This window comes from Rattus norvegicus, chromosome 14, assembly GCF_036323735.1.
Source record: "Rattus norvegicus strain BN/NHsdMcwi chromosome 14, GRCr8, whole genome shotgun sequence".
Lineage (NCBI taxonomy): Eukaryota > Metazoa > Chordata > Mammalia > Rodentia > Muridae > Rattus > Rattus norvegicus.
Window position 1 is genome coordinate 4,733,546 of NC_086032.1, and position 115,802 is coordinate 4,849,347.

Sequence of the window (115,802 nt, forward strand, 5' to 3'; positions counted from 1 at the left end):
TGACTCTGAGGCAGGTTGGCTATTATTCTTTAGTAGACAGCAGAGTTCCACTTCCTATCTGTTCTCTCATTCCTGACTGCAGAAGCAGTTTGTGTGTGTGTGTGTGTGTGTGTGTTATGTGTGTGGTGTGTGTATGTGTGTGCATGTGTGTGGTGTGTGTATGTGTGTATCTGTGTGGTGTGCATGCATGTGTGTTTGTATATGTGTGTGGTATGTGTGTATGTGTGTATATGTGTGTGTATGTGAGTATGTGTGGTGTGTGAGCATGTGTGGTGTGTGTATATGTGTGTGGTGTATATATGTATACGTATATATATGTATATGTATGCATATATATGTGCGGGGTGTGTATGTATGTGTGTGCATGCATGTATATGTGTATGTGTGTGTATATATGTATGGTATGTATGTATGGACTGTGTGTATGTGTGTGCATGTGTGTATATGTGTATGTGTGTGTATATGTGTGTGGTATGTATTTATGGACTGTATGTATGTGTGTGGTATGTGTGGAGTGTGTGCATGTCTGTTTGTGTGTATGTATGGTATGTGCATTCATGTTTATGTGTATGTGTGTAGTATGTGTATATTATGTGGTGTGTGTGTGTATCTGTGTCTGTGTGTATGTATATGTGTGTGGTGTGTATGTATGTATGTATGTGTGTGGTATGTGTGCAGGTGTGTGTGTGTGTGTGTGTGTGTGTGTGTGTGTGTGGTGTGTGTGTGTGCAATGCATTTGTTCCTTGGAGCCTGTGTGGAGGTCAGAGGACTTTCAGTTGTTTCTCTTCTTCTGTTTGTTGATGTGAGCTGCTCACCCGACTCCATTTTGTTCTAGTTTCAGTTAATTCTATCTTGTGCTTCAGTAGAAGCTTGCCAGAGTCCTCCCAGCCCTACCCCCACTAACCACATCCTGCTGACAGAACGTTCTCACGCAGTCGCACCTGCAGCTCCAGAGCTCCATTGTTTTACCAGACAACACCAATTTGTTTTAATCAGCTGAACTAAAACATGCAAAACTTGTGCCCCATCTCTGGGCCCACACCCGGGTGATCTGATTGTGGGGTTTGGCTCTATAAACACTACCCTGTCTGAGAGTCCTGTCTGTCTTGAGCCTGCTGTTTTGAACAAAGGACTCAGATGAACTGAGCTGTGTTGAGCAGCTCCTGGGTCTTTGGGGAACAGCGGAGAAAGCCTCTGCTCCAGTTTCCTTTCTCTGGTGCTGCCATCAACAGGAAGTGCAAAAGTAAACCCGGAGAAAGTTCAGTTTACTGTTCACTATCTTGGAAGTCAGGGCAGGAACCTGGAGGCAGGAACTGAGGCAGAAACCACAGAGGAGTGCTGCTTACTGGCCTGCTCAGCCTGCTTTCTAATAGAACCCTGGACCCCTGTGGTGACAGCATCCGCAGTGGTCCCTCCCCCATCAACAGCCAAGAGACCTCTTTACAGGCTTGCTCCGAGGGAAGCCAGACTGGTGTAATTTCCTAGCAAGGTGCCCTTGTTCAAGGTGACTTCTAGCTTGTGTCAGCTTGACAAAAACTAACCAGTGCAGCAGCCACCGCCGCCGCCTTCTTCTTCTTCTTCTTCTTCTTCTTCTTCTTCTTCTTCTTCTTCTTCTTCTTCTTCTTCTTCTTCTTCTTCTTCCTCCTCCTCCTCCTCTTCTTCCTCTTCCTCTTCCTCTTCCTCCTCCTCCTCTTCTTCCTCTTCCTCTTCCTCCTCCTCCTCTTCTTCCTCTTCCTCTTCCTCCTCCTCCTCCTCTTCCTCTTCCTCTTCCTCTTTTCTTCTTCTTCTTCTTCTTCTTCTTCTTCTTCTTCTTCTTCTTCTTCTTCTTCTTCTTCTTCTTCTTCTTCTTCTTCTTCTTCTTCTTCTTCTTCTTCTTCTTCTTCTTCATCTTCTTTGTTGTTGTTTTAATTGTTTCCCTCTATGCAGTGTATTCCAGGCTGGCTGGCCTCTGATCTTCCAGGATCTTCCAGTCTCCTGTCCCCACCTCTCAACTCTCTGTGAGAGATCCATTACAGCAAGCACTTTACCCACTGAGCCATCTCCGCAACCATCTCCAGGCTTCTTAGAATAAAAAAAAAAAAACCCCTGATTTTGGCAACTTTAAAAATGGTACAAGAAAAGCACATGATTCTAGGAGGAAACAATGCATATTATTTTGAGAAGAAAGGCTGGCTTGTTACACTGCATCTGTTGCAATGAAGTTATTTCTCCAGATAGCTGGCTTTAAGGCAAAAACAATTCAGACCCTTTCAAATTGCGGATTTAGTCTTTTGGAAAACTAAAGATTCACTGGGCACAAAGAAAATGATTTATTATATCAATTATAGCCTACTGGCATATGAAATGCTCGTTTTATGAGTAAACCCTGCCAAATGTCCGGTTATTTCAGCCACTGAAGTCTATCTTTATGGAAATCAATGTCTGCGCTCGTTGGTACCGCCCCCGGCCATACAGATGGGCTATTTGTCTCTCTGTTCCAGCCTGTAGACAGCTTGGTTTGATGTTTGAGTTGGATCTGAACCAACTAGCTTGTGATGGATGCGGGCGTCTACTCGATCCTCCTTCCTGCTCATCAGCATTCGAGTCTGCTCTAAGCACGCTCATGGGGCTGGTCCCTGAAAGCCTGGGCTTTCTCCTCACGGCCCTGGGCATTTTATGAACTACAATGTGAGCTCTCATAGTTCACTGCTTTCAAATATCTCCAAATGTCATTAGCGTAAATAATCTTTTCTCTCTTATTTATGAACGGATCGCAGAGTTAAAAAAAAATCAGAGGTTCTTTATGACGCAGTGTTTTTGTCATTTTCTGATAGGGAATGAATGAATGTACCCATTCTCTCGGGATGGGGTGAAGGGGTTTTTGGAAACATGTTTCTGAAATGATGTCATTCTACACTAACTTTCTCTTCATCTAAGGTCTGAACTCTTGTTTCTCCGCGTTTCAATTGTTTTTATAAAGCGCCCTCTTGTGGTTTGAGTGAGAATGGCCAAGGCTCAAATGTTGGAATACTTGATCTCTAGTTGGTGGTCGCAAATAACTTTATACTGGGCCTTGAGACGGCATCACTCGGATTCATTTGTTTCTTGCTTTTCTTAAAACAAACAAAGAAACAAACAAACAAGCAAGCAAGCAAACAAACAAACAAACAAACAAACTCATTTTAGATTTATGCCTGGGTGTGTTTTGCTTGCACCCATTATGTGCACCATGTTTGCAGTACCTAAAGATGCCAGAAGGGGGCGTGAGATCCTCTGCACCTGGAGTTACCGATGTCGGTGAACTTCCGGGTGGATGCTGGGAGCTGGACCTGGGTAGATCCTCGGCAGTTTTTTGAGTCCCATTTCTTTCTTTTCTTTTTTATCTAACAGATGTCTGTTGACCAACCGCCTGCCTGTGTAAGGGTCTACCAGGAGCCAGGCACAGGGCAGTCACATTTAAATGACCTATAGAGAACACACATTCGTTCTTCTTGGGGGTCACACCATGACCTCTTCGTGCCCCCCGTCCTAGTGGCACCATTGAGAAATATTTGCCAAGCCTTCACACAGTGCTAGGCACTGAGATACTGGTCGTTGTTTGAAGATACTGGTCATTGTTTGACTATGTAGATCCCACTAAGAGATCTGCCCACAGATCCAGATAGCTAGATAGCTAACTCTCATTGTTTGCAAATCTAATAAAGTTTAGTAAGATTTTAGGTTTCAAAGGGGCCTTGCCTTTGCTGTGGCTTAGCCTGGTTCCTCTGATAAAATGGTTGAATTTCTCAAAGTAAATGCAGAGCCAGGCTTCTGTGGACCTTTGTTTGGTTGGACTTAGCATGCTACACTCTGGCTTCTCAGCAGGTAATGGAGAACCCTCCTGCAGAGGGTTAAGCTACTCACCAGGCATATCTGGACTCCCTGGAGCAGTTTTAGCTCTTGCCCACCTAGGAGGCAAGTCCAGCCTCTTCCTTCTCCACAGTGTTTTGGCAGCCAGAGGTCTTTGCCTCTGTGTCCCTTGCCAAGTCAGCGTATTCCCTTTACAGTCTCTTTGTCTCACTGTAGCTCTCCTGGCTGGTGTGCCTGCTGATGTGGAGCCTCTGATGGAGAATCTGTCTTTCCTTCTCCACTCAACGGTTTAAGTTTCTCGGTGTCTTTCTGGATAAGCTTGATGTTTTTTCCCCTCTTGAATGTGCACACATTAAATCTATCACTTACAGGCAGTTAATATTGGGAAAGATCTATATCTATATCTATATATCATTTTCTGATAGGGAATGAATGAATGTACCCATTCTCTCAGGATGGGGTGAGGGGGTTTTTGGAAACATGATTCTGAAATGTCATTCTACACTTTCTCTTGATCTAAGGTCTGAACTCTTGCTTCTCCGCGTTTCAATTGTTTTTATAAAGCGCCCTCTTGTGGTTTGAGTGAGAATGGCTTATGAAACGTGGATGGTAAGACAGTAATATGGTTGGCTTATTATCCCTGGGTTGGTAGAGTGTCTGCCATGACTCCACACCCCCAGGGGAGAGCTGGAGGGGAGATGAAGGCTCAGGTGAGCTTATATCTGGTACCATGAGGTCCAAACAGGAAGTGTTGCAAACAGAATTGTTGCTGAGTTCTGGCATTTTGTTAAAATAGAAGACGGAAGAAACGGAGATTTGTCAAGGAATACAAAGGCTCATTTTCCTAGGTTGATGTCTGTGCCAGCCTCCTCTCACCCCTTCAAAAATGACCCAAACTGTCCTGGGAAGGAATAGCACCAAGAACTGAGGGATGGGGAGAAACCACGGAAGCAGATGCCACAATTAGGTCATATGGTGAAGGGCTGGAAGTCAGCGTTGGGATCAGACCAGTGCAAAGAATGTGAGTGCTGGGCTTTGGGGCTGGTTCTGTGGGGCTGGGCTATGGGGCTGGCTCTGTGGGGCTGGCTCTATGGTGCTGGGCTGTGGGGCTGGCTCTGTGGGGCTGGGCTGTGAGGCTGGACTGTGGGGCTGGACTGTGGGGCTGGGCTGTGGGGCTGGGCTGTGGGGCTGGACTGTGGGGCTGGACTGTGGGGCTGGACTGTGGGGCTGTGGGGCTGGACTGTGGGGCTGGGCTGTGGGGCTGGACTGTGGGGCTGTGGGGCTGGACTGTGGGTTTGGCTCTGTGGGGCTGGGCTGTGGGGCAGCTGCAGTTATCCTGAGCAGGGAAACTGGAGAACCAGGCTAAGCTACAAAGCCCTTTAGATGTTGAATCTTTTGTCTGTATTAGATTTACAATCAATGAGAATTTGGCTGTATGTAATCAGATCTCTTGGGGGGCTGCCTAATGCACACCACACCCTGCTATGGTACAGATAATGAGGAAATCGATCCGAGGGTGATTTTTATAGGAAAGGCTTTGTGGCTATAATTCATAGTCATTTCTTTTCGTGATAAAATGGAATACTTTGTTTACCATCTTGTTTTTATTCACACGGACAGCCTCAACGATGCTTATATTGATGTACATACGCATGGTGTATTAAATACATAGGGTTGGAGAAAGGATAGGGGAAAGACAGTTTAAGTTTTGCATCTTGCTATCAGTATACATTGCATTAGAAGGATGGATGTTGCTCTGTGGGATTAAACCCCAAGGGAACTTCACCATACCAGAATACCCATGGTTGCTTTAGGCTACAAAGCAGAGTTGATTCAGGGATTCGTGTCTCATCTAAATGTTTTATTTTTCCTAAAGCTAGGACTTCCTCTTCCTCTCCTCTTCTTTCCTAGCTGCCCTTAGTCTGCCAGGTAGGGAAGGACCATGGGCTGCTTCTCACACCTAACGATTCACCTCTCCCCAAAGTTCATAAGGGACTGGGACTTCATGCTCTTGCTGGGCCTATGTTTCAGGCTGAGGTGAGTCTGGCTATCCCAGAGTGTGGAAGCTCCCTGGCTAGTCCTTTTTACCTCTTCTCTTGTAATGTGCACATGCTCCTCACGCTTGACTGCTGCCCCTCCCCCTTGGTGTCTGGATTTCTGGACTCTGTTGGAATCTTTTTGCCATCTCACGTAAAACCTTAGTTGATCTCAAGGGTCTCTGCATGTCATCCCAGGCACAGATTCTTGAAGTCTGTTTATCTATCTACCATCCTTCTGTCTGTCTGTCCGCCTATCATCTATCTCTATCTATCTATCTATCTATCTATCTATCTATCTATCTATCTATCTATCTATCTATCTACAAGCTTTCTTTATCCATCCATCCATCCCTCCATCCATCCATTGGCATGCTCTCTTTATGTAGTCCAGGCTAGCCCCAGACTTGTGATCCCCCTGACCCATCTTCCTGGGTGCTGGGATCCTTGGTGTGTACCACTACGCTTGGTAACCATTTTACTTTTAAAATTACTGGATCTGGGGCTGGTGAGATGGCTCAATGGGTAAAGGCCCTTGCTGCCAAGCCTGACAGCCTGAGTTGAGTCCATGGGATCCACAAGTGGAGAAAGAGAACAACTACACAGTGGGTGGAGAGAACCGGGTTTGCCACATTATTCTCTTATGTGCACACAGATGCAAATAGAAGAGTAAAATCCTTGCTGGATCTTTAGTTTTGGAGAATAAGCTCCCACCACACACAATTTTATTTGTGTTTCTGGTGTCTAACTAGGAGATCAGAATGACCTACGAATGTATTTGTCCCCATAGTGCTCAGGGAGTGACGTCTGTGCTCCGGTGTAGAATTTGCCCACATTGTAAGGTCTTCAAAGGTCTTCATTTAATATACACATATACAAAGAAAATAAAACACTGCTAGACATGAGTTATGTGCCTGCCCCAGGATTTGGAGGTGGAGGCAGGAGGATTATTAGCTCACCACCAGCCTGGGTTGCATAGTGGGATTTGGATTAAAAAATAACAAAGAAAAATGTCAGGCCAAGGGGGAACTAAAAAAAAAATTAAGCTTTATTTTATTATGTGTATGGGTGTTTTGGCTACATGTACACCACGTGATATTCATGGAAGCCAGAGGATGATTTTGGATCCTCTGGAACTGAGTTACAAATGGTCACAAACCACTGTGTGGATGCTGGGAATTGAACCAGGGTCTTCTGGAAGAGTGCCAGTGATCTAAACCCCTGAGGCTGTTTCTAGCCTCCACTAAGGGAACTTTTGAATTACGTCTTTGGTTTTGTTAGCTTAAAAGGTCATACATAGTGCAACAGCAATAGTGTTGGGAAAAGCCTGTAGTCTGGTCTGTTTTGGTGACAGCTCTCTCTTAAACACCCAGTGATGAGAGTGGCCCCATCAGTTGTTCCTTCATGCACCTATAAACATGCTCATTTACTTCCGGTGCAGTGTACCGCTCACCTGAGGCGGGTGTGAGTACCAATCTGTGTATCACTTATTCGTGGCTGGTGTGTAAGCATCCCATCAGTGTACTGCTCACCCGAGGCTGATAGGCCAGACCCTATCAGGAAACCGCTCACCCGAGGCTGGTGGGCGAGCACCCATCAGCAAACCGCTTACCGGAGGCTGTCGGGCGAGCCTACATCATTGTACCGCTCACCCGAGGCTGTGTGTAAACATCTTTTTTTCTTTTTTTTTTTTTTGGTTCTTTTTTTTCTGAGCTGAGCTAAATCCCCAACCCCATGTGTGTAAACATCTTAAGACTTACAAGCTTTCATTGTTTCACTTTGTCTGTGGGCTAGGAATCTAGAAGATGCTTATCCCGTGACTGTGGCTCAAGTTTGCCTCTGTGGCTTCAGTTCAGAGGTGTCTGGTGAGGGCCGGAGTCTCCAGAGCCGCTATTGGGTGGTTAAGGACGCAGACAGGAAGCTCTGCTCGCTCTTTAGCCTCCCTCTGCAGGCTGCCTAGGATGCTGCTTTCTCCAGAGCAGGGATCCAAGACCAAGTCAACTTGTTCTCAGGGCAGAAGACTGATGTAATTTTTTGCCTCAGAGGTGAATGCTGTTGCACCTATTGAACTCAAATCATTAAAACAGATTATTAAAAACTTATACTCAGGGGCTAGAGAGATGGCTCAGTGGTTAAGAGCACTGACTGCTCTTTCAGAAGTCCTGAGTTCAATTCCCAGCAACCACATGGTGGCTCACAACCATCTGTAATGGGATCCGATGCCCTCTTCTGGTGTGTCTGAAGACAGCCACAGTATGTATGTGTATGTTAAATAAATCTTAACAATCCCTTATACACATTATGTGAGGAACTAAGTTTTTTCCCTGAGCGAAGGAAAGACGAAGAACCTGTGGTCATTCTTCCCGACCGACTACAAGTGACATGCTGCCTGCGGAAGGCAATTTGCTGTCCAGCTGTGCAACTTGAAGGAATATAAGTATTATCACAGACAAGTTGTAGACCTGTATGCTATACATAGATAAAGTAGTTCTGCCCTCCCACCAGGGAAAGCTTAGGCAATATTAACTCCACTTTAATTCGGGTGAGCAGAGAGGGAAGAGGAAATCTTGTATCTGTAGCTACATTACAAATGGTCGACAGCAGTGAGCTTGCCTATGCTTTAATGGGGAAGACAGACATCTCCACAGATGGTTCACCTTGTGGCTTCTTCAGATTCATGGTCAAATAACATGTGGTCACAGGTTTTCGTCACATACCTTGTTATTACAAATACTTCCCCTTCACTGGCCTCTGTTAATTTTGAGCAGTCCAAGGTATTTCAAATTGACTCTTCCCTAAGAAAAATGTATGAATTCTAAAGAGAAGATATATAATGATATAAAGTCCACAGTTAGAAATAGCCGGTTGTGGTGGTGCACACTGGTAGGATTTGCTGAAGGAGGCAGAGGCAGGAGGATCATGAATTTGAGGCCAGCCTGGGCTACATGTTTTGGACTGGAGAGATGGCTCAGCCGTTAAAGGCTAGGCTCACAACCAAAAATATAAGAAATAATTACCTATATACAGTATAGGTAATTATTTTAAAACTTTGATGGGCTGGCTAGTTTTATGTCAACTTGACATAGGCTAGAGTCATAGGGGAGAGGAGGGAACCCCGTTTGGAAAAAAAGATGCCTGTGTAACATTGGGCCATAGGCAAGACTGCAAAGCATTTTCTTAATTAGTGATTGAATGGACCAGCCCTTTGTGGGTGGGGCCATCCCAGGGCTGGTGATCCAGGGTTCCATAAGAAAGCAGTCTGAGCAAGCCATGAGGAGCAAGCCAGAAAGCAGCATCCCTGCATGGCCTGCCTCCAGGTTCCTGTCGTGTTTGAGTTCCTGTCCTGGCTTCCCTCCATGACAGACAGTGCCAGGAAAGCATAAGCCGTCTAAATCCTCTCCTCCCCACACTGCTTTTGGTCCTGGTGGCTCTTTAATCCCAGCAACAGAAACCCTGACTAAGACACCTGCCAGGCATAATCTCCACTTAAAAAGTCTAAAGGTTAATTTTTGTGTGCGTATAAAAGATTCATCATTATCTAATAAGTGTAGGCAGTAGTAAATCATTACAAAAGGTTGGAATAGTTCTAGGAAAAAAATTCTCTTGTCATACAGTATTCTAATAGGAATTAGGGTTCATCTAAATAACTGGGGGTGGAAGAAAGTTTACTTTAGCTTTCCCTAATATATCCATATTGACTGATTAGAATTGAGTATTCAACATCAATCAGAAGAATATTTTATTCCTAACAAATAAACCTGATCTGTGTATTGAGTAGAGTCAACCTGCAGGAAGCAATGTAGATAATTGGAAAATTTCCCAATTTATCCCAACAGGCAAAAAGCTGTTCAGTGTACAGATGCAGTTAGCGATGAAGCCAGCTCGAGACTTTCCACTGAGAGCCTTAGAACAAGCCCACTCTGCAGCTCATATCACGTTCTTGTGACTGGAACATGGCCTTCCTTCTGCAGATACTAACGGATCTGACTCAGTTTTCAATCTACCCATTGAGGTCTAAATTCCAGGGGTTTTGTGCTGAGATCACAGAGCCCTCGGTGTGATTGTTTTTCTCTTTGCAGTAATTTTTATTGTAGTAAAATATATATGTGGCACAGTGGGGTGGAAATTTCTGATTTCTATGGAAACTTGACTCTGTCATCTGATGTATGCTGAGGCAGACAGGTGAGAGAGGATGTTTTGCTGAAGCAGATAGAGGTGAGAGGATGTTTTGCTGAAGCAGATGGAGGTGAGAGGATGTTTTGCTGAAGCAGATGGAGGTGAGAGGATGTTTTGCTGAAGCAGATAGAGGTGAGAGGATGTTTTGCTGAAGCAGATAGAGGTGAGAGAGGATGTTTTGCTGAAGCAGATAAAGGTGAGAGGATTTTTGCTGAAGCAGATAGAGGTGAGAGGATGTTTTGCTGAAGCAGACACATGAAAGAACACATGATGTATAGAAAGAATATAAATATGACTCCACAGACATGGAAGGAGGTGCTGGCATTGCTCCGCCTTGCTCGCGTTTGCTAGTCTTCTCTGAGGCCACTCTGGGATTGATTCACTTTGTATCAGGTTGCTGATCTTCACTTGTGACTTTGTAGCGAGTAACTTGCCAAAGAACTGCTCAGGATATTCTGGCAGCGTCTTGCTACTTTTGTGGACTCAGGCTGATGGATGATGGAGCCTCACGGTTTCTTCTGGATCAAACTGCCCTTGCTGATTTGGGAGTGGTGATCGCTAACACCTAATGACACCTAAAGACAGCTCATGACAGATTAGAGCAGCCCAAAGAACTATTGCTAAACAGGTCCACAGCCCCGTCTTCTACTAACCCTTCTTTTTCACTGCCTCTGGTGGGTGGTGGGCTGGAAGGAAGGTTGACACATTTCAGAACCCTTCTTAAAGTGGGCTTTGAAAAATCTAAGTCTACAGCACGGAGTTACCATGTTACAGTTTAAAGTGACTATTTCGGAGACACTCTGTTCCCACTTGTGCACACTCAAGAATTTGTCTCTGCCACACAGAAATGTCACGCCCTTTGGGCCACAACTCCCATTCCTGCTCCAGGTGTTGCGTATGAATGACATCGCTAATATTTGTCATTTTAAATTGGTGGTTTATTAACCTAGCATCACTTTGCAGGGCAACGTCAAGGCTTCTTGACCTTGTGGCTCATGTGTTGGGATTTCCCTTGGAGAGATGATTTTCATAAAGTCTGAGTCCGCACTCACAGATTGGCGCCTTGCTCAGCCAGCATCACAGATGCTTCGTCCTGCAGCAGACGGGAATGCAGCCAGAGACTCACAGTCAGACGCTATGCAGAGAGAGACCTTGGAGCGCTCTGCTTTAATTGGGAGGTCTTCATCAAATTCCTCCAGTCAGTGCTGAGTGAACCCCTGAGAAGAGGGAGTGGAAAGACTAGAAGAGCCAGAGGGTATGGAGGATACTAGGAGAACAAGGCCCTCTACATCAACTGAGAAAGGTGCATCAGAGCTCACTGAGACTAAAATACCAAGCACAGGGCCAGCATTAGTCTACGCCAGTCCCCAGCAGATATATTATGGTTTTGTGGTTAGTGTTTTTATGGGATTCCTAAGTGTGGGTTCAAGTGGGTCTCTGATTCTTGTGCCTTCTCTTGGTCTCTTTTCCTTCTGCTGGTTTGCCTTGTCCAATTTCAATGTGACGGTTTTTGTTTCATATTATCATATTCTATTTTGTTTTAAAAAAAGAGAAGTGTCTTACTTCCCTGCTTAATCTTTAAACGATTCTCCCACAATATTATTAAAACATACTTAAAGTGTGTATCCACTAACTCTGTTGTATCTCCTTTTATTTTGTATTATAGTTAATTTTTTTACATGTGCATATGTGCGCACATGTGTGTATGTGCACACATATATGCCATGGCACATGGAGGCGAGAAGACAATTTGTAGGAGCTGGCTCCCTCCTTCATGTGTGGGTCCTAGGGGTTGAACTCAGGTCCCCAGACTTGGAGGCAGGCGCCTCTACCCACTGAGCCATCTTGTTGACCCCTTATTTTCTTACTTATGTGTCTTGTCTGATCCTATTGATGCAGAAGAAAAAGAATAAAGTTGATATCATAAAGCCTTAATAACAGAGTGCTTAGGAGACAAAGTCACACAGGGAGCATTTCCTTCAAAACAACCAGGCTTGTTAGAGATAAGTTGGAGTCAGGATGCTAGGATGTAACTGTTTGTTCATCAGGACTGATCCACCATTAGACAGCATTCCCGTGGCTAACGAGGTGGCCCTGACTTAAGATTCCCACACCCGAACCTTGCCTATCTAACTGGCAGCTCCAGGGGGCAGGACAGGGTCACAAACATCCATAAAATCCTAGTCTGGCTTTAAGTTCCCTGTTCTCTTATTAGGGTAAACATAATTCTGCCACGTGGATAGACAAGATGACCCTGAGGACCAACTCTTTGGAAAAGAGCAATGCTGGTGTGTTCTTGCTCTCACCCAGTCCCTCATCCCGCCTCTCTCCTGTTCTCTAACCACCATGCAGGGATGTCAAGTTGATGGTGGGTTCCAAGACTTGCCATGTCTGCCTAGAGTACTCTCTCTTCCTGGTCAGACTTTTCTCCTAGCCACATCCTTCTGCCTAGGCCCGTGAATAGACTTCTGTTTGTCTTGTATGTCTAGGAAACTCTAGCCTGATGTGGGGATGTGAGAGGAAGAATCTTGAAAAAACTGATGGGCAGGACGGTTGTTGCCGGGACCACATCTGCAGCTGTGAGACTGGAGTAGAGTTCTGTTGGGGTCTCATCCCATCTCTGCCACAAAGGTTATGGAGTCATCACACTCCCTTGTTAACAGCATCTAGATGTCTTTACTTTCAGTTTTGCTGCAGCACAAGATTTGGGGGCCCGGTCAATTTATATAAAGGGGAGAAGGGTGAAGAACAGAGGCAAGAGAATGCACAAGAATGGGGGTTGAGAAACAGGCAGGTGAGAACTGCACTTGGACCTGTGGGGACCAGTGAGTTTATTTTACAAGCAATTTACTGTTGATTTGACATGATCTCACTTCCTGTGGTGACAGAGGGAAGTGACGGGTGATGAGCCTGGTTTAAAATAATGACTTTTGGACATGTAAAGGCAGCTTAATTAGAACTTTTACACCCAAGGCGGCACCTAATCACCAGCGACGTTACTCGGCACAGCCGTATCTAATGGGAACAGCGAAAGGCATGAAGCCAGCACAGATGCTTGACCAAGACCCAGCCAAGCTGAGCCAAGGGATGCTGGATTTGATCTCCATGTGTTGCATGTTTGGGGGACAATATTCATACAACTTGGGGATATTGGGCTGATGGGAAATTTATTATGAATCATTAATGCCTTCTCCCAGGAGTACAGTTTCCAAACTTCCCCCAGGAAAGTCCTGAGTATACTACCACTCCCACTTCTAGAGAAATACCCTTCTCTGTCTCTACCTGAAGGCCATCCTTATGCCCTGGACATTGTGACTCAAAGACGCCAGAGATCTCCTCATGAGACCCTGAGTCCAAGATAATCTTGGAACATCTGCCCCTGGACTTACTGACTCAGGAACAAGATAAACAGAACAAGTAAACTTACAGAGTAAACAAGATTCAATGGGCTAGAGGAGGTGGGAGCAGATCAAACTAAAAGTCTCTTCCTACTATGTGCTTGGGTGGTTCCGTGGCATCTGAGATTGGGGGCTCCTATGGCGTGCCCCTCAAGGAAAGTATACAGCAACAAAGTTAGATTGGCAGGAGTTATCTCTGCCCTACACAGGGGTTTATGTTGATAGAGAAGGAATGCTATGGATAAGTGATAAAAGAATGAAGTATTAAGACTCCCCTCCTCTTAGAAAAGTTAGCTTGAGCAGGCCCACTGTCGTGATGCATGACCAAGGATCAAAAGAATACCAAGTTAGAAATATGAATAAATCCTACAAGGATAGAAACATTTTATTATGGCAGAAATTGTATAATCATTGCAGCATCTTCGTCCTGAAGATTTTTCTTATTTCTAATGACAATCAACACTATGACCATTAAGAGTTAATAATGCACTGCGATACTTGGCAGTCTGTCCAGGCTGGCTTGGAGAATTTCTTTCTGTCTGGCGCCCTTGGAAGTGCAAGATTCTTAAATGTCGGGTTATGGGGTCAGTGAGGGAAAATGATTGTGAAATGTAACTCTGTTCTGTCACAGTTTATGAATGATGACTAAATTTATGACCAAGAGGAAGTTCAAACACACGTCCTGGGATAAAAATGATATGTTCTATGTTTTTGAGCAACAGGACTCTATCCCTGTCTACTGAGTTCTGTATAAATAAAGAAGGGTGCTGGTTGCTAATCAGTCAGGCCGCAGGAGTCCTCTAACCACCATGCCTGAGTCACTCTTCCTTTGCCGAATTCTTATCTCCTCTGCCAGACCCGGCCATCACCAGGGCTGAGCCGGTCCCCGGCCATTACTCACTGCAGATAGCCAGACAGAACCCCATGGCACCTATTGGTCAATACATGAACAGAGAGTAAAAGCAGTGCTTTGCTTCACACATTTGAAAAGATTCCACCTTTGATTTACTCTGCAGCCAGGGAGGTTTTTTTCTTGTTTTTTTTTTCTTTTGTTTTGTGGTTTTTGGATTTTAACACCTAGAGACTTTTGTTAAAAACTGAATTTGGCCTTTAGCTGAGATCTACTGCATTTGTAGGTGAGCAGCCTTGGAGAGATAGACTTAGTACCACAGTTGAAATTTTAAAGTGTAAACATGGTGTAATAATTCTTAGCCTAATAAAATAAAACTTCGGTTATGCTAACTACGTGTATCTATCTTGCAATGAGTGTAGAAAAACATGCCCTTTAGACATGTAAAAAAATAGCTTAGTCAGGGTCCCTACTGCACCTGACAGCCAGAACTCAGTGACATCACACAGAACTGTTCCAGACACGGTCCTGTCTAGGATCCCATGACACATCTTCTCTGCACATCTGGAGAGACCCCACCTTGACCTGCCCTCCAGCTGGAGAGTCTCCCCCAGGACCAACAGACTTCTGTTAACCACTGGACCTGACCTTCAGCTGAAATTTGTCATACAAGTAGTAGCTTTGAGTAGCACAGGTAATCACTACATCTTAGCTAAAGTCAAATCCAGTTTTTAACAAATCTTCAATTTAAGGGTTAAAATCCTAAAAAAAACAAAAAACAAAAAAACAAAAAACAAAAAACAAACAAACCAAAACCGGAAAAAACCCTCCCCAGTTGCAGGGCAAATCAAGGTGCCCATGCGTCTTTTCAAATGTGCAAAGCACTGTTCTTAGCCTCTGTTTATATACTGTCCAGTAGGCACCATGGCTACAGGCCAAGGACTGTAGCGGGAACATTGTGTAATAACCTCAGTATCATAAAATATGGCCTTTATGGTACTAACCGTGTGCATTTATCCTCTTGTCACAGCAGGAAGGTTGCCTGTTGTCTGGTCTGCTGGAGTCTGTGGTTGGCTGTGATTCTGGGAGGCTGTTTGTCCCCTTCGGTCAGTGGCAGGTGCAAAGTGGCAGCCATTCACACTGAGGTCTCGGGATACGATGGCTTCTTCAACTCAGGGCAGCAGCAGTGCCATGGGGAGAGCACTGAGTGGGAGCCGCCTGCCTTGCCAGGCCCTTCAGTAGCTCTGGCCTATAGAAGAAAGAACCACCATCCTTGCCAAGGAGCTAATGGGCGATTGTAATCTAAAGAGAGCAGCGTTCTCTGTCTCTAAATTACACCCGACTCAGGGTAGGCTTCTAAAAATATCTATTTGGAAATAAATTTAGGCCACATACCAGTAAGAGTGGTTCTCCACTCTATTACATCTATGACCCCTTTGGAGGCCAAACAACCCTTTCACAGGAGTCGAATATCAGAAACACTGCATGTCAGACGTTTTCATTACAGCAAAATTACAGCTATGAAGTAGAAGTGAAAATAATTTTACAGTTGGGGTCACCACAAGCAAGGAGCTACATTAAAGGTTCATGCATGTATATGTTACACACATATTATATATGATACACATATGTATGTACCATGGTGTGTGCATTTTTCATGCTGTGTATCTTATTCTCATATATGGGAGCGAGCTGCAGACATTGCCTATACTTGAGTTCTCAGGATTCCGAGCATTCTCCTGCCTTGTCCCAATGTCCACAGAAAGGTCATGCGTGTTGTGGCATGCGGTAGAGTTTCATCCATTTCTCTGACTGAATAATAGTTCTGTGGACGACCACATTAAAATGGACCTGTGCATCTGCTGGTGGGAGATTGGGTTGTTTCCATTTTCGTTATTATGAATACAGCTGCCATGATTATCAGTGCTTAATGTCTGTCCAAGTCCTTGTGTGCAACTTTTCATGAACTATGTGCAAGTCAAAGAGGACAATGTCACTATGATTAATGTTATATCGATCACAATACTATTTTCCCTGGTGGTATATCACTTCATCTTTCTTTTAACAAGCTGCAAAAACCCACCCTTTTCACCCCCTGGTCCACATTTGTTTATTTGTGTTTGATTCTTTCCTATGTGGTGGGTACCCATCCTAGTTGTTACAAAGCAATGCTGTGGTCTCCAGGGGCTACTTCCCAAAAGCTGGGCCCGCCTGGCTGATTAGTGAGCATCAAAGTGAACTAGGACTTGAAATAACCTTACTTTTGCTTAAATTACAGACAAGCAAGACAAAACAAACAAACAAGACAAAAACAAGCAAGATGAAAGCCCAGTTGACCGGAATAGTCAATGAGTGTGAGGTGAGATGAGGACAGGTCCCCTGCCTTGAAAAAAAATAATTTTATAGCTGAATGGCTTCTTCATTTAGAGCCTTTGTTCTCCCAACAGACTCTTGTCTTTGACATTTTCTCAATGGAAAACAAATGCTTTGTATTTCAGTCTAGTGTTCTTCAATTCATTAATTGAAGTATTTTAAAACAAAAATTTAGTAATGTGCTTCAGCCTTTTCCTTTGCTGGTGATCAGTGACACTGAATAGTAATTATCCTTTGTGTTTATGGCTGTCCCTAAAACTTCTCTGCAGGAATGTCTATTGCAGGGCCTCGCCCATTCTTCAGTAGAGTTATTTAGGAGGAATCGAAGAGACTTGTTGTTGAAATATCATTCCATTAAAATGGGTAATTTTTAATATTCATTTCCCATTCTGGGCTGTCTTTTCATTTTGGATATAATCTTCTGGGGCACAAATGGCTTTCATTGCTGTTTGTTTGTTTGAGGCAGAGTTTCTTTGTGTAGCTCTGGCTGTCCTGGAAATTGCTCTATAGATCAGGCTGGCTTTGAACTCACAGAGATCCTCCTGTCTCTGCCTTTCACATTCTGGAATTACCAGTTCCCACAAACATTCTTAATTTAACAAAGCAGATTTTATCTATCTGTTCACTTATATCTTGATCTTTCGAGTATTACTTTAAGAGTGTAATATCCTGAGGTAAACCGAAACCAGAAATGTTCGCCCTTGGTTGGCGTGTGCAGTTAAACTCTTCTTTGCTCCCTGTGGATCACGCGTGTGCTAGGATGGGGAGAACAGGGAGGGGAAGCAAAGGTAGCCTGTAATTTCCTGCTTTTACAATTGTGCCATTGTTTCAATTGGCTATCCATGTAGCTGTGATAGTATGCTGGTTGCTTTTCAAAGTCCCTATAATAACATTCTCTCTCTCTCTCTCTCTCTCTCTCTCTCTCTCTCTCTCTCTCTCTCTCTCTCTCTGTGTGTGTGTGTGTGTGTGTGTGTGATTCAATATAGAGTCTCAGAATCTTTTATCCCATTCATTTATTCCTCCTAAAATTCCTGCTTCATGAAAGTCCGGGGACTCTAGGATCCACGTGGATGCCATCAACAGTGGAGCGGTGCCTTGTCTGGATGATGTGATGACAACTCTGGCCCTGTGTGAGAACTCAGCAGCCACACCAAAGGTAGCTGACCACTACAGTGAGCAGATGGCTCAGTGATTGAGGCTGTGTACCGACACGCTCCAGTCGCTGCCGGATGCACACACAGCTGGTGAGAAGAAAACCATTGGTGTCCGTATAAAGCACTCCTTCGAGTAAAAAAAGTACAAAAATCAGCAATTCCAGAAGAAGCTGGTGGTAATCTGTTTGCGTCATTAGCTGTCACGACTGTAGTGTTGATGAGCCTTTATTGGCCACATTTATTACTCAAGCATTCTGTATTTTCATGATGAATATAGTTACAAAAATACATAAAAGCCCTTCCCAAACTCCAGGTATTTTTTTCTTCTAATCTAGAAATGGGTCCTATGACTGGAAAAACCATTATAGACTTGTTCTTGGACTCTGTGAATATGTCTGGATTGCACTGCTAGCCAGAACACCTGCAGCTTGTCTCTGAACCAATTACATTTTTCTATACAAATTCCCTCATTGTTAGGAAACAAAGTTACTTTTACCAGAGTTTCATTGCCAGAGTCTCTCCCAGTGTTCCTTGTATCATTCATTATAACAGAATCACGGCTGTGAAGGCTGCAAGGCATCATGAGATGGAAGGATGCAGCCATTCTTAAACAGAGAGTCTTAGGGACCAGGGCAGCTGAGTCAGTGGCAAGAGCCATGTAGGAAAGGCTATGGCAAGCAAGTGAGTTTTCTGAAGATAGCCCACTATTTTGCATGGCAATGAATGCTCTCTGAGAGTCATGGTCCCCAGAGACTTCATTGTATACAGCCGAGCACAGACAGAGTTATTGCTGTATACAGATAAACAAGGAGGCAGGGTTACTGCATACAGATAAACAGGAGTTGGGGTTATTATAAATGGTTGGACATAGAGGGAGGTTTAGGACATCTAGGTAGGAGCACTCTCTGCAGGGGAGGCTTCTCCATGTGGTAAGCATCCAAGGGAGGGCAAGGTGCAAAGTCTCAGTGGGCATTTTCTGAACACATGATCAACAGCAGTCAGACCAGAGGAAAGCTTTCCTCCGGGGTCTGAGACTTTGGTCCTGGACATGGCTGGTTTGCTCCAACAATATGTATCCACTCAGGACTTCACACACTCAGGCCTCCCTTCGCTCGCAACAGTACATAGCATTAATGTTTTTTTTATGGTTGTTTGCACCCTCCACACATATGCAGGACTGAGGAAACATTTGGGAACTGGCTTTTTCCTTCCACTATGTGTGTGTGTGTGTGTGTGTGTGTGATTCAATATAGAGTCTCAGAATCTTTTATCCCATTCATTTATTTCTCCTAAAATTCCTGCTTCATGAAAGTCCGGGGACTTTCCTCCCCAGGCATAGAACTCAGGTTATCAGGCTTGGTGGCAAGTGACTCTACCCACTGAACTATCCTACCAACCCCCTATGTGGCACTTTTGTCTGGAGGCGAGTTTGATGTTTTTGCTGTATATTGGGAGAAATCAAGTGTTGAAGCTGAGATAAAGGGAGATGAGAAGACAGGCTTGCAGGAGCCAGCCTTCGTAGGCTCTTGCAGACACGATACGAATTTTATTCTAACCACAACAGGAAATAAAATTTTTGTGCAGGAATATTATTTGGTCTGGATTACTCTGTTGCTTGTAAATCTAACTGCATGCAGAAATGCGTCAAGGTATTTCCTGTCTATCCCATCTGTCTTTCAGATGTCTGTTGTATGAGTCTGAATTTGTGCCTGCCGGGAGACTGTTTCACGAATCTGTTTGTCCCTGCATCTGTCCCTGTGTATGCTCGTCTGATTCTGTCTGCGTGTCTCTGTTTCTGTTGTATGAAGTGTGTCTGTGTGATCGTGTCTGTCTCTAGCAAAGGACTTTGCTCTGTCTTTATTGAACAGCGTAGAAAGCAACACGTGAAGGAATGAAAAAGGTAAAGAAATCATTAACAGTTTTACAAGGGATCAGGTCACTGACTCCAACTGACCCAAATAACAAACACCACCGTTAATCAACCAGTGTCTGTAAGTGGATGCTTTCAACGTTTATGGTGGATTTTAGGACATCGCTTTCCACTTCTGTATTAGTTGTTTTCAACAAATAGATTACTCTGGATCAAGCACGGAAGAGTGAGTTAAGACTGCAGCTGTGCAGTAGCTTTGGCTGTGCAAGTTGATTCCATGGGAGAGCCAAGGCAAGTAAGGCTGGTTGTTACAATGTTGTCTTAAAGGCTCGGTACTGGCTAGTTTTATATCAACTTGACACAAAAGCCAAAGGAGGGAACTTTAATTAAAAACTCTCCCCAGAGGATTGGACTGTGACAAGCCTGTAGGGTATTTTCTTAATTAGTGATTGATGAGGGGAGAGCCCAATTCATTGTGGGTGGTGCCATCCTGAGCTGGTGGTACCTGTTGCCATAAAAGAGCAGGTTGAGGAAGCCATAGGGAGAAAGTCAGTAAGTGGCACCCCTCCATGCCCTCTGCATCAGCTCCTGCCTCCAGGTTCCCGCCCTGCTTGAGTTCCTGTCCTGACTTCTTCAGTGATGACTAGTGATGTGGAAGCACAAGCCAAATGAACACTTTCCTCCCCATTGGCTTTGGTCATATTGTTTCAACACAGTGTTAGAACCCCTAACTAAGATGGGCGGGTTAAACAGGCCGAGTACACAGTAGGACAGCAGTATTAAGTGACATCAGTGAGTGTTACTAACTCTGGCTGGGAGAGATGTTTTCAGAATATTGCGTCAACGTAGATGATGACAGTAGTGAGGCAGCGATGACACGGCAGTGACAAAATAAATTCCTGGAGATGGAAACGAGCAGCAGCAAATGCGGCTAAGGGGCGGCAGCAGTGGCGGAGGGGAGTGCCTGTGCACTGAGTAGACTAATATAGTCAGCAAACTATGGGAATCAGCACAGAGGTCCCCGAAAAATGGAAAACAAGGCTTTGGATAGCCAGCTGTGCTACTCTTTGGTACAAACCCCAAAGGCTTCTAAGTCATGGCACCACACAGACACCTTATTACCAGCTGGTTTGTGGAACCAGCCTATCTGTCTGTCTGTCTATCTAGGTATCTATCTAGGTTTCTATCTATCTATGTATTTATCTATTTCATTATATATTACATATATATTATATATTTATATAACATATATGCTAATATGTAAAAGATAATTTATATATGTATATACATGCATATATATGTAAAAGATAAGGGCCCTTCAACTTTTTCGCCCAACTGGACCTCCCACCTCCTCCTCCTCCTAGGTCTAGCCTGTCTGGGGCGCCAGCTCATGAAATGGTGCCACTTACATTCAGGATTGGTCTTTTCCCCTCACCCAGACCTGACCCAAACTCTAATTCTTACCTGATCACATGTTAGTGCTGTGTTTCATTTTCCAGGAACTTCCATTCTGGTTCCCATGGTAACTATCAATCTACAAACCGTCAGTTTACAAATCTTCCTTCCTCCCTTTCATTCGTTCATTCTTTCTTATTTGCTGCCCATCGTTAGCATTGGCTGGTTTTTCATTTAACGACCGCTGCTCTGACCCTAATCTAGATGCTCTTTTAATTTACATTCCCTCAATGGCTGAGAGCATTCTGTGGATTTCATATGTTTATCGCCCAATTGTAGTTTTTATTTTGAGTGCTATCATGTTCAACTAATTTGCCCAGTTGTCCAATATTTTGGATGTTTACTATTTTGAGGTCTTTATGTATTCTGGACGTTAATCCATGGCACGTGCATATGCATACCTTCTGTAGGTAGGTTTTCTCTTCACTTTAATAATAGTTTCATTTTCTGTGTTAATCTTACTAATGTGTGTGTGTGTGTGTGTGTGTGTGTGTGTGTGTGTGTGTGTGTGTGTTGCTGTTGGAACTTTTTCAAAGGTCTCGCATATTACTATATATGGAAATGATTATACCTCCCTTTAGCAGTTTCAAGGTGTCAGATCTTACACTAATGTCTTTAGTTCATCTTGAAATGACTTTTGTATGGAGCGAGTGACAGGAATCGAGTTTCATTCTCCCGGGGGTGGACATCAAGTTTCCCGAGCACCATTTGAGTAAGATACACTTCGTCCCCATGTACCACAATATCAGGCATCCATCGCTGTGTGTGTTGATTTCTTTTTTATTTGAATCTTTTGGTGTACATGAGTACTTTTGTGCCAGAATCATACTGTTTTGTCAGGATGACTCTATGGAGTAATTTGAAATCCAGTGTGACCGTTCTATACCTCCATATGGATTGAACGTTACCTGTTTCCTTTCTGTGAAGAAGGCCATTGGAACTTGGGCAGGAATTGCATTTGATCTATACATAGCTTTCAGTAATATAGAACCTTTTACGTGATTTTGATTCTGCTGATCCATGAACATGGGCGTGCTGCCCACCTTCCAGTGCCCCCTTTCATCTGTGCTTTAGTTGAAATGGCAGGGGTCTTTTTCTTCCGTGATTAGGTTTATCCCTGGGTACTTTTTGGAGATAGTGTGAATGGACATTTTTCCTGACCTCTTTCTCAGCATGCTTGGTTGATAGGCAGGTTTGCCCTGTTTAAGTGCTGGTTTTGCGTCCTACTGCTGGCTCGAAGTGTTTATCAGGTCTAAGTGTTTTCAGATGCCGCCTTTAGGGTCTTTTACGTACAGAATCATATTGTTTGTAAATAGTGACAATTTGACCTTTTAAAAAAACCCCTTCCCGGGGGTTGGGGATTTAGCTCAGTGGTAGAGCACTTGCCTAGCAAGCGCAAGGCCCTGGGTTCGGTCCCCAGCTCCGAAAAAAAAAAAAAAAAAAAAAGAAAAGAAAAAAAACCCTTCCCTATTTGTATTTACCATATTTCTTGTATCCTGGTACTCTTCTAAGACTTCAATCACTATTTGCGTAAGAGTGGAGAGAGTAGTCTCCTTGTTGAATGCCTGAGTTTGTTGGAAATAATCATGCGTGCTCACCTGTGCGTGCAGGAACTTGTTTCTCTGTGCATGTAAGGAGGTCAATGTCTCTCTTAACCTTAAGTTTGAGTCTCTTCCTGAACCCAGAGCTTGCTCTTTCAGCTAGACTGGCTCACCAGGCTACAGAGCAGGCTGCCAACCTTGGCTCTTCCATGGTTTCAAGGGATCTAACTCAGACAATCATGCTTTGTGCATCAAATACTTTACCAACTGAGTCATCTCCCCAGCCACTCCAAATTGCTTTGAAAAGATTAAAAAAATGTGTTTTTTTTTTAATTCAGAATTTGAAATTGATTCAGTGTGAAAGTTTTCTGAATAGATTGTTCAGAGGAGGAGGCCATTGTTGCTGTCAAGTCCGTAGCTTGTCAGGGTCACTGTCGGCTCATTCTGCTCTTTCTGCTATTTCAAGCCCACCACAGTTCTGCCACAGTAGATGGTTCAAGCATTTTGCAGTATCTTCTTGAAGTGTCTCTCTTTTCTTGCCCAACTTTTCTCCACATTCTGAGTGTCTGCTCATTTCCACAAGATGAGGTCCTGTGTTGGGAGGCATCTGGGCTGGGAGGACACATTTCTCAGCTTGTAGATAAGCTGCAGCCGCAGTCTGTTGGATACATATTCCACTTTGTCTTAAAAAGAAGCAATCTCGAGTCTGGCATGGTGGCTGAAATTTGTAATCCCAGCACTTGGCATGTGGAGGTTAGAGACGTTTGAGGCCAACATGGACTCCACAGCGAGTGCTGGAGCCTTGTCTGGGCTACAGAGAGAGGCTCTGTCTCCAACCAGCCAAGTACACACACAGGGAGGCTCCCTGAAAGGGCTTCCTGAGAATCCTCCAGTCTGTCCACACTGGGACTGACTTACAGAGCCATAGTTGTCATGGATTGGCAATTCGCATGCTTGGCTTTTGCAAGTTTGCCTTTTTTCATGTTTCCCTTGTGTTAGACATTGGCTCCTTATCATACCCTTCCTCCTACCCCCCAAATACATACATTCGCATCTCTTTCTTGGATGGAAAAATCCAATTGAAAGTATCTTGTGTCTATTGGAGTTTTAGACCCTAATCCCTCTCAGTTATTTCAATTAACCTTTACAGAACATTTCGGCCAACACACCTGTTAGGAAATGTAGAGGTAACGTTACCATCGTGTACAGGTTGATGTGTTTGAATAATTGGTTATAATCTCTACTTTATATAATTTACATTTATAATGTGTTATAAACTGTCTGGGATAACATATGAATTTCTATAATTTCCACCTTGATTTTAATAAACGTACTTTTACAGGAAAGCCCAGGCGTTTGTGTATTACCAACGATGGTCATTTTGGGTGACCACATGATGGCAGTGTGTGCCAGTGCGTTCTTTCTCTGTACTGGCTGGAGGCACACAAGGAAGCTACTGTGCTTACTGAACAGGCCGCATTGAGAAGATGCTGGCAGAATAGCCACTCAAAATCTGTGTTTACAAACGTCACCCTCGCCTGTCTCACCCAAGTTAGCTGAAGTCCCACGCCATACCCAGACCTGAGGCTTCCTTGTTGCTTCAAAGGGCGCTGCGGACAGGGGCAGGTGTCTTCTGTCTAAATCAGCCTCTTTTGTGTTGCAGCTGATGGCAGTCCACCACCATATCTACCCTCAGCTGATCTTCGAGTTTCGGCTCTACACTATTTAGCGATAGATTACCTGTTGTGTAGACCTGGAGGGGGATAGCGCAGGTGCCCAGGAAGAATTGACATGGATGGAAAATCAAATAGGAGGAATAAATATTTTCTCCTTCTTTCCAATAGTTCTGCTTTAAGGAAAAAAAGAAGAGCTTTGGTACATTATTCCTTAGATAGTCACAGAAATAGAGCCTCAGGTCTGAATAGTCAGGTAACCTGTAGGATAATGATTCCTGATTACTGGCAACTCTCTGCATATTATTATTGCTGTTAGCATTCTGTCTAAGCTCCACCCCCACAGTTACCTGGCAACAGCCAGGTATGCCTGACACTATAAAAGGCATGCTCAACCCCTCCTCACTCTCCTGTTCTTTCTTGCTCTTACCCTCTTCCCTTCCTTTACCCATTCTCTTCCCATTCCCTTCCCCTTCTCCCTCAATGTGCTCATGGCTGGCCTCTACTCCTCTTCTTCTCTCTCTCTGCCCCTATTACCCTCTTAACTCCCCTCCCCATGCCCTGAATAAACTTTATTCTATACTATACCGTCCTGTGGTTGGTCCCTCAGGCGGAAGGGATGCCTCAGCATGGACACGCAGAGGCACCCCCTTCCCCCACACCTCCATAGAACATAATCCTACCCATCTTCATCTTTTTATAAACATACTAATACCATCGCGGGAGGAGAAACCAAAGGTGGAAAGCAAGGCCTAGTTGAGGCAGTTCCACTGCGTTCTTCAGTAATTAAAGATGCGTAGGTGGTGGTTACCTCCATTCATGTGTCTGTGCTACGTGGCACTATAGATGTGTATTTGCAATGCAGCCTTAAAACATTCTTTCATGACCTCCCATGCTCATGGATTGGCAGGATTAATATAGTAAAAATGGCCATTTTACCAAAAGCAATCTACAGATTCAATGCAATCTCCATCAAAATACCAATCCAATTCTTCAGACACTTAGACGGAACAATTTGCAAATTCATCTGGAATAACAAAAAACTCAGGATAGCTAAAACTATACTCAACAATAAAAGGACTTCTGGAGGGATCACTATCCCTGAACTCAAGGAGTATTACAGAGCAATAGTGATAAAAACTGCATGGTATTGGTACAGAGACAGACACATACCAGTGGAATAGAATTGAGGACCCAGAAATGAACCCACACACCTATGGTCACTTGATTTTTGACAAAGGAGCCAAAAACATCCAATGGAAAAAAGATAGCACTTTCAGCAAGTGGTGCTGGTTCAACTGGAGGTCAGCATGTAGAAGAATGCAGATTGATCCATGCTTATCACCCTGTACAAAGCTTACGTCCAAGTGGATCAAGGACTTACACATCAAACCAGATACACTCAAACTAATAGAAGAAAAAGTGGGGAAGCATCTCAAACACATGGGCACTGGAAAAAATTTCCTGAACAAAACACCAATGGCTTATGCTCTAAGATCAAGAATCGACAAATGGGATCTCAGAAAACTGCAAAGCGTCTATAAGGCAAAGGACACTGTTGTTAGGACAAAACGGCAACCAACAGATTGGGAAAAGGTCTTTACCAATCCTACAACTGATAGAGGGCTTATATTCAGAATACACAAAGAATTCAAGAAGTTAGACCGCAGGGAGACAAATAACACTATTAAAAATGGGGTTCAGAGCTAAACAAAGAATTCACAGCTAAGGAATGCCGAATGGCTGAGAAACACCTAAAGAAATGCTCAACATCTTTAGTCATTAGGGAAATGCAAATCAAAACAACTCTGAGATTTCACCTCACACCAGTGAGAATGGCTAAGATCAAAAACTCAGGTGACAGCAAATGCTGGCAAGGATGTGGAGAAAGAGGAATACTCCTCCATTGTTGGTGGGATTGCAGACTGGTTCAACTACTCTGGAAATCAGTCTGGAGGTTCCTCAGAAAATTGGACATTGAACTACTTGAGGACCCAGCTATACCTCTCTTGGGCTTATACCCAAATGATGCCCCAACATATAACAAAGACACATACTCCACTATGTTCATAGCAGCCTTATTTATAATAGCCAGAAGCTGGAAAGAACCCAGATGCCCTTCAACAGAGGAATGGATACAGAAAATGTGGTACATCTACACAATGGAATATTACTCAGCTATCAAAAACAATGACTTTATGAAATTTATAGGCAAATGGATGGAACTGGAAAATATCATCCTGAGTGAGGTAACCCAATCACAGAAAAACATACATGGTATGCACTCATTGATAAGTGGCTATTAGCCTAAATGCTTAAATTACCCTAGATGCACAGAACACATGAAACTCAAAAAGGATGACCAAAAGGTGAATGCTTCACTCCTTTTTTAAAAGCGGAACATGGATACCCTTGGTAGGGAATAGGGAGGCAAAGTTTAGAACAGAGGCAGAAGGAACACCCATTCAGAGCCTGCCCCACATGTGGCCCATACATATACAGCCACCCAATTAGATAAGATGGATGAATCAAAGAAGTGCAGGCCGACAGGAACCAGATATAGATCTCTCCTGAGAGACACACCCAGAATACAGCAAATACATAGGCGAATGCCAGCAGCAAACCACTGAACTGAGAACGGGACCCCTGTTGAAAGAATCAGAGAAAGAATGGAATAGCTTGAAGGGGCTCGAAACCATATGAACAACAATGCCAACCAACCAGAGCTTCCAGGGACTAAGCCACTACCTAAAGACTATACATGGACTGACCCTGAACTCTGACCTCATAGGTAGCAATGAATATCCTAGTAAGAGCACCAGTGGAAGGGGAAGCCCTGGGTCCTGCCAAGACTGAACTCCCAGTGAAGGTGATTGTTGGGGGGAGGGTGGTAATGGGGGGGAGGATGGGGAGGGGAACACCCATAGAAAAGGGGAAGGGGAGGCGTTAGGGGGATGTTGGCCTGGAAACCGGGAAGGGGAATAATAATCGAAATATAAATAAGAAATACTCAAGTTAATAAAGATGGAAAAACAACAACAACAACAAAAAACATTCTTTCATTTTCTTTCTAATGAAAAGAATTTGCACAGATGAGGTGAGGACTCATGGATAAGTAGAGGAACAGGAGCGTTCTCCATACTCTCAACGTGTCCTCCCTGGGCCCTTTCCAACTCCACCGCCATTTTCCTAACATGGGCTTGTTTACAGTTCTTTATTCCACAAGCGTACACACTCAATGGCTTTCTTCTCTGACTTTGAAAATAAGCCAACCAGTTACATTTCTGTGGGAAGAGCTAGAGTCTGTGTAGTGAGGAAACACAAGAATTTAGGCCAGAAGTTCTCAACATTCCAAATGCTGAGATCCTTTAGTCCAAGTTCCTCATGTTGTGGTGTGGTGACCCCTCCAACCATGAAATTACTTTTGCTGCTATTTCATAAGTGTAATTTTGCTACTTTTATGAATCATAATGTAATTATCTGTGTTTTCTGATGGTCTTAGTGACCTCTTCTGACCCACAGGTTGAAAACCACTGATTTAGACAAAAAAGTAACTTAGTCTTTCTGTTTATCACAGTGAATGAATGGTATTTGTGCATTCTCTGTGTCTTTGTCTCTCTGTCTCTGTCTCTCCGTGTGTGTGTGTGTGTGTGTGTGTGTGTGTGTGTGTGTGTGTGACTGTGTCTGTCTGTCTGTCTCTCTCTGGGTTTTCAAGACAAGTTTTCTCTGTTTAGCCCTGGATGTTCTGGAACTCACTCTGTAGACCAGTCTGGCCTTGACCCCACAGAGATCCACCTACCTCCCGAGTGCTGGGATTAGAGACCTGTGCCACCACCACCCAGTTCCATTTTCTCTCTTTAAATGTCCCTTGTGTCCTCCACATTTGTGTGGGTTCAGGAGATGCAGCTGGGTGCCCAGGCTTGTGTATCTGGGGCCACTAAAGCATCTCCCCACTGAGCTAGCTCGCTGACCCCATGTTGGGAACAAGCAGAAGAAGCTTATTCTAAGAAATACTGTTCTGTTATCAGAGTCCATTTAATCATAGGGAGAAATGAAATTCAAGGTCCCAGGCTCTAGGGTTATCTGGGAAGTTCCCTTTAGCTGAACAGCTTCTGTTGGAAACAGTTGTCCGAGTCCAGCTATCTCAGGGACAGCTTCTCCATCTTGCTGGCAGAATCAAACAAACTCCTGTTTCCAGGCCTAGGAATGAACCCCTATCCCACTTCAAATGTTTTCTTAATTGTTAACAGGTAAAGACTATAAACATTTCTGTTATCTAAGCCAACGTGTGGGTAAGTTATAAAAATATATAACCAACTGCCTGTTCTGCCCTAATTACCTCATGCAACTGACTCGATCCTTTGTCCCTTATCACTCTGGGCTCTGTACCTAATGTCTAGGAGAATAAATTAAGAACCTTGCAGCCAGGTGCCTGGATATGGCCCAGTCTCCAGTGGGTGCTCCCCTTTAATCCTTCCTGTCAAAACACAAAACACTGCACACACCCCACCCCCACTTTGTGTTTTATCCTTTATAAATGTCATTTAATCTCCAGTCGGGGACAAAGTTCAGATCCCAAACTCGTGGCCTCCTTACGTGCTCACTCAGAAAATAAAGCCATCATCTTTAAGCTTCTGTATCTGAAGTGAGTTTTCTTAGCTTCTGCCCTGAAAACAACTCCCCCTTATTATCCTCTAATTGCTTCTTTATAAAAATAAGAAAAAGAAGCCAGGGGTATGTTTTGTGGAGGCCTGGTATGGTGGGGTGGAAGGGGATGCCCCTTAGGGCCTATGCTAAGGCATACCCTGAGGTACCAGCCACAGGATTATGTAGTATAGAGTAGAGTTTATTTAGGACATGGGGAGGGGAGTTGAGGGGGTAGTAGAGACAGAGGAGGGGGAGAGAGAGAGAGAGAGAGAGAGAGAGAGAGAGAGAGAAAGTAGGAGGAAGAGGAGGAGGAGGAGAGGCCAGCCATGAACAAGAGGAGAGCGTGGGGGGAGGGGGCGTAGGGGAATGGGGAAAGAAGGGACAGAGAAGAAAGAGGGTAAGATCTGAGCAAGAGAGTGAGGAGGGGGCAAGCAGCCCCTCTTGTAGTGCATCAGGCATACCCAGCTGGTGCTGTGGGGCAGAGCCCAGAAGTAATGCCAGCATTGACAGTTACTGTTTGAGAAAACACAGCATAGAAGCTATTTGCTTGGGGAATTTCCCCAGAGAGAAGCACACTTGCATTGCATAGTCCCGGATTGTGTAATTTCCACTGCTGGATGCCTGGGTTTACTGTGCTTTTTCTGTGCCAGGAAGCTGGAGAGGGGTTCCAAGGAAAGAGAATGTAAAGGTTTTCCAGGCGGAAGCTTGTGGCCCCTTGGCTGCAACAGAGTATCTCACTGGCTTTTCTCACAGCCAGCAACCTCTCACCTCCCCCTCCAGCCTTGTCTAAATTAGCAAGGCCTTGGTTTACTTTACTTTCCGTTTCGTTTTTGCTGCAGCAAGTGATTTTTTTTTCAGGGTGTATGGGGTGGGGGTGGGGGTGGTGGTTGTGGTGATGGGTGGTGGTCAGCTCACATAAAAGAGGAGCAAAGAGAGTGAGGGAGGAGAGCAGAAGTGAGCCAGAGGCAGCAGCAGAGGAGAGCTGCACTTGAACCTGTCTGTGGGACCAGGTATATTTACCAATCCTTTCTTTAACAAGCAACTTGGTCTGGATCTCCACTTGATTTCCAATTCAAAGTGGCAACCAGGGGAAGGGGAAGGGAGAAAGAGGAGGGACGGAGGGGGGGGGAGAGTGGGGAAGGAGGGCAGGGAGGCAGGGAGGCAGGGAGGCAGGTGGGCAGGGAGGCAGGGAGGCAGGTTATGTGCTCTCTGGTCTGCAGGGGTCTGTTGCTGGCTTTAGGTCTAGGAAAGTCAGTTTCTTTGTACAGATACAAAGTGGCAGCCTTACACTCCTGGCTGCCCTGCTCTGTTGGACGCTGTGGGAAGAGCGGTGGTCCAGCCTGGCTTGGATCACAGCAACAGCTCCTTGCCTTGGTTCACAGGCTACTGTAGTCAGAAGAATGTCTTTCTGTGGAGTAACCATGTGAGGAAAATTCAGCACAGGAGCATGGCAAATATCTGTTTGGAAATAAATTTAGTTTCTCTCTCACTGACTTTTTATTAAGCATAAGTAGACAGTCAAGTTCGCTGTTGATGTTTAGGTCGTATGCGCGACATAGAGACCAAGCAGGGCTCTGTGCATTTTGTTTGGGCTGCTTGTCTTATCTCATTCACGGGACTAAATGCAGAGAACTGGGTTTCTGGAATCCAGTGACGTCACCTGTATCTAACTTCTCTGGATTCTGAACATTCTCCTTCCTTGGCATGAAGTCCTCCTGCTCCTCTGGGACTGAGGGAAGGGCAGGGGAGGCAGGGCTACATGTTGTCTGCTCTGCAGGGGTCTGTGGCTGGCCTTAAGTCTATGAAGGTCTATGAAGTCGTGGGCAGTAGAATTTTACTTCTTTCTCTGGCTGACTAATATTCTATTGAGAGTGCTATCAGACTGAGCGAATGTATACATCTGTTGGTGGGGGACTGGGCTGCTTCCACATTTTGGGTGTCGTGAGCACAGCTGCCATGATCATTACTGCTCAAAGTGAAAGAGTGTACCCCTAAACGGGGGACGTGTCTCTCTCTCCAATCGTGGGATGGGGTGCCCCCAGGAATCACGAGTAGCCATTCTTGATGTAACAGCAGGAGGTAGCTTTATTAACGAGATCCCGGGTCTTAGCGGGATCCCGGGTCGACACGTATCTCACACAGGAGACAGAGGAATCGACCCTGAGCCTCTTCAGGCAGGGGTTTATATAGGAGAAGCCAGGGGGTTTCGCGTGGTTATCAGCAAGGGAAATGGGTACAAGGTCTCATCTGCAAGCAGTACATGTAGGCTGGGGTGTTCTCAATATAGGAGAACGTCTTATCTTTATCTGTAGAGCAGGGAGTCATCTGTCCGGATGGCCCCCGACTCAAAGGAGATGGTGGCTGACAGTCCCTGGAACAATCCCTCGACCTTGCTTTTAGGCTTGGCCGGGCACATCTCAGGCCAGCTCTGTCCTGCCCCCTTATCTGCTGTTCTTTTGCAGTTTTTATGAAGTTTTTATTTTAACTCTTCAGCTCCAAATGGTCCGGCAAGCCCTATAGTCTCCCTTAGGTAGTCCGGACCTTGTTTATGACTAACTTTTTGAAATTTAACTCTTCATTTCCCTCTACTTTTTGTGAATAGTTCTAATCTTAGAACTACATGATGAGTTCAGCATCTAGAGGCTCTTCACCCCGTACAGCCTGATACTGTTGTCTTAACATGAGGACATGTACAGCACTAATCCGTTCCCTGACAAAAGCTAAAAGGCAGGCGATTAATGATGCAGGGCCCAAAAGTGAGCAAAAGGAGGAGGATGATCAAGGGACCGGCTAAGGCTGACAACAGGGTGGTAAGCCATGGGGACCTATTGAACCAGCGTTGAAACCAGCTATCAGTGGCTTCTCGTTCTCGTCGTCTCTTGTCTAGCCTCTCTCTAAGTTTAGCCATAGAATCTTTAATGGTCCCTGAGTGATCGAGGTAAAAACAACATTTTTTTTCTTCAAAGCAGCACATAGCCCTCTTTCTTTAAGGAAAATAGGTCTAATCTTCTCTTATTTTGAAGGACTACCTCTGAGAGGGAGGTTAGGTATTCTTGGAGGTTAGAGTCAATGGCAGTTCTGAATTCTCTATAAGCCTTGTATTGTAGGGCAACAGCAGATGTCCTTGTGCTGCCCTTGTAACACCTTAAATAGCCTTAAATAATTTTTAACTCTCTTTTGTGTCTTATTAAGTTTTTAGCATCAGGATTCTAATCTGGACACTATCTAAACCTATACACCAAGGTCATGACCAGCTTTTAGAACTTTTAAACTTATATAGATTGTGATTCCTGAGGCACAGTCTCAAGGAGTGTTAGGAGTACTAACATATGTAATGTTAAATCAAGCCTATCTCCTCACCTATCTCGATGGAACCCAGGGCAAACATGAAATTTTTGTTTCCAAAGCACACTCAAGTGAGCATTATAGCAACCTCCCAGTCACTTAAATCTAGGGAGCTTTTTGAAGATCTGGGTGTCTCTCTAGGTCCCAGCTTTTAGCCCCAACAGCTAGTATGCTGTTGGTGAGGGCTGGGACTTGATGGCTGTCAGGGTGGTCAGTAGCACCAGGTACGGTCCTTTCTAGGGAGGCTCGAGTGTCTGGGCTCAGTGTAGCTGTAGTCTCCGACCTGGAACTGATGAAATGTCTCAGGAGTCCCCAGGCATAGGCTGCTGTCAGCTGTGAGCAGATTTCTTTCTGTATCACCTGTAGGTCTTTTAGCTTGGCATACAAATCATTATTACTATGACATGTTGGTTCAGTAACAACATCTAATACAGTCAGGGGAGCTGAGGCCCCATATAAGATCTCAAAGGGGGTAAAGCTGAGTCTGGAAGGGGTATTTCTTGCTCTGAAGAGAGCAAGAGGGAAGGAGTGTCACCCAGTCTGCGCCAGTCTCCATGGTCAATTTGAACCGGGTCTCTTTTAGTCTTATTTTTTTATTCTACCTGTCCTGAACTTTGAGGTCTGTAAATATAATGTAATTTCCAATCGACCTCTAAATACATGGCCACACCCTGGCTTACCTTGGCAATGAAAGTAGGGCCGTTGTCTGACCAGATTACCTTGGGCATTCTAGACCTGGGGAAGATTTCTTCCAGTATCTTTTTGATGATTGTAGAGGCCGTCTCTCGTTTGGTGAGGAAAGCTTCTATCTATTCCTGAAAAAGTATCTACAAGCACTAGGAGACACTTGTGATCATATTTTTCTGGTTTTGTCTCAGTGAAGTTCACTTCGACTTTTTACTAAACTCTCTAGGTCTCTTTGTCCTGTTTGTTTGTTAAGTATTTACTTATTGACATACCTTATATTTTTTACTGTCTCTCTGGCTAAAATCTTAAAGTCTATTATATATATTTAACTATTTGGACAAACTTTTTATCTCTTAAATGAGTCCATTTCTGTATTTGGCAAAGTGAGTCTTTTTTTTGTTCTCTGAGGAGTATAGCTTTCTCAAGTGTGTCATTGTCTTTTTTTTTTTTTAAAGCAATTTGGGCCTTTTCTTCTGTTGTACATTTTAAGTGAGGCCATCCCTTAGTCCAATCCCAGTTCCCAGTGGCTGTCTCTTGTAGGCCTGTAACCAGGATAGGCTCCTGTATAGCCATTTCCCGAGCCACTTTATCTGCTTTGTTACTGTCCCATGCCACTGAATCTCTTCCTTCCTGATGTCCTGGGCAATGAATAGTACTCACAGTTGCTGGCTTCACCAGGGCATCTAAGAGATGGCAAAGGCATCTGCGGCACTGATGTGCTGGGGGGGTTGAGGTTCAGCCATCCCAGATGACATTGTGTTGTCCACCATGGCAGGACCCACTTATCTCTGACCTTCATGAAGGGAACTGTTCCCATCTGTAGACAAGGTAGCCTCGGCTTTCAGCAGGGGTCAATCAACCAGTCGCAGAGGTCTTTTCTCCACCCATGGGCTTCTGCCAGTACTTGACACTCATGTTGCAGTGGCTCCAGGTCAGGATTGGGCAGCAAGGTGACCAGATTGCCCCCAACAGGTGGAGAATCTAGTCCATGGCAGCTGACCAGTGGTCCCATCTTCTGGGACATTTCATTTAAAGGCAAAACATCAGCCACTCTACCACAGTTTAAGTCCTGGATTGGGTGATAATTGTTAGTGCCCAGCTGGCTGGAGTGATGTGTTCCAGGCAGAACAGGACTAAGCCACACATCTCCCAGCATCAGGTACTGGTGCACTGAGACAGGTCTTAAGCTCCACATACACAGTCTGCAGATATGCATATATATGGCCTCACCCAGCCATTTCAGTCTACGCAAGCCATTTTGGAGAGCAAATTTCTCAGAAGCAAGGGATAGGGGCAGTCAGGGATGACCATGAACAAGTGGGTTACCCAGCTCACGCCAAGGTCCACTGTTCTTCGGGCAGTCCATAAGTATTGTTTGTTGTCAGTAGCCCCTTGTACTCAAGGTCTTTGGATATTGGCCCACTGTGGGGGCATAGGAGCACAGAGCATTGGGTCCCTGGATCCACACTTCTCTTCTATCTCTGTACATAGCCAGCACTCTAGGACCAAGAAGCTCTCCAGTGGCCCCTCTTGTTCTTCTTGGGCAGTCCCTGACCCAGTGTCCTTTTTCTTTGTATTAGGCACATTGATCTTTAGCCAGGTATTCTCTTCTGTTACCAGGTACTATCTTCCTAGGTTCCCTAACTACTGTGGCCAGTATATGTTTCTCTCTTGTCTCTTATCTCTCTTTAGCTCTTTAACCTCCTCTTTTTGTCTCTTTTCTTCTCTAGCTTTCTGTTCTTTTTACCTTTTTTCTCTTTCTCTTCCATAGTCTCTCTCATATCTTCTGTATCTTCTTTTACAACTATTAGATGTTGTCCACTTAACCACACTTTAACTTTATTTTTTCTGTAACTTATACTAACTCTCAGCAACTTAGCTTAACCCTTTAAATTTCTGTAATTTTTTTCTTTATATCTTTTCCTTATCTTAGCCAGATTGGTGGGGCATTTTCTAGCCCCTCAGAGACCCACCCTTGGAGCCCGGCAGCAGACCTGGCACTCCCTACCTTTAGGCGTATTGGAGTTAACAGGCAGAAGTGAGGGCCTTCCATCCATGTCTGGAACATTCTTTCTGGCCTCCAGTAGGATTCTGTCTTTCCTCAGTAGTAAAGAAGACCTGTAACAGTTACTAACAAGCATCTCAAATGGGATGGTGAGAAAACAAGAGAATCTTGAGAATAGAGGTCTACTGAAGAGGGCAAACAGCATTTAGTCACACAGCTAAACCAGGAGGCCTTCTTGGACAAAATTGTACAAATAAGCACAAGCTTTGTCTATGAACCAGAAAGGCGAGCAGAGAGGCAGCCGATCTGTTATTGACTATCTCTCTAGACTTAGATTTTCTCTCAAGGAGTGTCTCTCTTCAGTGTCGGCTCCTTGGCTTTGCCTCTCAAGAGAACCAGCCTCCAAATGACACTAGGCTTCTAGTAACAACTAATAACAAAAGGATGGAGAGATGGTTAGAACCTGGGTGCTAGATGCCAGGTGGCTGACAAAAGAATTGTAACCAGTTTACCTGGGGCTATCAGGACCTCAGTAGTAGCCCTTTACCAAACTGTCTCACTGGGTTAAAGGCCCATGGAAAAGAAAACATTAATCCTGACCTTGGCCACCGCCAAAGCCTGAATTCTAAATCTTGACTGGCAAAACAAAACAAAATTCTTTACAGTTTGTTGTAGATTCTTTGAAACTATTTTAGGGGCTCTTTTTGTCCCCCAACTTGGGGCATTTTGACCACAGGGGCAGGAACTGGCTGCTGTGGAAATAGGATCAAAGGCACTCTCCATGTTAATGATGACCAACGAAAAAAGTAATTTAATGCTGAAGACTGACTCCTCTCTTGGAATAGGGCCAGCAGATAAGGCAGGCTTCCTTAAAGAACTTCTCTTGAAGAGTGCTCTCCTTCTGTGAGCAAATGTCAGAAATTCCTTTCTTGTTCTTGTTTTTCTTAGAGTCCTCTCCCACCTCGCTCTCAGCCTTTTCAGATAGTTCCTCCTGTAGCATTTCTAATGTAGCCTGTCCCTTTAAAGTTCTTTGCTCCCAAGCAAAATTTAAATCTTTCCCAGCTTATCACAGCTGTCTACCATGAGATTTCCAGAGACAGCGAACCAAGATATAGCAATTCACTAAGAAATCTCTCTATAGTGTTTCTTTTTACCTTAAGCCTTTTTCTTTTAAACAGTTCTTGAAGAGCCAGAAAAATTGGGTGAGACTTGGGAAGTCTCCATGCTCGCTGCAGCAGCTCCGCAGCCAGTTTCCCTTTCCCCTATTGTGTGGGCTGCGAGCACAAGCACAGATAAAACACTATGTTTTAAAAAATGAACGTTGGCTATCAACCAACACACCGCCACTAGAGCGGGGTCCACAAAATTAAATTCCTTACTCACTAAGCATTAAGGGGACCAAGTAAAACTCTTCGACGAGCAAAGCAAACAGTTCAAACACAATTGTCAGTCCAAGATTTCAAACACAGTCAGATCTTTTTGACTGCCAGTTGCCGGGTCCTCCCTACAAAGGCTGGCTCGCAGAACGTCTCTCACACGTCCCAGAACCTGCGCAATTGGGGCATCCCCCTGTGCGCTTTCAAAAAAAAATTTTAAGAAGGGTGGTTGTTTGGAGCAGGAATCCTGCATCTGCTCTCCGAGTAGGAATCCTGCATCTACTCCCTGAGTAGGAATCCTGCATCTACTCTCCGAGCAGGAATCCTGCATCTGCTCTCAGAGTAGGAATCCTGCATCTACTCTCAGGCGCCTATACAGGGTGGGAATCCTTCATCCACCCGAGTGCACTCAAACTTAAAACCGGTACCAAAAAAGACACAATTTACAGCACAAAAACCATGTACACTCACACACACACACACACACACACACACACACACACACACACACACACACACACACAGTGGCCACTTTCCAGCACTCACACTAACGTTCCTCCAAGTGGCATTCGGGGTTCCAGGGGGGGGTCACACTCCGATCCCGGACGAGCCCCCATATGAAAGAGTATACCCCTAAACGGGGGACGTGTCTCTCTCTCCAATCGTGGGATGGGGTGCCCCCAGGAATCACGAGTAGCCATTCTTGATGTAACAGCAGGAGGTAGCTTTATTAACGAGATCCCGGGTCTTAGCGGGATCCCGGGTCGACACGTATCTCACACAGGAGACAGAGGAATCGACCCTGAGCCTCTTCAGGCAGGGGTTTATATAGGAGAAGCCAGGGGGTTTCGCGTGGTTATCAGCAAGGGAAATGGGTACAAGGTCTCATCTGCAAGCAGTACATGTAGGCTGGGGTGTTCTCAATATAGGAGAACGTCTTATCTTTATCTGTAGAGCAGGGAGTCATCCGTCCGGATGGCCCCCGACTCAAAGGAGATGGTGGCTGACAGTCCCTGGAACAATCCCTCGACCTTGCTTTTAGGCTTGGCCGGGCACGTCTCAGGCCAGCTCTGTCCTGCCCCCTTATCTGCTGTTCTTTTGCAGTTTTTATGAAGTTTTTATTTTAACTCTTCAGCTCCAAATGGTCCGGCAAGCCCTATAGTCTCCCTTAGGTAGTCCGGACCTTGTTTATGACTAACTTTTTGAAATTTAACTCTTCAAAAGGTCCATCCAAGTCCTTGTTTGCAAGTTTGTTTGTGTGTTGCATGTGGTCGGAGCTGTTAGATCAAGCATAACTATTCATTTTATCAGAAGCCAAGACTGTTTCCCACCAGGTAATACTCTGTGTTCTTAGCTGCACAGTTGCAGACACCTGAGATGTTTAAACCCTGGGTCCCATTTATTTGTTTTTGCTTTGTGCAGTTGCTGCCCTGGTGGGTGTGAAGTAACACCTTGTGGTTTGATTGATATTTCCTCTTTGTTTCTCAAAGCCACATTATAACACCCACTGGGCCTGAAGAATTATTGAGCAACAAAACCAAGAAGTTTTTAAAATAACTTCATCAGTGAATTAGCATAAGCAAAACTAAGCAAGCAATTTCAAATAAAAATGTATGTTAGTCCAAAGCAAGCCTCAGCCTCAGTGAGCTGTAAGAGGTCAAACCACACATGGTCACATGACTGTGGATTTTACACCAGGTCCCCGAGCCTGGCAAAACAGAAATCATGTAATGAAAATTCCTTCATTTTACTTCTGTGTTTCCCTAATAAAGCCTGACTGACATTTCATCCTGGGAACATGGACGCTTCACCTTTCACTCTGGTATTTCCCAACTTATACATTGTAACATTTTTTTATCGTTATTAACTTGACTATTTCTTGTTTACATTTCTATTGTTATTCCCCTTCCCTGTTTCCAGGCCAACATCCCCCTAAAACCTCCCCCACTTCCCTTCTATATGGGCTTCCCCTCCCCATCCTCCCCCTTTATCACCTTCCCCCCAACAATCACGTTCACTGGGGGTTCAATCTTGGCAGGACCAAGGGCTTCCCCTTCCAATGGTGCTCTTCCTAGGCTATTCATTGCTACCTATGATGTTGGAGCCCAGGGTCAGTCCATGTATAGTCTTTGGGTAGTGGCTTAGACCCTGGAAGCTCTGGTTGCTTGGCATTGTTGTACATATGGGGTTTCGAGCCCCTTCACACTCTTCCAGTCCTTTCTCTGATTCCTTCAACGGGGGTCCTATTCTCAGTTCAGTGGTTTGCTGCTGGCATTCGCCTCTGTATTTGCTGTATTCTGGGTGTGTCTCTCAGGAGAGATCTATATCTGGTTCCTGTCGGCCTGCACTTCTTTGCTTCATCCATCTTATCTAGTTTGGTGGCTGTATATGTATGGGCCACATGTGGGGCAGGCTCTGAATGGGTATTCCTTCTGCCTCTGTTCTAAACTTTGCCTCCCTATTCCCTGCCAAGGGTATTCTTGTTCCCCTTTTAAAGAAGGAGTGAAACATTCACATTTTGGTCATCCGTCTTGAGTTTCATGTGTTCTGTGCATCTAGGGTAATCAAGCATTTGGGATTGAAAGACCCCCGGAGTGGGGAGACCCTCACTCAAGTCTCGTGATGACTCAACCCCCCAAGAACTCACACAAGACCGTCCTTGTTGTAATTACATGAGGTTTATCGATAGCAACCAGTGCACTGGGGTCGAGACTCTTATCCCACGCAGGGGCAGTGGAGTTCGACCCCGAGAAGCTGTGAGAAGAGGTATTTAAAGGGAGAAACCACAACCTGAGGGGGCAGGGATGGCATCATAGAACAACAGTGAAAAATCACAAGGAAGAACTCTCAGTCTCCCAAGATTGTTTCCTAGGAGAAGCTGTCTCCTACTTCTCAGATTGTTTAACTTCATGGTCCGCTAGTTCTTAGGAGATGTTGTTTCCTGCTTCTCAAGATTGTTCTCTAAGATTTATGGTCAGCTAGTTTCTGGGAGAAAGCTGTTGAGCTGGCCAATGTAATTATCTATTCTATAGCCCTAGGAGAGGCTTCTTAGAACATACAATTCTGGGGCCTAACCTGTTTTCTTTTTCTGCTCTAAACTTTGTGTCTAGGGGGGCAACTTTAAAACTTTTATCTTTCAGGATAATAGCCACTTATCAATGAGTGCATACCATGTGTGTTTTTCTGTGATTGGTTTACCTCACTCAGGATGATATTTTCCAGTTCCATCCATTTGCCTATGAATTTCATAAAGTCATTGTTTTTGATAGCTGAGTAATATTCCATTGTGTAGATGTACCTCATTTTTTGTATCCATTCCTCTGTTGAAGGGCATCTGGGTTCTTTCCAGCTTCTGGCTATTATAAATAAGGCTGCTATGAACATAGTGGAGCATGTGTCCTTGTTGTATGTTGGAACATCTTTTGGGTATATGCCCAGGAGTGGTATAGCTGGGTCCTCAGGGAGTACTATGTCCACTTTTCTGAGGAACTTCCAGACTGATTTCCAGAATGGTTGTACCAGCTTGCAATCCCACTAACAATGGAGGAGTGTTCCTCTTTCTCCACATCCTTGCCAGCATTTGCTGTCACCTGAGGTTTTGATCTTAGCCATTCTCACTGGTGTGAGGTGAAATCTCAGGGTTGTTTTGATTTGCATTTCACTTATGACTAAAGATGTTGAACATTTCTTTAGGTGTTTCTCAGCCATTCGGCATTCCTCAGCTGTGAATTCTTTGTTTAGCTCTGAACCCCATTTTTTAATAGGGTTATTTGTCTCCCTGCAGTCTACTTCTTGAGTTCTTTGTATATTTTGAATATAAGCCCTCTATCTGTTGTAGGATTGGTAAAGACCTTTTCCCAATCTGTTGGTTGCCATTTTGTCCTAACAACAGTGTCCTTTGCCTTAAAGAAGCTTTGCAGTTTTATGAGATCCCATTTGTCGATTCTTGATCTTAGAGCATAAACCATTGGTGTTTTGTTCAGGAAATTTTCTCCAGTGCCCATGTGTTTGAGATGCTTCCCCACTTTTTCTTCTATTAGTTTGAGGGTATCTGGTTTGATGTGGAGATCCTTGATCCACTTGGACTTAAGCTTTGTACAAGGTGATAAGCATGGTTCGATCTGCTTTCTTCTACATGCTGACCTCCAGTTGAACCAGCACCATTTGCTGAAAATGCTATCTTTTTTTTTCCATTGGATGTTTTTGGCTCCTTTGTCAAAAATCAAGTGACCATAGGTGTGTGGGTTCATTTCTGGGTCCTCAATTCTATCCCACTGGTCTATCTGTCAGTCTCTGTACCAATACCATGCAGTTTTCATCACTATTGCTCTGTAATAATCCTTGAGTTCAGGGATAGTGATTCCCCCTGAAGTCCTTTTATTGTTAAGCATAGTTTTAGCTATCCTGGGTTTTGTGTTATTCCAGATGAATTTGCAAATTGTTCTGTCTAAGTCTCTGAAGAATTAGATTGGTACTTTGATGGGGATTGCATTGAATCTGTAGATTGCTTTTGGTAAAATGGCCATTTTTACTATATTAATCCTGCCATCCATGAGCATGGGAGATCTTTCCATCTTCTGAGGTCTTCTTCAATTTCTTTCCTCAGAGGCTTGAAGTTCTTATCATACAGGTCTTTTACTTGCTTGGTTAAAGTCACACTGAGGTACTTTATATTATTTGGTACTATTATGAAGGGTGTCATTTCCCTAATTTCTTCCTCGTCTTGTTTCTCTTTGGTGTAGAGGAAGGCTACTGATTTATTTGAGTTAATTTTATACCCAGCCACTTTGCTGAAGGTATTTATCAGGTTTAGTAGTTCTCTGGTGGAACTTTTGGGATCACTTCAATATACTATCATATCATCTGCAAATAGTGATATTTTGACTTCTTCTTTTCCAGTCTGTATCCCTTGATCTCCTTTTGTTGTCTGATTGCTCTGGCTAGAACTTCAAGAACTATATTGAATAAGTAGGGAGAGAGTGGGCAGCCTTGTCTAGGCCCTGATTTTACTGGGAGTGCTTCAAGTTTCTCTCCATTTAGTTTAATATTAGCTACTGGTTTTCTGTATATGGCTTAAACTATGTTTAGGTATGGGCCTTAAATTCCTATTCTTTCCAGGACTTTCATCATGAAGGGGTGTTGAATTTTGTCAAATGCTTTCTCATCATCTAATGAAATGATCATGTGGCTTTGTTCTTTCAGTTTGTTTATATAATGGATTACGTTAATGGTTTTCCATATATTAAACCACTCCTGCATGCTTAGGATGTAGCCTACTTGATCATGATGGATGATTGTTTTGATGTGCTCTTGGATTCGGTTTGCCAGAATTTTATTGAGTATTTTTGCGTCAATATTCATAAGGGAAATTGGTCTGAAGTTCTCTTTCTTTGTTGGGTCTTTGTGTAGTTTAGGTATAAGAGTAATTGTGGCTTCATAGAAGGAAACCGGTAGCGCTCCATCTGTTTCAATTTTGTGGAATAGTTTGGATAGTATTGGTATGAGGTCTTCTATGAAGGTCTGATAGAATTCTGCACTAAACCCGTCTGGACCTGGGCTCTTTTTGGTTGGGAGAACTTTAATGACTGCTTCTATTTCGTTAGGAGTTATGGGGTTGTTTAACTGGTTTATCTGTTCCTGATTTAACTTCGGTACCTGGTATCTGTCTAGGAAATTGTCCATTTCCTGCAGATTTTCAAGTTCTGTTGAATATAGGCTTTTATAGTAAGATCTGATGATTTTTTGAATTTCCTCTGATTCTGTAGTTATGTCTCCCTTTCCATTTCTGATTTTGTTAATTTGTACACACTCTCTGTATCCTCTTGTTAGTCTGGCTAAGGGTTTATCTATCTTGTTGATTTTCTCAAAGGACCAACTTTTGGTTCTGTTGATTCTTTGTATGGTCCTTTTTGTTTCTACTTGGTTGATTTCAGCTCTGAGTTTGATTATTTCCTGCCTTCTTCTCCTCCTGGGTGTATTTGCTTATTTTTGTTCTAGAGCTTTTAGGTGTGCTGTTAAGCTGCTGATATATGCTCTCTCCTGTTTCTTTCTGCAGGCACTCAGAGCTATGAGTTTTCCTCTTAGCAAAGCTTTCATTGTGTTCCATAAGTTTGGGTATGTTGTACCTTCATTTTCATTACATTCTAAGAAGTGTTTAATTTCTTTCTTTATTTCTTCCTTGACCAGGTTATCATTGAGTAGAGCACTGTTCAACTTCCATGTATATGTGGGCATTCTTCCCTTATTGTTATTGAGGACCAGCTTTAGCCCATGGTGGTCTGATAGGACGCATGGGATTATTTCTATCTTTCTGTATCTGTTGAGGCCTGTTTTATGACCAATTATATGGTCAATTTTGGAGAAAGTACCATGAGGTGGTGAGAAGAAGGTATATCCTTTTGTTTTAGGATAGAATGTTCTGTAAATATCTGTTAAGTCCATTTGGTTCATCATTTCTCTTAGTCTGTCTATGTCTCTGTTTAATTTCTGTATCCATGATCTGTCCATTGATGAGAGTGGGGTGTTGAAATCTCCTACTATTATTGTGTGAGGTGCAATGTGTGCTTTGAGCTTTAGTAAAGTAACTTTTATGTATGTAGGTGCCCTTGTATTTGGAGCATAGATAGTTAGGATTGAGAGTTCATGTTGGTGGATTTTTCCTTTGATGAATATGAAGTGTCCTTCCTTATCTCTTTTGATGACTTTTAGTTGAAAATTGATTTTGTTCGATATTAGAATGGCTACTCCAGCTTGCTTCTTCAGGCCATTTGCTTGGAAAGTTGTTTTCCACCCTTTCACTCTGAGGTAGTGTCTGTCTTCGTCTCTGAGGTGTGTTTCCTGTAGGCAGCAGAATGCAGGGTCCTCGTTGCGTATCCAGTTTGTTAATCTATGTCTTTTTATTGGAGAGTTGAGACCATTGATGTTGAGGGATATTAAGGAATAGTAATTATTGCTTCCTGTTATATTCATATTGCATGTGAGATTATGTTTGTGTGCTTTTCTTCTCTTTGTTTTGTTGCCAAGACGATTAGTTTCTTGCTTTTTCTAGGGTGTAGCTTGCCTCCTTATGTTGGGCTTTACCCTTTATTATCCTTTGTAGCGCTGGATTTGTAGAAAGATATTGTGTAAGTTTGGTTTTGTCATGGAATATCTTGGTTTCTCCATCTGTGTTAATTGAGAGTTTTGCAGGATATAGTAACCAGGGCTGGCATTTGTGTTTTCTTAGGGTCTGTATGACATCTGTCCAGGATCTTCTGGCTTTCATAGTCTCTGGTGAGAAGTCTGGTGTGATCCTGATAGGTCTGCCTTTATATGTTACTTGACCTTTTTCCCTTACTGCTTTTAATATTCTTTCTTTATTTTGTGCATTTGGTGTTTTGACAACTATGTGACGGGAGGAGTTTCTTTTCTGGTCCAATCTGTTTGGAGTTCTGTAGGCTTCTTGTATGTTTATGGGCATCTCTTTCATAGGTTAGGGAAGTTTTGTTCTATGATTTTGTTGAAGATATTTACTGGTCCTTTGAGCTGGGAGTCTTCACTCTCTTCTATACCTATTATCCTTAGGTTTGATCTTTTCATTGAGTCCAGGATTTGCTGTATGTTTTGGACCAGTAGCTTTTTCCGTTTTACATTATCTTTGACTGTTGTGTCGATGATTTCTATGGAATCTTCTGCTCCTGAGATTCTCTCTTCTATCTCTTGTATTCTGTTTGTGATGTTTATATCTTTCCTTATCCAGGGTTGTTTCCCTGTGTCCTTTCTTTATTGCTTCTATTTCCATTTTCAATTCCTTTACCCGTTTGATTGTGTTTTCATGGAATTCTTTCAGGGATTTTTGTGATTCCTCTCTATAGGCTTCTACTTGTTTATGTTTTTCTGCGTTTCTCTAAGGGAGTTCTTCATGTCTTTCTTGAAGTCCTCCATCATCATGATCAAATGTGATTTTAAATCTAGATCTTGCTTTTCTGGTGTGTTTGGATATTCATTGTTTGCTTTGGTGGGAGAATTGTGCTCCATTGATGCCATGTAGTCTTGGTTTCTGGTGCTTGGGTTCCTGCGCTTGCCTCTCACCATCAGGTTGTCTCTGGTGTTACCTTGTTCTGCTATTTCTGACAGTGGCTAGATCATCCTATAGGCCTGTGTGTCAGGAGTGCTGTAGACCTGTTTTCCTGTTTTCTTTCAGCCAGTTATAGGAACAGAGTGTTCTGCTTTTGGGCGTGTAATCTTTCCTGTCAACTGGTCTTCAGCTGTTCCTGTGGGCCTGTGTCCTGAGTCCACCAGGCAGGTTGCTTGGAGCAGAAAAGTTGGTCTTACCTGAGGTCCTGCGGCTGAAGTTGCTCGTGGGTGGCTGCTTTTGAGCTCTCCGTGAGGGCGGCAACCAGGAGGGCCTGCGCTGCCTTTTCCCGGGGCCCCCCTTGCACCGGGGTCCCAGATGGTATTAGGGGTTTTCCTCTGGAGTCAGAAATGTGGGCAGAGTGTAGTCTCTTCTGGCTTCCCAGGCGTGTCTGCCTCTCTGAAGGTTTAGCTCTTCCTACCACGGGATTTGGGTGCAGAGTACTGTTGACCGGTTCCCTTCAGGTCTGGGTGGTGTCTCACATTGTTTCTTTTTCAAATAATTTTTTTCTACACTTTAGAGTTTTCTTCTACAAGGTAATATAGAATATTATCTTGTGTGATTATGGACGTTTGTAAACCTTCTTTGCAGAAATATCTAACCCAGTGCTTTTCTCATTTTAAAACTGAGTTGTCTGTGATCAATCATACAGCTACGTTGTTTAAGATGGAAATCCTTTATCACATGTGCGATTTATAAGTGCTCATCACCCGTTCTTGGGTTGCTGTTCTACTCTCTTTATAGAATCATTTGATGCACAAAAGTTCTCAATTTTACAAAGTGGATCTTTTTTCTACTTGTTTGCTCATGTTGAGATTTGTTTTCATGTTCAAGATATAATCCCTACTTGAAATCCAAGTTAGGTAAAACTGAGACCAGGTTAGCCCCAGGTTAGCCTGTTGCAATTAAGCTCTTAATTGCTTCCTGCAGACAGAACCTATGTCAGGTGGGGTGGAGGTAGAAAGTAAAAAGTCAAACAAATGCACATGTAATTCCCACCCTTTATTCAGCTGCATATCTCAGTGTTTGTGTAATTCATGGGTGTCTTTCAAATACTTATTTTCAGCCATTTTAAAATCTATTCATGGAGAGACCGAGGGCTTAGAGTCCACTAATCTGCCATTTTGCTTGGTTGTTATTGTTTTTGGGAACTTGCTTTTCTCACTTATAGCATGGGTGCAATAATCCGTAACTTGGAAGGACTTCCAGGTTTTTCAAGGTCACATGCTAAAGGTGTTCATACAGGACTTAGCACATATCATAGAGTGACCCTGATGAAGGCCACTATTGTTTGGATTTTATTACATTGAATTAAAACCTTATGGATGAGAGCAGCCCATGTATTATCAAAGCTTCTTTAGAACTTGGAAGAATAATGAAGAAAGAAGAAGGCCCTCCGTACAAGGGAACGGGAGGTTGCTCGCTGCCCTGTGAGGGTACACGCTGCCAACAGGAAACCTACAAAGGTCACCAGTCCTAGCCGCTGTGCCGTTGGGTGGCTGTGAGGAGGAGTATGACTTTACACTCTTTCTCCTATCCTAGATTGGTCTGGAGGTTAGCAGGTTGCTATGATCCAACCACAAATTGCTCCCATTTGTCTGGTGGAAAACCACATTGAATGGCTGTCAGTGAACCAGAAAGCCATAGAGATTCTGGACAAGATTTCTCAGCCAGTGGTAGTCGTGGCTATTGTTGGATTGTATCGTACAGGGAAGTCCTATTTGATGAACCGTCTGGCGGGACAGAATCGCGGTGAGTGGCACGCTGGGTACCAGCCAAAGGTTTGACTGTCTCTGTCATATTTCCTTAATTCTTACTCCCAATTATAATGGAGGGCAGCGAAACTCCTGTCAGCAAATCCACCCTCTTGCGATAATTTGCAACCCTTAATTACTGCTCCACAATCATCTTCCCTGAGCTCTTCCCTTCCGTTCTGTTAAAGGAAGTCTCCCCTACCAGTGCTCAAGCTGGGCCCTTTTCTGACGCCCTAAACAGTGGGATCCTGCGCCTCAGTCTCCTGTCTCATACAGTGAGCCTGGTGCCCGAGAAGATCTGACGCTCTTTGATTTGCCTTCAGTGGGCGCCAGGCGTGCGTATGGTGCACCTACACACATGCAGGCAAAATTCTCATACTCATAAGAAGAAATAAGTAACTCTTAAAAATCGTTTATTTAGAAATAAATAGGTCTTGGGAAAAAACTTTAAAGAGGACTATATATCCTTTTATAGCTGCACACTTCTGACTTTAATCATTCTGAATGCAAAAACTATCATAATTATTTCCTTTTTTGTCAGCGCCTGTACCGACACGGTACCGAGAATCGGGCGAAAGCCTGTGGGATTAAAGAAACACACACACACACACACACACACACACACACACACACACACACACACACAGGTTATTGTGTCAAGCCAGGAGAGGAAGAGAGAGAGAGAGACAGAGAGAGAGAGAGAGAGAGAGAGAGAGAGAGAGGAAGAGCAGAAGAATTGCCTGTAGCTTTATTCACCACTTATATACCTGAGTCTCCAGGTAGAAAATATCTGGGAAGCACAGTAGGAAACCCTGGCTCTTGACTTTGGTAACAAAAGAGGGACTAAGAATCCTGAATTAATTAGGGAGAAATCTGAGAAGACCAGCCTAAATCTCCAGGATAAAGGCTGAGGAAGCAAAAGGCAGAAGTAAATTGACCACCACCCAGGTGTGGCCCAGGTGTGTGGGTTCCACATGCATCAGCCGGGCTCAGCTGAGGTCATGCAGTGGAGACACCGGGTGTTTACTGCGGAGATACTTGGTCTTTTCTTCCTGTTCCATAAATTCATGGGAGAGGCTTGTCCAACAATCTCATGACTTTATGGCAATAATCTTAACTGTGGCCATACAGTCACAAAGTGGCCAGGCCCAAATCCAATATGGTTCCCTACACCTTTTTTTATTTTTCTCATGTGTCTCTGCCTTGGAGTCCATGCCATTTTCCCACCATTTGTAAAAGTACTTTTAGTTTGTTTTGTATTTATTTATTTATTTACTAATTTATTTTTGAGACTGCCATGTTGGTTGGCCTGGTTCTAGGTATGAGGTCCTAGTGGCTCTCAAACTACTGGCAATCCTCCTGCGTGAGTCTCCTGCCAATAAGGATTCCAGGTGTATATAACCATGGCTGTTACAAACACTCTCCGTGCAGTTGCCCTTGCGCTCCCCGTTTTCTGCCTTGTGGGTGCCTGTTTGTTTCCATCTGGAGCCGTTGCGTGGCATCCTTCTCATATTAAATGTTCACTATAGCTTGACATGGATGACGTGTAAAGGAATTCCTTCTCGAGGGGAGATGGGGCACTGTTTCAAGTGGCGAGGCACTCACAGCACTCATCCATCCATTCTACTGCTTACATCCCTCTTTGTACTTCTTCCTCAGCTGTGACTAAAACACCCGAAAAGAAACACTGATGGAAAGGCACTTATCTTGACATGGTTTGGGAGATTTCACTCAACATTCTTGGTTCATTCATCTTGGGACCCGCTGCTCGGAAGAAGGAGGCAGAAACTGAGGAAGGGACCGAGCTCTAACCTTCAAAACCCGTTCTGTAGTTACCGGCATCCTCGACTAGGCTTCAACTCCTAAGACCTTCAGATTTCTTCACAACAGTGTTGGCTGCAGGGCACTGACGTTTTACCACACAAGGCTCCCTGTGCAGGACATTCACAACCTGACCTTAATCCTCCTCTCTTCCCTTCAGGCTTCCCTCTGGGCTCCACCGTGCAGTCGCAGACCAAGGGCATCTGGATATGGTGCGTGCCACACCCCACCAAGCCAAAGCACACCCTGGTCCTTCTGGACACGGAGGGCCTAGGGGATGTGGAAAAGGTAGAATCAGGCTGTGACTGGCGCTTTTGACCTCTTGATATATACCTGTATGATCTCTTTGTGAATTCTTGAAAAACCCCCAGAGAGGACCTTTCCCTCAGGAGGAGTCCCAAGCGCCCAATGACCGAGCTGAGTCCACTCGGATGCAATCAGCAAGAGGGTTTATTGGAAAACACAGGTACCTGCGGGCACACAGTCTCTTCGGAGGACTTGCGCGCCTAGCAGCTCCAGCATGGGGCTTTTATAGGGTTTGGGGAAGCAGAAGCGGGCATACAGAAGCAGATGCATAGTTACGGGGATTGGTGGATTCAAACGAGGCACATAGACATGTTCACATATGATTGGCTATTTCACATGATGAGGTAATAAGGTATAGCTACACACATTGGCAGGTTTGGGGCGTCCTGGATGTCAGGGGCTGGGGGCTTATCTCTTCCTGCCAGGTGGACTGTGAGTCAGATCCGGTACTCCTGGTCTGTTCTGCATTCCTTTCCCTTTATGGTCTGTTAGTTCTAGCGGCAGGGCAGGGCTGCCTGGACTTGCTTTTCACAATGTTTAGTCCTGAGTCTGTGAACCCTTCCAACTCCATATTTTTAAACCCCAAATCTGTATAATTTTCCCTTCATTCTGACTGAACTGCAGCAGGTGAGATAAACAGTGCTCTATCTAGACTTCACTCTCAGATAAGGTTAGGTGTACCCTAATAGGCAAAATATGCTTTCATTTCTTGCCACTTGGGGGAATATTTGATTCAGTTTGACAGAAGTTTATTCAACAGTTAAAATTCCTGGATTCTAGGCATAGTAGTTAGATTTTAGTGAAAAAAAAAAAAGGTTCTTCCTTCCAAGAACCTTCCTAACCTTACTGAGAATCCTGAAAGACCCCCAGAGTGGAGAGACCGCAACCCAAGCCTCAGGATGATGCGACCCCTCAAGAACTCAGGAGAGATTGATCTTGATGCAATCAACAAGAGATTTATTGATAGGGATGACAGAAACCAGTTCACTGGGGTGGAGACTCGTATCCCAGGCAGGGGTAGAGGAGTTTGACCTCGAATGGTTGAAAGAAGGGGTATTTAAAGGAAAAACCATACCGAATCACAAGGAAGAACCTCCTGTTTCTCATAATTGTTACCAAATCACAAGGAAGAACCTCCTGTTTCTCATGATTGTTCTTTAAGATTTTAATCTAACTTTATGGTTAGATTTAATGTGGTTTAATGTTTTATTTTAAATTAGATTTGCCCATTGCTTTGTTGTTAGAATTGTTGTTTGGTAGGTTTCTCTGTGTTGCCCTGGCTGTCTTAGAACTCATTCTGTAGAGCAGGCTGGCCTATATCGCAGAGATCCACCTTCCTCTGCCTCCAGAAGGCTGGGATTAAAGTCATGTGCCACCATTGCCTGTCCATAAAATTCCTTGTGCCCGTCATGCCTGTTGTCGGGAAGTAGGCTCCAGTATTGTTGCTGTGGTTTATTTTCTCTACCCTGAGCAGTGCTGGGAATTCAGCCCGCAATAGGATGCCTGCTTTACAAATCCATATGTCAGTATGTAAAACATATTCACTCCCACAATTGCATACAAAACATGACAAAGAAACAAAACAACGGGTGGAAACAAAGTAACAACTTCCTGGAAAGATCCTGACTTTTATTTCAGCAACTAAATATAAATGTATTTAATTAGGTAAATATTTAGAAAATCATTAAAGAGGATAACTGAGAGTGGATAACAACTTCCAAAAGATAAACAACTGAAGGAAATAAGCCAAAGATAACAGCATATAGTGGATGAGTAATAAATACTGAATTTCACAAGATAGAAATTTTAGAAAAGTTTGTACATAACTCTTTAAAAATTCAGGAGAAAGCATCTACAACTGACTAAATGAACTGAAACATAAACTACCAGGGTTTCAAAGTCAACATGATGTAAGTTATTGCTCTCAGAAAAGAATCAAAAAGAATTGTGATGACCTCACTTGCATGACCTCCAGGATGTGACTGAGAGATCAAATAAGAGTGTTTTTTATTAGAATATGAAAGACCCCCTCCCAGAAAGGGAATTGTACAAGCCCAAGGCCCTCAACTATAGAAGTAAAAAGTAAGTTTTTAGATATGTGGGACAAGCTGACCCATCATTTAGACGAAACAGACCAGAAAAGAAAACAAAATGCAGAAACCAGACTAAATTATGGACATTGTTCCATGGGCCACCTGGCAGGAAAAAGAAACAATCCCTGACCCCCCGGAAGCCCTGACCACCATGTACTTTTTGCTAACTCACTGTTATGATTATAGCGAAAATAGGTAACATACACGTATGCCTCATTTACTCCACCAATCACATCCCTGTAACCATACATCTGCTTCTGTAAGCCTGCTTCTGCTCCCCAATGCCCTATAAAAACCCGTCCCTGGTTCTGCTAGGCGCGCCAGTCTTCCATATTGACTGGGACGCCCACAGATACCTGTGTATCCTGATCAATAAAAATCCTCTTACAGATTACAGCCTGTGGACTCGGTCTGGTCATTGGGCTTGAGGATCTCCCTCCTGAGGGAAGATTCTCTCTGAGAGTCTTACATATGGGGGCTCGTCCGGGATGGGAGATCCTCTGCCTAGAGACCACCGACCACCCTCCGGGAGGTAAGCTGGCCAGTGTTTGTCTTGTCCTGTCTTGTCTTGCTTTGTGACTTGTTCTGTAAATGCTTAGTTACTTGGCTTGGGTTTGTATTTGGGCGGGCCAGAGAAGGAGCTGACGAGCTCGGACTTCTCCCCCGCAGCCCTGGAAGACGTTCCAAGGGTGTTTGGAGCCTGGTTTTTCGGGGCTCAGCCTGTATCGGAAGGATACGTGGTTTTGGGTTGGAGGAGAGAGGAGAGAGCCGGATCCACTGAAGGATCCGGACCCTCATCGCCTCTGTCTAAATTTTTGGTTTCAGTTTGACACCGAAGCCGCACGGTGCGTCTGTCTGTCTGACTGTTGGAATTGTTTGTCTTCTTTGTGTCCTAATTTTCTTTGAACATCTGTAGAAATTGGTTATAGGATGCTTTGTCTTGGTCTTGTTTGTCTGGGTTGTTTTCTGTGGTATTGTCGAGTGTCTTTTTGGCTTTTGTTTCGTTTTTGGACTTTGGATAGACAACTGTGTTTAAAATCTTGGACTGACGACTGTGTTTGAAATCATGAAACTGTTTGCTTTGTTTGTCAAGGAGTTTTACTTGGTCCTCTTGGTGCTTAACTTGGAAATAATTTGCTTGAGAAAAATTGTTTTATCTTTCTCTCTTAGCCTCCTCCCCAAGGAGAGATGCCCCTCCCTTTGCTCCCCTTGTCCAGTCTAGCTGCTGTTAACAGTTGTGTATGAAGAACTCCAGGTTAGTGAGTGACCCTGTCTGAAGCAGGTATTAACAAGAGCCTGAAAGCTTTACCTTAGATCCTGAAGAAAAATTCTCCCTGTTGCTTAAACATTCACAGCTTCTAAGGAAGGGACAACACAGAGTAGAAAAATATAGGGGCCGAGGGTGACAAGCATGCAGGCCTGCTAGCAAGCTGCAGGCTGCGCGTGGGCAGTGGCGCAGCTCTGGCCAAGTCAGCGTAAGAGGAGTTTCAAGGTGATGAGGCCGGCCGGCTTTGACAAGAAGATAGCGTAGAGTTAGTGGTTGTTTTATGAGACTTTTGGCCCTGAAAAAAATAATAATTCCAGTTGCTGCCTTCAGTGGCCAGACCTTCAACACTTGCTCACAGAAGGAGAGCATTCATTAAGAGAAGTTCTTTAAGGGAGCCTGCCTTATCTGCTGGCCCTATTCCAAGAGAGGAGTTGATCTCCAACATTAAGTAACCTTCCCTGTTAGTCATCATTGACATGGAGAGTGCCTTTGATCCTATCCCCACAGCAGCCAGTTCCTGCCCCTGTGGTCAAAATGCCCCAGGTTGGGGGACAAAAAAGCCCCTAAAATAGTTTCAAAAAGAATCTACAACAAACTGAGAAGAACTTTGTTTTGCCAGTCAAAATTTAGAATTCAGGCTTTGGCTGTGGCCAAGGTCAGGATTAATGTTTTCTTTTCCATGGGCCTTTAACCCAGTGAGACAGTTTGGTAGAGGGCTGCTACTGAGGTCCTGAAAGTCCCAGGTGAACCGGTTACAATTCTTTTGTCAGCCACTTGGCATCTAGCACCCAGGTCCTAACCATCTCTCCATCCTTTTGTTATTAGTTCTTAAGTCCAGAGAGATGGTCGGTAACAGATCAGCTCCCTCTGCTTGCCGTTCTGTTTCACAGACACAAAGCTTGTGCTTATTTTTACAACAGCCTTTTTGTCCTAAAAAGTCCTCCTGGTTTAGCTGTGTGACTAAATGCTATTTGTCCTCTTCAGTGGACCTCTATTCTCAAGATTCTCTTGTTTTCTCACCATCCCATTTGAGATGCTTGTTAGTAACTGTTACAGGTCTTCTTTACCACCGAGGAAAGACAGAATCCTACTAGAGACCAGAAAGAATGTTCCAGACATGGATGGAAGGCCCTCACTCCTGACTGTTGACTTGAATACCCCTGAAGGTAGGGAGTGCTCCGGGTCTGCCACCAGGCTCCAAGGGTGGGTCTCCGAGGGGCTGGAAAATGCCCCACCAATCTGGCTAAGATAAGGAAAAGATATAAAGAGAGAAAGTTACAGAAATTTGAAGGGTTAAGCTAAGTTGCTGAGAGTTAGTATAAGTTACAGAGAAAGTAAAGTTAAAGTGTAGTTACATAAGTGGACAGCATCTAATAGCTGTAGAGGAAGATACAGAAGATATGAGAGAGAGACTGAAGAAGAGAAGAGAAAAAAAGAAGAAAGAAGGTAAAAAGAACAGGAAGCTAAGGAAGAAAAGAGACAAAAGGAAAAAGAAGCTAGAGAGCTAAAGAGGGATAAAAGACAGGAGAGGAATATATACTGGCCACAGTAGTTAGGGAACCTAGGAAGACAGTACCTGGCAACAGAAGAGAATTCCTAGCTAAAGATCAGTGTGCCTATCGCAAGGAAAAAGGACACTGGGTCAGGGACTGCCCCAGAAAGAACAAGAGGGGCCTCTCCAGCAGCCCGGAAGGCAAGCCTCTTGGTCCTAGAGTGCTGGCTATGCGCTAAGATAGAAGGGAAGCCTGCCCAGTTGTTTTGTGAATACGGGGGCCCAACACTCTGTGCTCCTACGCCCAAATGGGCTAGTGTCCAGCAAAAGACCTTGAGTACAGGGGACTACCGGCAACAAATGATACTCATGGACTACCAGAAGAACGGTGGAGCTTGGCGTGGGCCGGGTATCCCACTTGTTCCTTGTGATCCCAGACTGCCCCTACGAGTCTAAACCCTGCAACCCTGCTCCCGGACCCCGACCTAGACACCCCCCTTTATGACTGTCAGCAGGTGCTCACTAAAGCACAGGGGTGGCATAAAGATCTGACTGGCCAGCCACCAAAGAGGGTAGATGCCATCTGGTTCATAGGTGGGAGCAGCTTCTTACAGAAGAAAAAAGATGGGCTGGGACAACAGTGGTAGATGGAAACAGAGTCATTTGGGCTCAGGCCCTACCAGAAGACACCACTACTCAGGGGGTAGAGCTCGCTCCCCTCACCAAAGCCCTTGAGCCGAGAAGGAGACTTAACATCTATGTGGACAGCACGTATGCCTTTGCTACAGCCCATCAGCAGAGGGGCCTGCTGACATCTGAGGGCAAGAAAAAAAAAAGAGATTCTGGCTCTGTTAAGGGCCCTACATGACCCAGCCAGGCCGAGGAAGAGACTCTGGTACACCTCAACGAGAAAGAAGATCCTGCTACAATTTTTACAGGCAGAGGCCATGGTAAAACAAATACATCAATGGACTCACTTAGGGGTAAGCAAACTCATCCAGACGTTTTCAAAAACTAAATATTATGTTACAGGTCTCAAGTATCTCTTAGAACAGATAGTGCACTGATGTATACCATGCCAAAAGGTAACTGTTTTCAGGAAAGTTGACTCTGGTAGGAGGCTCCGTGGGGAATGGCCTGGATCCTACTGAGAAGTGGACTTCACAGAGATAAAACCAGGAAAATATGGTTATAAATGTCTCCTAGTGTTTATAGATATCTTTTCAGGAATAGATAGAAGCTTTCCCCACCAAACATGAGACGGCCTCTACAATCATCAAGAAGATACTGGAAGAAATCTTCCCCCGATTTAGAATGCCCAAGGTAATCTGGTCAGACAACAGTCCTACTTTCGTTGCCAAGGTAAGCCAGGGTGTGGCCAGATATTTAGAGGTTGATTAAAAATTACGTTATATTTACAGACCTCAAAGTTCAAGACAGATAGAATAAATAAATAAAATTTTAAAAGAGACCCTGACCAAATTGACCATGGAGACTGACACAGACTGGGTGACACTCCTTCCCTCTTGCTCTCTTCAGAGCAAGAAATACCCCTTCCAGATTCAGCCTTACCCCCTTTGAGATCTTATATGGGGCCTCAGCTCCCCTGACTGTATTAGATGATGTTACTGAACCAACATGTCATAGTAATAATGATTTATACAGAAAGAAATCTGCTCACAGCTGACAGCAGCCTATGCCCCGGAGACCCCTGAGACATGTCATCAGTTCCAGGTTAGAGACTACAGCTACACTGAGCCCAGACACTCGAGCCTCGCTGGAAAGGACTATACCTGGTGATGCTGACCACCCTGACAGCCGTCAATTCTCAGCCCTCACCAGCAGCGTACTAGCTGTTGGGGCTGAGAGCTGGGACCTAGAGGGACACTCAGATCTTCAAAAAGCTCCCTAGACTTAAGTGACTGAGAGGTTGCTATAATGCTCACTTGAAGAGTGTGTTTTAAAAACAAAAATTTCATGTTTGCCTGTTTGCCCTGGGTTCCCTCGGAATAGGTGTAAGGATAGGCTTGATTTTTATTGCAAATGATATAACATTACATATGTTAGTACTCCTAACACTTCTTGAGACTGTGCCTCAGGGATCACAATCTATATAAGTTTAAAAGTTCTAAAAGACCTTGGTGTATAGGTTCAGATAGTGTCCAGATTAAAATCCTGATGCTAAAGACTTAATAAGACACAAAAGAGAGTTAAAAATTATTTAAGGCTATCTAGGTGCTACAAGGACAGCACAAGGACATCTACAGTTGCCCTACAATACAAGGCTTATAGAGAATTAGGAACTGCCATTGACTCAGATATAAAAAGAATAAAAAAGACTTTTTAGCTGACCTCCAAGAATACTTAACCTCCCTCTCAGAGGTAGTCCTTCAAAATAGGAAAAGATTAGACCTGATATCCTTTAAAAAAGGAGTCTGTGTGCTACACTAAAAGAAGAATGCTGTTTCTATGCAGATCAGACAGGAATAATAAGAGATACAGACTTTCAGTCATTCAAACTTTTGTGCTGAGACAACAGTATCAGATGGTGAAACAACAAAAAAACAGAGGTACCTTAACCAAGTTGAGTGGAAGATTCCACTCAAAGACAAAAAAAGAAAATGGGGGAATGAAAGACCCCCTCCCAGAAAGGGAATTGTACAAGCCCAAGGCCCTCAACTATAGAAGTAAAAAGTAAGTTTTTAGATATGTGGGACAAGCTGACCCATCATTTAAACGAAACAGACCAGAAAAGAAAACAAAATGCAGAAACCAGACTAAATTATGGACATTGCTCCATGGGCCACCTGGCAGGAAAAAGAAACAGTCCCTGACCCCCCGGAAGCCCTGACCACCATGTACTTTTTGCTAACTCACTGTTATGATTATAGCGAAAATAGGTAACATACACGTATGCCTCATTTACTCCACCAATCACATCCCTGTAACCATACATCCCTGGTTCTGCTAGGCGCGCCAGTCTTCCAAATTGACTGGGATGCCCACAGATACCTGTGTATCCTGATCAATAAAAATCCTCTTACAGATTACAGCCTGTGGACTCGGTCTGGTCATTGGGCTTGAAGATCTCCCTCCTGAGGGAAGATTCTCTCTGAGAGTCTTACAAATAGAATGCTGGAATATGGACTAAAGACATAGGAAACCTATTCAGTGAGACATTATTATTAGAAAGTCTCCTCTATCTATTGAAATACTAGGACATCCAAGTACAGAAATAATTAGACCACCTGATAGATGACCTAAAACAGTCTTGTCTTATGCTGAGCTTGCAGAACAGGAGAACAATACTGCAGGGTACTACAGAGGGGTGCCAAGGGACTTACAAAGTACCCAACTGACAAACCATTCAGAACAACAGGGCATTTCTTGATAGAAATCTTCAAGGCCAGAGCATGGAACGATGCACTCTGAGCACTCAGAAAATAACTGAGAGCCAGCATGGCAACAGAAAAAAGTGTCCTTTTAAAAACCTTCAGGATGGGTGTGACTAATGCAATGTGTGACCACTGCGCCATCACTGAAGAAGTTACTTACAGGAAAATTCTAAACACAAGGAAGAAGACACAATCAGGAGTGCAGGAGAAATAAATCTTGCAGTTCTAAGGAACCAACAGCAGTAACTCGGTAAGTGCTGGTGAGCTTTTCATCAACGTGATGCACGCACACTGGAGTCACCTGTGAAGAAGAGACCTCAGGTGAGCAACCGTACCCATCAGGTTGGCAAGGCTGTTGGGGCGTTTTTGATGGATGATTGATGTGGGAGGGCCCAGCCCACTCTGGGTTCCTGGAGTGTTTAAGAAAGCAGGCTGAGCAAGCCATGAGGAACAACTAGTAACGCGTATTCCTCCATGGTCTCTGATTCAGTCCCTGCCCGAGTTCCTGCCTTGGTGTCTCGCAGGGATGGATTGTGATGTGGAAGGGTTAAGCCAAATAAACTTTCTCCTCCCCAAGTTGCTTTTCATCATGGTGTTTTACCACAGCAATAGAGAGCAAACTAACATCGAGACAGCAAACTTCTAGGAAGAAAAAAAGAAGCCGAGGGAGAAAAATCTAAAGATAAAAGAAGCCCCATTAATTTATTAATTAATTTATAGGATTTCATTCATCCCACAGGTTTTAACCTTGACTCAAACATAAATAGAATTGAAAAGCAAAAATCAGTAAGCAATCACTGATTGCAGCAGGAACTCACCGAGCTGGCAGAGGCATACCAAGACTGAAAGTGAAAGGAGCAAGAATGAACAAATGGGACCTCATAAAACTGCAAAGCTTCTGTAAGGCAAAGGACACTGTCATTAGGACAAAACCACAACCAACAGATTGGGAAAAGATCTTTACCAATCCCACATGTGATAGAGGGCTAATATCCAAAATATGCAAACAACTCAAGAAGGTAGACTCCAGAGAGTCAAATAACCCCATTTAAAAATAGGGTAAAGAGCTAAAAAAAGAATTCTCAGCTGAGGAATATGGAATGACTGAGAAGTGGCTTAAAGAAATGTTCAACATTCTAAGTCATCAGGGAAATGCAAATCAAATCAATCCTGAGATTCCACTTCACATCAGTCAGAATGGCTAAGATAAAAAACTCTGGTGACAACAGATGCTGGCAAGGATGTGGAGAAAGAGGAACACTTCTCCATTGTTGGTGGGATTGCAAGCTGGTACAACCACTCTGAAAATCACTCTGGAGGTTCCTCAGAAAATTGGACATAGTACTACCTGAAGACCCAGCTATACCATTCCTGGGCATATACCCACAAGATGCTCCAACATATAACAAGGACATGCTCCACCATGTTCATAGCAGTCCTATTTATAATAGCCAGAAGTTGCAAAGAACCCAGATGCCTTTCAATAGAGGAATGAATACAGAAAATGTGGTACATCTACACAATGGAATATTACTCAGCTATCAAAAACAACGAGTTTATGAAATTCCTCCAGGTAATCAGGGCTACTGTGAGAATCCTATCAGCAGCACTATACTCCACGGGGAATGACTGAAATTACTTCCTCTAACATCAACATGGAGCCAAGGGTGACCTTTCCATCAACTATTATTTAAAATAAGTTTGAGACATCAGAGCAGTAAGTCAGGAGAAAAATACAAAAGAGATACAAACCAGAAAGGAAGAAGTCAAATTACCCTATAAGTAGATGAGATGCTTCGATATTTAAAATCCCTCGGGACTGGCAGAGCGCTTGCCTGGCGTATGCAAGGCTCTGAATTTGATCCTCTAAACCGTACAGGATGAAAAAGTGTCTGAACAGCATCCAGGGTTCAACCTGATGGCTCTGCACAAGGCTGATGATCCGAGTTGTAGCCCCGGAACTCCATAGAACTCCATAGAAAGGAGATTAAGGAGCCATGCCTTGGTAATCCCACCTCAGAATTCACTCGGAAGCTGAAGGGCCATCTGACCTGGAACACTGTGCTGAATGAAACATGGGAGGGACTTTGCCTCAAAAGTTGCAAGAACTGACTTTACAAGTACCCTAGGATCTCCCTCCACAGTGTTCCGCCCCGCCCCGCCCCGCCCCTTCCCCAGACCCTGAAAAGTCCCAGAAACCCTGCTGAAAAGCATCTCCGGATTTAAATAAGCAGCGTAGGTGCTGGAAACATGCTTGAGCACCTGCGAATGTACCCGGAAGTACAGACTGTGCACTGTAAATTGGAGAGGTGTCTAATGTTAACTCTGAAATAATAAAGCCAGTCCTGTTCTCCCACACTCACTGCAGGCAGATGCAGGGGGGAAAAGAGCAACTCACCGCGCTGCCCAAGGAGCCTGTAGCCTCTGCCAGAGTCCCTTGCTTCTTCCCAGAGGCTGCCAGGGAAGGAAGGTGAAGATCTGGCTGTGATCTGGGCGGAGCAGGAAGAGAGGCTTGGAAGTTGCACGCCATGGGGTGGGGAGTCAGGGTTCTTATGAGCTAAGTGGTTGGGGTGCCACGGGGTCAGCAAGACTGAGAGAGCTGGGCAGTCCGCACTATGCCCTAGATCAGGGTCGAATCAGTGCTGGATGTTGAGGATCTGACATCTGGATGAAGAGGGGGAAAGAAAAGTAAAAGTGTCCTTTTTTCCTCTTATTAATTGGATTGGCGGCGGGGTAGCAATCAGAAAGTGAACATGAGCATAAAGCAGAAAGGGACAAACAAGGGGTCATGACTGCAGGGGATTTGTTTCCTTGGGCGTGAAGGTTGTTAATATAACTTCGTTTGTCGTTTCTTTTTATAATTCAAGAGAACAATTGTTCACAGTTGTAATCTTTGTAACTGAGAGGCTAAGGCAGGAGGATTGGGTTTGTGTGCCTTGGCTAAACATTGAACTTTTATCTCCAAAAGAACAAAAAGACGGAGTGATTGCACTTGGACTGTTAACCTGGGTCAGACGGTGCTCTGTGTACAGCAACGGAGGAATCATAGAACCGTTAAAGTTAAAGGTTGAAGAGTGAATTTCACTACCCAACCAGTTTTAACATTCTAGCCTGGATCAGGGAGGAAGAAGCATATCCTCCCCGCCCCACCCCCGCTGCCCCTCCCCAGCAACACACACCTCTAGCTGAGGAACTGTAGACAGTTGGTGACTGCCAGGGGAGGAAAAGTCAGTCAGTTTTCTTCAGGAGAGTGGTCCTCGGTGTGCTGACTGACCAGGGGAGGTTTTTACACTGAGGAGTGTATGGGCAGCTCTGACTGGACTCCAGGGGTTATTGAAGGAGAGGAAAGAGGGAGGAGGAGGAGGGAGAGAGGAGGGAGGGAGAGAGAAAAGGAGGAGGATGCTGCAGTTGGGAGAGGACTCTGAGGGGAATCCTGTGGGAAGGCAGCAGTGGAGATTAAGTGAGGCTGACTGTGGTTAATCCATCCTATGCATTAAATTCTCGAAATTCTCAAAGAATAAACATTTTAAATAGCTTTCGTTAGGATTACCTTTTACTGGAGTCCAAATACACACAAAGCGAGAAGAGGCCGGGGCAGTGGACTGACTTCTAAGCATAAGGTCCTGAGTTCAGATGCCAGCACCCAGGGAAAAGCCTGCCAATGGGAAGGAGAGGCATGAGGGTCCCTGGGGCTACTGGCCAGCATTCTGTCTGTCAGAAATCCTCTAGTTCATTCCTCAGGTTCAGTGAGGGAGGGAGGGAAACACCAATGTCACAGAATGCAAGATACATTTACCATGTGACACATTTGTAATTGTGAAATTCAGAGGGTTTTTTTTTTTTTTTTTTTTTTTTTAACAGTGCATTGAGAGCACTTCTGGGATGAAGGGTAAGAATACACACCTATAATCTCAGGACTCATAGCCTGAGTCCCAAGGTTTCCAAGTTGAAGGACAGCCTGTGCTACATAGGAAGTTGTAGCCTGGGCTAGAAAGACTGCTTCTGCCCTCTACTTGGAATCTAGAACATAAGATTTTCAGGTATATCCTTATGAATTTCTGAACTTTGTTGGTATCTGATGTAATATGTCTACTGTCGGTGTGCATTTTTCTTTGCTAGTTTGCTAACAGTTCACCGATCTGGCTTCTCTCTTCATTTATTGTTCGATGACATTATTGTATTTTTTTCTGTCTCACTGTTGTTCAGTTCTACCCTGCTCTCCCTTCTTCACGTCTGCTGCTGTCTGGTTTGCCATGTTCTTGTGTTCCCAAGGCAATGAGGTGGATCACTGAACATTGCTTTAAAAATGAAGAGAGAAGAAAAGGATAGGAAGACAAGAGACTCAGAGTGTAGACTAAATGTCATGTCAGCAACACCTAACCGTGTCTCTCATGGATATCATGCAATAAATTCCCAGACAGAATAAGGACATTTTTCATAATATGCCTATTTCCTCATAATTGGGAGAATTGAGCTGAACTCCAACCTAAGAGTCTACCCCAGTCCTTGTACTTAACAGCTGTAAGAGCAACTACCACTTCATTTTATAAAATAGCCATTATTATAAAAAGTGAATGAGAGTCTACTGCATTCTCAGTGAGCTTTTCTACTGATGCCAGTGAGGACTGGAAGGGAACAATAGCAGGCAGGGAACTCTTGACACACAAGCACTCATCGGTAGACTTTCTGGATTGTGTTTTCCACTTCCTGCACAGGCTCTAGTGATGAAAGCTGGCAAGGTGATTACTCCATTTCTCTACTCTGTGGTAGTGGACTCTGGAAGTGATTAACAAGGTCAGACAGCAGAAGGCCACAGAATCAGGACCTGATACACGGTGATCACTTCCGGTCCTTCTGAGTTCGGGCTGAGGCCCTTGGGTCTGTTTCAGAGTTGCTCTCCCGGGTTTGGCTCTCACACCTGGTCTCTAATGAATACTCCAGAAAAACAGATCCAGGATTGTGAGGAGAGACAGAATTCAGTAAGTGGAGTGTTTGGTGCACATGCATGTGCACCTGCTCAGCGCCAGCACACAGGTGGGTCGGCAGCCACACTCTAACTGTAATGCTGGGACAGTGGAGGTGGGCAGACTTCTGGAAATCACTGGCCCATCAGCCTGGATAACCACTGTGCACAAGCCAAAAGAGAAAATTGGTCTCATAAATAAATACATTGTCTCAGTTTGGGTTTTATTGCTCTGAAGAGACACTATGACCAAGAACTCTTACAAAGGACAACATTTAATTGGGGTGTCCTACAGGTTCACGGGTTCAGTCCGTTATCAATTAGCAGGAGCAGGGCAGCGTCCGTGCAGGTAAGGCTCAGGAGGAGCTGACAGTTGTACATCTTGATGTGAAGTTTGCTAGGAGAAATCTGGCTTTTCTGCACTGGGTGGAGCTTCAAAGCCCAGCCCCACAGGGGTGCCCTTCCACCAACAAAGCCACACCTCCTAAGAGTGCTGCTCCCTTTGTCAAGCTTGCTCAAACCACCATGACGATCTTCCTAAAATTTCTGTATGCATGAAAACTTTGAAGGTGAAACCAAAGGTAGAGGTATCCTGCTGTGACTCCAGCGGGTTGGGAGGCAGTGAGGACAACATGGATTTTGGGCAAGTTAATAAACTGAGCAAAGATAAACTGACTGAGAAGTGGGTGGGGACAAGGCCCGGAAGTGGGTGGGAACAAGGCCCGGATATAGAATACACTGTAGGTGGCAGGAATGAGCTATGAAATCTCTGCCTCACTGGTCAAAGCCTGAACCCCCTAGGAGGCACAGAATAGGATTGGGGATGAAGTGGCTCATGTGGGCAGGCAGCAGCAGCACTGAGGTAAGTCCAGAGAGACCTAAATGGAGGACAGGAAGGAGGATGAAGGTCCCCTAGCTGAGTACTAGCCTACTGTGGCAGCTGTGAATCCCTGCTAGAGAGAGATTTTTGTGGTCAGCAGAGTCACAAAGGAATGACTGAATGGGGGTAGGGGTGGGGGCCAGCAGGAAGGACAATGGAAACACTGAGTCTATAACAAGAGCCAAAATGGATATTTTGTTATACTACACATCAATGTTTAAGATGTTTAAAAACACTGATGAGTATCACTGATGAGTACTTTCCTTTTATGGAAAAAGAATGAATGAGGGAGTTATGAAAGGTAATTGTAGAAACACAAGGGCTAGACCTGTGAAGGTGCAGATATAGCAGCTAGTAAACAATAGCCTGTAATCTCCAGGGCTGCAAAGGATCTTGGGAACTAGCAGATCTGGGAGTGGGCAATTGTTCCAAGAGGTAGTTTGTACAGACAGAAATGTGGAAGACCAAGTCCAAACATCTGTGTCTCAGGAGCGTTCCTTTTGAGAGCCTCTAGTCAAACCGCACACCACCAAGTTAATCCTGGAGGTTAAGTGACTTTTCACATCCAGAGTTTACCCTGAAATGTCACAATGAAAGATAAAAGTTTTAAAGTTGCCCCCCTAGACACAAAGTTTAGAGCAGAAGAAACAGGTTAGGCCTCAGAATTGTATGTTCCAGGAAGCCTCTCCTGGGAACTAATGGACCATGAAGTTAAAAATCTGAGAAGCAGGAGACAGCTTCTCCTAGGAAACAATCCTGAAAAACAGAGAGTTTCTCCTTGTGATTTTTCACTGGTATTCTTTACACTTTCCAATGACACCATCCCTGCCCCCTCGGTTGTGCTTTCTCCCTTTAAATACCCCTTCTCCCAGCCCCTCGGGGTCAAACTCCACTGCCGCTGCGTGGGATATGAGTCTCGACCCCAGTGCACTGGTTCCTATCTATAAACCTCATGTGATTACAGCAAGGATAGTCTTGTGTGAGTTCTTGGGTGGTCGCTTCATCGCAAGACTTGAGTGAGGGTCTCCTCGCTCCGGGGATCTTTCAACAAGAGCCATTTCATATCATGAAAACCCTGTCTTTAATTATGGCTTTAATTATAGCCAACGCCCTCAGTTAAGACTCCTGAACCATTACACATCACCACAGAGACGTATCCCTCTGTGCTGGCTATTTTTATGACAACTTGGTCATCAGAGAGCAAGGAACATCAATTGAGAAAATGCCTCCATAAAATAATACTTTCTTAACTAGTGACTGATGGGGGAGGGCGCAGCTCATTATGGTGGTGCCATCCCTGGGCTGGTGGTCCTGGGTTCTGTGAGAAAGCACGATAAGAAAGCCATGTGAAGCAAGCCAGCACTCAGCACCCTCCATGGCCCTTCCAGCAGCTCCTACCACCAGGTTTCTGCTCTGCATTAGATCCAGTCCTGACTTCCTTAAGTGGTGACCACCAGTGTGGAAGTGTAATCTGGATAAACCCTTTCCTCCCCAACTCGCTTTTTCCATAGTGTTTTGTTTTAGCCACAGAAACTCTGAGACACTTCCCTTAAATCTCACTTCCTCAATGAGCTGACTGGGAATGTTTTTATAGTCACTCATTATGTGTGGGCTTTGGCTTGTTTTTGTTTTGACATAGTGTCTTTTGTAGCCCAGGTTAGCCTCAAGCATAGTATGGAGCTGAGCATGACCTTGAACCTGATCTTCCCACCACCAATCACGGATCATTGGCCATTACATTCTCACTGTAGAGATGAAACTGATACCAATGGATGTAAAATTTTCTAGGACAAATTCTCCTTTTCCAGGTTAATTAAATTGATGAATTATGTCTCATGATTTTTATGGATGAGACGAACTAGCATGCAATACTTCCTAATGTTAGTTTGGGGCTTGGACTCTGTAGTTTATCTTGTTGTTTTGTCAATTTTTAAAAACCATCGCTGATTTACAGAATGAGATACCAAAATTTTAAAAAGGAAAACTTCATTGGATACTTTACACGAAAGTTGCTTTTCTATAATTTTATTTTTAAAAATATACAATTCCATATATAATGCATTTCAGCCATTTCCCCCTCCGTCCACCTCTCTCATTTTCCTTACACTCCCTTCAAATACTCTTCTTTACAAGTCTCTTTCTCACACCCACATCTTTGTCTTATGACCCACAGAGTTTAAACAGGGCTGTGTGTGGGATCAGAGTGTTTCGGACTTTCCACTGGAGTCTCTAGGCTCAAATGTGAACATACATGTGAAATCAATGACTGCCTCTCCCCCATGATCTTCCAGTAGCCAATAGTTGAGCAGAATGGGGGATGGACCCATTGAGTTCTCCTCTGCTCCTTCTGTGCTGATGAGGGATCCAGTCTTCTGTAGGTAGCCGTAGAGTTGAGACACAGACCATGGTTGCCTTGGCTGTGCAGGACCACAATATTGCATTTCCACTCCTTCTTCTCATATTCTGGCTCCTGCACTCTTTCTACTGTACAATGCTCTGAGCTATAGAGGGCACGCAATAGGTGTCCTGTTGGAGATAAGCACTGGAGTGTCCCTTAGCCCTGTACTGTGAGCAGCCATGAGTCTCTACGTTCATCAGTGTTCACAGCAGAGGGATCCTCTCTGGGTCAGGCTGGATGTAGCATTTGTCCAGGAATACAATTACAGACATACAGAAGATACTTTGGTATTTAGTTAAACAACTGAAGAAAATTCCTCCCCCGGGATCTAAGAACTTCTAATGTCTTAACCTGTAATAACTGCACATAGGTAATTGTTAAGAGGATAATCATTATACAAGCTAAAGCCAGGTGATTCTCCCAGAAGCCCCACGATGAGAGATCGATGCCCTGGATCGCCAAGAATTCTTCACCAGCACATCTGTAATTCAACACACACAAAGGTAATGTCAGAGTTTATTCAATACATTTATTGTTGCTTCCCTTAAAAACTCATAATTTCAACACATTAAAATTTTCATGAAAATTTTCTCCCTTTTATTTAAATGACAGTCGTCATGATATGCTTAGGAATTTGTTATGTAATAAGACAATTAACTGAAACTACTTGAGTCAGGCACCTGAGTTAATTTCAAAAACTATCCAGAGAAGAGTAGCTACCATATCTACTTGAAAGCCTGTAGGATGGAGACCTAATAACCACAGCAGCTTTACACAACTGCACTGTGATCCAACTCTGTTCACTTCATGGTATTATTTGTTTCTAAATCCGTAATGCTGCTCTCTATGAAGGGGAAAAGCATGGGTCAAGTATTGCTACTCCTCAAGCAGAAAATCCCAGCTTTCTAAAGACACGGACACTCCAAGGACTTTGCTGACCCAGTAGACAGTCACGCGCAAGAACAGAAGCATGGAATTCTAGACCTGGGACCAGAGGAGAACAGAAGTTGCAGGCAGGAGTCAGTGAATTTCTGTCTGCTCCTGTACTAAGACTGAAGTAACAACCACAGAGCTTAGCTATAGGACATCCCTAGCAGCACAGGTGACAGCCTGAGCCTGTGGTAGCAGTGGGAGCACAGCAGTGTGCAGTGGGCCTGACACAGATTAGCATAGGAGCTGCTGTGAAGAATTCTGCATAGAGCTACAATTGCTGCCTGTGTCTCTCCATCCCTGTGACTCTGTTCCCTTGTATCTCTTAGGATTTAGAACACCACAAATCTTCTGAAAGAGCAGATTTCTTCCTCTTGAGAGGATGAACCTATGAGGAGGAAGAATGGGGATGGCCTCCTCTGCTTTCACTTTCCCATCCATGTCCTCCTGACCAGGAACTGGAAAGGAAGTTGTATTAGAAGAGCCCAGGCCACACCAGGAGAGAGAATATGTGAGAAATAAGGTCTCTCTCCAAACAGGTTTTCTCATCAGTAAATCAAAATGAAAAATTTTCTCTGCAATTCTTCATTAGTTTTTTGAATATTCATGAGAGATTTAACGTATCACAATATTTCTCTCTGCTTTATATATGAAAATCAAATCATGAGAAAAATCACACAAAGTGAAGGTATTGTAATTTTAAAACAGATCAGTTTTGGGGTTGGGGATTTAGCTCAGTGGTAGAGCGCTTGCCTAGCAAGTGCAAGGCCCTGGGTTCGGTCCCCAGCTCTGAAAAAAAAAAAAAAAAGATCAGTTTTATCAAAAATCTATGTTTTTATTTTAATAGTATTAGACAAAAAAGATACTTTTCTCAACATGCTGAATTATTTATATCCTTTATTGCAGGGCACATTCTCTGATAGGACATTTTTCACACACACACACACACACACACACACACACACACACACACACACACACACACAGAAACACTAGTCTTTGATTTCTTGACATCTTCCAGAGTGTGAGGCAGAGGGATGACCCTGAATGCTGGCAGGCAAAGCTCACCCTTGCTGTCCCGACCTTTTCAGGATCAGCTCATAGGTACCGTACCATATATATTTAGAAACTATATGGCTTTGTTAGCCTATCAGAGCAGCTTATGTCAAACTCGAATGTTCTGAAACTCAAATCCACAATCAAAGCACCAAAACTCTTCTCCACGATGCCCTAAAGAATCTTTTCTGCACATTATCAATACTACGGAGTAGTGTTGAAACTATGTCCTTTGGTGCACAGGGACTCACTCTGGGGAACAGTCAAAGGACAGAGTGTTAACCCTGGTCTTATCAGCAGGTCCCCTCTAAGTCTAATGCTAATTCTATGCCCCATCATGACCCTGAGCTCAAGCTTACATTACATAGTTATGGCATCTACTGAGTTCTTCCATCGTGTCTTCTGGACAGAAGTTTTGTCCAAGGAACTCATTGTGCAGCAAAGCCTGTAACACAAGCAGGAGCAGGGAAAGGAAAACAGACTTATATTTCATTTTCATACGTTTTCAAAGAATAAACACAGCTATATCTTCAGTTACAATCGTTACCACTATTTGTAAAACATTAAAAAACAAAAACCTCAACCACGTTCACAGTCCGCTCAGTCCACCAGTGTCCCCATCTGGACTGCTCCAGAATCCAAAGGCTTATGATTGAAATAATGATGTTTCCCGTTGACTAAAATGTGAAATCTCTAACTAAATTACCCCATGCATCCTCCTTCTTTGCCCTCTAATTTTGCAACCATAAGAGCTATGATTAAAACAATACTATTGGGTTATAGGAGGAACATGTTCTTGCTTGTTTTCATCAAAACCAGCTGTAATTATGGGAGTAAAAGAACACTGAGATGCACTCCGCTGCAGAGAAAGCGTGTGAGCCAATATGGCTCTGAGTATTACATGGTTTCTGTTTCCGGTAATTTCCTGATATGAACTATACATCGTAGTCTCTGACCCGGTCATCAATTCTTCACTGGACAGAAACACTAGGGTTCTTTTTAAAAATTGTATTGTCTACCTTTCCCTTTGCTCTGAACTTTCCCTCCCCCTTCAGTTCTCAAATAACACGTGACATGGGAAAGGCACAGGTGACTTACTGACCTGAGGCCAAGTTAAACTAACAGGAAATTGTTCCTCTTTTGCCCCTGGAAGGACATTCCTAGGCAGGAGCTGGTTAGAGATTATTGCTGATGGAAGGACCTGGGTGGGACACATTTTGGTTACTATAATTGGAGACCCCAAGTAGAGTGACAGAGAGGACAGCTTACCTTAAAGCCATAATGAAGAATGCTAAAGTATTGAATCCATGAGAGCTGAGGTGGGAGGCTTCCAGAATATAGTGATAAACCTGAAAAAAACTACAAAGAGCAGAACCAGTCCAGTGACTAAGAATCCTAGACAAGTAACTTCCTCTTCAAGACCTACACATCCTTCTGACCATTGCTCTTGGCCTTCAGACCAGATCTTTAAAACCATTCTTTCAGTTAACTGTAATCCAAAGCCTGCACTCTTGGCAAAGCCAGGGTTCTCTGTGGTTTTTGAAGGAAGACCCTGTCACCCCACTCTGCAGAATCCAAACCATAGAGATGCTTATGCTGTCTTCAAGATGGCCTGCGATCCGCACACACCCTTAATGCTTTAAATACCTCCATGCAACATACTTTTAATCATCCCAGATTCCTTATTATATGTAATTCATGTAGCTACGTAGTTTATATTGTGTAATACTTGGAGTGGTGATATTCGGAACAGAAACATTATTTGATATATAGTTTAATATATTGTTAATATATGTTTAGTTGAACCTCTGACAATATTACAAGTCAAGTGTAGTTACTTTTCTAATAAAACTAGCACCAGTTAGGAACATATCCTGAAAGAATGCTTTCTTGGCTCATTTTATGTCAACTTGACAAAAAACTAAATTCAGTAGAATGGAGGGAATCTCAATTAAGAAAATGTCTCTATAAAACCATTTGTAGTCAAGTCAAAGGGACATTTTTTATTATTGATTAATAGGGCAGAGTCCAGCCCATTGTGGGTGTTACCATCCCTAGGCTGTGGTCCTGGTTTCTATAAGAAACAGGCTGAGCAAGCCATAAGGAGCAATCCCATAAGCAACACCCCTCCATTGCCTCTATATCATCAATTCCTGCCTCACTGTTCCAGCTAAACGTGAGTTTCTGCCATGACCCCCTTTGCTGATGAACATATACAAGTATAACCTTAATAACCCTTTCTTCCCTAACATACTTGAGGCATAGTGTTCCCTTCCAGTAGTAGAAACCCTCACTAGGATGAACACTGAGCATCCTACACGCACTTCCACTTCCACAAACCAACAAGACGTTATTTATAAGAGTGTTGACTCTGTTCATGACTAGGAGTAATTTGGTATTCAATTAATCTACAGCCTTAAGACAATTTCAACCCTAGAACTGATAAACTACGCTGATGAAGAGCAGAAGAAAAAGTGCCCAGACCCTCATTTTAAGAAGCTACCAAACAGAATCATACAGAGTTGCCAGAAAGGACTGATGGGGATAAACAAGTGACAGCTCATACTTGTCCTGTCTCATCTTCAGTATACCAGAATAGTCACAGGAATGACAGTGTGTGTGCATTCAGACTTGACCTGAACAAATGCTTATGTATAAAATACGACATTCAGCTTCAGAACTAGTTTTTAAGGTCACATATAGAAAATGTATACAATGACCAGTTGTCTTAATGTCTTAATTGCTGTGATAAAACACCATGACAGCGCACACAGAAGTCAGAGCCTTTTCTAAACACAAATTATAAACATAATGAGAAAGAAATGAGGGGGGAAATTTCATTTACAGTAATTTCAAAAAGGGGGAAGTGAATATCTTGGAAAAAATCCAACCAAGTGAAATATTTCTACAATAAAAATGTTAAGAAACTGACAATAAATAAATTGAAGAAGATACTAAAAGACAGAAAGACGTCCTATGCTTATATTCTATAAGACAAATATTATGAAATATGCATCCTACCAAAACCAGTCATTAGATTCAATGCAGTCCCCATCAAACTTCTAATATAAATTACAAAAATTGAAAAAAAAACCCTCAAATTTCACATAGAAATAAAAAAAAAAAACCAAAACCAAAAAAAACAACAAAAAAAATCCAAACAGATTAGCAAGAACAGTGCTGAACAATAACAACTGCAAGACTGCTGGAGATGTCACCACCCACTGTGGGGATCACCACTCACTAGGGGGATCACCACTCACTGCAGGGAGCACCACCCACTGGGGAGATCTCCACTCATTGCGGGGACCACCACCCACTGGAAAGATCACCACCCACTGCAGGGACCACCACTCACTGCAGGGACCACCACCCACTTGAGGGATCACCACCCACTGGAGGGACCATTACCCACTAGAGAGATCACCACCCACTGGAGGGATCACAACCCTTTGGTGAGAGGATTCATCCCCCGCTTGTATGAGGAATAATTCATCTTCTCCACTGATAGGAGGGTTTCTGGAGGTTTGCCTGAACATCTGGGAACAAGAGCAGCAGACTCTAGCAAGCTTTATCACCCCACATGCCCTTCTCTTATAAAGAGTCTAGCATGCTGTTTACTCTGTAGGACCAGTGTCCCATTCAAATTAAAGGAGTGATTACCTAGCCCGAGCCAGTGATTCCCTGCCTCGAAAGCTTAACAGAGTGAACTCTAGCAACACTAGAGTGCTGTTAGGATGCTCCTGAGAATTAACTTTAAAGGCTGCCTGCATGATTCAAAGGGGAAAACTTGGGACATGTGAATTTGTCCCAAGAAAGCTTTCGGCTTTTTTTCTAAGTAAGTCTAAGACTTGATACTCACAGTTGAACACTTACTAGAAAAGCTGCTTTAGTTATAATGAAAAAATTTTACTATCATTTCTAAAAATTATAAACAGGATTTTTAAATCATTAAGGCTTTTCCTGTGTGAGACCGTCCGTTTCCCTGAGCATTGTTATGTTCTGTCCCCGTCTGGAACCTTCTGAACGGTGGTTTCAGTTCACATCTCAGGAAAGGGGCCCTCACAGTTTAGCTTCAGTTTGTTTTCTGTTTTGTTTTGTTTGGTCCCCTAGCAGGAAATGATGGGCTGGTAATTTTTAGCAGAGGAGTCTTGGCGAAACTGTAATCTAAGAGAGTTTCCCTGGGGAGAAGGCCTGTAGATCTGCTGAAGCAGGAGGGCATTGGTTTCCCTTCTTTGATGGACAGAGACCCACAACATCAGTAGAAGGTGATGGATTGACACAGAGACCCCCAACATGCAGAGAAAAGAGACTGCAAAGGATCCAACCATGAACAGGAAGTCTGCATCGCACCTCTCCTCCCAAGGCTTACGGATCACGGTGAGGTCAGATGAAAGAGTGTAAGAGCCGGAAGCAGTGGGTACAGTGAAGCAGGGCCATCCAGTCACAATTGTGCAGTGACACATGTGAATGCAAAACAGTTGTAACGACATGTGAAACACTTGACCTAGATCAAGGCAGCATCCCAGCATGGAAGGGAGAGGTGGACAGGAAGTCCCACCCTTAGCTCAGGAGCTATTGGTAGCTGCTGGCTGCTGGGAATGGAGAGCCATTTTTCTTTAAAGATGAAGCCTCTGGAAGCCAGACTTTGCTTCAGTATATGGCCCTATACACAGGCACGCGCAGACAGTCTACGGTGGCCCTGTTTATAAAAAGCGAAACAAAGCATGAGGCAGGATGGGAGGAGAAGTGAGCCTGACAGGAAATGGAGCAGCTGCTTTTCAGATGCTCATACAGCACCACTTGCAGAAGTTTGTTCAGCCTTCAGTTTCCAGAGTGATGAGAGTCCATCTTAGAAGGGGGTTATGGCAGCACGGGGCAGGCATGAATGTGGAATGAGGAAGCCGAATGCTCACGTGTTCCCATGAATTCACAAAGCAGGGAGTGATTCACAAATGGGGCAAGACTACAACCACCCAATGATGCCCAGTGACACACTTGCCTCATCACATCTCTACCTCACACAGCACAAGCAATTGTGAACCCAGCGTCCCCTAAGGCTCAGGGACATTTCTCATTCAAAAATCCCCACGGAAGAGGAATTTGGGGGGAGGGGAAGAATAGGGGTGGACTTGATCACCACACCTTACAGGCATTTATATACCTCAAACAAGATTTAAATAAAAACATATTTATTAAAGATTTACGTCACTGCATGGCCATATGTATATGACCATATAGATAGGAAATAGAAACAAACTGAGCACTTTCTCAAAGCCACGCATTTCCCATTGCCAAGCTACAGGATGTCCTTGCAACAGAAGAAATGATGCAAACTGTAGCACATTCAATAGTTCTATTCACCTGCTCTGCTTGGTGGGAAAGTGTGGAATCTGGTTCACTTGTCTATTGATTCCTATAGAGTAAGGGTATCACTTATGGACATCTAAGACTGAACAATCATTTCTACAGAGATGAGCAGACGTATGCTAACACAGAAGACTGACTTAGTACTGAGGACTCTGGAATCTCCCGCTGTTTCTAATGCTTTTCAGGACACAAGGGAGCCCTGAGATAGCCTCCTCCTGATGAACACTTACTTTCTCATGACCCTTGCTTTCCCATTAGAGACCAGTGAATAAACCAGGTCATCTCTGCTGTAGCTAACATGGCGGGAAGTCTCTTACACCAGCATGAAAGCAAGGCAGCAATCTGCTCCCTTTGTGAGGGAATTAGCCAACCACAGCCTTTACTGATTCCAAATTATTATGGTTTCTAATGCAGTCCCAGGAAATGTCTTTTAAGAACCCACTAGAAATGGCCTATTAGCTACATCCTAGGACTGACATTAGATCAAGAGTCACAGAAGAAGAGGAAGAAAGGCAGCTCCACCTCTATGACAATAAGCTTTAGCAGGTGGCTTCATGTCCTAAGTACTGATTTTTCAAGCAGGTTACATGTCCAACAAGGAATAGAGGAAGTTTTTTTTTCTCTTAGCAAAACACTCACCAGCATGAACACAAAGTAGATGGTCACAAGCAGTTTTGGGACAGCCACTGCATTCTTCCCGGCTCCTATAGACAGTGGTAGGGAGCTGACAGAAAAATCCAGCATCATGACGGTAAATAGCATAGCAAAGAAAGAGCTCATGCTCATTCTTCCTCCTTAAAGAAAAAAAAATGAATTAGTCCAGCTACCCAAGTCAGGAGAACTGTACATTGTTCAAATAATACTTTAATAATCACAGGGACTGGTAACCATTCTAAAGCCACCCAACTACTCTGGGTCTCCCCTTTCGTTATGTCCTTCCATGTGATCACAGAGAGTTATTAGACAGGTTTTTATTCTATTTTTAAATGTGTATTTATTGTGTCTGTGTGGAAGTATGCCACACGTGTGCAGTTTCCCTATGGAGGCTGGAAGACAGCATCAGATCTTTCACAGCAGGAGTTCCAAGCCTTTGAAAGCTGACCAAAGACGTGTGTGCTGGGAACCAGATGCGGCGACCCTGGAAAAGCAGCAAGTAGTCTTATCTGATGAGTCACCTACCCAGCCCCCATATGGCTTTCCTTCCCGACTCACCAGAAAAGAACCTTTCCATATAACACATGTTCTCATTTATACATAGTTAAGAACAGCTTACGAGATCCCAACCTGGAGAGCTACAGGTACCGTAGTTAGCCAAAATTCTATGCCTTCTCTCACAGGAGACTCACCAGAGAAAACACTCCTGTCCACGTCCCCCTGTGTTCATTATAATTCCACTCATAAGGAAATTGAGATCAGGATTGCGCTGGTTAGTTTTTACCCATCTATTACAAGCTAGGGCCATGGGGGAAGAGGAACCTCAATGAACAAATGCTTCTGGCCTTTATCACAAGCACTTGAGAGGCGGAGGCAGGTAAATCACTGTGAGTTCAAGGCTACCCTGATCTGCAAAGAGAGTCCAGACAGCCAGGGCTCGATACAGAGAATCTGTACGTTGGAAAGGAAAAGAAGAATAAACTACTCTGGGTTCCAGTTTCATCAGTTCCTTCCACGTGACCACAGAGAATTCATATACAGGGTTTTTAAATTCTATTTTAAAATACGGGGTGCATGCGCCGTGCTGTGCCCCTGTCTTTAGGAGCAAGCCAGCTAGTAGGAAGCATTATTCTGTGGCCTCAGCTTCAGCTCCTGCCTCCAGGTTCCTGCTTGAGTTCCCACCCTGACTTCCTTTCTTGATGTGTGGTAAGTCGTCTAAGGCAACGATTTGAACAAACTTGCAGATGGTGGTTTTCACCCTTAGCAACGGGAAGGTGCCTCCAGCTTTATTTTTCTCTAGAAAATTGCACAACTACAGAGGAGGGCAGTAAGCTTCATAAGCTGATTCATAATCTTTACAGAGCTGACACATTGGTCATGTGTTTTTATAATAGTCACAGGGAAACAAGATAGAATCTGAAGAAGCTGAATTCCATCCCTAATTGTTTAGAAATTATTCTTATTATTATCATGGTGTGGATATGGGTGTGTAGTGTCGTGGTGTGCGTGTTGTATGTGGGCCATGGTGTTCATGTGCCATGGTGTGCCTATGGGACTGTGTGCATTTGCAATGGTGTGCATATGTCATGGTGTGTGTGTGTTTGTGTGTGTGTGTGTGTGTGTGTGTGTGTGTGTGTGATGGTGTTCATGTGCCATGGTATGGATATGGGACTGTGTGCATGTGCCAGGGTGTGCATATGTCATGGTGTGTGTGTGTGATGGTGTTCATGTGCCATGGTGTGCATATGTGATGGTGTTCATGTGCCATGGTATAGATATGGGACTGTGTGCATGCGCAAGGGTGTGCATATGGCATGCCATGCATGTGTGATTGTGTGTATGTGGCATGGAGTGCATATGTCATGGTGTGCGATGCGATGGTCTACAAGTGTCGTGGTGTGTTCTATGGTGTCCATATATCATGATGTTTACTGTCAGGTTTGCACGTGCCACTGTATGCACGTATCATGGTGTGCATCATGTGCCATGGTGTGCATCCGTCATGATGTACATGTGTCACAGTGTTCATATGGCATGGTTTTCATGGGTCATGGTGTGCATTTGGCATGGTATACATGTATCACGGTGTGCATGTGTCAGGGAGTGAACGTGTTAGGATTTTCATGTGCCACGGTGTGCATTTATCATAGTGCGAATACGTCATGGTGTGTATGTATCAGAGTATGCACCTATCACTATATGCATGTGTCATGGTATACATGTGTTATGGTCTGCATGTGCCATCTTGCGCATGTTAATGATGTGCATGTGTAGTGGTGTGCATGTGTCATGTTGTGCATGTTTCATCGTGAGCATGTGTTATGGTGTGCATGTGTCACAGTGTGCAAGTATTGTGTTTATGTCTCACACTGTGTTTATGCCATGGTGTGTATGTGCCATAGTATACATCTGTTATGGTGTGCGTGTGACATAGTGTGCACATGTAATGGTGTGCATATGCCATGTTCTGCATGCATCATGGTGTGCACATGTGTTGATATTCATGTGCCATGGTGTTCATTGGCCATTCGTACATGGGCAATGGTCTGCATGTGTCATGGTGTGCGTGTGTCATGCTTTACGTGTACCAAGATATGCATAAATACTGGTGTGATTATGGCTGGTATGCATGTGTCTGGTGTGCATGTGTCATAGTGTACATGTGTAATAGTGTACATGTGTCCTGCTGTGCATATGTTTTGACATGCTTGTGTTATGGTGTACATGCATCATGGTGTACATGTGTGTTGGTATTCATGTGCCATGGTGTTCATTGGCCATGTGTACATGGGCCATGGTCTGGATGTATCATGATGTGCACATGTAAGAGTGTACATGTTTCATGCTGTGCATGTGTCAGGCTGTGCATGTGCCATGGTATACATGTATCATAGTGTGTACATGTATCATTGTGTACATGTGTCATGCTGTGCTTGTGTTATGGTATACATGTATCATGGCGTGCATGTATCCTGGTGAAAAAGCTTTATCTGTACTCATTTAGAAATGATGTATGTGTATGTTAAAAATTTGGAAATTCTAGAGTCGAGGATGAAGCCTAACCATAAAACACAAAAATGTGCACATGTTCTAAGTAATGATCTCTATCATTTCCTTTCAACAAACCCCATCCACTGTCCTTTTACTTGGCAAGCTGGTACCGTAAAACAGTGTACACATTAGTCTTTTTACACATACATGTGTATGAGGTATTATCCACTTTTCAATATTTTACTCACATAAAGACACATACAAAAACAAAAATATATGGTTAGCTAGAGACGTGTCTCAGTGACTCAGAGCATGTGTCATTCTTGCAGAGGCCCTGGATTCAGTTCCCAGCACCCACATGGTAGCTCACATTCCCCTGTAACTCCAGTTCTAGGTGATTTGGCATCCTCCTCTGGTCTCCCAGGTGCTGTGTTCAGTTAGGACACACACACAAACACAAACACACACACAGAAAAAGAGGAGGGCTCAAACACACAAAAGAAAATTAATCTTTTAAAATACATATGGAGAGATAACTAATAATAAATGTCGGTCCATTAGCTCTGCCTCAAATTTGAGAGCTATTTCTACATTCGTCATAATGTACAAAATCTCTCAGTAAGAACAAAGTTTCATAAACAGCTTTTGGTGTTTTTTTTGTTAAGGAGTCTTGGAGACTGTACTCGCATCAATCACCTGTTGAAAACCACACACAGTGGAGAAACCATTTCTTACTTTCAGACTTATCACGGTTGTACAAAGCAAAACATGCTCATCAAAGCCTAAAGATTCATTCTCTGGTTTTGTTGCTCACCTGCTATGAAGTATGTTATGAGTACTATAGTACTTGGCAACAGCCTCCTGGGTATTAGGTCAGCCAGCAATTTCCCAAAGAAATAGCATGACATTCTGTAGTATCCACTGGTGTGCTCATGTCTACAGAAACAAAAGTCTTCGTTATACATCCATAGATTGGTCCAACAAGCACAGGTGAGGTGATGGCTAGCCTGACCTCTGATACCACAGGGAGACTATGAAGACAGTGTCCCAGTGCTTCAGGCAACTCCCATATACCTCCCATTCTTTGATCCAGCATCTCTAGGCCACCACCCTTGTGGCATTCTCACTGTGACTCCAATCAAAGGAATCCCATTTGGTCCACTAGGCCACAGAGCAGCCCCTGTGGGGAAACAGTCCGATGTTTGCACTCTCCTCAGAGACTCTGCTCCTCTGAGGCTGGCTCCCTGAGGTACTTCAGCTCTCAGTACCTCACTTCAGTCAGTAGTCATGGAGACTCCTCACCATGCCATTCTTATGAGGAAGGTGACACTGCCCCTCTGAGGTCACCCTACAGCCACTACATCCTTCTCTTCTGCATCTCTCATTTAAGGAAAGACTTCTTCCTTCAATAATCTCACTTTACAACCATGAATCCTCACCAGCTACCATACCTAGTCCTTCCCTTTCCTAGCAGCTACCCCCAAGCCATTCCAAACTCCAGGCTCGTCCCTGACCATGTCTTCATTATATCTCTGATTTTGTTTTGTTTTGATTTTGAGAAAGGACCACTCGTGCAGGCTGACCTCAAACTCCATGTGTAGCTAAAATGGCCATCCTCCTGTCCCATCCCCAAATTCTAGAATTATGGAATATCTCCCTGCTGAGGTTAATGTGGTACTGTGAGTCTTCCCCAGGGTTTCATATGCTAAGCAAGCACTCTACCAACTGAGCTATGCCCTCCGCTCCTCTCTGATGATTCTTTTCTTGGCAAGCGCTTGTAGGCAAATGTGAGTCCTTAGTATATGCCACACGGGAAGTCTTCTTCCGTGTTTGACAAGCACAGGAGAGCAGACAGCTGTTCACTATAGAGCATCTCTCTGACTCTTTCTTGCCCTTTGTCCAAGGGCGGTGCACACCCTCGTTCCTGTGCAGGTTTAGCTCTCCAACTCCAATTTCCTGTAAACCACTATATTAAAGCTCTACCAAAAACCTGACATCATTTTACGGATGCATGAATGATTTTCATCTTCCTACTGCTGCTTTGTCTACAGCACTGAGACCTGGTGACCACATCCCAACTTCCAACTTCCACTGAGTTGCAGATACCTCTGCTCTTGAATACCCACCCACTTCTTCAGTCAATATTAGTAATCTCTATACATACTTTGAAACACATGGTACCACGTGATAAACACAAAATTTCATAATTTATTTTTTCAACCAAAACAAACCAGGAGAAATATTGGTAACTCCTGAGATAAAGCTCTAGGTCCAACTATGAATGTAGTGGTTTTGATCACCAGCGGCTGATGCCTGTTGCAGCAGGGGCTACTCACAGAAAGCGATCCCTGTCAATCACAAAGAGCTTGCCTACACCCACACTTGCGATGCACTGGAAGATTGTGAGCAGGTAAAGGAGGCCGGCTCTGTTGAGAGAGAATGGAGGAAAAACAAACAGTAAATTCAACATTAAGACAGTTTCCTCCCAACACAGCTTGCTCTGTAGATTAAATGACATTGCACAGACATTTCTTTTAGATAGGTGATAGTAGATAGATAGATGATAGATAGATAGATAGATAGATAGATAGTTGATATCGATATATAGATGCAGATAGATATGTTAGATCCATAGATAGATGATAGGTAGACAGACAGACAGAAAGAAAGACAGACAGACAAATGGATGGATGATAGATGGTTGATATCAATAGATAGATGGCAAAGTTAGATGATTAATAGATAGATTAGATCCATAAATAGATGATAGATAGATGAGAGATGATTGACATTGATAGATGATAGATGATAGATAGATAGATAGATAGATAGATAGATAGATAGATAGATAGATAGCAGGCCTGGAGAGGTGACTTCACAGTAAAGAGTGCTTGCAATAGACCCAGGTTTGCACCCACAGGGAAGGTCACAACCATCTGTCACTAGAGTTGCAGGGGATCCTGTACCAGCTAGTTTCATGTCAATTTGACAAAGCTAGAATTATCTGAGAGGAGAGAACTGAGAAAATGCTTCCAAAAGATCCAGTTGTAGGCAAGCCTGCAGAAAATTTTCCTAATTAGGGATTGGCATAGGAGAACCCAGTTCACAGTGGTTGGTAGCATCCCTGGGCTGTGGTTCTGGGTTCTATAGGAAAGCAGGCTGAACAATTCATGGAGAACAAGCCAGGAAACAGCACCTTCCATGATCTCTGCCTGAGTTCCTGCTTCCAGGTTGCTGCCCTGTGTGAGATATTGTCTTGACTTACTTCAGTGATGGACTACAATGTGGAAATAAAAGCAATCAAACCCTTTCCTCCCCAACTTGGCTTTAGGTCATGGTGTCTCAATGCAGTAAGAGTGACCTCAGCTAAGACGGGATCTGATGCCTTTATCTGATCATCATGGCACCAAGGCACACACACAGGACACAGAGAGATGTGCATGCAAACACTCATATATGTAAAAAATTAAATAAATATTTTTAAAAGGAAAAATGTAGAACTGTTCTGATTTTTAAAATTATCCCTCAGAAAGTGTGAGTCCCATGAAGTATCTATGGGTTGAAGTATGTCTTCTAAAAATTCAACAATTTGATAATGTTCCCTGATATAATGACCTTTTAGTGTGTCTTTTGGGAATTAATTAGCTTTAGATGAAATGACAAGAGTAGAGCCCCACAGTGTGGTCTGTGTCCTCATTAGGGGAAGACTCAGCAATGCCACCTCTGCCATGAGAGGGCCCTGAGAGAAGGTGCCCAGACAGGAAGAGACCATGGCAGAAGCTTCCCCTTAGACTCTCACACTGCAATGTACGGACACATTTAGTTTTAAATCCACTGAGCTTGTGGTATTTAGACATGCCAACCCAATCCACCACTTTGGTCTGACTAACAAAATTGTTAAGTATCTTTCCTAATATACAAAAAGAGAAACTGAAATAAAACTCCAAGGGGTTTTCACATTCAGTTAGCCACTTTGCTTTCACAGATGAAGAAGAATGAGACAGCGGAGGGAATCCCCTCTCAAGAGCTGGGGACATCGCCACAGAGTTGCCATAGATGATTATTAAAGATGACCCTTAAAGATGATTATTCCTAAAATAGGACAACCATCTTCCTGAAAAGTTTCAAAGTCTCCTAAGAGTGCAAAAAAAATGAATTCAGGCATGCATATTTATGAAGAAATAATTTGAGTTCATATAATACTGAATAGAAGGGAATAAAAGCCCCTTGCTGTCTTGTGTTTACTGGACACACGTGTCAGGGGTCACTTAAGTATACTAGCATATCCTTCACATAGTTAGAAAAAGCAATTTGCAAATTCATTGGGAATAACAGAAAACCCAGGATACCAAAAACTATTCTCAACAATAAAAGAACTTCTGGGGGAAATCACCATCCCTAATCTCAAGCTGTATTACAGAGCAATAGTGATAAAAACTGTATAGTATTGGTACAGCAGGTAGATCAATAGAATAGAACTGAAGACACAGAAATGAACCCACATACCTCTAGTCACTTGATCTTTGACAAAGGACCTAAAACCATACAGTGGAAAAAAGATAGCATTTTCAACAAATGGTGCTGGTTCAACTGGAGGTCAGTGTGTAGAAGAATGCAGATTGATCCATTATTATCACCCTGTACAAAGCTTAAGTCCAAATGGATCAATGACCTCCACATAAAACCAGATACACTCAAACTAATAGAAGAAAAAGTGGTGAAAAGCCTCAAACATATGGGCACTGGGGAAATTCTACTGAAGAGAACACCAATGGCTTTTGCTCTAAGATCAAGAATCAATAAATAGGACTTCATAAAATTGCAAAGCTTCTGTAATGCAAAGGACACTGTCATTAGACATAATGGCAACCAACAGATTGAGAAAAGATCTTTATCAATCCTACATGTGAGAGAGGGCTAATGTCAAGTATATAGAAAGAACACAAGAAGTTAGACTCCAGAGAATCAAAGAACCCTATTTAAAGGGGGGTACAGAGCTAAACAAAGAGTTCTCAAATGAGGAATATTGAATGGCTGAGAAGCACCAAAAGAAATGTCCAGCATCTTTAGTCATCATAGAAATAAAAATCAAAACAACTCTGAGATTCCACCTCACACCAGTCAAAATGGCTAAGATCAAAAACTCAGGTGACTGCAGATGCTGGAATGAATGTGGAGAAAGAGGAACACTCCTCCATTGTTGGTGGGATTGCAGACTGGTACAACCACTCTAGAAATCAGTCTGGAAGTTCCTCAGAAAATTGGACATAGTACTCCCTGAGGGCCCAGCTATACCACTCCTGGGCATATACCCAAAAGATGTTCGAACATACAACAAGGACACATGCTCCACTATGTTCATAGCAGCCTTATTTATAACAGCCAGAAGCTGGAAAGAACCCAGATGCCCTTCAACAGAGGAATAAGTACAGAAATTGTGGTACATTTACACAATGGAGTTCTATTCAGCTATTAAAAACAATGACTTCATGAAATTCATAGGCAAATGGATGGAACTAGAAAATATCATCCTGAGTGAGGTAATCCAATCACAAAAGAACACACATGGCACACACTCACTGATAAGTGGATATTACCCCAAAAGTTCAGAATACCCAAGATACAATCCACAGAATGGGGTTCCCAATGGAGAAGTTATAGAAAGGACTGAAGGAGATGAAAGAATTTGCAACACCCTAGGAAGAACAATAATGTCAACCAACCAGACTTCCCAGGGTCTAAAACACCAACCAAAGAGTACACATGGAGGGACCCATGGCTCCAGCCCCATGTGTAGCAGAGGAGGGCCTTGTGGGTCATCAATGGGAGGAGAGGCCTTTGATCCTGTGAAGGCTTGATGCTCCAGTGTAGGAGAATGCCAGGTGGGGAGGTGGGAGGGAGTGGGTGGTTGGGTGGGCAAGTACCCTCATAGAAGCAGGAATATGGGATTTATGGAGGGGAAACCAGGAAAGAGGATAACATCAGAAATGTAAATAAAGAAAATATCCAATTAAAAACAGAGGATATCTTTAAGACCATATGATAACTCAAACTAGACAACAACCATAATAATGACAGCTATATGAGAAGTCAGACTAACTGAATCCCATCTGTTACCCAACACTCACATTCAAACAAACCAAATGTATTCAGGAATATTGACCCGAAGCCACAAATGCAGAACAGATGGGTAAGCTAAAGGCATCCCTGCACCAAAGGCACTATCAACAGACTAAAAAGGCAACACACAGAGGGGAGAAAATGTGTGTGCATCATGTATGTGGTGAGGGGTTCATATTTCAGGAGCAAAAATAACTATAACTTAATAGCAAAGTATAATCCAAGTCCAGTGAGATGGTTTAGAAGGTAAGATAACTATGCCAAGCTTGATGACCTGCAAGCAATCCCTGAAGCCCAAGTGGTGGGCAGATAAGCTCTTGTGAACTGTCCTCTGTCTTCCACATGCATACTGTAGGACATACATGCCCACACACATACACACACTAAATAAATAAATAAACAAATAAATACATAAATTTGGAATGAAAAGAAAATTAACTAATTTAAAATGGCAAAGGGGGTTGTACAAAGAATTTTTAAAGCATCCAATGGATGCTTAGAACAATTCCTTGTTCTAGGCAAGAAAGAATATACTTGTGTGAGAATGTAGACATACTTCAGCCCTTGTGTTCTGCTGGTAAGAATATAAAACAGTACAGTGGATTGGAGACAGGATATGAGTACCTCAAATAACACAGTGGCCTTATGGTGTGTCAACTCTAGCCCTCTATTGTAAGGTCAAAATTCCAGTACCTAAACACATGTATTGCCCACGCAGCAGCATCTTTCATAGTAGGCAAAGGTAAGAAAAAAACACATTTCCAGGCGCAAACGAATGAGAAGCAACAGCATGTGCACACAAATACAATTATTCTATATATATCCTATAGAGTCCGAGAAATCCCTACACATGCCCTTTTGATGAGTCCTGAAGACTTTACACTAATGGAATCAAGTCAACCAGAACAAAGAAGGACCTAATCAAACCCATAACAAACCACAAATGCATCATGACTCCAATTCAGGGTCCCATATTAGTCAGATTCAAAGACAGACAATAGAGTGGTGGTTGCCAGGAATTGAGAGTAATTTGTTTTGCTGTGTGTGTGTGTGTGTGTGTGTGTGTGTGTGTGTGTGTGTGTGTGTGTGTGTGTGTCTTCTCCCAGAACTATGGGACTCCATGTAGGAAGGTGAAGAATTGCCCTTATGTTTAGATTGTGGCTAGAGTCACATACACCAAAACCATTCCTTCCTTTTGGGCTGCCTTATCTAGCCGTGATAGGAGGGTATATGACAAGTCTTCTTGAAGCTTTTTATTCCATGTTTGGTTGGTGTCACTGGGAGGCCTGCTCTTTCTTTGGAGAAGAGATGGGGGTGCGTCTGGGAGAGAGAGGAGGTAGGGCGAGAGACTGGGGGGAGCGGAGGGAGGGAAATGTGGCAGGGATGGAATATATAAGATGAGGATTTAAAAATGTGAACGATGTATAGGTATGTATAGGTTCCACACACAAATACAGGAATCGTGAGCTCTCCCGCTTGGCATTCAATGTACCGCATATCCGACCACCTAATGAACGCCTACTCGCCTCGAATTCCAAGTCTCTGTGGATATATAAATAAGCTTGACAAAAATGACAGCCCTGTCTCAAAGTCAGGACCCAAATTTGCTTACCTTATCTGGACTTCATTACAATCATTTTCCAGGAACTGGAAAGTGATGCCTACCAGTGCTGCCAGTGTGACTTTGATAACAGCCTATGGAAGAGAAAATGAGAAAAAAGGGAAGTTTCCATTAGGAGTAGAAAGTACTCAACACGTTGTCCATTACTTTAAGATATGTGGTTTCTAATCATATCTGACAGCATATTTTGACCAGAATCCTGGGAGAATACAAAACACGCATGTTTATAGACTGATAGCATGTTAAATGGAAAGTTGAGGGCCCTGCAATCTGAGGCCCTAACATTACAGACTCTGGAAAAGTGAAGGTTTCTCCCTGTACCCCAGGGGGACTGGTGAGTGAAGGTAAATAATAAAATTAAAATCCACTTGTGACACAGTTTCTAACAGTGCATTTGTGTGCTGAGCAGGGGTGAGCTTTTCCTTACGTGTGGAACCTCTGGGAAGTCTGTGCCTGTGCAACACGGAGCATTACAGCTGCCAGCCTGTATTCCCACGGCTAGCTCTGCAGCACCCAGTGCTTCTGCTGTCTATCATCTCTGTCAGGGCAGCTCCATCACATCAGCAGAGGGGGCCTGTGTTCAATGAGTCTCACCCCTCTCCTGCTAACCCTCGGCTCCCCATGTACTCTGTGCAGACAGCTAATAGAAAGGCTGCACAGCTTCTGGTCTGAGGGTCAAATGGCTTTAAAACAGGCTTCACTTAGCTAAGGGGTGAGGTGACACGATGCTGCAACTCATCTGAGATATTCTGTTATTCATCTCGCTACTTTTTAAAAACAAGAAATTATAATCTAAAGGAAAATATTCTTTCATGAAACATATGATAACTTAAACTGAAAACCCAAATCCAGGGCTTGGAGGTCTGGCCCAGCAGTTAAGAACATTTGCTGCTCTTGCAGAGCACTCGAAAGACTTCTCACAAGCACCAGAAACTCAAGTTCCAGAAGACCTGACAACTTCTTCTAACCTCCATTGGCATGCAAATGACACAGTTATACATGCAGATAAGATGCCACCATGTATACAAAATGAGTAAATACAAATTTAAAAATGTAGTCCTCAATTCCTAGCCTTGATAAGATGTGCATACACACACTCACACTCACACACACACTCATACACTCACACACACTCACACAATCTCACAGCCACATACACACTCACACACACACACACTCACACACTCTCACAGTCACGTACTGACTCACATACATTCGCACACACACACACTCACTTCTTACATCATGTCAATGCCTCATTGTTCAACAAGTGTTGACGCAATTTGATGAGTGTAAATACTCACTTGTTTTCAAACCATATCAGATCCTTTTTTCCCAACGAGATACAATATAAGAATGCCCCTTTTATGACATCTAAGTGCAAATATAAAGACCAATGTGTTTGAAGCAACTGACAGGATAATGTGAATGACAACATTCTCACATACACACATAGAAGGCAGCAACATTGAAATATGAAAAGTGTAGATGTGTTAAGAACTAGGTAGGGTTTCATCACGGCCAACAACTCGCCATCCGTATTCAACAAAAGCTACAAGTGTGATAATAAAGTAAAACCCACGACATAACAAGGTGAACTGACTATTATGATTGCACAGGAAAGGAAATGCAGACCCACAGCAGAGTGCTTACCCTCTAATGGTGAAGACCCTGAAATCAAGAGATAACACCACAGAACCATCATCATCGACACAGACACCATGAAAGAAATATATAAATGAGATTGCTTTGGCCCAAGTAAGCAGGGAGAACTACATTTCTGTGACATTCATGATTCATGTTACAATAACAAAAACTTTAAAGCAGGATGACCATTGCTAGAGAGACAGTTTAAAGAAAAGCAGAGAGTGCCCTCATTCCAGTTCCCAGCTGACAGGGAGGAGTCTTGTTAGGTCTGGGTGCACTGTGTATAAACTGGACTCTGCGTAGCTACTGCTCTCAAACACCAGCTCCTAAAGAAGAGATCAGCCCTCCACAACAGACTCATCGCTCAGGCAGTAGATGCACAGGCTCCCCTCAGAGGGGTTCAATGGCATTGTTTCCTCACAGACTGATTTCAGCTACAGATCAACTCTTCTTTCCCTCCCTTTCTCTGGCCATCTCCACCCTTTCTCCACTGAAACTTTCTCCAAAGTTCGTTCTTTCAACTGGCATGCTTCGAATTTTATCTGTTTGTGGAGTTACCATCCACCTACCCACATGAAGGTTGCACCTCGAAAAATCCTTTGTACTCACTTTACTCACGCCTGTACTTGAACTTGAGGATGCACTGGTGACATAAAGAATACAGCTGAGAGGAACTCCCACGTGTGCCTCTCATTACTTCATGCAACCGTTGAATCAAATGTCCTACTTGGATTAGCCATTATAGTTCTTCTAAGTGAAAAACGACCACTATACACCTTTTCCATAAGGATGAAGTTAATCATGTTCTCCTTGCTGTAGTGAACATTTCTACACAGCAAGAACAATGTAACAACAAACACATGGACAATAGCAGAAGGCAAGTGTGACCCAGAAGTCACTGACACAGACACCAATTGTTCCCAATTGAGTTTTTCACAATACATTTAAAGTAATTCATCAGATTACCTGAATCACAGTGACCAGTAGAAAACCCCGGATATTTTTGAATGATTGATAGGTAATCCACATGAGTTGATGCCAGAAAGGGGTGGCACATGTGGTCTCCACAGCTGAGTTCCTGTCCAGCTGCTGTTGCCCCAAGATTTGATCCAGTCTGGCTCTTGTGTCACTGTGTAAGCGGGACTGGGCATACATATTGACCAATTTTTTTGTGGCTTGATATTGTCTCTCAAAAAGTTCTTCATAGTTTCCAACTTTGTGATGAATGTGGACAAAGACAAGAAAGAGCAGAAAGTAATTTAACTGATCTTTCTGTTGAGTAGCATGTCGAATTCCTAACTGTATTTTATGTTGTCTTTTCACGTTCGTTAGGTATGGATTTTTCTTTGACACTGTCTTATGTAACCTAGGCCTCTCTCGAAGTTGCTATGTGTCAAAGGTGACCTTAAACTTCTACTGGTCCGCCTGATTCTGTTTCAAATGCTGTGGTTACTGGCATGCACCTTCATATCCAGTTATGCAGGGCTGGGAACCAAACTCCATGCTTTGTGCTTGCTAGGTGAGCACTCTCCTGGCTGACCTACGTCCTCAGCCCACAAAAATGTAAGAATGAAACAATTGCTATGGTAACTAGAAGAGCATCCCTAACTGTGATGGCTATTCCTGTCTGTCAATTTGATTACATCTAGAATGAACAGAAATGGAAGGCACAACTGTGATCCCCATCTTGAGGCTGGAAGGCACAGGTTTCTGTGATCTTGGCATGGAGATCTTGAGGCATAGTGGCCATGAAAAGCTTAGGCTCAGGCAAGGAAGTACATGCCTTTGATCCCAGGAGACTGAGGCAAAGAGATCTCTGAGTTCAAGGTCAGCCTAGGACAAAGTAGGTTTTAGATCCAGGACTGGTGGTACAGACCTTAATCTGGGCCACACCTTTTGCTGGAGACCTACATAAGGACATTGGAAGAAGGACGACTCACTCTTCTTTGACTGCTTGCACTTACTGGTCAGCACATCTGTTGGAACTCAACTTCTAGAGAAGAGCAGCTAAGACACCCATCCTTGTGGGGACTGAGCAACTACTAGATTCTTGGACTTCCCATTCACAGCTGCCCATTGTTGGGTTAGTTGGACTACAGACTGTAAGTCATCACAATAATTTCCTTGATATACAGAAGCATTCCTTAGGTCCTGTGACTCTAGAAGACCATGACTAATACACTAACTGACCTGATGACTCTTATTATCCCACGGATTGAGCAACTGAAGGGCCTTTTCCCTTCTGGACCCTAATTCTTAACAAAGAATTCTCATACAGATCTACATTTCTTAATACAGAGGTCTGGTGCCTGCTTTCTGCTACATGCAAATGTATATTCAAATGTATAAAATGCCAAATTTCCTTCTTAAATTACAGTGTGTCACAGTTTGTCACACAGAACACCCTCTTGCAAACGTCCATTGCAAAGAGTTATTGGTCTGTTTTGTGGCCTGTGACTTCTGCTGCACTATCAATACTGGATTGTTACAGGGACTTCTCTCAGATTTCTTGCTGTTGCCCTGTGTCGTGGAGATCCTGTAGTTTTGGATCTACTAGAGCAGCCCTTTCACAAGCTCCAGCAGGTCAACGATGGAGCAGAGGTTGGGGTGGGCCCTGGGTCTGGGCCTCTGTGGTAACTGAGCTGCTCAGCCCACCAGCTCTCTGGTATCTTCATCCCCAGGGTGAGCACTACCACAGCCAGCTCACCCAGTGTTGTAACCAGTGAGAGACAGGGCCACTTCTCCCACTCTCATGCCCTAAAAACCAGCTCACCAGCCCCCCAGGCCACCAGAATTAGCTCTACTGTGGTGTCCAGGTGAGATACAAGGCCCACTCTCTAGAGTGCTGCAGCCAGAGGGGGCAAGACCAGCTCTCCTGCTCTCCCACCCTTAGGGCAGGCTCACCCTTTCCTAAGCCTGGCCAGATCTACTGTACTTCCCTGGTGAGGGGCAGGGCCAGCTTTCCCACTCTCTTGCCCTAGGGCTGGCTTACCTGCTACAGGGCCAACTCATAGGGTCAGGCCTATCCAAATCAATCAGTAATTAAGAAAATACTCTATAGACTTGTCTATAGCCCAACCTTATGGGGGCATTTTCTTAATTGAGGTTTCTTCCTCTCAGATGACTTTCTGTGATAAGCTGTTAAACCTTGTAATTCCTGTACTTGGGAGGTGAGGCAGAAAGAGCACATTTGCGAGGCCGGCCTGGCCACCTAAGCAAACCTAATCTAAGGCAGTAAAAGAATAATATGCAAAGCAATGAGTGCATTGACTTTCTAACGGATGTCATGACTGCTGACAATGTCAGAGAAATGTTCCTTCATAAATAATATCAAACACACCCAGCACTGACCAACAGCAAAGTCTATCAGCTAATTTTAATTAACATAAAAAGCTATATCCCAATGAACCCTTGTTGTGTTTAAATGAAATCAGGTAGGCAAACTTGTGCGACTCTAGGAGATTCACAAACCTTCATGGCCATCTTCCTCTGTGTCACAGAAACCTCCATTAATGATGTCCAGGAAGAAGTCTGCAGGGTAACCTACAAAGAATGCAGTCAAAGAACACAGCCTGAGGACACTCCCTCAGAGAGTGGGGAAGTGGAGGGAAGGCACAGTCTAATGTCTTCCTCCTCTTCCTGTTCCCCTTCACTAATTTATTTTTCCATATATAATTCATATGGAAATTCATACAATATTTCAGCAATCTCTCTTTCCTGTCTAATGTATAGGTAACATATATGTTTATGTGTATGATAAACATGCAAAGTCTTCCTGTGAAACATTTGAACTCAGCCTGAAATTTTATGGGACTCCACAGACTCACCAGCCTTGTACATTTTCAATGACAATGATTAACTGATAGCAAATAAAGAGTGATGGAAAGTAAAAAGCTAAGCCTATCCTCTAGGAGGCAGAGAAGCCTCCACAACTGCATTCATGCTTCTAAAAGAGAAAGCTAAATGCATGAATCTTTGAAAAAAACCTCACCATACAATCTGACTCTGTAGAAAACAAGCAGAGCAGAAACATGAAATCAGACTTAAGTCTCTATAGTCCCCAAGCAAGGCCTGAACCCAAACTACAAAGTCACCACTAAGTTAGTAACAACTCAGCAGCACCTCAGAGGTGGGTCAAGCACTAGGGGAAACTGACAACCACCATCTGCTGTGTGAACAGGAAGACTGTGATACCGGCCTTTCCGGAGCTACTCAAATGGTGGATAACCGGCCCTTCCGCCAAAGAAGAGACCTGAACAACAGCCCAGACTGTTAAAATATCAAAACATCCTGTCGCCAAATTAACCACCTGTATTTAAAGTGGAGAAACCCACACTCAGTAAGTCTGCACAAGAGTCAAACAGCAGCCCTGATACCCCCTGTTCTCTTTGCAGGTCCTGTGAATGGAGGAGCTCTCACAGCAACAGGCGACCGTACCCGCAGATGTGAAGTACTCCAGAGCGTCCCGTGCAGGTCCATGAAACATGAGTTTTCCTGAAGCCACTAAGGAGAGGCTATCAAAGAATCTGAAGATGGAGTACTGAGGCTGATTGATGGAGAAGATGATTGTCTTTCCCTTCATCGACATCCTAAGTTCAGAGAAGGAGACATGATAAGTCGCTGGACACCAGAACCTTGAAATTCTCGTCAGAATATTTCATTCCTGAACTTACACTCTTTATTCCCATTTCAGGTGGAATTTTTCTTTTTGGTTTTTTGTTTGTTTTTTTTTTTTTTTAGTTTAAAATTTTTTTATTGGATATATTTCTTTATTTACATTTCAAATGTTATTCCCCTTCCGGATTTCCTGTCCATAAATCCCCTATTCCTTCCCTCTCCCCCTCACCCATAAGGGTGGTCACCTCCATCCACCCTCCCTTACCACCACCGCTGATATTCCCTGGCACTGGGGTTCCAACCTTGGTAAGACCAAGGGCTTCCCTTCCACTGGTGCCCCAACAAAGCTATTCTCTGCTACATATGCAGTTGGATCCCTGGGTCAGTCTATGTATCCTCTTATGGTATTAGCTTAGTCCCTGGAAGCTCTGGTTCCTTGGCATTGTTTTTCTAATGGGGTTGCAAGCCCTTTCAGCTCTTTCAATCCTTCCTTTAATTCCCCCAATGGGGTCCTGCTCTCAGTTCAGTGTTTTGCTGCTAGCATTGACTGTATTTGACATGCTTTGGTTGTGTATCTCAAGAGAGATCTAAATCTGATCTTTTCAGCATGCATTTTTTAGCTTCATCAATCTTATCTAGTTTTGGTGGTTGTATATACATGGGCCACATGTGGGGCAGGCTCTGAATGTACATTCCTTCTGTTTTTGCTCTAAACTTTTCCTCCATATATCCTCCTATGAATATTTTTGTCTCCCTTTTACAAAGGAGTAGAAGCATCCGCATTTTGCTCATCCTTCTTCTTGAGCTTCCTGTGGTCTGTGGCTTGCATCGTGGATAATTCGAGCTTTTGGGCTAATATCTACTTATTGATGAGTGCATACTATGTGTGTTTTTCTGTGATTAGGTTACCTCACTCAGGATGATATTTTCTAGTTCATTCCATTTGCCTATGAATTTCATGAAGTCATTGTTTTATAATATTTTTTGAATTCCTTTCTCTGTTGAAGGGGATCTGGGATCTTTGCAGCTTCTGGCTATTATAAATAAGGCTACTATGAACATGGTGGGGTGTTTGTCTTTGCTGTATGTTGGAGCATCTTTTGGGTATATGCCTAGGAGAGGTATAGCTTGGTCCTCAGTTAGTGGAATGTCCAATTTTCTGAGGAACCTCCAGACTGATTTCCAGAGTGGTTGTACCAGTTTGCAAGCCCACCAACAATGGAGGAGTGTTCCTCTTTCTCCACATCATTGTCAGTATCTGCTGTTGCCTGAGTTTTTGATCTTAGCCATTCTGACTTTTGTGAGGTTGAATCTCAGGGTTGTTTTGATTTGCATTTCCCTTATGACTAAAGATGTTGAACATTTCTTTAGGGGCTTCTCAGCCATTCCGCATTCCCCAGCTGAGAATTTTTTGTTTAGCTCTGTACCCCATTATTAATAGGGGTATTAGGCTCTCTGGAGTCTACCTTTTTGAATTCTGTGTATATTTTGGATATCAGCCCTCTAGCAAGTGTAGGATTGGTAAAGATCTTTTCCGAATCTGTTGGTTGCCATTTTGTCCTAATGACAGTGTCCTTTGCCTTACAGAAGCTTTGCAGTTTTATAAGGTCCCATTTGTCCATTCTTGATCTTAGAGCATAAGCCATTGGTATTTTGTTCAGGAAATTTTCCCCAGTGTCCACGTGTTCAAGACTCTTCCCCACTTTTTCTTCTATTAGTTTGACTGTATCTTGTTTGATGTCAAAGTCCTCGATCCACTTGGAGTTTAACTTTGTCCAGGGCAATAAGAATGGATCAATTTGCATTCTCCTACATGCTGATCTCCAGTTGAACCAGCACCATTTGTTGAAAATACTGTCTTTTTTCCAGTGGATGGTTTTAGCATCTTTGTCAAAGATCAAGTGACCACAGGTGTGTGGGTTCATTTCTGGGTCTTCAGTTCCGTTCCACTGATCTATCTGCCTGTCTCTATTGCTCTGTAAAACTGCTTGAGGTCAGGGATGAAGTTCTTTTATTGTTGCATATAATTGTTGCTATCCTGGGATTTTTGTTATTCCAAATGAATTTGCAAATTGCTCTTTCTATCTCTATAAAGAATCCAGTAGGAATTTTTTGGGGATGGCATTGAATTTGTAGATTGCTTTTGGCAAAATGGCAATTTTTACTATATTAATCCTGCCAATCCAAGAGCCTGGGAGATCTTTCCATATTCTGAGATCTTCTTCAGTTTCTTTCTTCGGAGACTTGACGTTTTTGTCATACAGATCTTTCACTTGCTTGGTTAAAGTAACACCAAAATATTTTACATTATTTAGGACTATTGTGAAGGGTGTCATTTTCTTAATTTTTCTCACCCTGTTGATCCTTTGAGTAGAGGAAGGCTACTGATTTGTTCAAATTGATTTTATACCCAGACACTTTGCTGAAGTTGTTTATCTGGCTTAGTAGTTCTCTGGTGGAACCTTCGGGGTCACTAAAGTATACTATCATATCATCTGCAAATAGTGATATTTTGATTTCTTCCCTTCCAATTTGTATCTCTTTGACCTCCTTTTGTTGTCTGATTGCTCTGCCTAGGGCGCCGAGTACTATATTGAATAAGTAGGGAGAGAGTGGACAGCCTTGTCTAGTCCCTGATTTTAGTGGGATTGCTTCAAGTTTTTCTCCATTTAGTTTGATGTTAGCTACTAGTTTGCTGTATATGGCTTTTACTGTGTTTAGGTATGGGCCTTGAATTCCTGATCTTTCCAGGACCTTTATCATGAAGGAATGTTGAATTTTGTGAAATGCTTTCTCAGCATCTAATGAAATCATGTGGTTTTTATCTTTGAGTTTGTTTATACAGTGGATTACATTGATGGATTTTCTGTATATTAAACCATCCCTGCATCCCTGGGATGAAGCCTACTTGATCATGATGGATGATCGTTTTGGTGTGTTCTTGGATTCTGTTTGCAAGAATTTTATTGAGTATTTTTGAGTAGATATTCATAAGGGAAATTGGTCTGAAGTTCTCTTTCTTTGTTGGGTCTTTGTGTGGTTTAAGTATAAGAGTAATTTTGGCTTCATAGAAGGAATTTGGTAGTGCTCCATCTGTTTCAATTTTGTGGAATAGTTTGGACAGTATTGCTATGAGGTCTTCTATGAAGGTCTGATAGAACTGTGAACTAAATCCATCTAGTTCTGGGCTCTTTTTGGTTGGGAGACTTTTAATAACTGCTTCTATATCTTTAGGAGTTATGGAGTTATTTAGATGGTTTATTTGTTCCTGATTTAACTTTAGTACCTGGTATCTGTCTAGAAATTGTCCATTTCCTTCAGATTTTCCAGTTTTGTGGAGTATAGGCTTTAGTAGCAGGCATGATTTTTTAAAATTTCCTCAGATTCTGTTGTTATGTCTCCCTTTTCATTTCTGATTTTGTTAATTTGGACACACTCTGTGTGACCTCTGGTTAGTCTGGCTAATGGTTTATTTATCCTGTTGATTTTCTCAAAGAACCAGCTCTTTGTTTTTTAAATTCTTTTTGTTTCTACTCGGTTCATTTCAGCCCTGACTTTGATTATCTCCTGCTGTCTACTCCTGCTGGGTGTTATTTGTTTCTTTTTGTTTTAGAGATTTTAGGTGTGCTGTCAAGCTGCTGATATATGCTCTCAACTGTTTCTTTGCCTCAGAGAAAACCTCCTTTCGCTGCAGCCGTCACTCTCTTCAGATCTCTCCACAACCCCAGCTCACTAGTCACATGCTTGAGGGTTTAGGGACATGCTATTTAAAGCAGTGCTCAACCATCACCACAGCCACCCTTCATATGCTCTAGAATGTGTTCTTGATGTCTCTTCTTGGTTGAAGTTTCCCTCTAATAAACAAGAGTTCTGTTATCTACTTCTGCATCTCCTGAACCAAAAATGCACACATACAACCAGGCATTAAGTAAATAAAACCTTAATGACACATACCTTCTCAGGACTGATATGATATAAGGCGTAGTTGTAAAGTCTAAGTAAGTTGGGATCATCCAAGAACATACCTTCTCAGGACTGATATGATATAAGTCGTAGTTGTAAAGTCTAAGTAAGTGGTGGGATCATCCAAGAACAAAATGGGATGGTCAGCGATCAGCTCCACTGCTATACTGGTCCTTTTCCTGAGTTCTTTGGATCTAGGCTACAACACCAATGACATTATTATCAATAAGAACATAGTCACTGTCGTTTGGTAAACCAGCTTGTTCCAGCAATAAAAGATTGTGTGAAATCATTATTCCAAAGAGCCAAAATATGGGCACCTGGGAGAAGAAGGAGGTTTCTCTTCTAACTAGAGAATAGAATGAAATCAGGTCACACTTGACGTGAAGCTATGTTAATTACGCTGACTATTTGATCATTATCAATCACATGTTCTAGGATGCATTATAACACGCAAAGACCTGCAAAGTGAGATCACTGTTGAAAGAAATAGGGAAGATGGGAAAGGAGATAAAATATCTCTAGTAATCATTTAACAACACCCCAACACACACACACACACACACACACACACACTGCTTTTAGCAAACATTACTATGTGGAAAGTTCACATTGCCTTCCTAGGACATTTTCAACTTCTTTAAGACTTTGTGAAGTGACATCATTTACACTGGACAGCATCTAAGAATTCGTGTCTCACCCCTGTAGACAAATTCAAAAGGTGGGACGTTCCTCAGGTCAAACTGGAACTGTCTTTTTAACCAGTCAGTGTCAATGTGTAAGGTGAGAGTTCACAGGAAGGTTGAGGCGACACAGAAATAGGGAACAATTCTGAAGCTTAAACTCTCTAAACATAACAAGCAAAACCATGATTGAGCCCTACTGATAACATACAACAAAGAATGGTGAGGGATAGGAACAATGGGGACACAACAAGGCTGAAGATATAAAGGCATTGTTGTTCTTGATAGTTTAGACTTTGTAGATGAGCATCTGTCCTTACTTGGATGAATGAAATTAAATTAAGTTCTCAGGAGTAAGATACTACCTAATGTTCTTTTAAAATGCTCAGGTGAAAAATAGCATTAGCAAGTGTGTGATAAAGTACTACCCACTCAGAAGCCCAAAGGCTGGAGTTAGAAATTATACCACTGTGCTGATTATATAACAATCATGCAGGGCCTACATGTTTCCTCTACATTTCTCACATGGAAGTCTTACGATGGCTGAGGAGGTTTAGCAGGGAAAAGCCACGCAAGCCTCAAGCCTGGGTTCCATCCCTGGAACTCGCATCTAAAGCTACATGCAGTGTCATGCATCCATACCCCATCAGAATGTAATTACAGTGAGAGGAGAGAAGCGTAAGCCATGCAGGTATAGCACCAGCAGAAGACAGCCCCTGCCTGCATACTCCATAAAAGGTGGGAATGGACCCTTGAAAAGGGACCTATGGCATCCCTGTGTGTGCTATGGCACGCAGGCAGTGACACAAACATGATCACACACACACACACTCACATATGCACACATATTCACATTCATACACGTACATATTTATGCACACCCACACTCACACCTACATGCACACATCACGCACACACGTACACACACATTCCTACACATAAATGCACACAGTAACATACACCATTATTCAAAGTTATCATTTAAAACTTATATTATTAAATTCTTGAAATCTTTTATATTTCATGGCCTTCAAAAAGTTAATAAATATCTTTATGTGTTGTCACTAAAGAAACAAGTAAGCAACGTAGGGCAATGACTACTTATTGTTTAAAACACAGCAAAATGAAGCACCTCATTGAAAATATAAAACCAAGTATAGAAGGGGCCAAAGCAAACAAGTTCCTATAACTCAGGAGGAAAGAAAATGTGATGGATGGCAGCCTTTGTGAGAGTCATTCTTCCCACCAAAACAAGTGTCTTATATAACACTGAAGAGAAGTACCCTGTGCCATTCTACTTGCTGTTCTAAGAAAGGGCCAGTGCAGGAGTTAAACCATGAGAATTAAATTCTAGAAAGCCATTTTCATCCATAGCACCAAGTGTCCCCTCACCAAACATCTACATATGATCTTCTCAATGAATCAGTTTAACAGTGAGGGGCAGGAAGGGTTTGGGGACCCAAGAAGAGGGAAACAACCCGATATTTCAAAACTTGAAGCATATAAGAAAGTTCCTGATCAGGTTCTATTGGCAATGAAAGGACATTTGGGGATGGCTAAGGGTTGTAGATCTGACAGCTGAGGATGCCAAGGATGCGTCTATTTGGATAGTTAAGAATGGAATTGTTAAGGTAAGTAAATCTTGTTTTTTAAAGGATGCAGAATAATTCAGTATCCAAAGTGAGGTGCTATGTAATATTCCTTTTAATATGTCAGTAAGAACAAGTTAGTGGAGTTAGAGAGATGACACATCAGAAAGAGTATGAGGTCCTGAGCTCAATTCGCAGCAGCCACAGCGTGGCTTACAACCACCTGTACTGGCTTAATGCCCACTTCTGGTGTGTCTGAAGACAGGTACAGTATACACATATACGTCAAATAAATGTTTTTAAAAAGAAAAGAAACGTGTTATCCATTACACGGTGGCCGTGAAGCTCACCACTCATCTATTGTCTTCCCGGCCCTGCATGAGCTTCCACAGAAGGCGGGTGGTCCATTCGCTGTTGCTCTTGACCAAGGCTGCATCTCTGAAACCTAAGACCTAGGAGTAAATGCTGTCAGAAGATAGGGCATCGGGGAGCAAGGGCAAGAGAATATCCTAGTTTTCCATCCAGTGGCTGAGATGAAATGTTCTGGTGAGAAGTATACATGGAGATGAAGGGTTATTTCAGAGCACAGTTCAGGAGTGCAGTCAATCATTGCAGGGATGGCAAGGCAGGAACCTGATGCAGCTGGTTACGTGCAGTCCAGAGCACAGAGAGAATGCATGCCTGCCTGCCTGCCAGTGCCCGGCTCACCTACTCCCTTCTTCTGTCACCCAGGACCCAAGCCCAGAGAACAGTGCTGCTGCAGTGGGCTGAGTCTCTCCTCATGGATTTCCTTATGAAGACAAGCACCTGTGGAAATGTCCACACGACTAGAGTATTCCTCATTTTCTAGGTGATTCCAAGTGATTGTGGATTGTGTCTATTCAACAGTCTGAACTAACCATCCCAGACAGGATGAGATAAAAACACAAAACAAGAGGCTACAAAAATAACAAGCCTTAAACATGTTAGAGGAAGATGCTAGAGACCGAGTTCAATCCTGGAAGGAAAGTTAAGGTAGATGAAGCACAGAGCCAGAGTCCTCAGTCTCACATCAGAGGTCAGTTCCAGAAATACATTTGAAACCACAAGGGAACAAAGGCCTCTGGGTCAGGGCTTCTCAACCGGTGGGCCATGGCCCCCTTAGGGGTCACAGATCAGACGTTTTCATTAGGATTCCCAACGGCAGCAAAATTACAGTTATGAGGTAGCACCAAAATGATTTTGTGCTCGTGAGTGACCAGGAATGAGGAACTGTATTAAAGGGTCAGAGCATTAGGAAGGATGAGAACCACTGCTGCAGAGGAAGGGAAGATGAACAGAAAACAGAACTCATCAAATTCTCAAAGGAGTCATGAGTGTAACACTAAGGGTAGAGGGGTCACGTAAGGAAGACTTGAAATGGCCATGTGAGGAGCACATTTCCCTGCTGCTTTGCTCTCCATTCCCAGGTTCACCCATTGTTTAGAAGGCTTCACAGTGTAATTTCCACCTTAACTTCATGTACCCAGTCACTTACTCATGAACAGAGAAAGTGGTCACCCTTGACCACAGAACTACAGGAAACACCTTGTGGAGGGTCATGTTATCCACACACTGATTCGCTCCCTCCCTCCCTTCCTCCCTCCCTCCCCCCTCTCTCTCTGTCTCTCTCCCCTTCTCCTCTTCTTCCCCTTCCCCTCCCTTTGCCCCTCCCCCCTCTCTGTATCTTTCAAGATTTTTTCCTCATGTTACCTTGGTATTTTGTTTTTCATCCAGATGAAGAAGTTCAAGCACCTCATTGATCCTCCTTCTTTTTTCATCTCTTGTTATAGTCATTGGAAGACGGAGAGCTGCTGAGAACTCTAAATTGTCTCTCACGGTCACTGTGCCCCACACCACATCATTCTTAAGGGCAAATGGAATTCTAATTAGATATAGTTACCACTAAGACTCTAACAAATGTGACCTAGGCCACACCAACAACACACCCAGTGTAATGCTGCACTTAAACTTTGAATTTCACTAATCCCAAGCTCAGAGCCTGGACCAAATGTTTTCTTCCCCCTCCCATTTGCCTCCCAAGAAGAGGACAGGAATTTGGTAACTGCTGCCTGCAGTTATTTGCAGAAGACATCTTCTAGGAGTGTAGAAAGCTGGAGGAAGAACACAGGTAGACAACAGTGGCCCTCTAGACTAAGTCATGGCTGTTCTTACTAACAGTGTGCCACAGATGTCAGACTCAGGGTAATGAATGACTATAAAGTGTTGGCATGGAAAAAGTGAGGCCTATAAGTATGTTATAGACTTAACTGGAAAGACACAAGTCTATAAGCTGAGCACCTGCCCATACCCAAGTAGAAAAGGTCTAAAATTGTAACCCACCAACACTTACATGTGGTACATAACCAGATGTACATTTGAAATTAGCAGGTCGAGGTTTACCGTTTACCAAAATATCTCCTGATAATCCACTTGGATCTCTCCTTGCAGCTAAGACATCTAATAACCTACAAAGGGTTAATTATAGTGTGTAGTTTATTTTCTTCAATGAAAGCCACAGCATCCTTTAGAGGCTCAAAATTAAAACTCTGCATGTCAAGCAAAATGGAAACATAATATAATGAACAAGTCAACAGTTTAACTAAAGTCCCACATGTGCACTTTTCTCTTCATCACAGGTTGTAATTCAGCCCAGAATTATGAATGCAAGACACGATTTACATAACTGCCCCTCCCTGCTATCTGACCTTAGAGACTGACCCAGGTAAGGTGCTGATGTATTTCAAGAGAGTTAACCCTGCGGATGTTCTCTTACCCTCACAAAACTTCTGCTATATCTTTCTATTTCGGGACTATCCCCCTACCTCATGAAATAATAACAGATATCAACACCATGTGCCAATCACTGTACCATTTCCTATTCCCAAAGTTCATTGTGGAAAAAGAGACACATCCCTCCTGCACATCACAGCACATAGGACCAGCCTAGCTGCAGTGACAACACTTAAATAACACCCATGAAGGTGACTGGTTTAGAGCACGTGAACTGCATAAAGAGGGCTTGCTGTGCTTTCGGTTATACTCACAGAGATCTGCTCCCATCCTGAGGTCCCATTATGGCATTGAGGCCTGGTCCCATGATCCCACTGCAAACACAAAGTCATACTGGTTTATTTTTCTGTTTTAAAGAAGTGAAATTAGCTTAGGGTCTACATTGAAAGCGCTCATTGAATTTGGATGGAATTGTAGACAGAACATAAGCACAAACTGATAATTTTTAAATGTTAATAGAGGTCTATGATTTAGAAAGATGTCAGCTGCTATTGGGAACTCATCAGAAAATGTCTCAGATACCACAGAATCCCCTTTGTTTATTATTTAAACCATTTGTCTTCTTTGAAATGCCATATAGCCAAGATGAACGTTCTTTGAAGGACGTAGCCAGTTCTCATGAAGACTCCATTGCACACACAGCCTTTACGTGTCACGGTTGTGACAGCTTCCTGCTAATGTGTGATAGTCACTGTCTTCACAACCCTGCTTGCGACTCAGTGAACCTCTACATGAGAAGCCAACGATTCTTAGGGTATGGGAAGCTCTGTCGTTGCTATTAAAATGGAGTAGAACCAAAATCGATATGCCTTCAGAAGAAATCCAAAGACTAGACAGAAGCACTGCAGGGGATAGGAAAGCTTTGCCAGGATCAACACTCAAGAAAAACACCTGAATCAAATAGAAAGCAAAGATCTACCTCCCACAAAATGATGGCTTCCTTCTCTGACACTTAAATTAGAATACACTGTTTAGCATGGAAATCCATCGCTCAGAGCTAGGGCATTCCTTATTAATGCAGAGACAAAGCACAAGCATAAATCAGTCTCAGAACACTGATTGATTGCTTCAGTGTAGTGAAGATTCAGACTGAGAAGGGCACATTCTTACAGAAGCTCAGTTCCCTTCCCACTCGTCCTTTCACATTCAGATAATGTGTCAACCCTTTGCTCTGTCCATGTCCTTCTCAGTAAGAAATGGTGGTAGTTGTAGGCAGAGGAGCAGGAATGACCAGAGCCCAAGTACAGAGCGTAGGGTTGGGTGTGGGAGAGACAGGGTGTGCAGACTGAGCTGGGGAACCTTGGTACGCATGCTCTCCTTAGGAATTGTTACCGGCTGCTCTCTCTGCTTTGTGGAACTCTGTGTTTCCACATTGCTTGTCTTCTTTCTAGCTCTCTGTGAACTTTGAGCAGATACATCAGGCCCTGTCTGTCTGCTGTCTGGACTTCCCTCATTGCTCCCATCTCATCACCTGTGATTGACCCAGTCAGCAGGCTGGAAACTCTCCCTTCAGTTTTGGGAGGACAGTGTGCATACAAATGTACACAGTTCTTTTAGACTTTCAAATTTCTAGAGTCTAAATTTCCTTCATCATGCCTTGATTTTAACAGTCTGTCTTCAGTATTACTTTTTCATCCCTAATTTTATTGAATTGAAATCATTTATTATGTTCCCTTTTGGCACTATGTCTAGGGTTTGTCAAGTTTATTTGTATTTCCAAAGAACCAACTTCATGTGTCACTAATCCATTAATGTTGCTCTTTAGTGTCCACCCCCATTAAACTCACTGCGGTCATGAACCTGTCTGTAGGTAGAACAAGGAGAGGCTGGATCGATGGGGTAAGCACCTAAGTTAAGCCACCAGAACTAACATAAAGTTGGACGCAGTAGTGGGTATCTCTAAGTCCAGTGCTCTGTTAAGAGAGGAGACAGAGACAGGAGAATCCCCAGAAGCTTGCAAGGTGCTAGCCCAGCATACACAGCAGTGAGCAATCAGAGACTCTGTGTCCAACAAGGTAAAGGTGAAGATCAATGCACAAGGCTGTCCTCTGAAGATTTAGGTCAAGGATGTGTAATAGCATCTGCACATCTGTATCTGTGTGTACGCACACACACATATACATCCACATATGCAGACATACATTATTCACATGCATATACACACACACACAAATAACACACATCCACACACACCAGCATCCACATACCACACACACACACACACACACACACACACACACACCGGCATCCACATACCTACACACACACACACACACACACACACACACACACACACACACACACACAGCTTATTTATAGAGAGGTAGTCTGTGTTTCCTGAGAACATTATTCAATACAGTGTTGTCTTTAGCTCACGGACATACCTGATGCTGGACAGTCTTTCCATCACACGTGTCTTCTGACAAAGTGGAAAGCCGCTCTGCACTGTTTCTATGTAGCTGATGTTGTGAAAACTCAACACAACAGCCTCTCCAGTCAGTGTCTCCGGGTCACTGGTGTTTGTTTCGGGAAGGTCACTGTGACGTCTTTCTGTCATTGGTATTACAGTGGGGTCGTTACTGGAAGACATCTTGAGAGGTTCTTCCTTCCTGTGGAAGGAAAAGCAATAGCAAGTTGAAGGTCCAGACAAACACAGTCATAACACAGATCCTCACACTCATTGATGGTTTTCAACTGTGCTGCCATAGGTAGACTCCTTCCTCATGAACAGTGCACAGCTCCGTGATTACCCGAGGACCCAGACGAGAAGCAGACATGACTGAGTACGTAGACCCCCCTTAGACACCATGTTCCTAAGAAATAAATGAGCAAATTGAGCTAAAGATAAAAGTTATCTGTAATTAATACAGAAAGAGACAGATAAGGGGGCAGATTTGTGTTATGTCAAAAGCATATTATGACACATTATAAGTTTAGAGGAAGAGGAAGTTTAGAGAAAAATAATGACCACCATTACCACATCTCCTGTGGCTGTCTGTCTGTGGGTTGATCTGTCTGTCTGTCTATCTCTGTGTGCGCGCATATGTGTATTTGTGCACATGCATGTGTGTGACTGTGCATGAGTGTGTGTGTGTGCATGTGTGTGTGTGTGTGTGTGTGTGTGTATGTGTGTGTATGTATGTTTGTGCATATGTGTTTAATTTGGGGACATGGCATAGTCAGTGGAACTGAACGGTTACCAGAAAGAGTCTTGCACGATATCACACTCTAGGCAAAATCTCAAGGATGCAGAGCAAGAGAAGAATGCTGCTGGTTACAACACAGAGGAGCCAAGGTACTTACAAAGTACCCGACTGGCAAACCATTGAGAACAACAGTGCATTCCTTGATAGAAATCCCTGAGGCCAGAGCATGGAAGGATGCACTCTGAGCACTCAGAAAATAACTGAGAGCCAACATGGTGGCTACACACAAAAGTGTCCTTTATAAAGACCTTCAGGATGGGCGTGACTAATGCAATGTGTGACCACTGAGCCAGCACTGAAGAAGGTACGTACAGGAAAATTCTAAACACAAGGAGGAAGACACAAAGCGACAATCAGGAGTGCAGGAGAAATAAATCTTGAGTTCTAACGAACCAACAGTAGTAACTCGGTAAGCGCTGGTGAGCTTTTCACCCACGTGACGCACACTGGAGTCACCTGGGAAGAAGAGACCTCAGGTGAGCAACCGTACCCATCAGGTTGGCAAGGCTGTTGGGGCGTTTTTTGATGGATGATTGATGTGGGAGGGCCCAGCCCACTCTGGGGTCCTGGAGTGTTTAAGAAAGCAGGCTGAGGGGTTGGGGATTTAGCTCAGTGGTAGAGCGCTTGCCTAGGAAGCGCAAGGCCCTGGGTTCAGTCCCCAGCTCCGAAAAAAAAGAACCAAAAAAAAAAAAAAAAAAAAAAAAAAAAGAAAGCAGGCTGAGCAAGCCATGAGGAACAACTAGTAAGGCTTATTCCTCCATGGTCTCTGATTCAGTCCCTGCCCGAGTTCCTGCCTAGGTGTGTCTCAGGGATGGACTGTGATGTGGAAGGGTTAAGCCAAATCAACGTTCAACTCCCCAAGTTGCTTTTCATCGTGATGTTTTTACCACAGCAATAGAGAGCAAACTAACATTGAGTCAGCAAACTTCTAAGCAAGAAGAAAAAAAAAAAAAAAAGAAGCAGAGGCAGAAAATGCAAAGAGGGGAGAAGCCCCTCAATTTCTAAGATTTCATTCATCACAGATTTTAACCCTGACTCAAACGTACATAGAATTGAAAAGCAAAAATCAGTAAGCAATCACTGATTGCAGCAGGAACTCATGGAGCTGGCAGAGGCATACCAAGACTGAAAGTGAAAGGCAGAAACGGGAGTTTTCAGCAAAGACTCCAAAGTAAGCAGGAGCAGCAGTGGTCGGACCCAGCCAAGCAGACATCCAGCCAAAGTCAGGCCAAACGCAGACGACCACGTACTAATAATGGGAACACTCCATCGCCACATCTCACAAGTCAAAAGGTAATTTCTGGTGTCCCATCTGATCATGAGGAATTTGACTAAAAGTCAAGAGGAAAAGAAAGCACATGACACTTGACAGTATGTGTGTTTTGCAAAAAAGCCAATTTAAAAAAAAAAAAAAGCGATTCAGCACGGAACACGGTCAAGGATAGAATGACGTCATTCTCAATAGATGGAGACTTTGAAAGCCCGAACTCATTCTTGATTAAAGCCATGAACACACCAGGAAGAGAAAGCTCACACCTCAGATAATCAAGGCTAATGCGAGAATCCTATCATTACACTCGATAGGGAATGAGTGAAATTACTTCCTCTAACATCCACATGGGGCCGAGGGTGATCTTTCCATCAGGTATTATCTAAAACAGACTTGAGTCCTCAGAGCCGTAAGTCAAGAGAAAAATACAAAAGAGATACAAACCGGAAAGGAAGGAGTCAAATTACCCTATAAGTAGATGAGATGCTTCGATATTTAAAATCCCTCGGGACTGGCAGAGCGCTTGCCTGGCGTATGCAAGGCTCTGGACTTGATCATCTGAAGCACTTGTGAAGAAAAAGACTCTGAGTACCATCCAGAATGCAGCAAGACAGCTCTGCAGGTAAAAGTGCTGTCTACACAAGGCTGATCATCTGCGTTACAGCCCATGAGTTTTATCTACAGCCCCATGCCTTTGTAATCGCCAGAAAGCTGAAGGGCCATCTACCCTGGAATACACACACAACTGACAGATATGCAGAAGAGGCTGTGCCTCAACAGCTTGGGAGAAAAGAACTGAGTTTACAAGTTTCCCTATGATCTCCCTCCACACAGCGTTCAGCCCCGCCCCTCCCCCACACCCTGAAAAGTCCCAGAAACCCCGCGGAAAAGCAACTCCCGGTTTAAATAAGCAGCCTCGGTGCTGGAAACATGCTTGCGCACCTCTGAATGTACCCGGAGAGGTACAGACTGTGCACTGTAAATTGGAGAGGTGTCTAATGTTAACTCTGAAATAATAAAGCCAGCCCTGCTCTCCCGCACTCACTGCAGGCAGATGCAGGGAAAGAGGACTCACCCAGCGGCTCAAGGACCCGAAGCCTCCGACAGAGTCCCTTGCTTCTTCCTAGAGGCTGCCAGGGAAGGAAAGTGAAGACCTGCCTGGGCGGAGCAGGAAGTGAGGCTTGGAGGCTGCACACCACCGGGTGGGGAGTCAGGGTTCTTATGAGCTAAGTGGTTGGGGTGCCACGGGGTCAGCAAGACTGAGAGAGCTGGGCAGTCTGCACTATGCCCTAGATCAGGGACGAATCAGTGCTGGATGTTGAGGATCTGACATCTGGATGAAGAGGGGGAAAGAAAAGTAAAAGTGCCTTTTTTCCCCTCTTATTAACTGGATTGGCGGTGGGATAGCAATCTGAAAGTGAACATGAGCATAAAGCAGAAAGAGACAAACATGGGGTCACGACTGCAGGGGATTTGTTTCCTTGGGCGCGAAGGTTGGTAATATAATTTCGTTTGTAGTTTCTTTTTATAATTCAAGAGAACAATTGTTCACAGTTGTAATCTTTGTAACTGAGAGGCTAAGGCAGGAGGATTGGGTTTGTGTGCCTTGGCTAAACATTAAACTTTTATCTCCAAAAGAACAAAAAGACGGAGTGATTGCACTTGGACTGTTAACCTGGGTCAGACGGTGCTCTGTGTACAGTAACGGACGCATCATAGACCCGTTAAAGTTAAAGGTTGAAGAGTGAATTTCACTAGCCAACCAGTTTTAACTTTCTAGCCTGGATTAGGGAGGAAGAAGCATATCCTCCCCGCCCCACCCCCGCTGCCCCTCCCCAGCAACACACACCTCTAGCTGAGGAACTGTAGACAGTTGGTGACTGCCAGGGGAGGAAAAGTCAGTCAGTTTTCTTCAGGAGAGTAGTCCTTGGTGTGTTGACTGACCAGGGGAGGTTTTTACACTGAGGAGTGTATGGGCAGCTCTGACTGGACTCCAGGGGTTACTGAAGGAGAGGAAAGGGGGAGGGGGAGGAGGGAGAGAGGAGGGAGGGAGAGAGAAAAGGAGGAGGAAGCTGCAGTTGGGAGAGGACTCTGAGGGGAATCCTGTGGGAAGGCAGCAGTGGAGATTAAGTGAGGCTGACTGTGGTTAATCCATCCTATGTATTAAATTCTTGAAATTCTCAAAGAATAAACATTTTAAATAGCTTTCGTTAGGATTACCTTTTACTGGAGTCCAACACAGAAAGTGGGAAGAGGACAGGGCAGTGGACTGACTTCTAAGCATAAGGTTCTGAGTTCAGATCCCAGCACCCAGGGAAAAGCCTGCCAATGGGAAGGAGAGGCATGAGGGTCCCTGGGGCTACTGGCCAGCATTCTGTCTGTCAGAAATCCTCCAGTTCATTCCTCAGGTTCAGTGAGGGAGGGAGGGAAACACCAATGTCACAGAATGCAAGATACATTTACCATGTGACACATTTGTAATTGTGAAATTCAGAGTTTTTTTTTTTTTTTTTTTTTTTTTTTAATTTTAACAGAGCATTGAGAGCACTTCTGGGATGAAGGGTAAGAATACACACCTATAATCTCAGGACTCATAGCCTGAGGCCCAAGGTTTCCAAGTTGAAGGACAGCCTGTGCTACATAGGAAGTTGTAGCCTGGGCTAGAAAGACTGCTTCTGCCCTCTACTTGGAATCTAGAACATAAGATTTTCAGGTATATCCTTATGAATTTCTGAACTTTGTTGGTATCTGATGTAATATGTCTACTGTCGGTGTGCATTTTTCTTTGCTAGTTTGCTAACAGTTCACCGATCTGGCTTCTCTCTTCATTTATTGTTCGATGACATCATTGTATTTTTTTCTGTCTCACTGTCGTTTAGTTCTACCCTCTTCTCCCTTCTTCACGTCTGCTGCTGTCTGGTTTGCCATGTTCTTGTGTTCCCAAGGCAATGAGGTGGATCACTGAACATTGCTTTAAAAACGAAGAGAGAAGAAAAGGATAGGAAGACAAGAGACTCAGAGTGTAGACTAAATGTCATGTCAGCAACACCTAACCGTGTCTCTCCTGGATACCATGCAATAAATTCCCAGATAGAATAAGCACATTTTTCATAATATGCCTATTTCCACATAATTGGGAGAATTGAGCTGAACTCCAACCTAAGAATCTACCCCAGTCCTCGTACTTAACAGCTGCAACTACCACTTCATTTTATAAAAAAGCCATTATTATAAAAAGTGAATGCGAGTCTACTGCATTCTCAGTGAGCTTTTCTACTGATGCCAGTGAGGAGTAGAAGGGCACAATAGCAGGCAGGGAACTCTTGACACACAAGCACTCGTCGGTAGACTTTCTGGATTGTGTCTTCCACTTCCTGCACAGGCTCTAGAGATAAAAGCTGGCAAGGTGATTACTCCATTTCTCTACTCTGTGGTAGTGGATTCTGGAAGTGATTAACAAGGTCAGGACGGCAGAAGGCCACAGAATCAGGACCTGATACATGGTGATCACTTCTGTTCCTTCTGAGTTCGTGCTGAGGCCCTTGGGTCTGTTTCAGAGTTGCTCTCCCGGGTTTGGCTCTCACACCTGGTCTCTAATGAATACTCCAGAAAAACAGATCCAGGATTGTGAGGAGAGACAGAATTCAGTAAGTGGGGTGTTTGGTGCACATGCATGTGCACCTGCTCAGCGCCAGCACACAGGTGGGTCGGCAGCCACACCCTAACTGGAATGCTGGGACAGTGGAGGTGGGCAGACTTCTGGAAATCACTGGCCCATCAGCCTGGATAACCACTGTGCACAAGCCAAAAGAGAAAATTGGTCTCATAAATAAATACATTGTCTCAGTTTGGGTTTTATTGCTCTGAAGAGACACTATGACCAAGAAGTCTTACAAAGGACAACATTTAATTGGGGTGTCCTACAGGTTCACGGGTTCAGTCCGTTATCAATTAGCAGGAGCAGGGTAGCGTCCGTGCAGGTAAGGCTCAGGAGGAGCTGACAGTTGTACATCTTGATCTGAAGTTTGCTAGGAGAAATCTGGCTTTTCTGCACTGGGTGGAGCTTCAAAGCCCAGCCCCACAGGGGTGCCCTTCCACCAACAAAGCCACACCTCCTAAGAGTGCTGCTCCCTTTGTCAAGCTTGCTCAAACCACCATGAAGATCTTCCTAAAATTTCTGTATGCATGAAAACTTTGAAGGTGAAACCAAAGGTAGAGGTATCCTGCTGTGACTCCAGCGGGTTGGGAGGCAGTGAGGGCAACATGGATTTTGGGCAAGTTAATAAACTGAGCAAAGATAAACTGACTGAGAAGTGGGTGGGGACAAGGCCCGGAAGTGGGTGGGAACAAGGCCCGGATATAGAATACACTGTAGGTGGCAGGAATGAGCTAGGAAATCTCTGCCTCACTTGTCAAAGCCTGAACCCCCTAGGAGGCACAGAATAAGATTGGGGATGAAGTGGCTCATGTGGGCAGGCAGCAGCAGCACTGAGGTAAGTCCAGAGAGACCTAAATGGAGGACAGGAAGGAGGATGAAGGTCCCCTAGCTGAGTACTAGCCTACTGTGGCAGCTGTGAATCCCTGCTAGAGAGAGATTTTTGTGGTCAGCAGAGTCACAAAGGAATGACTGAACGGGGGCCAGCAGGAAGGACTATGGAAACACTGAGTCTATAACAAGAGCCAAAATGGATATTTTGTTACACTACACATCAATGTTTAAGATGTTTAAAAACACTGATGAATATCACTGATGAGTACTTTCCTTTTATGGAAAAAGAATGAATGAGGGAGTTATGAAAGTTAATTGTAGAAACACAAGGGCTAGACCTGTGAAGGTGCAGATATAGCAGCTAGTAAACAATAGCCTGTAATGTCCAGGGCTGCAAAGGATCTTGGGAACTAGCAGATCTGGGAGTGGGCAATTTTTCCAAGAGGTAGTTTGTACAGACAGAAATGTGGAAGACCAAGTCCAAACATCTGTGTCTCAGGAGCTTTCCTTTTGAGAGCCTCTAGTCAAACCGCACACCACCAAGTTAATCCTGGAGGTTAAGTGACTTTTCACATCCAGAGTTTACCCTGAAATGTCATGAAAAGCTCTCAGGGAGAACTTTCCCTCGGGATGGAGACCCTCCAACTTCAAAGACCAGACCGAGACACCACAGGATGCAATCAGCAAGAGGATTTGGTTTATTGTCGGGATACACAGGCACAGGCACCTGCGGGCGCTTCAGTCACTCAGGGGACTGGCGCGCCCCACGGAACCAAGGATGGGCTTTTTATAGGATTTTGGGGAGCAGAAGCAAGCATACAGAAGCAGATGCCTGGTTACAGGGATATAATTGGTGGATTCTAATATGGCAAGGGTTTAGACCGGGGGCAAGTTTCCTAGCTACCTTCCTGAAACATAACGGCTGACTCGGCCCCCCAAGGGTTCAGCCCGGGGGCAAGTTTCTTAGCTACCTTCTTGGAACATAGTGACTGACTCGGCCCCCCACCAGGGTGTGGGACCTCTCCCGGGGCTTTTTTTCATTGTCAGGTGCTCAACCGAAGTCGTCCTGTTGCCAGGCCTTCAACCAAACACATCCTGCTTGGCAGCCGCTGTGTACTCAGTGTTCTAACCTTTCCCTGAACCAGTCATCTTAAGTACAGCCTTGCAAAATGGCGTTACTGCTGCTAAGCTGGGGTCTTTCATTCCCCCATTTTTTTTTTGCTAACTTTGAGTGAAATCTTTCACTCGACTTGGTCAAGAAATTTCTGTCTGGTGGGGGCTTATTCCCCCACTGACTCTAGGCCACAAAAGGGCTAGGAGGAGCCACGTAGGAGTTTTAACTTTAAGGGTTTGGAGTGCGCTGAACTCTCCATGTCTGGGGTGTAGTGTTGTGATTAGTCAATTCCTCAGACCGGACTGCCTTGACGTGTGGTGTGTGGATCTAAGCCGCGACTCCGTCTACCTTTAGGGCGGTCGGGGTAGTCAGGAGGGCGGTGTAGGGTCCTTTCCACTGTGGCTCGAGATTCTTGGTCTGGTGTCTGCGCACCCACACGGTGTCTCCAATCTGGAACGGGTGTGGCACCACCGGATGTTCAAGCTTGTCCTGGTAAGCAGCGGCCAAAGGTCTCCAGACGTCTCTCTGCACAATCTGTAGGGCCTGTAAATGGGCCCTCAGAGAAGGGCTGTCAGCAAAATCAGCAATGTTTGAATCAAAGAAATGGACAAATGGGGGTGGTGCTCCATATATTATTTTAAAAGGAGTTAGACCATGGGGGCCCGGGGTATTCCGGGCCCGATATAGAGCTAGGGGAAGGAGGGCCACCCAATCCTTTGAGCCAGTTGCAAGCGTAAGTTTGGATAAAGTCTCCTTAATTGTTCTATTCATGTGTTCTACCTGACCTGAACTCTGGGGTCTATAGGCACAATGTCATTTTCAATCAATCCCCAGCAATTTGGCCACCAACTGACTTACTTGGGAGACGAAAGCGGGCCTGTTGTCGGACCCCAACGCTTGAGGCATGCCATACCTGGGAAAGATTTCCTTGAGGAGCTTCTTGGTGACCATTTTTGCAGTCTCGTGTTTTGTGGGGAAGGCTTCGACCCATCCTGAGAAGGTGTCTACAAACACTAGGAGATACTTGTTTCCATATATACCTGGTTTAATTTCAGTAAAATCAATTTCCCAATGGATGTCGGGACGGTGTCCCCTAGGACGAACTCCTTGTCCAATCATGGTCCTTCCCGGGTTAACCTGAGCGCACGCTTTGCAACTCTCAGTCACCTTTTGTATCGCTTTGTCCCGATTCAAAAAAACACAGATTTATCTCTTCCCGATCTAGTAAGGTTTTCATCTTCTTAAACCCCAAATGGGTTAATTTATGTAAAAAGGAGATCAATTTAAAAGTCATTTTTATTGGCATAACTGTCTTTCCTTTGTAGACCCACTGTTTTAGTTGAGGGTGGTAGATGGCCCCCATTTTTTTTTTTTAGGAGCTCTATGTCCTCATGGGCATAAACCCAACTGGTTTGTCTCACTGGTGGGGGCGTGGGTTGGTCTGGGCTATTTAAGGGCAAGATTTGTTTGTTCATGGCCGCTTCTCGCGCCGTGGCATCGGCCAGCCGGTTTCTTTGTGCCTCTGGGTTGTGCCCTTTCTGGTGTCCTGGACAATACATAATGCTCAGTCTTTTGGGCAAGAATAGGGCTTCTAAGAGGGCCAGAATTTCAGCCTTATTTTTAATATCTTTACCCTCAGATATGAGCAGCCCCCGCCTCCGGTAGATCTCCCCGTGGATGTGTGTCGTGGCAAAGGCATAACGGCTGTCTGTATATATATTTAGCCTCTTACCTTTTGTCATCTTGAGCGCCTGAGTCAAGGCAATGAGTTTAGCCCGTTGTGCGGAGGTACCAGCAGGCAGGGCTTTCGCCCAAATCACTTTGTCCTCCGTAGTGACCGCAGCTCCAGCCTTTCGCTCTCCCTCTGCCAAGAAGCTGTTGTCATCCGTGTACCATGTGTGGTCAGCATTCTGAAGAGGCTGGTCCGATAGGTCCGGCCTGGTTCTATGTACTTCTGCGAGGATTTGTAGGCAGTCATGCTGTTCTGCCTCCTCTGGTAGAGGAAGCAAGGTGGCAGGATTGAGGGCGACTACGGGCCCAAACTGAACCCGTTCTGCATCCAATAACAAGACTTGGTGCGAGAATTAGAGAGCCAGCGGTCTGGGGGCTGCTTTACCAAGGCCTCCACTGCGTGGGGTGCTAGGATGGTGAGTGGCTGTCCCAAAGTCAATTTTCCAGCGTCCTTGATCAGGACAGCAATAGCAGCCACCATCCTTAGGCACGGTGGCCAGCCGGAGGCCACAGGGTCCAATTTCTTAGACAGGTAGGCCACAGGGCGTTTCCAGGGTCCCAACCTTTGTGTTAGGACCCCTTTAGCATACCCCTGTTTCTCATCGATGAACAGTTACTGAGCAAATTGTAAGGGTTTGGAACAGTCAGATGAATATCTTCTATCCTCTTGTTGACCTTTCTCAAGTCTTGTACTGGCCTATAATCTCCAGTGCCGGGTTTCTTAACAGGCAGAAGAGGCATATTCCAAGGCGACTGGCAGGGGATTAGGATGCCTTGATCTAGAAGCCTCGTAATGTGAGGCCTTATACCTTGATAAGCTTCATGTGACAGGGGGTATTGTTTTATGGAGACTGGAGTTGTAGTGGCCTTTAACTGTATAATTAAGGGGGGCTGTTGGAGCGACAACCCCATCCCACCAGTCTCTGCCCAAGCCAGTGGAAAATTCGTGACCCAAGTGTCTATTTCTAGGGATTGTGGCTTGTCCTGTCTCAGTTTCTATAGTCTATATTCATCCTCTAATTGTAGGGTTAGAACTTGAAGGGGAGTTGTGGGGGCCCCTCCTTTCTCAAAATGAATTTGTGCTTTTAGTTTGGTGAGCAGGTCACGGCCCAGCAGAGGGTACGGGCAGTCCGGAACATGTAAGAAGGAATGGGTCACCTTACCGGTAGCCAGCTGAACCCGGCGGTCCATAGTCCATCGGTATTGTTTCTCACCAGTAGCTCTTTGTACCCAGGCCGTCCGGTCGCTGAGTTGTCCTGAAGCTCGGGTGAGGACTGAATGCTGGACTCCTGTGTCTACCAGGAAAGTAACCGGCTGCCCCCCAACTTTAAGCGTTACCCTGGGCTCGGGGGGGGGTCCTGGCCCTGACCTCCCTAATCTTTATCTAGAGCCAAGAGGGAGGTTCGTGGTCGAGGCTTTCGGGGTCCGCCAGGCTTCTTGGGGCACTCTCTGGCCCAGTGCCCTTTCTCTTTGTAATAGGCACATTGATCTTTATCCAGCTTCAGCCCCTTTCGAGCTCCCCCCTATCTCCCTTCCTTTCTTGGCCCTGAACTACGGCGGCCAAGATTCGACTCAATTCTTTGTTTTTTTTTTTATCTCTCTCTTATTAAAAATCCTTTTAGCTTCTTTAAGTAAATCTTGTAATGTATAGCCCTGTAAATTTTCTAACCTCTGTAACTTAGTCCTGATATCTGGAGCAGCCTGCCAGATGAAGGACATAGAGACACTCGTCATTTGTCCTGGGTCATCTGGGTCATAGGGAGTGTACATACGGTAGGCCTCCTTAAGTCTCTCTAGAAAGGCGGAGGGAGTTTCCCCTGCTTCCTGTAATACCTATTTTACCTGAGCCAAATTAGTAGGGCGTCGTATAGCCCCTCGGAGACCCGCTAGAAGCAACTGGCGATAAAGGTGTAGGTGTCCCTTACCTTCAGCTGTATTAAAATCCCAGTTTGGTCCTCAGGCAGCTGGGTGGGACGCCCATCATCTCCCAGAACATGCTTTCTGGCCTCTAGGAACACTCTTTGTTTTTTTTTTTTTTGTTTTTTGTTTTTTTTCCCTGAGGTCAAGAGGGCCTGTAAGAGCTGTTGGCAGTCATCCCAAGTAGGCTGGTGGGTAAGTAAAACAGATTCTATTAGGTCGGTGAGTGCCACCGGATCTTTGGAGAAAGAAGGGTTGTGTTGTTTCTAATTGTAAATGTCAGCTGCTGAAAACGGCCAGTATTGGGTCTGGCCACCGGTTCCCTGTCTAAGTGGGAAAGCCTGGGAGGTTGAATCTGGCATCACCTCGCGCTTATTGCGCAATCTCCCTGTGACAGGGGAGAAACCCTTATCAGACTGTGGCCCGGCAACTGATCTGGCCGGCGGCTCTGCCTCCTCCGTTTCAGCCGGGCCTGTCAGAGAGAAGATCTATGAGAGGGGAGTTTGGGTCTGCCGGGAGGACAGGTTTCTTAGAAGGCTCTGATTTCACAAAGGTAGAGAGAGGAAGACGTGGCCGGCGGACTGGGCGGGGCCGAGGGGACAGGCTGGGGGTTGAGGGGAGGCCAATTCGGGTCCAGGAAGGGTTCCGCCCAGGAGGGGGGTTTTAAGGCGAGACTCTCTCAAGTGATAATATAAGGAACCTGGTCAGGATGTCCGTGGACGACCCGATCTTTAACCTGTAAAATAATGATCTTATTAAATGTGTCATTCACTGGCCATCCCGCTCCGAAAGTGGGCCACTCGGATGTGTAGAGAGTCTGCCATTTTCCTTTTTTTTTTAACCTCGACGGACTGGTTGTGTGCCCGGTCGTGGACGTCTTTCTAATGATCAAGAGTGAGACTTAGGGGCATTGTTAGGGACTGTCCCATGTTAGTTCTAAGGAAGATTAGAACACAGAGAAAACAAACAACACCAACAGTCAAACAAACAACAGACAGGCGTGCTGCACGGCTTTGGTACCAAATTGAAAGCAAAAAGTCAGATGGAGGTGGCAAAGGTCCGGGGCCCTCTGAAAGCCAAAAATACAGACAGAGGTGCCGTTAGTCCGGATCCTTCTCCTCTAACCAGAGTCTCAGATTGGGCCCCGAAAAGTCGGGCCCCTAACACCCTTGGAACGTCTTCCAGGGCTGTGGGGCGAGAAGTCCGAGCTCGTCAGCTCCTTCTTTGTCCCGCCCAAATTCCAAACAACCTGGCTGAGCGCTCACAGAACAGACCTGGCTAAGCGCTCACAGAACAGACCTGGCTGAGAGCTCACAGAACAGACCTGGCTGAGCGCTCACAGAACAGACCTGGCTGAGCGCTCACAGAACAGACCTGGCTGAGCGCCCACAGAACAGACCTGGCTGAGCGCCCACAGAACAGACCTGGCTGAGCGCTCACAGAACCTGGCTGAGCGCTCACAGAACAGACCTGGCTGAGCGCTCACAGAACCTGGCTGAGCGCTCACAGAACAGACCTGGCCGAGCGCTCACAGAACAGACCTGGCTGAGCGCTCACAGAACCTGGCTGAGCGCTCACAGAACAGACCTGGCTGAGCGCTCACAGAACAGACCTGGCTGAGCGCTCACAGAACAGACAGAATAAGGCAGAACGAGACAAAATCAGACAGACAGACAGACGCCAGCCGGCTTACCTCCCAGTGGGTGGTCGGTGGTCCCTGGGTGGAGGATCTCCTTTCCCGGCCAATGCACCAAATGAAAAGCTCTCAGGGAGAACTTTCCCTCGGGATGGAGACCCTCCAACTTCAAAGACCAGACCGAGACACCACAGGATGCAATCAGCAAGAGGATTTGGTTTATTGTCCGGATACACAGGCACAGGCACCTGAGGGCGCTTCAGTCACTCGGGGGACTGGCGCGCCCCACGGAACCAAGGATGGGCTTTTTATAGGATTTTGGGGAGCAGAAACAAGCATACAGAAGCAGATGCCTGGTTACAGGGATATAATTGGTGGATTCTAATATGGCAAGGGTTTAGCCCGGGGGCAAGTTTCCTAGCTACCTTCTTGGAACATAACGACTGACTCGGCCCCCCACCAGGGTGTGGGACCTCTCCTGGGGCTTTTTTTCATTGTCAGGTGCTCAACCGAAGTCGTCCTGTTGCCAGGCCTTCAACCAAACACATCCTGCTTGGCAGCCGCTGTGTACTCAGTGTTCTAACCTTTCCCTGAACCAGTCATCTTAAGTACAGCCTTGCAAAATGGCGTTACTGCTGCTAAGCTGGGGTCTTTCAGTCACAGTGAAAGGTAAAAGTTTTAAAGTTGACCCCTAGACACAAAGTTTAGAGCAGAAGAAACAGGTTAGGCCTCAGAATTGTATGTTCCAGGAAGCCTCTCCTGGGAACTAACAGACCATGAAGTTAAACAGTCTGAGAAGCAGGAGACAGCTTCTCCTAGGAAACAATCTTGAAAAACAGAGAGTTTCTCCTTATGATTTTTCAATGGTATTCTTTACACTTTCCAATGACACCATCCCTGCCCCCTCGGGTGTGCTTTCTCCCTTTAAATACCCTTCTCCCAGCCCCTCGGGGTCAAACTCCACTGCCGCTGCGTGGGATATGAGTCTCGTCCCCAATGCACTGGTTCCTATCTATAAACCTCATGTGATTACAGCAAGGATAGTCTTGTGTGAGTTCTTGGGTGGTTGCTTCATCCCAAGATTTGAGTGAGGATCTCCCCGCTCTGGGGATCTTTGAACAAGAGCCATTTCATATCATGAGAACCCTGTCTTTAATTATGGCTTTAATTATAGCCAACGCCCTCAGTTAAGACTCCTGAACCATTACACATCACCACAGAGTAGTATCCCTCTGTGCTGGCTATTTTTATGACAACTTGGTCATCAGAGAGCAAGGAACCTCAATTGAGAAAATGCCTCCATAAAATAATACTTTCTTAACTAGTGACTGATGGGGGAGGGTGCAGCTCATTATGGTGGTGCCATCCCTGGGCTGGTGGTCCTGGTTTCTGTGAGAAAGCACGATAAGAAAGCCATGTGAAGCAAGCCAGCACACAGCACCCTCCATGGCCCTTCCAGCAGCTCCTACCTCCAGGTTCCTGCTCTGCATT

At 44.1% G+C, this 115,802-nt stretch overlaps 1 protein-coding gene and 2 long non-coding RNA genes across 7 annotated transcripts; 1 reads left to right on the top strand and 2 right to left on the bottom strand.

The window, feature by feature from the left end:
* Positions 1-10,961: 10,961 nt before the first annotated feature.
* On the bottom strand, positions 10,962-15,615 carry LOC108352839 (uncharacterized). The gene is made up of 2 exons (XR_001841235.2): positions 15,293-15,615; positions 10,962-11,257 (listed from the first exon to the last, which is right to left on the bottom strand). It is a non-coding gene; the product is annotated as an uncharacterized LOC108352839 (long non-coding RNA).
* Positions 15,616-29,884: 14,269 nt separating this feature from the next.
* Positions 29,885-66,395, top strand: LOC134481817 (uncharacterized). Of its 2 annotated transcripts, XR_010057662.1 has the most exons (5): positions 29,885-30,011; positions 46,070-46,279; positions 48,263-56,976; positions 57,395-65,399; positions 66,156-66,395. It is a non-coding gene; the product is annotated as an uncharacterized LOC134481817 (long non-coding RNA). The 2 variants fall into 2 exon arrangements; XR_010057661.1 differs by having other exon boundaries at positions 48,263-65,399.
* On the bottom strand, positions 64,508-113,879 carry Abcg3l2 (ATP-binding cassette, subfamily G (WHITE), member 3-like 2). Of its 4 annotated transcripts, XM_039092155.2 has the most exons (17): positions 112,684-113,879; positions 109,376-109,595; positions 101,333-101,557; positions 99,203-99,262; positions 98,509-98,623; positions 97,869-98,021; positions 93,928-94,064; positions 89,723-89,874; positions 88,757-88,828; positions 86,252-86,499; positions 83,630-83,712; positions 78,234-78,323; positions 76,712-76,833; positions 72,892-73,046; positions 68,152-68,241; positions 67,242-67,327; positions 64,508-65,377 (listed from the first exon to the last, which is right to left on the bottom strand). In XM_039092155.2, exons 3-17 carry the CDS (start codon positions 101,536-101,538, stop codon positions 65,188-65,190), a joined length of 1,959 nt encoding a protein of 652 aa, XP_038948083.1. In that variant the 5' UTR covers positions 101,539-101,557; positions 109,376-109,595; positions 112,684-113,879; the 3' UTR covers positions 64,508-65,187. The 4 variants fall into 4 exon arrangements, with proteins under 4 accessions (XP_038948083.1, NP_001406030.1, XP_063129392.1 ...); NM_001419101.1 differs by lacking the exons at positions 109,376-109,595; positions 112,684-113,879 and adding an exon at positions 104,500-104,572; XM_063273322.1 differs by lacking the exons at positions 98,509-98,623; positions 101,333-101,557; positions 109,376-109,595; positions 112,684-113,879.
* Between the last annotated feature and the right edge of the window lie 1,923 nt (positions 113,880-115,802).

Bases quoted from the DNA above. Each gene is read 5' to 3' on its own strand.
- Abcg3l2 (XM_039092155.2), bottom strand. From the start codon at position 101,538: ATGTCTTCCAGTAACGACCCCACTGTAATACCAATGACAGAAAGACGT. The intron at 68,242-72,891 runs GTGAGTGTTTTG...TGCTCTTTGTAG, and splicing joins TCTACTTTGTGTTCATGCTG to TTTTTTTCAGGTTTATCACT. The intron at 65,378-67,241 runs GTAAGCTTGAGC...GTTGAATTACAG, and splicing joins AGATGCCATAACTATGTAAT to ATGTGCTGGTGAAGAATTCT.